At 38.8% G+C, this 121,896-nt stretch overlaps 3 protein-coding genes across 4 annotated transcripts; 2 read left to right on the forward strand and 1 right to left on the reverse strand.

The window, feature by feature from the left end:
* Positions 1–15,630: 15,630 nt before the first annotated feature.
* LOC148330574 (uncharacterized) lies at positions 15,631–37,761 on the reverse strand. Of its 2 annotated transcripts, none has more exons than XR_015845176.1 (4): positions 37,245–37,761; positions 34,231–35,307; positions 19,766–19,823; positions 15,631–17,975 (listed from the first exon to the last, which is right to left on the reverse strand). XR_015845176.1 is itself a non-coding variant. In XM_088305593.1 (4 exons), exons 1-4 carry the CDS (start codon positions 37,476–37,478, stop codon positions 17,960–17,962), a joined length of 1,374 nt encoding a protein of 457 aa, XP_088161719.1. In that variant the 5' UTR covers positions 37,479–37,761; the 3' UTR covers positions 15,631–17,959. The 2 variants fall into 2 exon arrangements, 1 of the variants encoding a protein (XP_088161719.1); XM_088305593.1 differs by having other exon boundaries at positions 34,242–35,307.
* A 2,125-nt stretch (positions 37,762–39,886) lies between these two features.
* On the forward strand, positions 39,887–41,952 carry soul2 (heme-binding protein soul2). The gene is made up of 4 exons (XM_088305063.1): positions 39,887–40,053; positions 40,160–40,286; positions 41,162–41,327; positions 41,558–41,952. The coding sequence occupies exons 1-4, from the start codon at positions 39,925–39,927 to the stop codon at positions 41,727–41,729; spliced, it is 594 nt and encodes a 197-aa protein (XP_088161189.1). The 5' UTR covers positions 39,887–39,924; the 3' UTR covers positions 41,730–41,952.
* Positions 41,953–55,527: 13,575 nt separating this feature from the next.
* Positions 55,528–120,806, forward strand: slc24a3 (solute carrier family 24 member 3). Its single transcript, XM_088304046.1, has 17 exons — positions 55,528–55,859; positions 76,220–76,345; positions 103,377–103,453; positions 104,201–104,275; positions 104,399–104,483; positions 105,067–105,170; positions 106,940–107,014; positions 107,881–107,906; positions 108,011–108,064; positions 108,169–108,296; positions 108,884–109,044; positions 110,488–110,728; positions 111,148–111,314; positions 113,871–113,985; positions 114,619–114,731; positions 115,225–115,290; positions 117,408–120,806. The coding sequence occupies exons 1-17, from the start codon at positions 55,679–55,681 to the stop codon at positions 117,555–117,557; spliced, it is 1,944 nt and encodes a 647-aa protein (XP_088160172.1). The 5' UTR covers positions 55,528–55,678; the 3' UTR covers positions 117,558–120,806.
* The last annotated feature ends 1,090 nt before the right edge of the window (positions 120,807–121,896 follow it).

Genomic DNA, 121,896 nt, shown 5'->3' on the forward strand with positions numbered 1-121,896 from the left:
AAACTTAATAAACGCATCAACATTCTATTTGAACCAATCATGTGCCTTGTATGAATGCCTGTTGGTGTATGTAAAGCCTCCGAGTCAACTCATCGCTTCGAAACAACGCATTTTCCACAATATGACTAATGATATGGCTGTATTTTTATTTTTTTTTTTTAAATAAATATTTTGGACCCGCAAAGCCGCATATAGGGAAGTACAAAGAGGCGTGGGAACAGTTTCTAAAAGAGAGTGCATCGTGTCATTGCGTACAATCCTATTTGTACACGTATAATATCCAGCTGTTGTGAAATGTGCTATATAAATAAAGTTGTATTGTATTGTATATACATGAAACGTAAAAAACATTTTTTTTATATACTCTCCAATATTTAAGCGTTACCCCAAATACGCGCTGCTTCCATTATGGGATGGGCTGGAAGGAAAATCACAAATAATTACCCTTTCATCAGCAAAGTGTACATTTCTCATATTTGATTTTGATCCCGCTTAAAACAGCATAAAGAGGAAGTAAAAAAATAAAATAAATAAAAACATCTAAATTTTTTACATTCCTACATTACATTGTAACATATAACACATTTCCTCTTGCTTGAAAGGAAGGGATGGTGGATGAGGTTGCCATGGCAATCTTTAGCAGGAAAACTGCTGCACCAAATCCTTCAGGTGAACTTTAGCTGAAAAAGATAAAGAGGTGAAATCCACTGAGAGTCAAAGCACAGGCAGTGCATGTGCAGTGTAGTCTGTAAACATAAAACTTAAATTTATACATGATGATCATGCCCTGTATCATGCCAACATGCATGTGGATTGTTCTCTAAATCAATGAAAGCCATCTGCATCTGGTACAGCTGTCATTGGAATTTAAGGATGCTGTAAAAGGGCACATATACACGTCTGTCGTCGTTGGGACTCTTGGCTTTCGTTCCATGTTAGAGACATGCAGAGTCCAACATTTACGTCTTTTTGGGTGAAGACCCTATCAGAAGAGGAACTGGCTCTATATATTAATAATACAGTACTTTTGACTCTGAATGATTATTTCATGTTTAGCAACTTTATATTCTACAATTTTGTGTATACTTACCACATAAAATCAAGGCACTGCAATGGCACACATTTATATTATTTATAAATTGAATTCATAAGAAATGTGAATTTATATTTAAACATGCATTTATATATTTACTTTGTAGTGACATTCCAACAATGCACAAGCACAATGTCGACTTTGTTTTTTTAGTGCCATTGACCATGTGAAGACATAGAAAGAGATTAAAAATACCCTCACCATTAACGAAATTCAACATGAACGGTTGTATTTTGACAGTAATGACGCAGTTCTGTAAAGTGTTTTGGTGGACGTGATGAAAAAATAATATTTAGCACACAGTTGTGCCACCGTTTTAGTGGCAGAGATGAGCATTTGGTCCCAGGGACGGACGGATCAGTCCACCCGTCCGTCTGTCTGCCCATTTTAGGGATTCAGGATGGATGACAAGAAGTTCCTAAAAAATGGATGGACTGAGCAAGGGCGGAAGTAGTTTTTTTTGTCCGTCCCGTTAATCAACCCGAACCGAGTCAAGTACCGTGTGTATACAATTCAAATGTTTATTTTCTATCAGCGCAGAATGAAATCTTGAAATTCTGTTGCACGTATTGGCCCTTTAACTGAGAGCGTGGGAGAGAGAGAGAGAGGGAGAAACTTGAAGTGGGCAAAAACATGGACGTGATAAGCAGGGTTGTGTGACGAACCAATTGAGAGGCAAAATAAGCATCTTAAATTGTGTTTAATTTGAGCAAAGCAATGACGTGCAATCGATACAGCCATCTTAACAGTGCGACCCCGGTCCGAGCTCATCTGTAAATTTGCCTTGTGTGACAACAAGAGTCTGAGAAATGTTCCGGTACGCTCCTGTGTTTGGCGTTGTTTGAGGTGTAAAAAGCCTCTCCTCTCATTTGTTTGTTCTTTTGACGGCAAATGATTCCAAGTGGAACAGCTTGGTTTACTGTCATTAGAAGGACACACAACTGGCGAGGCGGTCTTGGTGAAGATTGCAACATTCTTCAAAGAAAATGCTTTGATTATGGCACGTGTGTGCATGCTTGTGACAGATGGTGCTCCATTCATGGCAGCTAAAGGAAGTAAATTTGTAGCATGCTGTTCCGCTGTTGCACCCCAGATGACATCCTGGCAATGTGTCATCGGACAGTGTTTTCGGGGAAACTTATTTTCAGATTTTCATTTTATATATCTGTCTATGTAAGGTTTTTGTATGAATAATGAAACTCTACCATTGGCCTCCCTCTCACAGTGTCAACATGCACGGATGCTTCTTTCTTTTTATTTTTTGACTTGGAGCAGACAGACCAAATGCATGGACAGAAGCACTTTAAAAGGACGAAGACAGAGGATGCAATTGGGCTTGCCGATGACGGCAACATGAGGCTAACCACGATTAATGCCACGATGTCTTTTGGTCTTTAGGCTCCAGTATGTGCCGGTCACATTTATTTTTGCATCCTAACAGCATCTTGTTTCCGGCACCGTTGTCCCGTTGATAAGTCTATTGAAAAAGAAATCTGTAGATTTAGCAATCACACTTGATATTTTAGGGCCAAAATGCTCCTTTTAAGGTCCCTTTTGGTATTTGAGGGGGAATTTCTATGCTCTCAGTCTATACTGTATTTATGGTCTATTCAGGCAAACATCTGCTGTGTTATATTCTGATTCTATTAGATGTTCTGTTGACATGCATTTTGAGGTTAAAACAATAACTCTTGTCTACCCTCTTTGTGAATTACATTACAACATAGTCCATAGTTCTCTGCTGCTCAAAAAGTATCCGATCCTTAAAACCAAGTCAACGTCACTCTTCTCATTCATCTTTCCATTTTACTTAATACATTAACCACTGTAGTTAAACTGAGTCCATTGTAGTTGTGAAGTGTAGTTGATTGTTCACAGTTCATACCAACTAAAAAAGCACAAAAAACAACTTGGACTGCAAGGAGCTTCAGAATGTAACATGGTGCCACACACCAAGTAAATAATTCAGTACCATGTTCACTAGCCATGAAGGCATCTGTTGTAAAATTGTGGAACCAATTCTTCAATTCTAACCAACACTTACATACTTACAGTTCAGAGGTTCCGATGGTATATGATGAGGCCAACATCTAGGACCACAAAAATTATCTGCAAGTCAGTCCATGGGTTCTGAAATGCGAGTAAGCAGCCGTTAACTGTAGTTGAGGAAAATTGTTAACTATTTGCAATTTTTTTGTAATTAGTGAGAGCCATTCGCAAGCTATTTGACATCAACAGACCTAGCAAAATTAATCAAACCTCAGCACTGGAATTTATATCAAATTCTGACCAACTGTTCTCATATTCAGGCTTCTAATGTTTTATTAGAAATTCAGCTTGAGGCAATCCTAATCATATTACTACATCAGGGAATCGCCTGCAGCAGAAATTACTGCGAACAAACTATTGGGGATGCATGACCCAGATGGTAATTTATCAATGTAATATGACCTTGCCAAATATCATTTCAATACGACTTCTATATGCCATTCTAGTATCTTAGTTAACATTGATTGACAGCAGTAAAGTCTCACAAGGTTGGAATCAATTTTCACTGCACAGTGCAGCCAATATTCTTTTCTCAATTAATCAAGCATGCTGCCCTCTGTGCTAAAAAAAAAAAAAAAACACGAGTGGTACGTGTTCCACATTGTCAGAATCAGTGACGGCACCAGGCTGTTTCAGAACAATGGGCCAGGACAGACTGCATCACTTGGCTAGAATGGTCGCCGAGAAGGAGAACCGCTGTGACTTAAATCATGACCGGTTTGCCCAATTCAAACCACGGCGGTACCCACTTATGCTCAGAGACTTAAAGAAATTAAGTGGCAGCAGCCAGACAACAGATTTTTATTTTTAAGGATTTTTTTTTTAAAGTGAAGAATAGTCAGTTATTGGAATAGTTCAATTCTGTGTTGAGATGTTTTTAGAACAATTCATTAAACATCATTTTTTACAGTTGATATGTGAATGCATCGTTCGGTCTCCCTCTTTTGTCTCCCCTGTATTCATTTTAGACTGCGAGAACTTGAATGAAACTTGAGATGTTAGGGGAGAAGCAGTTAGGTAGCAATTGACTGTTAACTATTTGAAACTATAATAAAACCATATTTTGATGATTTAAAGTATCATGTAAAAATGTGCAAACCTAATATGCCCTATGAAAAAAAATTGGGGCATTTACTTCTCCCACTGTGCTGAGGCCCGGATGTTTCTGAATCCTACAATCGCCCCTGGTCAGAATCACTGTCATATCGCATTAATTATGGTCTTAATTTGTGGCATTACAGTTCTGTCAATTAGTAACTAAGCAAACTGAAGTAATGTTGCTGTTATCTTCATTAAATCACTGAGGAGAAAAGTTTGACTAAATGGAATGCACATCCTCAAGTAGAGTTTAATAATACTAACTTTGCATGACAGTATTTATGTATTATTTTTTTTCACAGAAGTTACTTCTGTGTTTTCACGCCCCAGCATTGGCACTTAGGTTATTCAAACAAGAGACAGAAAAAAAAAATCTGATACAGCCCAGGCATTAATTGGGCACGTGTACCTGTATGCTGAAGCTTGTTGTCAGATGCAACCAGGCTTACTTCATTTGTACAATAATTAGATTTCCAAAATGTTGACCTGTGACTAAGAAAAGTCCAGAGTTTCACAGGCTACATTATTCTGTGTCTGGAGAATCAACTTGGCCAAGGTGAGTTGAAAAGTTTCCTCAAAAAATGACTGCAATGCATACACACCATGACTTCTAATGAGAAGAGAAAGTGCTGAGTCATGCACTCACTCTCCCTAATTCAACTCGCACAGAAATTTCCTCTTCTAATCTGTAGCATGGAATGACATTTCCACATTTGGAATTGACTTTTTAACCCTGTGTGACACATACAATATTAGTTCCCTTCTTTTTCCATCCATTTCCACACATTCATATATTTTCTAAACTCCTTGTCCTCATTAGGATCACGCATAGAGGGAGAACATTCGCCCAAAATATGGACCTCAACACTTGGAGAGAGCCATGAATGCGTATGCATTTTTGATGCATTTAGGCAACAAGTAAAATGTCTATTGATATTGTCCTTTTTTTTAAGTTGTCATTGGACAACACAGCATTCCACCAATGGAAAGGCAATTCCCTTTCAAGCCAATTACTCGGAGATGGGATTGCAATAGTGCTGGTGGAATGCTGGGAATGTGCACCCACACATCTTCAATCAGGCTGTTTAAACAGCTGGGAGCTCGGGGCCATCCATCACTTGGGAACCTCATTTCCATGTGTCCAATGAAAATGAACAGAACTTGAAATCAAATGGCTTTTGTTTTGTCAATAGTGACAGTGAGACATGAATAATGTGATCTCATCTGTCTTGGTGCTGAATAAACAAAGAATCTGTTTGGAGGAGATTCAGTCACTAATATGCAACTTGGAACATTTACTCTCTAGTGTTATCCATGGCTTTTGGGGAGAAATTATTTACGTTTTTGTAATTCTAAACCAGGGGTGTCTAACTCATTTTTGTGGACGGGCCACTTCGTAGTTATGGTTTCCCTCAGAGGGCCGTTCTGACTGTGAACCCATATAAATCTATGACCACCTTACGTTATCACATACACACAATATTGATAGAAAGCCACTTTTGACATCTAAAGCCAGTAAGTGATTGTTCAACAAATTTTCAATTTATTTTAAAAGGGGAGGATTGGTAACAAATAAATGGCAATATATGTTGTGGAAATGTGCTAGAAACAGGAAGTTCACGCAGATGATATAACCTTCGCGGGCCACATAAAATGAGGTCGCGGGCCAGATCTGGCCCCCGGGCCTTGAGTTTGACTCCAGTGTTCTAAACGATGGGGGCGTAGCATAAAACTTTGCATTCAATAATTCTTAATGTAGCATTTTGGATTGTGCCTCTCTACGATAATTGAGAGGTATATGTTACAGCACACAATGTACAAAAAAGTACATCCATATACTAAACCTATCAAGATGTCCTCCATTTTGAATTTACTTTGGAATTTGTCACTTTCATAGAGGTCACATTTGAACGAACTCCCAGAGAATTTATCTGATCGTCTTCCAACTTTGCATGCTTCATTTAAAGATATAACAGATGAAAACTTATAGAAAAGTTTTTATTTGGTCAATACGCTGTTGACATGGTGATGCGCTGTATAAAAAGAAAATGCATGCGGTATCTACTAATAATTAATTGTTTTCCTATATTCTTTAGCTAACGGATGGCCAATTTAAATTATTATTTTATAGACAGAATGACAATTTCTCCACATTAATTTTAGAATTTGAATACAATTTGTATAAAATGAATCATGAAAGTTGAGTTGGATTATTAATTGTTAGCAATGGTACTTTTTGCCTTTCTAGATTGACACGGCTGTGTTACTGGTCATGTTTGATGACGAAGTTCAAAAATATAATCTATCCTATGGAGATTGAGTTGCTGTTTTGTGACACAGCCACCAACATTGATAAAGGTCTCCTAGAAAGATTACGAAGCAAAATGGGGTCAACAAAGAAGGGGGAAAAAACAGCCGCTGGGTGAGTTCTGTGAAAGTGTAAGAAGAAAGAAAAAGAAAAGCATCAGCAACAAAAAAACTGAAAAACTGAAATTGGATGGTTGAATTATGTTGGAAACGAATACAGGCAAGTTACAGCAAAAAGTGAAGGAGGAACAAAGCAGACCAGTGTTGATAAATCAACTACAGTTCAACGGTTATTGAGGGGACGGATTTGGCGACTTTTAAGGAACTAAACTTTCTCCTAATGAGACAGTAGGTCAGAGCTATGATGAGACAAAACTGGGAATACTTCTCTTCAACATTTGCACACAAAAAGCATCTGACAGTTCGAGTCTGAAAACCCAACTTGAAGGTCATCAAGGGATGTTCATCTCCTCACCTCAGGAATTCATCCAAGTTCACCGACAAGCCCCTCAATGAGGGTTCCAAAGTGACTACCAAGTTCCTCCCATTCAACAGGTCACCAGGTGTTTTAATGAGTTTTTTGATTTACTGTTTTTATGGAGAGAAGTTGAAGATTATTATTTGTTACCTGTGTATTAACACTCACACCAGCACCTCCTTGTCGGGTCATAGATGGCCAGCTTTTTGTCTGACCTTCATGACGGGTCCACAAGTGACCTGGTAATTGAATTTTGTGGCAGGACGTCTTATACCGATTATTGCATTGTTGCGTGACCCTCGAGCCTGGCTTGTTTCCGTTGGCAAGTCTTGTCATAAACTGTAGGAGTGTGAACAAGGCCATGACCGGTGAGACGATCTGAGGACCACCAGGGTCTTCCGAAGTATATTCCGGAGAGCAAAAAGGTTGCAGGCTTGAGTTCAACAACAAGTGACCTCCTTTAGTCACTACAATATCAACCATCCATCCATTATCTGTACCGCTTGTGCTCTGAAGGGTGGCAGGAGCCTATCCCAGCTGTTTTTGGTCAGTAGGCGGGGTACAACCTGAACTGGTTGCCAGCCAATTGCAGGGCACACATTGACGAACAACCATCCTCGCTCACACTCATACACAGGGAGAATTTAGAATGTCCAATCAACCTGCCATGCATGTTTTTGGAATGTGGGAGGAAACCAGAGTACCCAGAGAAAACCCACTGTCAGGTTCGTCAATCAGACATAATTTATTTTTAAAGTTTATCTTACCCCTGGTGTTCCGTGTTGTCCCTTCTGGTTCAGTCGGATGGTGATCGAGCCGAGCGTCGGGATGTTCTAGCGAGGCTGGCCTCAAAATGAGGGTTTTAATATTAGTTGCTGTGCACAGTCTTTCTCCAGCCATCACTGTTCCCTCCGCTCGATCCAGTCACCATCCAGCCCGAACTTTGAAATGTCGCGGGAGAATCACATCAAATGTGGTGAAGCGACGCTTACCATGACAAGTAGGAAATTCAGAGACAAGATAGACACGGACACCAAGTGGCAAGAGTCTGGCAGCCAGGAGAGATGTTACCCCAGTGATCGGGTCGAATCTCTGAAGCTTACTGCACCTCCCTGGGCCTTTTATTGAAAATCATGAGTTATATCACCATACAGGTTTACACAACAGATCAAGGGTATGTTTATTCTGGTCGCAGCTGTTGTTGATCCTGCTCACGTCCGCACTTCTCTCATGTTGATTTTGAGTCGCCTTAACCTGGGTGCAGGTGGCTGTTCCCAGAGTTGTTAGTTAATGTGTGAACCAAAATTAGCGACAAACTCTATACCGTGTAGTTAATGTTGTGCAGTGTGATATTAAACTTCTCTTTATTACATTTGTTAATAATTGTTCTTATGTTATTTCTCTGTAGCCACTTCATAAGAGTTTCTTTATTATTCTCGACATTCTTCTTTAGCATAGGTGTCGTCGTAGTTGCAGCAGCTTCAGCAAACATCTCTTCTCAGGATTCAGCACGATGTTGATTGCGTCAGCTTTTCTCCTGCATTTCCACTCAAACTGCAAACACTCAAGCATAATCTACTTCAATAGATTTGCAACATGTGATATGCACTACGTATTAAAATAAAGCTGTCTCACGGCAAATGTATAATAACCTCTTAATATTATTCTAACACCCACGCAGGCACGGAGCTCATGCAAACTCCACACAGGAAGGCTGGAGCCGAAATCGAACCCACAATCTCTGCACTGTGAGGTCATCGTGCCAACCAGTCTGACACCGTGCCGCCACTACAGTATAGATTAATTCATGATAATAATAATAACAACATTAATAATAATAACATGATTAAAACATTAAACCTCATTTGAGCACATTTGTTATTTCACGTTTTATCAAGCCCTTTGCTTTTTTCACAAGCCAAACAGTTGCTCTCACTTTTTAAATGACTTCTGACTTCTACTCTAGAATAAAGTGGCAAGCAGCAAAATAATTCCGAAGGCAATCTATGTGAAATAACATATTTCCCCCCAGGAGGTTAAATTATGCTGTTAGAGAATATTATTTTTACAAACTCCACAAATATTAATAATCTAGATGCTTACAGGCAAGCCAAATATTTTTTTTTCTCCTACAATGTAGTGTGTCACTTTCTTTACAACGTCCGACTAAATTTGAGCAAACAGGCTACACGGTGATGTTGCCAGCAGTTGATTATGGCTCACTAGTCTATTATGTAAGAGCAAGTGCAGTCAATGAGGCAGAAATGTGTGTGTGGGGGTGTGTGTGTGGGTACACACATGCTCGTGTTTGGGATGCGGGCGACTCGTGCACAAGATGTGTGCCAATGTGTAGTATCTGCCTCGTTGCCCATTTGTCGCTTCTGACTGACCATTCAGAACAAAGAGAGCCAGAAAGGACGGAACAGGACATTATGACCATACTTTGGGCTTTGGCAAGTAACAATGGACGTTTGCAGCGCAAAAACATAATCCAATTACCAATTACCACTATCTATGTTGGGTATACATTTTTTTTCATTATTTTATATTTTATTCTTATTTTTCAATGAACTTCAGTGATTTGACTTTGTAGCATTCATGCCATACTGTATTTCAACTTTATGATGATGACTTGGTCTATTTGTCACTTAAGTTTTACTGAGAAGCTTTATTTGTGTCCTGGCCATACCAGAGGGCAGAAACTAAAATCTTGAGGGGTGGTTTGCCATGATGGATTCTTTCTTCTTCGTTTGTTGTGAAGTCCTTACATGGATTTTTGCTATGTTGTATGTTGTGAACGGCAGTAAATTTGCTGCTGACTTTAACTACTTTATGATCGGCCATTTTATGAAATATTTCAGTTTAAGGCTAAAATGTATAAAAAAAAAAAAACCTGGAATTTAGGTGGGTACACCCTAAACTGGTTGCCAGCCAATCGCACGGCACACAAAGACAAACAACCATCCGGTCTCACCCTCACACCTTAGAGTGTCCAATCAACCTGCCATGCATGTTTTTGGAATGTGGGAGGAAACCGGAGTACCCGGAGAAAACCCACGCAGGCACAGGGAGAACATGCAAACTCCACACAGAAAGGCCGGAACCGGAATCGAATCCACAACCTCTGCACTGTGAGGCCATCGCGATAACCTGCTGCCAGGTTTGACAAATATTTTAAGAAAAATATTTTCTTAAATATAAAGTGTATGACTGGAGGCATTTAATTCCAAATAAGGAAATATGTAATTTTACTGTATTCAATCACAGGATGTAATTAATGTACTGCATGAACACAGGCTTATTTTCAAAGGCATATATGGCCATCAGGTGTATGGCATTGCTCTCGTCATGGTACATCCAACTGAATGAGGTGCAGGCAAAATGGTTTCAGTTCCCTCTCAGTGATGGTGTGAATGATTGTTCTCTATCGTTTTTGTATACGTGTCCTGTGCCGGACTGGAGACCAGTCCGGGGTGCAGTTTGGTTTTCGCCTGGAGTCAGCTGAGAGGCTCCGGCTCCCCTTGTGCCTGAACTGGATAAGCTATGTGGAAATTGGATGGATCGATGAATGGAATTGCTGCAATATACAGTAATGTTTTCACCAGGCTCATACATCTTCATCTTGACAACTCTGTGCAGCGACATAAAAGTCTCAGCATTTATTCATCACTTCAGAGGGAATTGCTATTTCTGTTTTTGTTTTCCTGAACTGCATCACTTTCATTGACCTGTGAATAAAAAAGCAGTCCAGTTAGATTACTGGGAGTGATTCTGAAAGTGTTACTACTAGTCACATCATATCTTCTGAACTAAAATAGATGTTTTGGAATCAGGTAAAGTGCAACAACAGTTAGGTGAGAACCCCTCAAAAACACCACAGGACAAAAGTAGCCTAACAGTGGACCAAGATGTTTTATCTGTTGTTGCCATGCTATTAAGTGTTGTAGTGAAAGAAAAGGAATGTGCCTCTAAAAGAGAGTGTGAATAAGATGGAAAGGTTGGTGCATTCGTGCTTTATGTTTAGCAAAGCACTCAGGCTGCTCAGTATTCAGATTTGTGGCATCTTTCCAGATAATAAATATCGGTGGTATGATTTTTTTTGGCAGTTCTCTAATTCAACCTTTATATTGAAAATAGCATAGGCAGCGTGGAATACACCTGCATGTATGCAGAAAGCTTATTTTCATAACGCATAGATGTTATTGATGGGATAGACAGAATAGTACTTGCATACAATATTGAATATATACCGCACGTACACACAGTACAAAGAGCATGTCGTGTATGTCCGGAAGTATTTTGACATGTTTAATTATTTGCTAAAATCATCTCCATCCATTATCCAAGCAGCTTATCACTACAAGGGTCGCAGATGTGCTGGAGCCTATGCCAGCCGTCCTTGGGCAGGAGGCAGGGTACACCCTTAACTGGTTGTCAGCCAATTGCAGCGCACACATGGACAAACAAACATTCACACTCGCAATCAGACCTCAGGAAAATTTACAGTGCTCAATTAACCTACCATGCATATTTTTGAAAGTTGGGAGTATAACGGAGTTCCTGGAAAAATCCCACGGGCACGGCGAGAACATGCAAACTCCACACGGAAAGGCGGTCAACTATGGTGCTTCCCCCAAATCATCTCAATATACCACATTAAAGGGCGCAACAGCAGTTGAGGGTGCTATTTCCGTATTTAATGCACATACTAGGCATGCCGCACTTCAAGATGGCAGCTCAGCTGCTCATGCTAACTAGTGCCAGCTCACCAGGACTCAATCCCCCAAGAGATCGTTGCCAGAGGTAGCACCCCATTTCAATGACAGATGTCATGAAACTATTAGGAATCATTGCCAAAAACAATGACTCTAACCAATACAAGATGTCTTGGCAATAGTCTACTAAACAACGTCAGGGGAGGGACTTCACTGGTCACCACACTCCTTAGAGTCACGGTTTCAAATCAAAACCAAAAAAAAACTCAGCATACAAGCAAACAATGAAACAAAGAAATAAGATTAACACAAAACATGTATCTCTCATGCCATCAATATACCCAAAAGAAATACCACAAAAAGATTATAGCAATGGCTTCTTGGGAGCCACTCAGCCTTAGCCAATTACAGCAATGGCTTCTTGGGAGCCACTCAGACTCAGCCAATCACATGGCTGTTTAGAGAGATGTGCTGTTGTGCTTTGGGCTTTTTGCAGTCTGTTGTCTAAACCTGGGACATTTCTTGCTTGCAATAACATAAATGATAAGACATTAAGACTACAACATTGTGGACAGCTGCCCTTTTGTCCAGCTTTCTCCTACACCATCACCCAAACACAATAGTCACATAATGTATAAGTCACGGTCAAGTTGAAGCATAGATGACTCAGACTTTGTCCAGCAGGGTGTGCTAACATGCACTCCGAACAGCCCAATGAGTAAAAGGGTTGATGGTCGCGAGTGATGCTTAGTCCATATAATGGGCGCGTCGCTTTAAAGGCGCTTTGATTGTTTTGGGGAAGATTAGCGACTATAAAGAGCGCCCTATGACCCGGTAAATACGGTATTCCAAATAAAAGAGTCACAGTATTTTTATATTGAGAAGGAAATAGGCATTTGTCACACGTCTGGTGAGAAAGTGCGTTGTGTTTTGTAGCTCACTGAGGTGCTGATAAAAACTAGTGGGTCGCTCCTTCATTTAAGTTGCCCATCTCTGATTTAATATTTCCCATTGAGGAATTGTTTTGATAAGATAAAATGATTATTCTCGACGACATCTTGACCGGCGTCAGCAACTGTATATTATAAACTTTTATTAAAGGAAATTTTCAAATTCTGACTGTAGACCTTTTTTGTGTGTGAGTGTGTTTATGTGTCTGATTCCCCTGAGTAATCATTTGAATAATCGATAGGAAAATCGACTCCAAAAAGATTAGCTGTGACAGCCCTACCAGACATGGCCGCCAATTACCAATCAGAGCAAAGCAGTTTTCCATAGTGAAATTAAAGAGAACAGAGATCCAGTCCGAGCAAAGCGCATATAAATATAATTTATGAACGAGCATCATTTATCAATGTGCATACTGCAGTTTATTATAACAACAAATTAGTTTATTAGTGAGAAACTCGTGCAGTTGGGCATTTTTGACCAGATAGAATAGAAACCTTTGGCCTCCGAGACGACCAACAAACTTGGCCCGGACTTTTCTTTAGTTTGGAATGTCTGGGATCCGTCCGTCCCTTAAGGGTACTGTCATGGTCTGTGTTTGTCATTTTTGTTTTTGGGAGTTCCATGTTATTTCTCGTGTTCCTTTGTCTCTCATTAAAGCTTATTGTGGCCACCTGTGCTTGTCGTTTCCTTTCAGTTCTTATGGTGTCATTGTTTATGTCAGTTGTGCATGCCTCCTGACTGCAGTCGTAAGTCAAGTGTGTTTGTTCTTCCTTAGTCATTTGAAGTTTAAGTCCTAGTCCTCCTTTTCTAGTGTTGTGTTTGTTACTTAGATCCGTGTTGTTTTGACTTTAAGTAGTTTTGATTTTCCAAGTTCTGTTTGCCTTTTTGTTTTCTTTTGGAAATTAAACACTTTTTTTGTTCAAACCACTCCCTTGCATTTGGGTCCTTCGCCTCAATCCTCCAGCATGCCGTTTAATGAAATAGTGAGACTAGGGCAGAACATCTTTAGATTTTCTTAATGAATATAGTTGACTTTTTTAATACATGTGATCAAAGATGCTGTTAAGAGCCCTTTGTGTTGAGGTACAGTTCACAATGTTTTCGCCTTTGCAGCGGTTTGTGTCTATTGAGCTTTGTAGTTTTCTAATGGTAGTTATGGAGATTGCATCTGCTCATATAAAACAGTCGTGTGGAGCATAACATCCTCTGGTCATAACGCTGTGGATAGAAAAGCAGAAAAACATATTCCACCCACACATCAGCTGCAGGCAGACATGAATCTCATAGAATATTTTCATCTTTTTCCTGGAGCAACATTGTTTACTTATACTCTCATTATACATCTACTTTTTCATGATCGTTTTAACTATTTTGTTACTGGAACAAGAGCAATTGTAATTCATTACTTCCTTTTCGAAATGAAGATATGCAGTGTGTAGATTATGCTCTTAGGAATACAGTGTAATTGAAAAATACAAGAGAGGCGGAAAAATGTTTTCTGTAAAATCACTTTATTGGTTTCTACATACAATTTGGGATATAATAGAGCAATGTAATATAGCGAGGAGTCAAAAATAATAATTTATGGTACAGTATATATTTATAAAATTACAGATTTACAGGACTGCTGTTGTCTTACTATACAAATACTATTGATATCATAACATATTTCTCTTCCTTTCAATCATCGACGAGGTTCAGTGGTAATACAGGATGGACATATTGTATCTTATTTTCATGTGTGTTAACAGGCATGGAAAAAAATCAACACCTTGGGAAAAACTTGCAGAATCTGAGCTTCCTTTTGCAAAACTCACATGACATGGCAAATAATTTTTGTAACAAGGTTCTTTTTTGTAGTTAAGCTTTCAATTTTGGTTCATAGCAGCTTTATAGTGGCAGAAAAGTCATTTGCAAAGTTTGCTGTCAGGGATTTTATCACCATTTTCTTTTAGTTTTGATAAAATATGCATAATACAGGTCTTTGCTAATATGAAGGTGTATAATTTGGTGCTGGGCAACATTTAGAGATGTTTGCCCTTTGCAGGTCTGCATTTCACTCATGATCAGAAAAACATTGTAAGGTGAGGCAGAGCATAACCTGCTTCACCAAAAGGAAACATAAATACTTTTCACTGAGCTTCACTTCAAATTCAGCACCGTCCAGGATCTAAAAACCCTGCAAAACATATGTCCAATAAATTTGACACATCACAGAGAATAGTAATGACAATCCTGACAAATTTGAATGAAAGAAAAAAGCTAAGTATGTGAAATCAAACTTCAAAATCATGAAAAATACGACAACGATGTGGACGTAACCACTGGATGTGCTCAAACCACGCTCCACGCTCAAGTGCCAACTGTGAATCAACTAATATGAACAGGAAAATGGGCGCAACTCATCTAGTTTCTAATCATATGGTTCAGTTTCAAAATTGAATAGTTGGTTACATTTGTTTAAGTTTGTAAATTTGTTTCGTCTGTGGACCGTTTGTGTTCTGGCACACAAAGGGCAGTCAATCAAAAGCATTAGATCGGGGCACAGGCAGACATATTCTGAGCTCTGTGGTGACCAGTGTTGGGCAAGATACTTCCAAAATGTAATACATCACACATCACATGTTATTTGCATTTGAAAGTAATAAGTTCCTTTACAATATTACGGTCTTTGTAGAATAATAGGTTACTGCAGTTTTAGTTACTTTTTTTATTGGGCATTAATTTATTTAATAATGATTATGACACTTTCCAAAATTTTCGACCATACTGTAGATGGCAAAGATAACTCGTAATGAATATATTTTACCATATAGTGTGGGCTATAATGTGAAATGTTTCAGGTCTTTGATGGGTGATCACTACCTCGGATCAATATTTGTATCAATCAGATTTATTTTTTAATATGAATATACAAACTGATATTTTGAATAATGAATAATCACAGACTGTAAACCATAAATTAATAAACCATTAAAGTCAAAACTGACCTGACTACAGGTTGTTTTGTTTTTTAAATCATGACTGTGATTGATGTCACATACATTAAGTTACGGGTGTTAAGATTCAGCTCATTACAGTCTATTCACATCTTTTTCATCTCTTTTTTAAAAATTTAAATCATGATACTGAGATGTTCTGGAATTAGAGGTATCCAGGAAAGATGCATTTTTCAAATTGTATGTATAACTTTAGTGGTACGTGGGCCTTGTAATAAAAACAGGGGAACTCAATTGCGCCAAACAGCCAGTGACGGCGTTTGTCGTATATAATGTCGTAGAAAAAATTGGTGGAGGGACAACTCAAGGCACAAGCCTCGTTGCGTCACCTGGCATTGTTTTAGCCCTGCACCCCAAAAATTAGGCAGTTGAGAGGATGAAAAAGAGTAAACTGTAATATAATAAAATTTGAAAATGACTTCAATTTTAAATATGTCCTACCACCCTTCAACAGTTTTTAATGTCCGGCTACAATTCCAGTGAATTTGGCGCATACATTTGTAAATATTACTCTGTCAGTGCCTCAGCAGCCATGAACGTCAAAGCACATCACTGCGTCCAAAAAGAGCAGCTTTTACGTTTGTGTTAGCTTATTTTGTTCAGAAAGTACATGAAAGATTTGTGCAACCTCATCTGCTGAGTCATATCTGAGTAATCAGTGATACAATCTCAGTCGCTAAGTAATAACATGAACACAATCCTTCAACAACAATTTTGAGTCTTTCTTTTCAGTCTTGCCTAATCAAAAAAGTAAAAAAATGGCAAGGACAATGGACTATACTGTATATCAAAATCGGGATTTGGCTGCATGTCCTTCCTGTGAACAAAACTGCATCACGCTTGATAAAATGTACAATGTAACACACCCTTTTTGGTTACAGTTATTTTTTTTAAAACAATTTAATTTATATATATGTAATTTATTTTTAAAAAAAAATGTTCACACTATTTTCCAATCGCAAGTGATTATATTGTTCTACTACTATTATTTGTCTACAACGCTTCTAACAGATATTTACTTGAGTAAAAATCTTGGAGTAGATGTAAAATCGTCACATAGAAAGTACATTTAGATTCAAAGACTGTTTTACCACCCTTCTTTGATCCTAGAATACAATTACTTGCCTGTAAATTAGAACTGTTGAACAAAACTGACTCCACTATACAGCTGACTCTTGTATTATTCTCATAGAAACAAATTTTAAAATATCCTGCAAACGTTATTAGCTCCGCCCAAGAGCACCAGAATTCAGCAACGTTGATTTGCGAGACCCCATGGTTGTAACATGAAGAGGTAACATTTTGCAGAGGTGGGCATTCACAGTCAGACTTACGAAAGGTCCCTCAGTTAATCACTGTTTCCATCAGTATGTCAGGCTGACCCACGTTGGCCCAGTCCGTCCCTCGGCGGCGACAGCGAATGGGCATCAGGAATGTAATTTCCACGTCACATAAAATTGCCGCACAAGAGGGCACGCATACACATAAAGAAAAAAATTTTAAAGAAAAACAACAGACACATACACGCACAGCATGGTGATTGGTGACATAAAAAGATGGGACAAATGTCAATGAGGTCTGTGGGACTGTAAGGTATACAACATTGTTATACAACATAGTTTTTTTTTTTTTTGTGTATTTGGCTGTGTGTCGAGTGTGCAGCGCCTGCGTGTGACGTATTACCGGAAAATTCGTTCTTGATGCCATTTGACCTGAAATATTGACGTAGCTCACTGACTGACCCACCGGACTAACAATACAAATATATACAATATAAGATGGCAGGATCCCCAAACTGATCATTCGTCCATCACAGGCATTGATTCTGACCGCAGAGAACAAGTCAGCTACGACATGAACCAGCTGAAAGCCGTTCATTTTCGTATTTGTTGGATGTCCAACTATGTGGCACGGAGTTCGCCTAGAAAATAGTTATATATGAAGCTCTCTAATTTTACACACATTTATCATGAGCATTTTCATTGTTTGTACGTTTATAAGTTTGGCAATTCAGATATCGAAAAAAAAAAAATGTTATTTCAGTCATTTGTGGTGGTTACCAGAAATGCACAACAGCAGCCAAAAGGCCAACAGTTGCTTCAACCTCTTCTGATTGATTAAGAACTTCATGACCATTTCACCGTTCAGTTGTGCATTGAACCACATGTCCTTCCATCCATAAATGTGCTAATAACATTCTCTCGCTCTGTCTCCCGCTCTCTCTGGAGTGTGTGTTGTCAAGCAGCATTTGATCAAGCGGCACGTGCGGTCAGGAGCCACCAAAGCTGGAAGACACAAGCGGAAAAGGGCAATTACTGCATATGCATACATGTAATGTGTTGTGAGGTTTTCATGTGTGTGGTCAGCAGAATGCAAGGATCCTGACTCCCGAGGTACAGACGGCAGCTGATTTATTCAGCCATTAGGAGATGCTTCATCATTAAATATTAACCTCCGACCATCACTCAACAGCGGTCAGTGCATTAAAACCAGAGTCACACCAGGGTGACCTCTCACAGTGACACACACATCTACACACCGGATGACAGTTAAAGGTGAGAGTAACATAAGGGTTGCACTATCTAGAGTTTAGCGGCCTTAAATGTATAAATTACAAGGTTTGCATTTAATATGAGTATCAGAAAGCAGTTTAAAATGAACTATTAATTCATTGACAAAGGAGATGGTCACAACTATATTTTACATGACCAAATATCAAGAAATCATGAATATATATATATATATATATATATATATATAAAAAGGACGGCACGGTGGCCGACTGGTTAGCGCAATGGCCTCACAGAGAGAGACAGCATCGGTCGTGGGTGGAGTTTGCATGTTCTCCCCGTGCCTGCGTGGGTTTCCTCCGGGTACTCCGGTTTCCTCCCACATTCCAAAAACATGCATGGCAGGTTTATTGGACACTCTAAATTGCCCCTGGGTATGAGTGTGACCGTGAATATTTGTTTGTCTCTGTGTGCCCTGCGATTGGCTGGCAACCAGTTCAGGGTGTTCCCCGCCTACTGCCCAAAGATAGCTGGGATAGGCTCCAGCACCCCGCCGCGACCCAAGTGAGGAGAAGCGGTATTGAAAATGGATGGATGGATATATTGAATTCAGCTATCTTGTGTTGCTAGGCAGATTTCATAGTCCGAGTGGCAGGTACAATTTGTCTTCAGAATAAACAGTGCGGGTGTCTGTGCTGTGAGTCCATCTATGATGCGAGGCTAACAACAGAGGTTTCATAATTCATAAACAATATTTAAAGCATTCTAGATGCCTAATTTCTTATTCACACGCACTCACCATATTTTCCGGACCAAAAAAACATTCCTGATTAAAAGCCATAATAGCCAAATTTATTCTTCTGACTAATAGCCGCGGGTCTCCACGTTATTAAATGGGGAATTATCTGTATTATAAAGACCAGTAGACGCAGAGCATACGAGAATCTCTCGCAGAGTCTTCTTGTCACACAAGGCAGATTCACAGAAAAGCTTGGACCAGGGTCACACTGTAGATATCGTTGTATTGATTGCACTTCATCCCTTTGCTCAAATTAAACGCAATTTAAGATGTTTATTTTGGCTCTCAATTGCTTCTTCACAGAGACACATATTGCTTCCATGTTTTTGCCGTCTTAGAGTCTCGTTCGCTCGCTTCTATCTTTCACTTGAACTCACAGCTTAAGGTCCAGTACATGCAACAGAATGATTTCATTCTGCTGCTAATATTTGAATTCTATAGCCGGGGTATTTGACCCGGTAAGGGACGAACGAAAACCCACTGCCATCCGTGTTAATTCAACATTTTTAAAAATCTTCTCATCATCTGTCCTCAGTCCACAAAGTGGGTTTCTGTCCTAAAAATAAAAACGCTAAATGAAAGGTTTTTCGAGTAAAATCAATGCAAATACTGCTGCACACAAAATGGACTTCAATGGTGACATTTAAGTTTTTTCAAAACACCATTCTATGGGAGACAACATGTGTAATGCAACGTTTAATACCTGTAAGTCGTCCGTCTTGAAAACCATGATGTGGAGCTATTTTAATACATGCAAGAGGCTCACCTGTCCCAAAGCTTTACACTCCTACAGGAGTTGGTGCAGCACCCAGCAGATATCAGAACTGGAAAAAAAAAGGACGCTCTTAATGACACTTTTTTTTTTACGAGTCAATGCAGACTGCAGAGGTATTTGCATAAATGTCAATCATTAGATTAATTATACAAAGAATGGCTACAAATCCAACCATTTTCAGGACACGTCGTACACAGAGTGAAACATGTAGTTCCAGTTCTTCATATGAAACACTTTCTTTTTCTGTCAATCCACCTTGATTCCTGTCACGGTTGGACAGCCACTGGGAGCAATTTTCCCTCCCAGTCTTCCTTTCCTGTCTTCTCCTTTGGTGACAGTTGCATAGATGTGTCAGTCTGTGTCAAGCTATTCTGGCTGTAAACATCTTATTTTTAAACCAACATAGACACATTTTTATTCAAAATGGTTTAGGCTGTGTTGTAAGTAAGCAAAGTTGAGAGTTTTTTTCATAGACCAACAAATTTATGTAGTTTTTGGAGCAGAATGAAACAGCACCAAGACTGTTTTATTATATACTGTATGCGATAATTTAGTCCTATGCTTAAATTACTGTATGTCTTTACAGAGAGGTGTACATCTTGATTGTGGTTTTAGTTTGCACTGGTGTTATGCATCATTTTAAATAGCGTAACAAACCATAAATAATTACGTCTAAGAATGATGCAGTACGGTTGGGTGTAGGAATGACTATTTAACAGTTCTCTTAATAATGCTCGTTGGTGACTGCCAACTACTTTGTAATATTTTGTTGACATATTTGGAAAATCCACCATCCTGCCCACAATTGTAAAACTCCAAATGGAAGTCGCAGAAAATGAGACTTCAAAAAACTTTTCTTTTGCTAATTTCAGGACGCGATGAAAAATGGAGCTATTCTTAGACTGTGTGTTCATCTAGCTATGCGCATTTCATCTGCTCGGTGTTCCTGTCACAAAACAGAGACCTTGTCGTGTGCATCTGTAAGAGAGGAAAAAACAGCTCTCACAAAGAAATGTGCACCTCCAAACACCCCTCCTCTCCTCCTCCTAAACTCAATATGCCCTCATTCACACAGTGACCTGCTTGTACCTCCAGCAGCATCCCAGTGGCCCCGGCTATCTGAGAGAACTCTGTACACACACACATGCACACACACGCACACACTGAAAGACAAGCCTCTGGGTTGATTCACAGCTGTGTCCTCTGGTTCACTTCACTCACTGTGCATGTCAGCGAGAATGATGGACAAGGGTGACTGGATGAAGAAAGATTGTAGAAGTGTGCAGTTTGTTTGCCTATTTTTGAGCATTTTTACAAAGACAACGAGCAAAGAACAGACGGAGAATCTTGATTTAAGGAAGGGCTATTTTCCATCAAAGAGTACGCACAGACCCGCACACACACGAACATCACCGCATTGCCACCTGGCTTTGAAACACTAACACCAAAGGGACAGAACAGTGTGGCTTTAGTGCTTGCTATACAATATCCTCCGTACTGCGTGCACAAAACCACACACCCTTTTAATTGGTCTACTTTATTTATAAAGGGGCTTTAAGCATTCACCCGGGCTCTCGAGTTTCTGTGCACACATCCCTTCAATAAAGCTTTGAATGTGTGCATTATGTCAGGTGATAATGGTCATGGTGTATTAACATATTTATTTTGCAAGGTGTCCCTTTGATGAAAGATGAGGACCAAAAGGGGGCATCAAAGCTGACTAAAGATAAATGACCAGGGAAGCAGCTGTTGGCCTAGTTAGCAGGACTGTACTTAACACAGAACATCTGATTATACACACAAACGCACACAGACAGTCACGCATAGAATTATATTGCAAACACAAGCCCACAAGAAAACTTTGACTTCCTTATCTCTCTACAAACTACCATCTTATTATCCTGCCACCCCCCCAAGCCAATGATGTATGACTCTACCGCTAAATATTCATGAGCTCCACCAACTTATTGGTCCATTTTATAACCAAAAGAGGCCTCACTTGCAATTGACATGAGCGCTTGGTTTTTGTGTCAACCATTCAATCCCAAAAAGAAACAAGTCGCATGTGGCCTAATTGAAATGCTGCTTTTTGATTATGGTTGGCCTAATTAAGCCGGGTGTCAAGTATGGGTACTGCTGGGAACCATTCCACCCGAAGGAAAAACAACGAAAACAAAATATGTCTTAAGACCTGTCTGCAGATAGCACTGATACATTTGTTCCCATTCTTTCCAGTTTCCAAATACATCCATGTTAGGTTAGGACGTGAAGACTTTAAACTCTCCGCAACTGTGAATGTGAGTGTGTTCATATGCATCCTTTGATTGGCTGGCGACCAGTTCAAGTGGCCTTGTGCTTCTTCCCCAGCGTCCTCTGAGATAGGCTCCATGTCACCCCCAACCCTAACAGCGGTATGAAAGAATGGATGGATATTTTATTTATTTATGCATGTACCCCGCAGCTAACGCTATAATGCTGCACACGAAGGAGCCTATAAATATGTGCGTAGTAGTAGTAGTTTTTGGGAAGTGAAGCACCTCCCCAAGAACCATTTTCCATACTGGCATTGAAGTGACTGCGTATTTGTGTGTGCGTGCGTGTGTTCATTCTTAATGAATACAACACAGAGAAAGTATTCATAAAGCTGTTTAAATAACGTATTTTTAGTTTTGTTTTATTTGGTTTCCAAATAAAGATAAGAGAAAGTGATGCTGAAAGTACTTGCAAGCAGAGTGCCGCTGCCATCGCTGCTGCTGCTGCTGACTGCACTTGGCTATAACCAAGCCTGCCTGCTACTGCAAAATTTGAGACCTGAACGCACTTCAGCATTTCCACTGACAACAATTTGTCAATTTATGCACTTCTCGTCTTTCTCTCAGGCCTTGACTCTGCATGTATCTTCGCTACATGAGTGCTTATGAAAAATGAAGATGCTGTCATGTTCCTGTTTCTCCTCCTGCCTGTTCTGTTTGTTCTATCTTTGCAGAGACTCCTTGTCAATCGTTGGTGGTTCTTTCAATGCACCAGCAGTTTGTTACAATCAATGTGGTATTTATGGTGCCAATTCATTTTTACTTGCTTCCATTGCCTCGTAAGGCTCGCCTTTACCAATGGACTTCCCTGGGCTGGAGCCCACGAGCCTACATAATCGAGGGCCTAACAGAAACGAAATAAACGTGGCCGTAACTCTGTGTGTGCTCAGAGAGGACCTTAACAGTCTTAATAGTTGCATATTGCAACAAACTTGCCTCTGTTACACTTGTCCTTAAAAAACCCGGCCTGGACCCTGACATCCCACACGACTATTGTCCCATTTCTAATCTTCCCTTTTTGTCTTAATTACTCGAACCAATTGTCGTTTCTCAACTCAAAACCCACCTTGACTCCAATAATGAACCATTTCAATCCGGTTTCAGATCCCAGCACAACACAGAAACATACCTTGTCAAAGTCACTAATAACCTCCACCTTTCCTCTGACACCCAGTCTCGCAACATTCTTGGGCGGGGGGGACTGACCGGCAAAAAAGGGTCAAGTGCCCACTTCTGGTCAACACAATGGCATGCATTGCAAGAGCGTTTTGGTTCACTCCACTTTCATTGTATGAACACGACAGATACAATATGTTAAAATAAAATGACCTATAATCAACCTTTTTTCCATGGGCTCAATAGTTAAAAAATGCACATTCTGTATATATTAGTGTTGTCAAGTGATTAATTTTTTTAACTAATTAATCACAAAAAATTCCATGATTAATCACATTTTTCAACTAGTATTTTTTGCAAAGCTTATAACAGATATTTACTTGAATAATATCTTGAATTGATGCAAAATAACCAAATATGAAGTATATTTAATTCAAAGACTGTTCTAATAGCTTTCTTGGATTCTTGAATACGATCGAAACGGACACATCTTTGCAGACATTTATTCTCAAAACATTTCTCAAAACTGCCCACAAGCGCCACACTCCAGCAGTGTTGGTTTGCAAGGCCCAGTGGTATCTTAATCACAGTGTTTTGTTCTGAGACGTGCTAAAGACAGCTAATATGACACAATATTTGGAAAGTATGCAAATTATTTTTGAAGTAAATCAAACTGAGTTAATTGAGTTAAAATATTTAACTGAGTTCATTTTTTGGGGATTAATCACCTGAGTGAATGTTTTAATTTTGACAGCCCTTATATATATATATATATATATATATATATATATATATATATATATATATATACATAGAATTACATGGCTTTAATCTTTGAGACAAGCATACTGGCAGGATCAATAACGTTGCCTCTGAGCCAGGGCTGGGCTGGCGGGCAGGTGGTGGTTACTGGCCTCGCTGGAAGGCCCGAAACAGGCTTGCAGGGCATCTTGAGAGGATGCTGATGCCCCCTTTTCCACCTTAATGTAGACCTGATTTGTTGGCTATTCTATAAGTTAAAATTGATGAAAAGCATAAATATGCGTGTTGATTTGTTTGTCAATGTTGAAAAATGAGTTGAGTCCCTCAGTTAGGGTTGGGGGCCTATATTTGATGATTAGCACCAGGGCCGACAAGTAATTAATGGTGGCACTGCCTGGAGTCTGTTTTCGCATTATGTTAGTTTGTATCTGTTTTACTTATCGTCTGTTTCTTGTTTGCAAATGTTTACCTCAGTTGTCCTCTGCTACTTTGCATTTGTTATCTCTCTGTAGGTTGCGTCTCATGCTCTAGGCATCATCCTTTTGCTGTGTCTCATTAAACCACTTTTGGTCAATTTTTATGTTCAGAATTAATTTATTCCGTTGTCCATCTTTTGTCATTGTTGCATTATTCATTCCTGAATGTCACATGTTATTGGTCCCATTGTCTATCATGCTGATTCTGCTATTGGGGTCCAAGATTCAATGGTGGTCCATCATCCTGCATTGAGAGAAGATGACAGTTTATTCCTTCCAGGATGCACCAAGCTCCACTTCCTTTTATACTTCCTACTTGTTCACATTCAAATATGATCAATATGAAGAACATTGAGGACAGACTGATACTGTCACGCTTTGACTTGGAGGAGGACCCAAATGCAGGGAAGCAGGATTGCGGGTGGAATTGATGGAATTTAAAGCAAAAAGGCAAACAATACTTGGATAAACAATATACTAAAGTACAAAACAATATGAAATTGTATCAAAACCAACACCAGGAAAACAGGACTTGACAAAAAGTTGACTTGATCCAATAAATAAATAAAAGAACCTACGAGGCAAGCTCTGACAGAGAAGAAATTACATAGACAAATGACAGCAGACAATGACCCAACAACGACTGAAAGGAAACAGAGAACTAAATACAAACAAATTAACGAGACAACGAGGAACACCTGAGCGAGACACAAAGGGTTGGAAGGAGCTGATTGAGTAACACAAGGGAATGTAATGACAGCACAGATGTACACAATAAACTAATAAAATAGACACACAAAAGAACACGAGGCTAAACACGAAAAAAATAAACTCAATAAAATCAGACCATGACAGAAAAGTTGCAGAGAAAAAAAAAAATTAAGAATTGTCACAATACCATGAAGTCAAATACAACTGAAGTCCAGCCTACTTTCGGCCACAAAAATGTTCCGGGGTCGAGTAATAGCAAATGTGCTTGTTCCGCTGGAACACCCACAAAGGCACAGCTCAGTTTGCCAAATTCCCAAACACGGTAAACTAGACCATTACCGGCACAAAATTAAAGTTTTATGAACTCCTGTCTAAAAAAATAGGGCTCATTAAATCGTACGTGTATTCAACAAAGTGTCAGGTTAAGATTCCAGTTGCTCAGATCGCAACATTCTGTTGCTTCTTGGATTTAGATTGTTTGAATTAGAACCTGTCCTTTACAAAAAATCCTCAGTTTTGAATGTTTTTACAGAAAGAAAAGTAAAGTAACTCTAGTAGTGCGCACATTTTAGAAAATCTTACTGGCTGATTCAAATAATCAGGATCGACATCAGGCTTCTGCAGAGCTTGCTAATGAGCTAATCATTTGAAAAAGGTGTGTTAGAGGAGGAAGATATCTAGAACATGCATTGCAGCCCTAGAGGACCAGAGGTTGACAAGCGATCGAGAGCTAACTTGTCAACTCAAATTGGGTTACTAATACTAGTGATGGGTAAATGGAGCTTCAAACCAGCTTAATGAACCAGTTGTAGTTGTTTTGGACTCCAGTAGACGGTAGTCTCTGTTCAACATTGGGCTGAAAGCACACTGACTTGCCATTTTTTAAACCCTTTATTTAAAACAACAGTGCCATCTACAGGACTCAAAAATACAACAACTGTTTCATGAAGCAAATTTGAAGCTTCATTTTCTCATCACTAATAGTACCCTACTTGAAGGGACTCCATGGGGTACATGCAATTTTAAATAAAACAAACGAACATGCAAAAATCATTTAGAAATAATTATTGAATTGATCAAATGTTACAGTATAATATGAGTTCATAAAACAAATTTTCAATTCAGTAGGTTATTCAGTCTCATTATTTTAAAAACCCAGATTCTCCCCATTCTAGAATGGTCCGACCCAACGTGTCACGTGCCATCTCTCCCGCAAAGTAGAGGTTGACTTTTTTGTTTTTAATCGTTTAATTCCATTCTTTGTCATTTTCGTCAATGTCACTGTAAATTGTGAAGAAAATCGCAAATGAAATCAAAATCAGTCAGAAAAATTGCTTAGGCCTTTATCCCTACCTTCTAAATATTTGTTGCACAACAAATTTCATCCATCCATTATACGATCGACTTCCCCTCCACCTCAATTCCGCGGTGCATTTTAGCCAAAGTTACAATTCCTGAATGTGTGAATTTTAAACAAAACCCATATCATTGTAAAAAAAATCAAGATAGTAGGTTAGTAGGTCAGTTCTGAGAACCAAGTCTGTCCCCTTTAAGCGGATGAATGACAACAAAGAGGTTTTTCTCATTTCCTAAATCATTTGTCAAACTGATAAAGGTAGGTGTGATGTCATGACCAGACATGGGCATTTCGTCCCTGGGTCGAAACGGGCCGTCACGGGTGTACTATCTCTCTCCCTCTCTCACTCTCTGTCTCTCTCCATCATTAAATGAGAGTAACATTTCATGGAGCGGTACAAGAAAAAGATAGATGGAATCGATTAAGGAGTGTGACCAAAAGTGCATCCATCAAAAGCTGTGTGAAGCTCGGTGCTGGACTCAAAGTCATCTTAAAAAAGAGAGAAGCTGTGATCCGACAACCAGAACAATCTGACAGAAAAGTAAATGAGAAAAAGGTTGAAATGGACCACTGGTCCATGCCACAGTGTAAACCCTGTGAATCTATCTTAGTTAGACGACACCAAAGTTGTCTGAGGGCACTTCATACATGGAGCAGGTGTAAAACCGCACTGCTCACTTATTAAGGGCTCAACTGAAGTAGACATCACATAAGCAAACGCTTGGCAGCGGAAGCAAGGAAAGATTTGCTCTAGTGAAGAAAACTGGAGCTCAACACAGACTAAATTAGTGTTGGGGCAGCCGTCTGCCTTGACCATTTGACTTGAGAGTGTGAAAGAGGAGAGGACGAGTAGGCTGAAGGGAGAGCGAGAGATACAGAGAATGGGAGACAAAGACAAAGAGGGAGTCCAAGAGCGACAGAGGCTGAGACAGATTACACAATTTAAGATGCAACATGACCTAAATTAACATCAGTGCTAATATTCATCAATATCCATTTTTGTGATGATTTTGTGTTCATTTATACATCACTAGAAGCTCTTTTACTAAAATTACACTTTTCTGCATTGGGTTGCAACCATTTCAGGGTGTCAGGCACATGTACAGATGCACCAATCATGACTGATGCAAAATTTTTATGTTTAATGAAGAGAAGTTGTGGTCAATGTTCCCTCTAATTATCCACGCGCCAGCATACAAACCGTCTACATATGAAAAATAGAACAAATCATTCAAAAGAGATTTGTGATCAAATCAGCCCTACCTGAAAAAGAAAACCCATCATTTTAAGCATGAATAGAGCTGTCCGTGTGTGGTCTGCAGCGGCATGTCAGTGGTGAGCATGAGCGTGTGTATAGTAGAACAACTGAGTGTGCAACCTCAGTCGCGCGACTGAAATTGGAAGGAAAGTAAGAATAGTGTGTTGTCCTGTATGTAGATTTAACTGCGGTGGAAATGATGGAATGCGTGTAGAAATGTGTGTGCGTGGTGCACGCCAGTGTCGCCATGTACGCTGAGTGTGAGAGCAGTGCGCATTTGCTCACGTGCGCAGTTTAGAGGGAACATTGGTTGTGGTTAAGGTGAACCCAAATGCAGGGATGTGAGGCAGGGAGTGGTTTAAACAAGAAGTTCCTAATATCCAAAAGAGAACTAAAAGACAAATAAGCAAACAATAGGATGAACAAAAAATACAACGTACAAATCAAATCAAAAGCAACACAGACTAAAGTAACAAAACAAACACTAAAAAGGAAAAGGACTTAGATTTAGCACCGACTAAGGGCAATAGACAATAAACACAACAGTAGACAATGACCGGACAAGGAGCGAAAGGAATCAGAAATCTAAAATCAAGCAAATTGACAAGACAACAAGGAACACCTGGAAGAGACTCGAAGAGTTGGAGGGAGCTGATTAGCTAAAACTAGGGGTGATGAGTACAGGTGGATACAATAAGCTTAACGAACAGACAAAGAAACATAAGGAAAACTTGAAACAAAATACTAAACCAAAAGCAACCAAAACAGATCATGACAGAGAGAAATGTGAAGACATACAGAGAGCTGCAGCAGACAATTTAAAGACTGCTTTACAATTTCCAAATGACACACCTTGATAATTTTATTTCAATTGGAAATCTGAATCATGTTAATAACATGGTCTGAAGGAAGAAAAACTATGACCTCAAATATCTTGCAGTACAATATAAAAAAAGTATTTTTCTAAATAATTATATTGCTTATCCCAAGTGACTTAACTTGAGGGCATTTCACTTGACTTGCTTTATTAATTTTTTTCCAGTAACTAGGGACTTTCAATTTGAATGTGAACACTTGACTCTAACTTGCATTAAAAAATGTGTACGTACCAGATGTGGCTTGCTTCCACGTCTGCTTAAAATGGGTATCAGTCCATCGAGAAGATACTAATAGTACTACTGAAAATTAGAGTCCAAACACAGATCCTAACCCAAACCTTCCTGCTGTGAGGCAACGTTGCAATTTTGCTTGATTGTAAGAAAGACGATACTTTCTTGGGTAAAATCACAGGCACACGAGGGCCATCATACGAAGAGGATTTATCTTTATAAAGGCAGGAAAAGGGGGGAACGGGCGGTGTTTCATGCAAAAGGATAGGAAGATTAATGAGTGAATGCAAGATGACTGTGAGTGAACTGATCCCTGCCATTTCCACTCAGAATCAATATTCTACTTTGACACCAACAAAGATTTAGTTCTTCGTGATAGATACTGACACACAGTGAAACAGACACAAACACCATATAGAAAGTTAAAAAAAAAATGCTGCATTGACATTCCCCATTTTGAGCACAGAGCACAGCGCTGACACTCAGTATACAACACTAAATTTAACACGTATTTGTGAGGAAATACTGTTTTTTTGGGGTTTTTTTTGTGGAAGACGTCACTGTGAGTCACGAGTGTTTTTGCTGTACGGACACGTGACATGAAATAACTGATTTGTACCTGGACAGATTCGAATTTGTACTGGAATCCTCAGATGTTTGCTATGCAAGGCCATTGTGACCAATCAAAAGAGCTTGTTTGAGGCGCAAAAGGTGGGCCAAACATGAGCGCGCATACACCAGTAAGCAAGAATGGCCACCCTCCATGTCTTTATGTGCCTGGCATGCTTTATTGTTCTGTGTCCAACAATTATTCTTTAACAAGAAAACAAATAAATACCGGAAATGGTCTTTCACTTGTATAGCGCCTTTCCACGTATTTAGACCCTCAAAGCGCTTCACACTGCTGTCACATCTACCTGCTGATGACATACCATCAGGAGTAACAGAGGGTTCAGTATCTTGCTCAAGGATACTTCAACGTGATCACAATGGCCAAACAAACAACCTCTCCCTTGGGAAACGACTACTCTACCAAAGTAGCCTGTGCGCTGGTCACCTGTCTTGGTAATTAGCATTTTGCTCACGAGCTAGCTGGCATACTTGTATTACACCGTCGGACATGTCCACAGGTTGTTCTCCACCATATTGACAATTTCATATATACTTATGGATTAAATATTCAAGCTTGGGCTACAAAGTTTTGCAAGTGCACGTACCGCTCGTCAGGTCCCGTTTGAATGAGAGACACGCAGCCCCGAGCCTCGGTGGTCACCTGCCTCGGTGTGCCTCTTTTTAACTTTACTTTTATATTCGATGCTCGATACGCTCCCTGTGGGGACTTTGGATCACAGTACGAGTTCTAGCGACTTTCAATATCCTGGACTAATTGGAAGAGCCTCCACAGTGGGGTATTTTCAGTCTCGTCTTAAGATGCACTTTTGTTATTATTTTAACGTTGTGTGGTCCTGTTTTTTTTCTTTCAATTTGAATAATTTACTTCATGGTCGCAGTTCCAAAACCAGATACTGCCCGATGACAGCTGGGCTAGGCTCCAACTTGCCCCTGACCCTCATGAGGAGAAGCGGTTTAGATAATGGATTGATGAATATGACATCGGATAAGTGGCACGGATAACAGATGGGTGGATAATGTTTGTAATATCGTAGGGACACGTATACAGTTGTTGGGCAGTCAGCGCGTATATACGGGACAGCTATGCTCCCCACCAGCATCACCTCCCTCCAATCAGCTGAGTCCACTTATGACAGATTGCTCGCTGTCAGCAGCTTTGAACTGTCTCAAAACGTGCAATATGATGTTTTACCTTCGAGGGCTGCGAGACATTAGTACAGTCTCCGGAGGATGGAGGCCAAAAGATGCTTAAGTCTGAGAGAGAATGCGCACACTGACAGATTTGTTCGCAGCAGCAAGGCATTTCTCACTGAAGCACACAGGAGAATATGCCCCGTCATGGGTTTTATTTAAGGTAGTGAAGCGTGGGTATTTCATTTATTTATTTTTAAACAATCATGGTGTTAATATCACAGGTTCCAAGTGATAGTCACGCTCTGGAAGTATTTTCACAGAAGGGAGACAATGAATACATACAATTCTGCTATTCACATCCAGTTTGCCTTTTTTTCTTTATTTGTTCTTAAATATATAACAGCACTCAATGAAAGTGCATTGGTCACCATTTCACTTCTTCAGAAACACTTCTACATAGGTCGTACTTTGCAAGTATGGCCATCTCCTACCTAGTCGGACCACTATTTTAATCCGTAATGATAGGACTACTCCACTGTGAGACGTTTACTACTTTTAGCTACATAAAAGTGTATTTAAGTGTCAAACTCAGATTTATTTTATTTGATCTGCTTCAAATGTACTTTTAACATTATCAAGGGGAAGTATATGAAACTTAGCTTATTACTTTTGGAACACATGCAATAAAACCAAATTGAATGAGAAAAATGCTCTCGTTTGCCATCTCTGCTAATAACAAGAAAAAATATTACAATACTAATTCATAACAACCCTTTTGGGGTTGCCAAATATAAAAAAAGGCTCAATTAAGCAAGCCCGGAGGTGGTTTTTCGTCCGGCCCTCGTGCGTGTCTCAGCCTACTCAGCGAAATGGGCAAACGACAATAATTGCCTCCAAACGCATCAATAGCGCCACTACCAACTGTGCGTACTTACTTGCATTGAGCACGTTCGTGGAGAAGAAGAAAAAAGAACAATGAGACGAAGAAGGAACTAATGCACTTCATACTACCACTAGAATTAAAGACAAAGAACCGGGAGGAGTTTGGACAGAACTGAATAGTGTTGTGTGACTGAAACTTAAAAACTAAACTGCAAACAGAAAAAAAAAACACAAGCAAAAATGAATGTCCAGTTGTTGAGCAGGCCAAAGCAAACATCTAATTTTCCCAAGAGGCCAAACAACAGTGCAATTCATTTATAACAAACAAACAAATGGAAAAATTATCATTGCAAAAAAGCAACAAACACCGGTAGCAACAAAACAAGCTTTACATGTGCTGCTCTGAAAAGGAATGGAAAGAAGAAAACTCACACCCATCTCACATTTATATTACACACCATACATATTACTTTTGTTTCCCTAATGGTGAAGAGTTACATATCCTACTAATATAAATAACAGATTAAGACAACTGATTAAACAAATCTCTAAGTGGAGAAAATGAGGCTTTAAAATCATGAAAAATGAAACCATTCTATCCACTCTCAAACGCTGTGGGCATGTCCACTGATTGCACTAAAATCATGCTGCGCTCACCCCTTGGGTGTCAATCAAATACCACTCGTTGGATAGCAGCATATTCATGCACTATGAATATTGCAATGGCTTACACGTCACGTCACGATCATGTCAGAAGGCTCACTTTCAAAATTAATAGTTGCTGTGGACTATAAGCACAAAATAAGCACAAAGCCCATTCCCAAAGTCTATCACATTGTTTCGAAAGCTTGCACAGACACACAATCCAAGATTTATTACTGTTGAATTAAGGCGAAATGCTCTTGTTTTTGGTCCTTCTCAAAAGAGCATCATGACAACTACTCTAGAACACGGCCGGCATGAGTGCCGACAAAAATAAGATAGCTGTATGACATCACACTGATTTTCAGGATTTATTTTAAGAGTATCCCCACACCCGAAAGCAGATGACAACTACCCTCTCATTCACCGTGGGTGAATCCCAAAGTACAGGCACCGAGCCGGGGTAGCAGTTTGTATGCTCACGCCTGCTTCTTCTTCTCTGCCTCGGACACCAGCTCAAGCTCTTTCCTTGCCAGAGTGGTGACATTAGCACAACTTTATTATATATAGCACATTTAACAACAGCTGGGGCTGCAACAAATCACTTTACATATGGTGTAATATAAATAAGCTGTAAATTAGCACAAATTAAAACACAAACACATATACAGTAGATAGCAGTAAAGCAGCAGAACAAAGAAGTCTGAAGACAAAGAATAAAAATATATCTTCAAAGTTTTAAAAGTGGACAGAGAGGGGGCTTGCCTAACATTCAATGGAAGGTCATTCCATAGGGAAGCACCACCAACAGAAAAGGCACGATCCCCCCTGAGCCTCCGCCTAGTCCTCGGCACCTCCAGCGGCATTTGGTCCGCAGACCTAAGGTAGCGGACACGGGGGGAGGAGCTCGGAGAAGTACGCAGGGGTGAGGCCATTTAAAGATTTGAAGAGAAACAGACGTATCTTAAAGTGAACTCTAAAGTGCACTGGGAGCCAGTGAAGAGAGGCTAAGATTGGGGTTATGTGCTCCCTCTTCCGAGCACCAGTTAAAAGGCGAGCGGCAGCATTTTAGACCAGTTGGAGGCACTTGAGGGAGGACTGGCTGACTCCAAAATAAAGCGCATTTCAGTAATCTCCATGTAACAAAGGAATTAGATTACTGTCATAACAACCGTGCTTTGTCTCGTCCCTCACTTAATAATGCCTTTATTAGTCCCACAATGGGGAAATTCGAGATTCGAACCCAGGCCTCCTGGGGAGACTGGGTCCTGAACGCGGCGCCTTAGACCACTCGGCCATCCTGGCCTGTTTGCCACGGGTGACCCGACCAGGGGTATAAAGCCCCAGCCAACTTATCTTCTAGGATCATTGAGACACACAAACTCCTCAACCAGGGTAAGGTGATGGATCACGGAGGGGTTTGACTGTACCAATTCCTCTTAATTGCTTACATTATCTCTATTTAGTCTGTGAATTACATATTGTTTTTACTGCATCTTATTAAATCTTAAAATTATTACTGTTATTAATAGAAGGTGTAATATGAATGGTAGTAGTAGCAGCTTCAGTTGCCTTCCTCGGAGTGCACATTTATATGTTGTGCGTATACCTGCGGGCGTCTATTTGTGCAACTTTTTATTTGTGTCGACAAGAATTTTAAGATCAAGGTTATTTTTAAAGTCATTTTTGTTTTAAACATATAACTGTCTGTGACTGGACATCATTTTCACCCCTTGAGTTTGAGACAATTTTGACAAAAAAATGGTTTCTTCCTTATTCCATTTTTTAGTAATCAGCAGTAGAACATGCGTTGGTTTAACCCCAATCAACTATTTTGAAAAAAAAAAACACGCAGAAAATACATGTTTTGTGAAGATATAGTTTCTGCTTTTTGAGTGGACTGAATTCTATTTTCCGTCTGTTAAATCTGGAGCCTGTCTGTTCTGGATCAGTTAAATCAATGTTCCACCATCCACTGACCTGAAAATAAGTCTAACTTCTATTTAAAAAGGATTGTTCACGGTTCAAGAAGGCAATATGAATATGAAGACAAATTAATATTACCCTGTGCCTACCGTTGTACAGACTCTGGTGTTGGGGCGACATCTCCTCTCCAGCAGCCCTCCCGTGGACCACGTCCCGGTTCGGAGAGCCGCCGCTGTTCACTCCCTTGCTGTATTCCAGCCCAGGACTGATTCTATAGTGATGGTGGTGACGTATAGACTCTGGACTCCCCACGATCACTCTCCCTCTTCTTAGATGCTCAGGTGTTCCCGGTACTGCTTTCTTTGCCTCAGGGCTCCCACAGCATGCACCCATAGTATGATTTGGATGGTGTCTTTGACTCAACTCTGGACTGGACTTGGCGATGCCCTTACCACAAGGTGCTGATACTTGCCCTAAAATTAATAACTGCTTCTGGGCAAGTAGTTCAGAGCTGCAAGCCTTGCGGTGGAAGTCGCATGGTTGCCTTTTGGGAGACTTTTGTCTTTCTGGACTGTGTCCTCCAAATTCTTGAGGGTCCAGGTTGGTGAGAGATCCCCCTCGTGGGCGGCATGGCTGGGGGAAGGTGTGGTATTCTGGAGTGGAGCTATGCCTCCTTCCTGTAGAATCACACATATCGGCCAGTCTGTCAGGGGGTTCCAGGGAAGCACATCTTGATCCTGGGCTAGCACTGGAACCCATAGGTGAGGGTTTGCGCTGAGCATTATCGGGGCTGTCTGTGCTTCCTGTACTGGAAGTGCTGCTTCCATCACCAACATCACGCAGCAGGCCTGGTGCAGGTAAACCTCCCCCCAGCTGTGTCAGGCTGCTCTGACTGTCAATGGAAGTCCTGCAGCCGGGCTCCTCTTGCCCACCGCAATTGCTCCCTAAAGCAACAGCTGCAGCCCTCTCCTCTTCCAGCATGAGGCACACCTCCTTCAGCTCCAAATTATCTCGCATAACATCACTCTGCCGCTGCTCCAACTCTTTCAGCTTCTGCAAGTAAATAGTCACCTCTTTTCTCATCAAACCGCTGCTGTAGCGGCCCAGGCGCTGCCACTCTCGTGTCACCCGTTTTCCTTTCTGACGGTCATCATCCAGGAAGCAGCACAAGTCACGTAGCTCCTGGTTATCTTCCTGCAATTTCTGGTTTACATCCTGGGTTTGAGACACAGATACAAGAGAGGGAAGCTCACACACAGATCACAACCAGTGAGGGATGGCAAAAAAATGTGTTGATACTGCGTGTATTCAATCTGAAGTGTATTTTGGGTTGGGGGGGTAGCAAGTTGCAATAAATGCAGTCTGTGATCAAAAGAACCCAGGTTCCAAACCTTCTTGCCCCTGGAAAGTTTCCCAACGCACTAGTCTGTGATTTATAGTTCACCACAGTGATGCTATTCGGGGGTGGTGATATCTTAATTACTTTACTGGAAATATTTCCAACAAAACCACATAATTATATTATTAAGAATTAACACAATTAAATCTGCAAATACTTATTCACAAAAAAATAAAAACTCAAGGTGAGGCAGGGGTTATCAGTTTAGTTATTTTCTAAATTGATTACAATAGCCTTTTTATCATCTTGGTCAACGTGACGGTAGGAGCTTTTATTCAGTCAGTCCTTGTTTAATGGAAAAAAGCGCTATGCCGACATTTTGTGACATCTAGAGGCAATTCATAATCTTTTTGGGCGACAATTGCTCTATACCAAGTTTGACATGGAACAGATAATTACTGTTCATTATTTACATTATATGCAATAATTCTGCTCAAGTGAGAAGGTAATATACACCGACTGTAAAAGTAATATCGTGACTGTGGGGTAAACGCCAGGATGAAGTTTTGTGTCGGTGTGTCATATCCCTTCCATACTGTTATGGTCATAAATTGACAATTGATGGTGATAAAACTAGCCATCCTTTATCTGTACCGCTTCTCCTCACTTGGGTCGCGGGGGGTGCTGGAGCGTATCCCAGCTATCTTCAAGCAGTAGGCAGGGTACACCCTGAACTGGTTGTCAACCAATCGCAGGGCACACATAGACAAACAACCATCCGTGCTCACACTTATACCTTGGGGCAATTTAGAGTGTCCGATCAACCTGCCATGCATGTTTTTGGAATGTGGTAGGAAACACACGCAGGCAGGGGGAGAACATGCAAACTCCACACAGGATGGCCGGAGCCGGAATCAAATCCACGACCTCTGCGCTGTGAGGCCATCGTGCTAACCAGTCGTCCACTGCGCCGCCCCAACATAGAACTACTTACGAAAAAAAAAATAAATAAAATTGGCAGCATGTAAAGTGAATTTTAATAGGAGGTAGGAAAATGAGCTAGATAATGATGTATGTATGTATGAAAATATTTGTGCAGTTTATCTTCTCTACAAAAAAAATATTGATGTAATAGTTTAATTAGATTAAATTTGATTTAATGGAGAATGATGACAACATCTGCAACTATATTTGTTTGGCATATACTGTTGCTTTGCGTTAGTAATAACACAATGCTGTTAGTCCAATACGGTATATTTTAGCCAAGTTATCGCTTTTATGTGGTTTAGCTATTTGTATTCCTATTGTTTTTCATAGTCTGATCAAATTTCCAAGTCATTTGCCCAATACAGGGTTTACATGGTATTTACGTGCTGTTGTATAGTCAAGCTAACTGCCATCTTTACACACACACACACCACACTCTCACACATTCTACATATCCTTGTTAAATCGGTCCAAAAATGTTGACAGAGCATTTTTCTTTCGTCTTGTTAGCTGTTAGTTGTGTGCTCTTGCGTTTTGTTATGTCATAGGGGTTTATCTATTAATACCAGATACCAGAGAGGCTAATAATTAGTTTAGTTTTAGTCTGGGTATACATACTGTGTGTACATGGAAAATGAACATTACATGATATTTGATTAGCATTTACAGGAGTGCATTATGGGAAAACCTTCCTACTTTTTTTTTTTTTTAATAAATATCCTTTTCTAACAAAGTGACTCTGAACAATTTACTTTAAAATGAATACACTTGGGTCCGTTCAAAGCCTTTTTTTTTTAACAACTCACTCACCCCCATCCCATCTCACCTTCAAACTCCGGATCTCATTAAGGTGTTGCTGGAGCCTTCTGTTCACTTCCCGCATCAGGTTCCCGTGCTCCACGATGACGCCTCTCTTCTCTGCCTCGGTCCTCCGCAACCGTCTCACCAGCTCGTCTTTGCCCCACAGGAGCAGCTCCTCGTCGGGTACCTTGGCGATGTCGTCCGCGTGGCTGTCTGCCCTTTTGGACGACTGCGGTTTGTGCGCCGTACCTTTCTCCATCCTTTATAACTCCAATAAGGGCCAAAAAGTATCGGCCAAAGAATTCCAGAGAACAAGACTACACTTCTCTTACCCAACCCGGACCGGGTTCCTCAGTCCGCCCTTCTTTATTTATCGCAATAGCTGTCATTTACACCGTGTTCTTCTGATACTACACATTATAACTCTGCCTCTGCATGACAGCTTGGATGGCTTGGCGGTAGGTGCAGGTCTTTGTCCAGGTGCTTAAGGCCGCCATGCGCCCACCAACCGCAGCTCGGTGCCCACCTCCGTTGCGCAGAGAAGAAGAGAACCCGAGGGGAGGCTGCAGGTGCAAAGAGAGCGAGGCTGAACCGGTGTGCTCATGTTGAGAAAGTCACTCCATGTGCTCCTGTGGTTCACTCTCCTTGTGCGCCATCTGGTGTCATTTATAGAACATTACAACCAATGTAAATTGTTTCCAATCATATGGGCGTTTATTCTATTTAACTTTAAGGTCCATTTACAAGTATGCTCTTTATCCTCACGGGTATGACATTTTAGCACACTAGTAGAAAGACTAGGGTACAATTAAAAAAACGACAGTGTCTTACTTTTGTTCTTTTCCACTACTGCATTCCACCCAGGGCCGCTTCCAAGGATTTGGGACAACATGAAAAGAAATATTGCTGGACCTCACCACAGCCGGCCAATAGGACGGAGTAATTTTTTTTGACTATTGCCATATCTGTGAAAACAATATGACAATTATTTGGTAGCATATGCACGGAAAATCTAATTAAATTCATGTGGATTCAATTATTTGCTGTAGGACGCTATACCCCAGAACCATCACATTCTTTAAATAATTGAACATAAATTTAATTACCCAAAAATGATAAAGTTAAATAATTAAATAACCTATTTCTTTCAAATGTAATGCAACTATAATCAGTGGTGGAACAAATAAAATCTCTGCAAACATCACAACAAACAAAATGGCTAATTGCCTTTTATGATTTATTGTAATTTCAATCGTTAGAACAAGAATCCACAAGACGTTGCTACAGAACTTTCCACCACATGAACTTCTAACCCACCTCGCCTATGAAAGACATATTGTCGATCCTTGGCTTCTTTCTTCTGCCTAAGCTACTTTGCGTTGCGTTTTTGGCTACTGGACTAGAAGGGAATCTTGCCATCTCTGCTTCGACTCACAGTCTGATAACGTGAAAAGCTGTCGGTCTCTGCATGCTGGCGCGGTGGATTGAACCATTTTAGGCTTTGAAAAAGTTTCCGAAATACACTTAATGTTGCCACCATTGCATTGTAAATTAAATGTATGGGTAATTATTACTGAGTGTCATATTATTTTGTCAAGATTATACTTTTATTTGGGGCCCAGTCAGTCCTTCTTTCTCCCCCCTTTTTGCCACCCTGATTCAATCACTGACATTTCTGCACACAATGGACAATTTCAGCATACTAATAGGGCAACTACAAGTGAGGCAAAATTATGTTATTGAAGTGTCATTGCAGTACAGTACTCGATTCTGTCACTCGTTGGCTTGTGCAGTGCTGACAGAAAGTGGTGTTAAATGAAAAAGTTTCCGAAATTCAAGATGGACTCCAGTTTTAACTTTTCTCAGCAGAGTCCAAAATAGACAGTATATGCTATATGGAAGCACAAATGTTAAAAACACATTTCAAGCATAATGACAGTGTCAGCTGTGATTAGATGCATTCCAATGGCACTGAATATTATGCAGGAATATCTTAAGTAGCATTATAAAACAATGAAGAGCAAACATCTGCAAGTAGTTGTCAAACAGGGTTGGGTGTTTACCTGACCTCTGGGCCAAAGTTACCTGGGATATCCTCCATTTCAACTGCAACCTGAATATGGATATGATGATATGAATAAACCACTCAACTACTTCCGATCAAAGCAATAAACTACAATGAATGGAAACTGAAAGATTACTCCAGAAAGTTGAATCTGTCATTGAAGGGTGCAAATGTCAAACAATATCAAGACTGGAAACTTTTGGGCTTATTTGGTTCACAAGTTGTTATACAATTGCTCATCTTATTATACAATCTTCGTGCTGTCCCGTTAATGCTGTGAGTTGAGTTCATGTGAAATCGTGAACAGGGTACAGACCTGATAACTTAAGCGGAATTTACTAATGAAGCGGTAGTGACGCACTCCAAAACCATGATGGCAAGTCCAATCACTAATTTGAATTTAGTACTATTGTTGTTAGCTGCAAGTAAGTACTGCACATAAATGATTAATTATTAGTAATAATACAATCCTAAATAGATGTTATCTTCTAAGTGAGATATGATGTTTAATAGCTCCCTTGACAAAATCATACAGGATGTGCATTTTTCGTTCCGTGTTTTTTGTCAAAGCCACACCTACTCCTCACAGATAACAGGACTGTACAACGTTGGTCATCCAGTTTTGACAGATTCACAGAAGATGGCTCAGTTTCTTGTTGCACTGTTAGTGCTTGTCCTTGTTTTCCTGTGTAAAGCACTGAGCAATGAAGGGATCTGCAAAACAGAAAAGACATGCCCTGAATATTTTTCCATTGTTACGACAAACGAGGTAAGTTACAGATTTTTACCCACTCTCAAATTATATGCATGTAGTTCTTAAGAAATCATGGTGTGGTTGTAAAATGATTTATGAATTTTTGGGGATTTGTCTACAGGATTTTGAAACCCGTCTTTACGTTGAAACATTGTGGATTACCACTCAAATAAAAAGTCAAAACAACTTTGCGGTGATGGCTGCACATTATAGATTGAAATGGTTCTGTGACAGACAGAAGCGTAAAGGTAAGGCAAATCTTAAAAAAAATAAATAAATATATATACGTATATATATATATATTTAGTCCATCTGTGGACGAAATCCCCTTAACCACACTTGCATCCCTGTGCTCCTCAATTGCACGTTTCCAGTGAGAATGCGAGTGTGAAGTGTTTCCCAATTCTCATTCATGATCTGTCGAATGCACCCTAGTTCCAAATGTTGGCCAAGTTACTTACAAAATGTAATATATTATATATTACATGTTACTTGCATGTGAAAGTAATACGTTCCTTTGCAATATTACTGTCTTTGTAGAGTAACTCAGTTATTCAAGTTTAAGTTACTTTTAAGTTATTTGTTTAAAATCTGCGATTAATTTATTGAAAAATGATTTCGAAAGGAAAATGCAAAAATGTTAACTCGTAATGAAGATATTTAGTATGGGCTATAATATTAAATTGTTGTGCTCTATGGTAGGAGATTACGACCTTTGCTCAATATTTGTATCAATATGATTTATTTTTTAAATACAACTATTGGAACTGATATTTGTTCCAGTAAATACATATTCTCAGACTGTAAACCATAAATCAAATTTTCAACACAAAAAATGTGATGGATGATGTATAATTGATAATTCTAACAAGATTGAAATGGCATGTAAAATAAAATAAAAGCAAAAATACTATATGTTTTTATAAAGTTAAAACTGACCTGACTACAGTTTATTTTTCATTATATATATATATATATATATATATATATATATATATATATATATATATATATCAGTCAAAGCTCTGTATTGTCTTTGTGAAGTTTGGTTGTTGTTTTGCAAGTATTATTTTCCAGTTTCATGTCCCTCAAATAATATGTTGAATATGTTGCATTCATACAGGTCATCTACGGTGTGACGGCTGGCCGGTCCTCATCACAGTCCAAAAAGTTGGAGATACTCTGTATGCAAACATGTCCTGGTTTGTTCGAAATATAACAGAAACAGATAAAACCAGTGACACAGATGTGTGGTTTCAAACAAGACCGAGCGGTTATGTTTATGTCAGGTAAGAAGCAAAGTCATGCTTTCTGTACAGAGTTCAGCTATCAGCAATGTTAATGAAATCTCTACAGTAAAATTTGCATGCAATAGTTTAAAGTTCAAAGTTTGATGAAAATTACGATTTCAGGCAGACATTTCGATGTGCAGCATTTCGACAGTCAAACGAAGAATGGTAATACAGATAATTAATATCTAACAATTTAATATCTAACATGTTTTCTACATCTCGTTAAGATCATTTGGAGGAATGCCAACCTTTCAAGCAGGCAGAGAAAATGCAGAGAAACTGCAAGAACACTTGACGAAAGCCGGGAAGTTCTTTGTTTACAACCATTTCTCTGGAGCTGGTTACAATTCCACTTTGGCTCTTAGGAAGTACAATGAAATCTGGATTCCTGCGCCATAACCTCATCTTCAACTGTGCATTGTAAACCTAATGTTGTTCTTCTGAGCATATCGTAAATCAAGATCATGTTCGCCGAATGTTAACAATAATTGTAATGGGACACATTTATGAAGAGGCTTTTAAGAAACAACAAAATAATATCAATTAATTGCAAAGTAACCAATTTTGTATTTACTGTTCATATTTTAAACAATGATTAAAAAAAATAAAGTCCTAATCAGCACTGATGTTTTGTATTTTTTTATATAAATATGTTATTTAGATAAATATATATACATGAAATGAGTTAAGAACACTTTAAATTACTGTTACTTGCATTCTTTAAACAATAAATCAGCTCATTGTGTGTATGGTTATGAGATACTTTTTTTCCCCCCACTTATCAACAGATCAAATCATTCACATGCTCTGTCAAAAGCTTGTTGCCTGATGCCATGTGAATGTCCTTGTGAAAATATGAAGTTTATCTTGTTCTTCTGGTTAGTCGGTTTGTAATCATGCAGAGCAATAGTTTCTGGTTTCTGGTTTCAGAAAGTCCATTCAATGACTTTTGGAGATAAAACAAAAGCAAAATTACAATGCATTTAGTTTCTTTTCTGGGTTAATGCCACACCCGCTTTTTAACACTAGGTGGCAGTATAGGCGCAGCTATCATGCGGATTAACAATTTAAAACAAACAAATGAGGACACTTTATTCAATTGGAATGATTATTCATTTCCATTTAAAATACACTTAGTCCGTCTTTTTTTTTCTTTTTTTTTTTTTTACAATCACGCCTGTTACATTCTAGCCCAAACTTTAAACTGTATATTGTGAAAAGCACAAAACCAAAATCAAAACCACAATAATTGTAGAGGTTATATTTAGTTCTTTTCGTTTCTCCTTTTCGTTGTTTAATCTCTTGAGTAAATAACGGACACAAACCAAGATGACGGTCGCAGCACGGTTAAAGGACCGTGTTGCTCATCCGCCATCAATTTTATTTTTTTTCAAACAATGCATAACACTTCCTTCTTCGTGTGTAACAGTAAATAAAGAATTACCATGGACAGTCTTAACATCTCGTACATTTCAATTAAAAAAATTCTAAATAATCCCAGTTCTTTTCACAAACATACAAATGTCAAAAATCAATCTTGTGAAATGGCGCTTACAATAATGTTCATGATTGTCGTTATTATGTTTTATCCTAAAGAAACTCCTAAATAAGTTCGCCATAATTAATTTTCATTGATGTTTATTCACGGGTGAGCAGGAGGCTATCGCAATCAATTTGGGACAAAAGTTAGGATACACCCTGGATTGGTCTCTAGCCAATCGCAGCATTAAAAGTGGGGTGAGTCAAGCAATTTTTAATATAATTGGAAATTTTATTGATGACTGGCTTTTCTAAATTAGAAGAAATGATCAGAACACTCTGAAAATCAACACCTTTTTGTAATAAGTGGAATTGATTCACTCATTTAAGGATTAGTTCAACTCAATCAGAAATAATGGCTTGTCTAGACTTTTATACCCATTTCTGTCAGTGCCTTTTTGGGCTAAATGCACGCATGCACACGCACACACACACACGCACGCACCCATGCACGCACACACACAAAAAAAGAGAGAGAGAATCAGAATCATTATTGTCCAAGTATGTAAAACACACGAGGAATTTGTCTACTATTACAGTAACAGGTAACTACGATCAACAAAGACATGACATAAGTATAGAAAATCTTTCCATAATGTCGAGGTACCATTGTGCAGTAATAGTAATAGTAGTCATAACTGCAGAGATAAAGTGATCAGAGGTGCAGTACTTCAAATACTACAACAGCTGTGTATATGATGCAGATAATTGTTGCACCATTTATCAAGTGTCGAGTAGCAGTACATGGAATGCAACTTTGGGTGTCCAATTATACAGAAGGTCCATGAGTGCTTTAAAGTGTCAGTGCTCGAGAATATTGATCAACAACAGCTGTTCAAGTATGTACAGGGCAGACGTTATACTTCTCCGTGCAGTAATAATAATAATAACAATAACAACAATAATAACCATAATAATAATAATAATAATAATAATGATGATGATAATAATAATAATAATAATAATAATAATAATAATAATAATAATAATAATAATAATAATAATAATAATAATAATAATAATAATAATAATATTATTATTATTATTATTATTATTATTGGGTGGCATGGTGGACGACTGGTTAGCACGATGGCCTCACAGTGAGAGACAGCATCGGGCGTGGGTTCGATCCTGGCTCCGGCCATCCTGTGTGGAGTTTGCATGTTATCCCCGTGCTTGCGTGGGTTTCCTCCCACATTCCAAAAACATTTATTGCAGGCCGATTGAACACTCCAAATTGCCCCTGGGCATGAGTATGAGCGCGGATGGTTGTTCGTCTCTGTGTGCCCTGCAATTGGCTGGAAACCAGTTCAGGGTGCCCCCCGCCTACTGCCCGAAGATCGCTGAGATAGGCTCCAGCACCCCCGCGACCCTAGTGAGGAGAAGCGGTACAGAAGATGGATGGATTATTATAATAATAATATTATTATTATTATTATTATTATCATTATTATTAGGATCGTAATAATAATGATAATAATAATAATGCCCCACAACGGTGTGCAAAGTTGACAAACATTAACTTAGCGCCACAATAGAGTTTGAATCAAGTGTTTAGGGCAGTGGTGGAAAACTCTGATTCATGGAGAGCCATATCCTGCCTGTTTTAGATTCCTCCCTACTTCAAAGACACTGATTCAAATAATCAGGATCATTATAGGCTTCTACAGAGCTTGTTGAGTGCTCATCGATTGACTCGGGTGTGTTTGGAGGAGGTAGAGATCTAAAACAGGCAGTGTACGGCTCTCCAGGAATCGTAGTTCCCTACCGCTGGTTTAGGGAGTTAATGGCGCAAGGGAAGAAGCTGTTTGAATGTCTGCTGGTTTTGGCGTGCATGGTTCGAAAGTACATATCTGAGGGGAGGAGCTGGAAAAGGTGGTGACCAGGGTGTGGAAGGTCAATTTATCTAATATATAATATATATAATATATCTAATTTCCTGTGCTCTTGAGTGGGTAGGGGGGTACCTCATTGTCCGTGCAATCGGATCTTGTCCATTTTTGTGGCGGCACCAAACCAAACTATGATGGAGGAACACCGGACTGATTCGATGACTGCTGTGTAGAACTCTTTCAACAGCTCCTGTGGCAGGCCGTGCTTCCTCAGCAGCCTCAGGAAGTACATCATTTGCTGGGACTTCTTTCAGGATGCAGTTGATGTTGGCCTCCCTTTTCAGGTCCTGAGAGAGAGAGAGAGAGAGAGAGTGAGTTCGAGAGTTTTCATGAGAGACAGTGAATTCCATGGCAATCCATTTGGGAAATATGTTCCACTTCTATGCATACTTAACTTGCGGAGTGGATCCAGAAGTTATCCTGATCGTCTGTGATGAGATGTGCCCAAAACAGGCTGCTTTGAAGGAGCATGTGCTTTGCCTTCACTAAAAGAAACAACATCAGTACCATCTTGGCATCTTGATCTTGCTTGGATTTGGCAGGAAATGTAAATTCATTGTTTTCTGAGATGTTTAATTCTGATTTTAAAATATCCCACATGTAAGTAACAACCTAAGAATGTGACATCTTTCATCATCAAGGTATATACTGAGCTAACCACCCAAAAATTCATCAAACGTTAAACTTACGCGTAACTACTCCTCATAACAACTACCCAAAAAGCTCCTTTGCCTTTTTTTGCCCTTTTTGTTTCCATATTTTGGGAGTATTTTCCTCCTCCTCCCATCTTTCCTGACGCATATCCTCAAATAGTTCTCCTTGAGTTGTGTGTGGGGGTGTGTGTGTGTGTGTGTGCGCGTGTTCTTGCACAGAAGATTCTGATAAGAGATGTCAGTGTCAGCCCTGGGGGAAGACGCTTGCTAATAGAGTTTGCTCTGTGGAGGAGAATGCACTAAGAATGTAATGGTAAAATAAACTGAATGCAGTTGTGTGCCTCCGTGTGCTTTCACTCGCGTGTATGCACAGGAAGACATACTGCATATTTTCAGTGGTAGGCGCATCAACGCCGGCGGCGGAGCCGAAAGTCCGTCATCATCAGTAGTCAGTTCACTCCGTCAGTCCATCATCGATATCATTAACGGAATTCTTTTCTGCTAAATTGTATTTCGTCACTGCTATTTTAGGATCGTGAGTCAAAAACGGTTTCCCAGAGCAGTCATTCATTGAGAAACATTGCTCTTTCTGCTTCTTGACCCCAAAATGTCCCTTAGCTTTTTTTTTTATTTTATTTTTTTTTTTTATTAATGGCTGTCTGGGGGATTGCTGAATTTCGCAATATCATTTGTCTTTGAAAGTTACGGTCAGTCCATCAGTGTCAGACTAACGGACCTTCCGTCGTTACTGACAGACAGGTGTAAATGCATATTCTTTTATTAAACGGTTCATTTTCTTTATTCACACAATGCACGGATGAATTCCCACTTCCGTCCTTGCGTAGTCCGTTCTTCTTAAAAAACATCTCGTCCTCCTTCCCCGTCCGATCCTGGGACGGAATGACCACCTCTGTTTTTTACAATGGAGAAATCCATCCATCCAATTCCGATTCCAAAATCCTTAGCGGAGTCATCTCATTTGGAAGACATACTGTTGTTTAACAGTGTGTCGTGTTTTTCTCTTGATTTATTTAGGACTTTCTTAGAAAGAGTCAGAGAGAACGGAAATTTCTTATACTTGAGGGTCTTTTTTTTCCTTACTGACGAGAACGAGCACAACTCATAACTGATGATGATGAACACGAAATTTGGACCTTGTTTGCCCTTGACCTGATGCGGGTTGCTGCTCGCCTCTTCTGGGGCCAGGCTGGAAGGAAGAGCTTGTTGGCAAGCACCAGGGGGAGGAAGTGTTTGCATAAAAACGTACCGTACGCACTTTTCCACAGTCATGTTGAGATGTATCAAGAACGAAATCACGTCTTGAGTGCACGGAGGACTGACCGCTGAACTTCAAGTCTGTGCCTCCTTCATTGCTCAGCATCCGATTAGAAGTTGCTGACTCCAGAGGCCAGTGTGCTCATGTTAACAATTGTTCAGTCCTCGACTTCAGAGCGCTGACCAGTGAGCTAACTTTCAGGTGACCTATTTAAAAAAAAACTAATTATTTGAGGATGTGCCAGGATGGCTGGCTGCCAGGATGGCCGAGTGGTCTAAGGCGCCGCGTTCGGGACCCAGTCTCCCCAGGAGGCCTGGGTTCGAATCTCGAATTTCCCCATTGTGGGACTAATAAAGGGAATATTGTTATTATTATTATTATTATGTGAGACTATTAGGATGCACAGGCGTAGACTAACACAAAATGGGAACAGTCCGTGGGCTACCAGTCAACCGCGATCAACTATTTGATCATGCTTGCTATTGATAGCAATTTTTTGACTAAACTAAAATGATTTGTTTGCTTTTTTTTTTTTTCAACAAGTCAATGACAATGTGCACTTTGGAAGGGCTGCACAATAAACATCACTGTTGCACATTTTCTGGCTACGCCATTTGTTTTGGAGGAGGTCGAAAAGGAACCCGCGACAACATGACAAGGCTAAAATAAACTAACTTTCAAACTCAAACATACATGGCGATGGGGTGGAATTTCGCAGCAGTAAACAAGGTTGTTGTTTGTTTGTTGTTTGGTGATTGATTGATCGATCTGAGAATTAGGATGTTCAAGTTTATCACAAAAATTACAAAAAATGAAAAATATCAGCCAATGCGATATAGCTGTTTATTGAGAAGTCTAATGAAAACTCTTTTTTTTTTTCATTTCAATTATTTTTTACCAGCTCCGTCGAGTGACTGGTTGTCTTGACAACAAAGTGTACAACCAATGTAGTGTCACACACAAATAATAATGGGGGCTGCTGATTTGAGCTGAAAGTATCAGTGTGCCAAAAGCATCCCCTTTGGCAAATACTACATTAGTACTTATTATAGATTTTTGGCATAAATCAAACCACAAAACTCAGAACCAAACATTTGTTTGTGGTAAAAAACCACACCATCTTAAAACAGAATTTTGGGTTTTGTAGGAATAATAACATTGTAATATTACCAAAAAAAAAAAAAGAGCAACGTCTCTATCTTCTAACCTATCTTTTCATCCCTGTTATTGTCGATTATAAGAAGTTGCTATGGATAATCTGTTGATTTAAGCAGAATCAAAGTTTTTTGGTGGAAAGAACACATTTATATTAGAATTAGAGAAATGCATTCAATAAAATACAAATGGCATGCCTTCATTGTGATGTCACAGTGGAATGCAATATTGTACAAGTATACCATATGCTCTTTTGATTATGTAATCTTGTCATGTCACACTAATTTGTGACCAACATTCGAAAGAAAACATGATTCATGCATCTGGAAGCTGTGAGGGTGGATGGAGCAATACTGTTCAGTACTGTACTCAACTATACAGTAAGTGATCCTAAAGAAGTTTATGCTCTCGCTTTTCCATTGCAAGTGTACAGTGTCAATGTGGACTTGCATGGATTATATGGCATTAGTTTGCCCACATCAGGCTTGCCGGAGGATTAGCAGAAAAGCAGATTTGTCAGTCATGCTGTATTTCTCTCTTATTTTCTCTCCGTCTATCTCACTATTAGTCATGCACGCCCTGTATGCAGACAAAACAAAATGTAGAATTGAAATCTCTTGAGGCCTTCAATTAGAGGTCAAGAAATATTTGGTGGGCCAACATTATAGGCAATATTCCCATTAACGTGCTGCCCTTAACTATTGTATTATATTTAGTCTCTGTGGCAAATTCATAGTCCAGTATTTATAGCAGTCTAACCATGTTAAATATAGGACTCAAACCATTTATAATCCCCGTAGAAAGATGTATATTTGGAATCAAGACACTGGTACAAACATTGTAAAACTGAATTGAGACTATGTGAGTCGATTGGCACAATTCTAATGCTTTGTTTCTCCCTCATGGATAGGTAGACAGTTTTACCTTTTTTTTTTTTTAAAGCTAACAAGTATTGCTCACTAAAAACTCTAATAACATTTGAAAATTGTATTACTATAACTTACTCATAATAATGTTGAATAACTATTAACAAATAAACATAGCGAACAAGTCATTCTTTTGATCGACATTTATGGTGTGGTATTTGGTAATTTGGTAACATTGAAGCAACCTGGTTAAATGTACAAAATATAAGGTACAATTGTAGAAAATAATACTTCTCTAAATCTGGGGGTGGAATATATTAGTGCAAGTTGTATCAACTTGACTCGTACTACTGCAGCAGATGAAAAAGTCCCGGAAGAGTCCCAGAAGAGTCTTGGAAAGGTCCTGGAAGTCCTGTAAACACATTTCACGCAAATAGTTGGAACCTAAATATTAATGTTCCCTCGTAGTTTGACATACTGTTATAAGTAAAATGCTAGTAAAACATCCAAGTTGAGCTGCATTTGTTTCCAACATATTGTGTGGCTGGTGTCTCAAATTTTAATATGCATACATAAACAATTACACGCATAAAAATTGTCTTTGTTGTCACTTTCGGATGTTGGGACTTTTTGTTTCTCTACTGACATGTACTTTTGGTGATGCTGGGTTGTTTTGGTTTTTCCATTTAGGCACAGCATATCAGAATTGGTCACTTTTGAATTGCAGTGTTACTAGCTACAATAGTTTCTGCCTGTGGAGTGATGCTCTGTCGTGATAAAACTAAAAGACAGTGAAATATTACATTTCCTCACGGGAATGAAACAAACTGAATTCATGTCTGTGATGCCCATCAGCAAAATAATGACTCGCGCTCCACCTGCTCCATTTTTTCTCCTCCCCAGTTTCATCCTGAGCACTCGATGTCCCATGCTTCCTATTTGTTCTTGACCTGACTTTCCAAACAGGTCCCAGCCAAAAATAGAAATGAATAGTTAGCTGCACGAGTCGTTCATCAACTCCGTGGGGAAATTCCATAGGGAAGGTTTGGCTACAGTGTGGAACTCGGAAGGTGCAGAATTTTGATCTGACAGGAGGACCAAATTGCATTTGGTGTGTACCTATGGCAAACACACGTATGTGCTTCTGAGGGAGATTCTCCATTATACGGAATATTAAACATTTTATTTCAGTTTTGTTTTTACTTATATACGGTATATGTTAAATGTTCCATGGGATCAAAATTCGATTTTCCACGGTTTTATGAATAACATAGATCAAAATGAGTATCTGATCATTAAAGTTTGACATCTATGCCGATTTGCATGTAAATAAGATCAGATTTTGACATTGTTTTGACATAGATTCACCACTTATTATTCAAGTAATGAGACCTGTGCACTTTGTGGCTACGACACACCCACTTGACAAAGGAAACCTAAGATAAAAGTCGAATATTTTTTGTATTACCTGCCAACGTCTGAGTACAACAGTTGAGGAATGAATGGGTTCAGTTTTTTTATGACAGAAATTCCGACGCATTTTGGAATCAAAATTGTTCTGTGTTCTGGCACAATTCGTAGATGAAGACTTTGAAAATGTAAGCTTTCACACATGCTGAAAATAGACTCCTTTGGATAAAGCTGGTTAGGAAGGTAACAGAAATACTCTTCACACACACAAACAAACACACACAAACATGTCTGAAGACAAGAATTTCCAATCTATCAAATTACTATGTGGATAATACTTACCTGCAAATGTGGGGAGCATAATACGGAGGAAAAAGAAAAATCTGCTATTAAAAGGTGATTTATTTTTTTATATATATATAGTGCAGCTAATATATGAGTATGTGTTATTCTTTAATTTTTTCAATAATTTGGGGGATTAAAAAATTATTCATCAATTCATTTATCATGGTTGTCAATTAAATAATTTTTGCAAATAGAAGGTATTATGCCTTACCTTAAACCTTTGTCTTTCCGGCGTCAGTGGCGCATTGGGCAGCAAGTTTTCACCATTCTATCCTATTTATTGCAACAGATTGCATGTCGGCTCATTTTACTTTCATTTCTTTCAGATCTTCTTTGAAAGCAGCTCGCCAAGTCTTCTTAGGCCGTCCTGGCTTTTTCTTGTCTTGTGGGATTCATTTCAGGGCTGTCAGGGCATGTCCATGTTCGTTCTTTTTCAATACACGGCCTGCCAATTCGATTCTTCTTTCAGTTACTATTTCTAAGAGTTTTCGTTGTTCTGTTCTATTAGAAACTTCTTGATTTGTGATTCTGTCTTTGTAGGTGATTTTTAAGATTCTTCTCAGGCATCTCTGCTGGATTACGTTGAGTTTCCTGGTTAGTGTTGCTTTCAACTTCCATGTGTCACTTGCATAAGTTGCTCTTTGTATTACTACGGAGTTGAAAAGTTGCATCTTGATTTTAGCTTGCCACATACGTGATTGAGTCATGATTAACTTTTTCCATTTTTTTTCTATCTCTATTTGTACTTGTTTTCTTGATTGTCTTCCGATTTCCATTATTTTTGTCTATTTGATTGTTTATTCTGAACCCAATTCTCTCTGCTGTTGTTTTCAAAATATCTGTCATTAATTGCAGCTCTTGCATACTAATTAGCGTAATGTCATCTGCAAAGTCAAGATCTGTTAGTTTGGTTTCCGTATTCCAGGTGACTCCAAAGTTCTTATTATAATTTGCAGTCTTCATTACAAAATATATTAGCTGTGAGAACAGGAGGGGAGACAGAATGTAGCCTTGTCTGACTCCTGTTTTTATTAAAAAATAAATAAAATCTGTGTTTCAGTTTGTGTTTTGATGGTACAGCTGGAGCTGGATATTCTTAAAGATATTGATGAATTTTGTGGACACTCCATCGGTTCCAGCAATCTTCCACAGTGATTCCCTATGTACACCGTCAAAGGCTTTCTTGAAATCAGTAACATTGATTGCCAATGGCTGTTGAAATTCTAGACTTTGCTCAATTGCATTTCTCAGTGTGAAAATATGCTCTCTACAGGATCTACCTAGCCTGAAGCCAGCTTACGCTTCTCTTAGTTTTGTGTCGGTTGCAAGCTTCATTCTGTCGAGCAGTACAATGGAAAGTACTTTTCCTGTAACTGATACAAGCAGAATAACTCTCCAATTCCCAAAATCATTGAGAGGTCCTTTTTTGGTATTTTCACTATTGCCCCTTTTTGCCATTCCTTTAGTGCATATTCTTCAGTCCAGTATTTATTTATTCACTTTTACAATGGTTTTGCCACCAGCCTTTAGTAATTCAGCTGGTATTTCATCCTTTGAAAATTTGTAATTCATAATGTATCTAAGGTAGAAATAGCAAAGCTTGCGTTGCGACTCTATGATATGAGTTGCTGTGGTCCTTTATTTTGTGACCTTTTTGTCACATACAATTTGGCATGTCCCTCAGATTTAATCTGGCGTTGCTCTCTGACATGTCAGAACATCAAGTTTTCTTCCATCCCCTGCTGGCCAACATTTTACCCGGGAACCGAACATTCCATCACCTGTTCCTTTTCTGGCAGCACACGACCTGTACAATTAATGCATTATTCAATTTTTTTTTTTTATTCAAGCAAAACACAAATATAAGAGCCAAATTGAAATGTAATTGTTGATAGCATATTGTAGCAATTCAGTTTTTCGTTGGTTTGTATGTCAATTAATTGTGTTTCCTTTTTTAACTCTCACTCTCTCTTTCTCTCTCTCTCTAACGCAAAATTTGCACACCCTTTATAGAAGTGATGCACTCTGAGAAAGGCCTTTGCTACGACAGTGTATCTCTATGCGCGCATGTGTGTGCACATCTATGGGAATATCAACAAAAACCCTTAACAAAACACTCAGTAATCTTCTTACAGAGGTTCGGATTATTCATCCACAGAGCATCTCTGATTTCTTTAATGCAACCTTTCCTGTCGACGCAAGTTTCAATTATTTTATTCACTGCTGTGCTTTGTGTCATAATCAAACATTGCATCCCAAAGTGGGGGAAAAAAATCTCTTGAGTTTTTATAGCACTTTATTACACAAGAGGTTGTGAAATTCTTTCTTTCCATTGCATGCTCGAGCAATCAGATAGTGTGATGACTGATATGGCTAAGGTGAACAGCCATTTGAAATGAGAAAAATGCCATATATTTGTGCCGAGTGGAAGTCTAGTGCAAAGCACAGTCCAACTGTGCGCAAGGGTGGAGTATTATTTCTTTTGCTATTTTGATTTTGCACTGGTGGAACTGGGCCTAGCGGGTCGTTGGCACCTTTATACACTCTTGTGAGATGAAAGTAGACATTTCCAGGCCAATCCTCGCGATATCCCTCATTTGTATCAAAGTCAGGACATCCAAGTGCACGGGCCAAGCTACAGAATGGCCAGTAATCACCAAGGACACCCACATGCCGAGGGAACAATTTTGATACCTGTGATTTTTGGTACACCTGATCTGAATGAAAAATCGAAAGGAATCTGTTTTAAATAAAGCACATTTAATACTTAGAGCCATCAACAATCAAAATCATTGCTTTCATACCATAGCAAGTATACAACATGGCCAGGAAGTATCAGTAACTGTTGATGAATCCTTCCATGAAATAAAATGCATACATATACCAATCTTGCACACACACTCTTAATACAAACAGTAACAAACCTAACTAAAAAGCAACATTTTAAATTGAGAAGAATTAAAAGATTTTTGTGTCATTGTGCTTTTGCAACATGATTTGAATAAATCAGCCTTGGCTCGTATAGGATGCAAAATGGCATCAGCCATCTGTGACAATTGATCACTCTGATTCACTGTTAGCTTGCAAATCAGTGCATGAAATTGGCGTAGACAATGAGATAGCACGCAAAAGAAAAGCCACGGCAAAGAAAATGGCATTATGGGATAAATTAAGCTCAGCAAAACATTGCTTTTTAAGTCAACTTGTTTCTGCTTGATTATGAATGGAATGGGCATTGTTCTGAACGTGTAAATCTTATTTCATGAAATCCTGACTGTGAGAAATATGATAATGCTCACACCGTTACTCTGACCACCCCACTGAAAAATATCTGGCTACAGCACTGCTTCACAGGACATTTGCATTCAGATTTGTGTGTTTTTCCAGTCAAATCACGACAATCAAAAGCGACACAAAGCTGCTTCAGTAGTGCATAAAGAAAGGAATAAACATCAAATCCTGAAATGATTTACAAGACAATGACTGGAGTGAGAACACATCAGAGAGACACGTGGCCACACAGTTCAGCGTGTGCACTTATATATCCTGCTGTGTGTGTGTGCGGGGGTGCGTGTGCCGTGTGCGTGTGCGTGTGCGCGTGTCTAAGTGTGCATGTCTAGGTGTGTGCGGAAGAGATTGTCTTCAGCCTTCCTGCCTTGCCAGCATTGAAAATCTCGGCGAGAACAGGAGAAAACTGGATTAGTGCGAAGGCTTTACACGAGACGGTGATGTCTCGCTGTTGTCACGTGATGCGCTCCACTGCAGCTGCAGATCAATTGTGACAGCTCAATTTCACTGACCATGACAAGTCCCAAGTGCTTTAAACATCGACCTCTCTCTTTCTTCTTCTGCTGTTTGCCCAGCTACCTTTGCCGTTTAAAATTAAAAGGGGTTTTCTTGATGTTTCACTAAAGACAGGTGAAGAAATTGTGCCCTTTGAACCCAATGAAGTAGAATGCCTTTGGATGTAAGGGCATGTTTGCAGGATGAATGTTTTTGTTCTTAATGATAATCCTGACAAATGACAGCCGCCTTCAAATGGTGTTTTGCCCGAGCCATGATTATTTTATTTTTTCCCTACAGGTACAATTTGTAGTTTCCCACGTGCATCATTTATTTGTCACATAGTTTCGAAAAATCACCGCTACAAGATTTTAATTAGAAGAATGAAAGGTAACAAATGAATCAACTCTCCACCTTGGAGTCACTGCATCTGTGTGTTTGCATATTCAGCATGAGATTTTTGGGTGAGCATGGAAAACTAAGACATCTGATCATTGACTCCACGTCTTCAGAGCATGTAAATTATCAATGTCTTCGATTGGAGCAATGTGTTGCCTCACCAAAAAGACTCAAAGGGTAATACAGGTTGAACTCCTGAAATGCATTATTGAGTTGGGTTTTTTTACACTGCATGAGTAATTAAGTGACCTCCAGAATTCATATTCCCAGTTACCCGTCAATCAGCCAATCTTGAAGGTAAGTTCATCAAAAATGTATCAAGTGTCTCCGTGAATCATACATGAAACACATTCAGCTTCAGTTAACTGTTAAATATTGACATCGCAACAAACTATATATACAGCTTGTCCAATGAATTAAAATAAAGTGCTTTTAATGTAGGGACACACGAATGGTGGTTATCAAGGCTCCCTCACAAGAATCACTATTTAAATATCTCCTCTGGCCTTCCTGTGCGGACTTTGACTGTTCTCCCCATGCGTGGCTAGCCACTATGGACTGCAGCTTCAATCCAAAATTAGCCTTTACGGTTTAATTCTAGTTTAGGGTTACATAAATTCAATGGGGAAATATGTTTTGTGTAGCAAAGTGTGGTCAAGGAGTGAATTAAAATGTAATTAAATTCACACTCAAGGATCCATTCTATATTTAAAAGTAACAGAGAAATGCAATTTCATATATTTTATATTTTAAATGTCAAAATCGATACAACTACGTCGTTACATATATTTTGCTTCCAAATAGTCAGGTTGCTTGTGCCTTTTATTCTGAAGGTCTATACCGGATGTCGCTCAGATGTATTCATTGCGTCTAGCGTCAGAGTCCATCGACAAGTCGCTCACATCTGCCCGCGCCGAGTAACTCCGTCTCACTCATAGCTCATCTCTCGGTGTCTTCCTCCCCGTCGCTCATACTCGTACCTTTACACCACCCGGGGTCCTGCCGAAACGCTCGCCGAAAGAAGAGCGCCATGGCCCGCGTGGTGGGAGAAGGGATGCCCGAGTCGACCGTACGAGTAGGTGTGATGCTGAGCCGGCGGAGGAGTAAAGGCAGACGGAGAAAGCGAAAGGAGTTGTTCGCCATACAGATGTGCTTCATGGGGATTCTGCTGGGACTCGTTGTTGGCCTCAAGAATGTGGCACGGAAAGAAGGTGAGAAAACGTCCGCACGAAGTCATGTGGAGTTTGGGGGGAAACACGAATTGGATATTTGAAGGCAGCAAATGTCAAGGGGGGATTCGGGAATCATGTTTCTCTCGTTTGCGTTTTAAAAATCGCATTTTTATTATATTTTCTAAACTCAAACTGTCTTCAGTTTGCATGAGCTCAACTGAATATGGGACTGTCAATTTTACACTAAGATATGAAATTATTTATATTTTTAATTTTTATTTTTATGAAGACTAAATTGTCCACCCCCGCGGCCATTGTCAGGAGAAGTGGTTCAGATAATGGATGGATAAATTCTCCTTAGCTGGAAATGAATTTGGAAAATTGTTTATCAATATGTGTTCAGCGTTTGGCTGGTGACCAGTCCGGGGCATACCTGTCTCCCATTGTCAGCTGGAATAGGCTCAAATTCACTCATGGTCTTAATGAGAGCTTTTGGCATAGAGAATGGATTGATTATTATTATTATTATTATTATTATTATTATTACACATACCATTGTTGTTTGTCTTGTGGCTCAGGCTGATGCCAAGACATGAAAGAGTAATTTACATGCCATGCCATGTTTCAATCAGTTTTTATTCACCCAAAACAAATACAAGTGAGAGTTATTAATTCAGACAGATACTCTTTGTGGTTCCTATTCGTACTTAGGCACCTTTTTGTAATGGTACTCCCTTTTATTAATCTATTGCAAATGAGTTTGTGGATCCCCAGGAGTCCAAGGAACCCAACAGTGACTATAAAATCATTTTACTCGTCACTACAAATTACAAAGTCAGCTGCGGCTGACATTCTTCTGCTCTACTTTCAGACATGTTGAACCTTGGCTGTTTGTGGTTGTGCAAGAAGGCATGTTCAGTACTCACACGCGAGAGAGTCTACATTTTTGTTTTGTGTGGGGGGAAAAAGTGCTGTTAGTGTTGTGGAACATGCTGCTGCCTTTTTGCAGACAGTGCCAGTTCAATTGCTGGTCCATGATGAAAAACAGGTGAGTTGCATCCAGCATAAAAAACATGCGAGTAACTTGCTGTGGAGACCCTTGATGGGCCAAGCCCAATTCAAGTTACAAAAATGATACGGTGTGCTATGGCAGGCACAGCCTTGTCACTTGCTCTAAGTGTGCCACATTGACTGCTGCCCTTGCACATTCCGCTTTTATGTTATCTGACAATCAATTATTGACATTTAAAACCAAATTGATCAAATAATCAATTATTTCAGAATGTAAGAACCACTAAAGAATTCATAGGGGAATGCATCTTTTTTAGATTGTGTAAGTTCCAGAATGTAATATGGAGGCCTTCCCTTTTATCGAGGCAGTTTTTTTCCGGTGATTGGTAAAGGTTAAACCCACAGTCATACCAACAGTATATTAAACTGAATGTGAAATTTAATTCCATAAAATATTGCTGCATACATTATTATTATGTGACTAATTCTGACAAGCAGCACAGTTTTGCATGTGGCTGGAATGGCAAGCACACTCTGGGTTCCAATTCCACGGCTTGCATTTTCTGTGTGAGGTATGCACATTGTCCCAATTCTTGTATGGGGTTTCTTACACATTCCAAAATTGTGACTTAAGTGATCATAAATGTGAATTTGAGTGCAAATGGTTATCTGTCTCTGTCAGAGTTCTTCAATCCTATTCCTTGAAGTCCGCTATCCTGCCTATTTTCCATCTTTCCCTGCTGCAACACACCTGACTCAAATGATCGGCTACTGTCGACCTTTCTGATTATAAGACCATTTGAATCAGATGAGTTGCCTTAGGAAGAGATGGAAAACAGGCTGGACTGCAGACTTTGAGGAACAGACTTCAAGACCCCTAATTTATATGTGCCCTGTAACTGACTGGTGACCAAGCCAGGGTGTACCCCATCACGCAAAGTCGCTAACCCTTCAATGGATAAGTGGTAGAAAATGGTTTGATGGCATAATTGTGATTATGGACCTCAAAATGCGTGGGCACCAATGCTTAGACCAGTATCAGTATCGATACTTATACGGCATGTCAGTACTTGTAGTCTAGTCAGAATCGGACTGTCCCCGACTGTTGAACAGGCAGTTGGCTGTTGAATTGGCATTTGAGTGAAATGTATGCTATGTTCAAGAAAAGTTTCTGTTGTCTGTTGTCTGTGTGTGTTCGATTTGGTTAAAGTAAACACATTTTCATCACGATTGTAAGATGTAATGGCATTATAATGCGAGTATTTTTACTTCAATAAGCCTGGAAAAAGCTTGATACCAGTTATGTCCATAAATCCAGTCCTCCCACTAAAATAAAAACGCACATTCTAACATAGACAAATGACAAAAGCTCTATATTGTATGACGTGGGGATTAGCCATATGAGCTGCTATTATCTACAGGTTTTAATGCCCACTGAACTTTGCCACTCAAGATAAAGTCCCTTTTTCATCCATCTGTGACAAATTGGAAAGACAAATAAATGGTCATGGTATAGAAATGCCATTAACGGCTGCTTGGTATGAGCATTAGTGTTCCCATTACCTTATTACATAACCAAAACCTTTGGTTGTTGGGTCTCCTTCTTTGTGTGGACTAGCAGAATGGGTTGCAGGGGTTGCAGGGGTGGGGGGTGTGGGGACGCAGATGGAGCACTTTGCTCTCACAAAGCCTTGGGACTCAGAGCAGAGGAACAGAGTTAGACAAAAAGTAAAACAGACAAGAGTGCAGTGGGTGCTAGGAAGAGGAATGGGATCATATGGGGACAGCTCAGGCTATGTAATAAGGAACAGTAGGATAAAGGAGATGTAGAAGCAAATAGACAGAAACGGTGAAGAGCGGAATTTGACCGCAATAAATAGATTGAGACATGGTAGGTGAAGGAGAGTAAAATATGGAAATGAGTGTTACTATTAAGGTGCGTGGTGCAGACGTGTTTAATAACATACCTCATGCTTTGATTCGAGAGGGCTACACTTTAATTTGATTATCAATTATCAGTGTCATTAATCAATGCATTTCTTTTTTTCTGACTGCGGGAGTACTACAACAGCTCTCACATCTTTAGCGATCGAATTGCGCAGTCTCACGCATCCACGACTCACATGCACGCACCACAAAGCTGAGGTGCGTTGCTTCATAATATGAATAATGTGCCATGTGAGGTGTCTTCTTCCTCATTGCCACAGTCACAAATTGAGCGAACTCAAGGAAAATTGTACCAATTTTCAAATTTAACTGGTTTGGGGTTTTGCATCGATGCTGCGGTTGGCTGAATTAAATTTGTATTCTTTGAGCTACAAATAGGAGCTACAAAATGGAATTGTGCGCACTTCTGGGTGCTCGTCAAGTCAGAAGAAAGTAATTTGCGTGACATGTCTTAATCTTATCATGGTTTTTAGAGACCCAAACTTAATGTAAGAAATATTCACTCAGATGTCTTATATTGGCACAGTGGCTCCCATTTGGAGTTATGAACTTTTTTGGGAATTATATTTCCTGGTATTGGCAGGCATTTTAGATTTAATCCTAGTCTTTTGGACAAAAATGCTTATTAGTTTTTGTCACATTTAGTCATTCCTATTCGTGATAGTTTAAGTCTAGTTTTAGTTGACGGAAACTAAAAAAAATGTTTTTGTCTAATGTTTATGAATGTAGTCGACGAAAACTCGAAAAGGTTTTAGTCCATTTTAGTTAAAAAAGGCATACAAGGTTTCCACCCAATCCAAAGACTTTCTGATCGACTACTCCCGTCACCGAAAATTCATTGACGTCAGTCATGTTTTTGTCATCAAAGAGCAACGCTTTGCTCGTCATCGTCTAGTTATTGTCATGAAAAAAATATTTTCCTCATTGTTTCATTGTTGACGAAAACAACACTGTCATTGACATCCAGGTGACAATAATAACACATGAACATGGAAGTTTGGAAGGAGCTTTAACTGTCATATACATATAATAACAGGTTAACCGCCAGTTGTACAGTTAAACTTCAAACAAATACAATACAACTTTATTTAAATGGACACACCCTTAATTTTGAAGACTGGTGGACATGTGACATGGTGATGAACGTAAAAGATGAGAATATATGTCTCTTCCCAATAACCTACAGTATTACTCCCAAAACAGAGAAGACATGTTAACTTGTTGTCTTTGGCATGGCTATGCAGTGTTGTACTGAATGAGGACAGAGACATGTTCTCAACTTTCCTATACGTGGCAATGGGTCCCATTAACAGATTAATGGTCATCATCATATTGTCAAATTAATCCTTAAAACATTTGCTTGCATCTTAAGTGATGTCTCGCAAGACCTATTTTTTTCATTTTTCTGCAAACTATACACTTGTATCTTTAAGGTAAAATTGTTACCTTTCTGGCGGCACGGTGGACGACTGGTTAGCATGATGGCCTCACAGTGAGACACAGCAGAGGTCATGGGTTCACTTCCGGCTTCTTGTGTGGAGTTTGCATGTTCTCCCTGTGCCTGCGTGGGTTTTCTCCGGGTACTCCGGTTTCCTCCCACATTCCAAAAACATGCATGGCAGGCCAATTGAACACTAAATTGCCCCTAGGTATGAGTGTGAGTGCGGATGGTTGTTCGCCTCTGTGTGCCCTGCGATTGGCTGGCAACCAGTTCCGGGTGTACCCCGCCTACTGCCCAAAGATACCTGGGATAAGCTCCGGCAACCCCCGCGACCCTTGTGTGGAGAAACGGTATAGATAATGGATAGATGGATGTTCCCTTTCTCAGGTTGCGTGTCACGTGTGTGAGAGAGAAAAAGAGAACGAGGCGCTAGCAAGTAAGTTAAGTGTATGTGCTTGTCGTGACATTGTGGAGATGTGGTGACGAGACAAGGAGACAAAAGCGAGTCGTGTCTCTATTGTCGACAACAAAATTAATTGTTTACACAGTAAGAAGCAAGCTACTCCCTTTCTACTCTTTCATGTAAATCGTCCCTTTGAATCCAGAAACTGTAAATGTAAAACTCCCTCCCTTGTCTTAAAGGTACACGTCCCTGGTGAATGTCTCTCCCTTGTGAGTCACCACACAGGGCCTGCCAGAATTCACCATAAGAAACATGCACAAGCCAGCAGGTAATCATGAACAGTGCCAAGAAAAACAAGTTAATGTGGTGGAGGGCGCCTTAAGCGGCCAAAATGGCTACGCTGAGAACGCAGAGGGCAGGAGACCACAGAGGGCAGGCCCCCCTGTGGCGGCAGCAGGGCCAACTTCAGCAGTAAATTAGGGGGTCCATCATGATCCACTCTAGTTTACCTCGAATGTCCACCACATGGAAGAGCCCCTCGTAGGGAGGCGGCAGCGGAGTTTGACGAAGACTTACTTGTCTGATGGTAGGTCCGAGGGCACATAGGACAAGGGGACACCCTAGACAGATCGGAGAATGATAACGCAAAACTTTTCAACCCCTTGTACACAGTCCAATGAGAGGCAGCAGACCCGGTAAACCACCTGAGTATAAGGGGTTTGAAGGTCCTCCTTCGGGGCAAGCGGAGGCTGTCAGCCCAATTGCTGTTCATGAGGCTGGCCTGCACTCAGCCTGTTGACATGTGGGTGGTATGCTGCAGAGTGGTGAATCTTTGTCCCCACACCCTCAGCAACAGCCATCCAGAGCTCTGACGTGAACTGCGGGTCTCTAAAAGAGCCGGAATCCAGCATGCGATGAATGCCGAAAGACACCTGCGCTTGAGGTAGTACATGACAGGGGGAGCAACTTCTGGCAACCTGGTGGTCCTGTCCATCATGGTGAGGAGGTGGGTGAAACCGTGCGAAGGCAGGGCTCCCACCAGGTCCACGTTGTCTCAAAACAATGTGAGTTGCGTGGGGAATTAACCTGTTGGAAAATTTCACCATTCCCAGGAACTCCTGCAGGGACTTCACAGTGGAGGGGCATGTGAACCCTGGTGGGAAGGGGGATGGCTCCCTGTGACGTGACATGGTGCCTGAGGAAGATAACTGCTGACAGACCAAATTGGCACATGGCTGGGTTGATGATGAGGGCGTGCTCGTTGAGTCACTGGAATAGCAGCTGGAGAAGTGTCAGTTGGTCGTCCACATCTGCGCTGGCCACTAGTATGTTGTCCCAAGTCGATAAACTAGAACGGCGTATCGTGCAGAACAGATTCCATAAGGCGCTGAAATGTCTGCACATGAGGCAGAAGGTTGTTATGACGGCTGTCATTGGCACATCCGACGGCTGTTCCAGTACATAATAGTAACTACGCACCAAGTCCACCTTGGAAAACATGATGGCCCCCTGTCCTGTATGTGCGCGATGACATACTGATCGGGGTAAAAATGTTAAAACGGCATACTTCTCTTTTTCTTTTCCATTGGGCTAACAGTAACCCCCCAAAAAAACTCCATTGCACACAAAACTGTGTGGCTAATTCTGTTGGATCTGGGCCAGCCTGACGAAAAAAACAGAACCGACACAAACAACCTCTCCCTGTTTTACCATCCTTCTTTCACTTTGCTCTCACCGTCTCGCTCTCTGTCGCTGTCTCTGTCTCCCCTTCCCTGCCCCCCCTCTCTCACTCTCTCTCTCGCCCATTTCAGTAGCACTCAGCTATTATTTAGTTTCATCCCCCTGTCGCCGTGACCTTTTTGCCCTCCAAGTGTACCGACAATGCAGCCAAAGATTTTTTTGTATTGTAAGCCTCTCATATATTATCTGTATTGTCAAAAGGACAACTTCTTCGTTGTCCCCTCATCCCTTTGACCGTTGTGTTTCTGTTCTATTTTCTGTAAAAAATTTTCACATACAAATTTATTTTTACTTCCGAATGCCTAAGTTAATAAAACAGTCTTCCTTTCTGATTTTGTTTCCTTCTCTCTCCCCACTGGCTTTTGACACAAGTGAAACAAAAGGCTGAAACTATCATGGCTGCTCACCAAAGCAAAACCTTAAAACAAAGTTCCATGAAAAGAATGTATATGTTGTTTGACGTGTGAATTGGAGGAGCAAACTCCCCAGTTTGTCTCATTATAAAGAATACGTAGTCCAATCTAACAAAGCCAAAATTCAATCAATGAAACACAAGCTGGGACGGCAGACTCTCAAATTTTATATAATTTGATTATTGATTGTTGTTGTTTTTTGTGTGTTTAGTTTTTGGTACCAAAATGACCCCAATTTACAGTATAGTAATGACACATGAGACAAAAAACAAGTAAGGATAAAATCTCGTCTTTGAGTTACTGCATGAGCATTCGTCAACATAAGCTTCATCTGTTCTTTCATAGTTTGGTGAACTATGCAAAAGAAAATTGACAGAGAGTGGGACAGTTTACAGTTGACAGTTGGTGATGACCCTGTTGAAAAATACAAAATACTTTTTGTTTTTTTTCCCCAATGTATTTGTTTTATTTTTTTCATTCTTGCTTTTGTCATTCCTCTCCCAGCACTTCATTGAAAGAATTTTTACAGCCGATGAGATTCCGAGTCCAGATTTGGAAAGATGGCCCTATTACAACAAGCTGAGAACAAAATGGGCTTATCTTTTGTCCAGGATAGATTGCTTGGAATCATAGGCACTTTACGGCAACTGAAGGATGGACAATAGTTGACTCGCTGTTTGTGATGCTCGGCATGTGAGCCACGGTTCTACTGACAGTTGGTGATAGAAAGAAACATATATAATTTACATACAGAAGTTCATGCAATTAATTTACAGTATGCACTTATGTACACTACGTATGTATATATGTACTACGTGTCCAAAAATATCTTTTGGAATTATCAAAAAAATTCAGCCTAGTTTTCAGGGAACCGTACCACTTCTTTCCAGATATAGTTGGTAAACTTCAAGGATAATTTTTATTTATTTTTTTCTTGCTACCGACATATGAAGATAAGAGATTATTATGACATGAACTAAACAACCATACCTCGCCAAAAATACTTGCGGCTCCCTCCATGCTGCTGACGGCCACTTGACAGCCTCACTGACCAGTATTCTTCTTGTCTTTTCTCCAAATTTGGAGGCATGTCCATTTATTGGTATTCTCACTGTTGTGCCCTACTTACTTCACTTGATAATGTTTGTCTTTTCTATGTTCCATGGTATAATAAATGCCTTGAATATTCTTTTGTACACTTTTGGTGACTGATCACATTGAACAATGCAATCACTCTGATGCTGTGAAAGTTCTCTGCTTGTGCTCTAAGATGTAAGGGCAAAAATGTCAGGCAACCCTTTGAGAACAGCAAAACTTCATTTGAGGTTAATAAGAGGCACTTCAAACACTGGTAGGAGAGTGCTGACTCCCCTTTAACATGACTTTGAATGTGATTGGTTAATTCTAAATATAGGCACATCCCCAGTTGAAAGAGGGTATGCACACATTATTTAATTTGTTTATTTTTAACTTTTTATAACTTAGTTCAAATGAACAATACTCAATCAGTAATGCTTCATAAAGTAGCTTCTATACATAGCTTAACTTTCATCAGCAATGCTCAACTCATCAACGGGAATTGACCTGGCTGCCACTATTTTACATACAACCTAAAGTCACGTTTGTTTAAAATAAAAAATACAGCGTGACATAAATGTGAGCGTTAAATGTGACTCTCTTGCAACTACAGGTGTCACAAACACAAAAATGACAAGGATTAACGTCGTCATGACTTCATCAATTAAATGGATTGCGCCACGCAATGCACTCTGGGAACCGAGTGGATAGACATGACACATCTGTGCAGTGTGCTTACAGCAATGTACCGGCAAAGTGTTGACGCAATCGATGTTCACTAGCGTTAAAAAAAAAAAAATCAAGGATGTATGGTCTGTATTGCTAGCATATGTTTTGGCATTGACAAAAATTCAGCATCTTGAAAATGGCTTCTGAATTGAGAAAGCTATTGTTTATTATTTTAAAAGCATATGCATTCCCTTTTCCCTCCATAGGGATGTCGCCACCAGCAGCTAGCATTAGCTACAATAGCATTAGCATCCAGCTTTGCTGCACTTCACTCAGCAATTGGAAACCTTGGATCGCCGCGAGGAGTTTCACAACGGGCGAGGGTCACTGTCTGGACTTGTACCAGACATTCAAGTTTGGTCGCTGTAATATTCTCAGCAATCACTCTTGCATTTCTTTATTTATTCACGTATTTACAGTGTAGCAAAGTATTATGACATGTGGTCACATCAAATTTCTTCTACTTCTTCATTTCATGTATCGTGCACGTTTACACAGGTGCCAGCCAGTGTTCAGATAGAGAAACGACAGTTGGAAACTGGTTAAATGGAAAATATTCCGGAATGTTACTTGAAGCACTAGTCTTTTCTTTTTCTATCTTTTATTATAATTAATTTCATACTCATAAATCAGCAGGATTCACAATAGGAATATGCAACCCCTTTTGAACCCAAATGAAATTCCATTCTGATTTGCCCTGTGATATGGAGTATGTTCATTCTACATCATAATAGGAATACAAGGCTTCACGTAATTGTGACTGTGATTACCTTTGTATTGAATCCATTTAGGCCAATTGAAAACAGCTGTTTTTACTTTGGAAAAGTAATCATCCGCAATTCCTCCTTTGTTCTGAAATGTTACAGACCAAACCAGTAACTAAATCATAATTTGTGCATTTTTTTTTTTTATTTTAACAAAGAGATTGAAATTTAACACATTTTATTAATCTGATTAATCAATACACTTTAAAATAAACAGTCAATCAACAGATTAGATCTGAAAGTGAACATTCAACACCCAATTCATGTGATCGTTATCAGTTTCGGCCAATCGCACCCATGTATGATCAATATAGTAATCAGGAGCATAAAACCCTGATCGGAACACACTGACTATGAAAGTTTTACCGGTCTTTCAGATCAAACATATCGTATGAGGAAGTAGTAGTAAAAGTAATAGAGAACAAACATTGTAGTTGTTCTGCCTCTGTTCCTTGAAACTGAGTATACACCGACTAATATCCGAATTCAGATGGGAAAGGCTGACGATAATTGCTCAATATAATAAAAAGGTTTTTCAAAAATCCTTCCAAATAAGATACCAACCATTACCTTGGCCCAAATAACTGCAGGTGTGAGTCACTGAGGCATATTTTTTTTCATTGTACCACTGTGTGGGCGAGCATAGAACACTTCTGTACTTGAATATCACACCGCAGGAGGCACCCAGCACATTCACTTGTAGTCCTTTGATTGACACTAATTGTCCTTGACTGGTCCCACTGAAAAAAAAAAAACTGTGGTGGAACGTAACCAATCTCTAGACTGAACATTTGACTCATATTGACAATGTACGTTCTTGGATTCAAAAGTAAAGTTATAGTGATTCAAGATTTATTTGTCATTCAGTAAAATGGTTAACACTGAGTGATGAATTGGTTACATTGCTATTCTCTCTATAACCATACAAAAATATTAAAGATAAAAAAGACCAATTTTGATCAATTAAAGATATATGGAAGTGGAGAAAAGGGGGAGAGGCAATGTTCATAAGTATAATTTAAAATTAATCAATATGTATTTGCGTTTGGCAGTAGTAATAGTCTCGTCATGTATATTGTTTGCAAATATGTTGGTGTTTGTTCAAGTATTGCAGGTTGCAGAGATATTGCACAGTGTCTTGTCCTGGCTGTGACGCTCCTGTAGCCTTAGCCCATAGTGTGAGGCACGTTTGAGAAGGTTGTGTTTTGGATGAGTTCTGTCTTTGACACTGTAGTCTGATGTCTCTGCCTCCTTTGTGGCACGGATGTCACATGTGCGACATCGTGGTGTGAAAGCGATGGAGTTGGTCAGGATGCTCCTCATTGTGCATCTGCCGATGTTGCTGAGCCGTTTGGAAGAATTCCTATTCTCGGTTTCCCCAAGAAGTGCAGTCTCTGTTGAGCCTTCCTGATAATGTGTTATGTGTCATGGATCCATTTGAGGAGTTTGAAGGTTTTCACTCTCTCCACCTGAGTCCACTGATGACAGGCAGCGCAAGCTGCGCTTTCTTCCGCTTCAATAATCATCCCTTTTGTCTTTACCGCATTTAAAGTGACATCATTTTCATAGCACCAGGAAACCAGCTGAGCTACATCATTTCCGTGGGCTGTCGTTTCTCCATTGCTGATAAGGCCGATGACTGTCACGTCAGCAGCACGCTTGATATTGGTGTCCTGGGAGGAGATGCACGCAAGGGTGAAGAGAATGTACAGGAGAGGACTGAGGACACAGCCCTGGGGGGTCCCTGTGCTCACTATCCTTGTCCCTAATGCCCGGGTGCCACTCGAACTTTGCAAGGTATGTCTGTTAGGAAATCCAGCACCCCCAGTCCGAGGGCAAGCCAGTTTGCTTGGGATAACTCTGTGGAACTCTGAGCTGTAGTTAAACAACATTCGAACAGGAGTGTCCTTTTTTTGCAAGGTATATGAAGGTTAGATGGATGAACGTTTTTTGAGAATGGAGCGGTTCTGATGATAAACTAACCGCTGGGGGTCCATTCCAATGTTCCCCTGATTACCCATATATGTGTCATAACTACTTTCTGGTTAAAAATGTCTGTAAAATCCTTCTACAAAACCAGATCTGAAGAGTAGATCTTTGTAACTCACGGCCCACTGCTTTTTGAAGGATAGTCCTCCACAGAGCTTTGCACACCTCATCTGACGATAGATACAGTGACGAGGGCTTTGTGCTGCTTCTGTTGGTACAATCTCGCTGCGGCAGTCAGTGTTGAGTCTGTCAGAGCAGGCATAAAATTCTTTCCGTTCAGATATGCTGAGATATAAAGGTGACATTCATTGTCATTCATCCAGATGCAAATTATTATAGAGCTGCAGAAATCTGTAGATAAGTAATATTTCCGTTATTAGTGTTATTGTTTGTTAATAAATCACCAGTACAAAATAAAATTAGACCAAAAAAATTAAGACATGTAGCGCAAGCAACACAATTTGGTAATATAAGCAATCATCACAAAGGCATGGAAGTTGACTACTCAATTACCTTTGAATTTCAGATCCTGATATTTTTATTTTATTCAAAAAAGAAATAATGTAATTTTCTCATTAAAATATTTTTTGGGCAAAAATAAGTTTCCCTGTATTGTACCTAGGTTGATAAAAATTAAGACATTTTTTTTAAAATTTAGTATAGGTTTACCAATACCTATAGATTGTAAAATAAATAAATAACATACTTGTATTCCAACATGATATTTAAAGTCTCATGTTACAGATTTATGTAATATAAAATTCATATGAGTTTTCTGGTGTTGTTGAATACATTTCATTCTGTTTCCCTTGCGGGTGCAGCAGTCAAGCTAAATTAGAGCATTAGCAGACTAAAAAAGTCTTATTAACTTGTTGACGTTCTTCTTAGCACTGGTATCATGATGAAAAGTAGTCCATGTTCTGTGTTTGGAGCATGCCCGTGTGGACCGAAGACCTTGTTTTCACCAAAACACTCCAACACTATGCCATTGCCTCAATTCAAATGTTGCAATGAGCAGGACACCAGAGCTAATGTTAACATCAACCACAGTGGAACTAGTAAGTCTCGTTTGTCTTTCTGAAAGTGTAAAATAAATTGATTGAGGTATTGTGAGATAAGTTTATTTGTCCTATATTGTTGATGAATTGGTTATTTTATGCTCAGGATGAGGTGCTTGTGTCTTTCAAAACCTCAAACGTTGCTGGCATTCATTGCCTTGCAAATATTTCCAGGTCAAAGTGCAGCTTGAAAACATCCAAAAGATGTCATGTCGTTTAAAAAAGTGCCTTCAACTGTTTGTGCTAATGAACATTTCTTTGTTGTAATGTCTGACTGTCGTGTATGCATTGTTTCACTTAATTTAAAGTTAAATGACTTACTTACATTAATTTTTAGTATTTGTGATTAATTATTTTGTTTTGATTATTGTTTACCTGTTAACTTATTTTTTGCTTGATGTCCGAAATGACTGTTTTTCAGTTTCTTTGGAAACATCAGAGCTGGGCACTTGGCCCTTTTATGCTGGTCTGCCCCCCGCCCTCCAGCTACGATCTCTGTACCGTTCCGGCCTTGAACATCCGGCCTTATTCATAAAGTTTTGTCAACCAACACGACTGCCCCAAAAATGGGCGTCCGGCCGGGCCGCAGGGCCAGGACGTTCCACCCCCGGGATGGACTGCCCAGCTCTGGGAATCAGGATGTCATGTGTTGCACTGTGTCATGATCGTTCGGTTATTGTTTGCAATTCCTGTCCCAAATATTGTGGGTGATTGCATTTTTAGGTTGTACTTATGTGACAACTGTTGAACTACTGTTTTAAAGGGGCTGTAGAATTATTGATAAGTATACTCGTCGTTTTCTGTTCACGCGATTACCTCCCCTCAGAATCACTCTCTGATCAATCTGTCTATAGACACACACTGACAAATAAATTCAATCTGCGCGTCGTTGTGATGGATGTGAAGTGCCACGTGTAACTGAGGTTTTATCTGTGGGCCATGTTGTGTATTCATTTTCACTGTGAACAATTCCTATTCTGTCCCTCTTCAGTCACTCCCTCTTCCCCAAATCTGCCTTGGCTAATCCATCATCCAATCCACACCCTATTTCTGTACCTGCAATGTGTATTCTGGGATCCACAGTGACATAAAATGAGAGAAGAGTGGAAGAAAGGACTCCATAACTGCAAAAGATTTGAGATGGCTTTCCTTTTCATTTCCAAGGCACTCGTATTTAGTCCGTGTAAAATCTGGGCCTGTTTAATTGAACACAGCTGATTTCCTCGCAGGAAGCCATGATTTAATAGTATGAATGTTAATGGTATTATTATATATTCTGCCATCTAATGGAGGAGAATTCAATTGTTCTGCCTGTCACTATATGTCTCAGGCATAGATAGGCGGACAAAGATGTATTTGTAGTTAACAGTGCAAGGTGAAATGTGTACATCTATGACCAAACATCAAGAGTTTATGGAGCCGCTTAAAAATATTGAGCATGAACAACAAATCTTTAGAAGAGTACAAATGACGGTCTTTGTGAAGTGTATGCTTAGTTCTGTATTTTCTCCCGGAGTTTGAATTTGCGTCCAAGGCCCTCCAGCTGTCAAAGCGAATGCCAGCAGCTTTGATCACAAGCCTGCGAATCTCTAGCTTGCTCATATGTTGTTATGCAATTCCTCTTGCTCAAATCGCTTATGCTCACAATTCTGTCCTGCCTCACGCGCTAATCCAAATTCTGCTCTTACAAAGCACTGCTTTGGAGAATTTGGGGAAATTTCGTTTGTACTCCTTCAAAAGCAGCGAGGACACAGATGATGTCATCCCCGCATCTATTTATATAGTGAGTGAATATGTTTGTGAGTCTGATTACTAGGCAGTGGACTGGCATGACGTTTTAGATATCATCAACATGCATGTGAATTGACGAGTCAAAATAGCACATAGGTGTAAATTTGAGAGTGAATGTTTTTTTCTCTTTGTGTACACTGCAATTGCAGGAGAATTACGGCTTATTTGCTTTGTCAACATTTCGTCAAGCATGGCAAGAAGCATCTTTAAATAGAACACATGAATTATAATCTGTGTGCTGGTGTCCCGTCACCAGTAAGAAAGTGGCAAAGAGAAGTGATAGAAATGATGGAAGATGACACACCTTTTATTCCCACAGCATGGATTGCTCTTTTGCGATTACAGTTTATTTGACCCTTTTTAATATGCCATTATATACAATTACATATGATTCGATTTGATTTAACATCATTGCCATTACATATTCCAAGTACAAGGTGACAAATTGCAAAATCCATCAAACCAGAAGTGAATGATCAGTAATTAGAGTATACAGTACAATGGAGCTGATCAGATATGCAATGATGTACAGCAGAGGGTCTTCCATTCTTTTCGAGGTCCGCTGTCCTGCTTGCTTTTCAAGTATTAGGTTGTTAAAAGGATACAGTTGGCATGAATGCACCGCTATGTGAATTTCTACTGTAAAGGTCATGACCACAATCATTGACTGCTTCAAGTCTGGTAAAAAGAGATCGTGTAGATGAGCGTTAGGTATTTTTTGCATTTTAGAATGACACCAAGTAAGTATCCTTCGTCAGATATCACTGAAATTGTGATTAATTCTCTGTATAATATTAAATTGCCATTAGTATCAAGGGTAACAGGAAACACCTGGAGCTCAATATTCACCAACCTCATCAGGGCTGGTTTTAATTCATTGCAAGAAAGCATTCATTACGGCATGGGGTGCGCAGGTCTTGTCTGTTTTACATGTTTCCCTCCTCCAACACACCTGATTCAGAAGATCAGCTCATCAGAAAGTTTCGCAGAAGCTTGGTAAATCAATCAATATAATCTAATGTTCCATAAACTCTTCCTCCTCGTCACGGCAGATTATAATGAAATAAGTAATATTTTGGGCAAAATGTTATCTGATAAAGAAACAGCCTATGCCAAATACACCGGTTACACTTACAATTTGTCAACAGTATCATCATTACTCAAGTTTCGCACTTGAGGGTAAGACCCCTCTATTTGTTTTTATAAAATTGAACTTGTGGATAAAGCACAATTATATAATATACATTTAGTATTATCAAGAAATAATCATGCTCAGCTTTCAGATGCTACATTACGAGTTGCATCATTTATGCTCCACACCAATGTGGCCTGATTCTTATCCTCTTGGGACAAGGATGTACCTGTGGCTAGCTTGAAAGCTACCGTTAATAGTCATAAGATGTAAATTGATTGCTCATGGCGTTGCAGACAAACGTCAATAATACTTGCATCTGCCACACTTGCCAAAAACAAAAAACTCAATCAAAACCATCTTTATGAACACATGGCCGTTCACAATTTCTCTCACGCATCAACATATCTGTCAAACAACACTAATGAAGATGAAGAAGCTAATTAAGGATGACATTGAGGAGCGATGGGCGGCCGTGCTATTTGACGTTATGGGGTCGACTTGAACCTATGCACATGGCCAATATAGGACACTGGGTTGGTGAAAGATAATGCTGTGAGGGTATGAATATCTTTGGTATTGTTTGAAATATGAGGAGTACCAAATCCCTTGATAGCAAGAATTTCCCAGAAGTATTTTTTTCCTATACAAGCTCATCTGACGCATACATGCATGGTTGGCCTAGATCGAGAGGGTGAGAGAGTCGTGCAGGTACAGGATTGATTATTATGTATTTTACAGCAACAAGGAAATCCATCAAATGACACGCACAATCTAGTATTTATTTTAGTTCACCATATACCGTATTTTCCGAGCCATAGGGCGCTCTTTAAAGTCCCTAATCTTCCCCAAAACAAACAAAGCGCCTTGTAAGGCGACTGCGCTCATTATATGGACAAAGTATCACTCTCGACCATCAACCCTTTTACTCATTGGGCTGTTCGGAGTGCATGTTAGCACACCCTGCTGGACAAAGTCTGAGTCATCTATGCTTCGAATTGACCGTGACTTATACATTATGTGACTATGGTGTTTGGGTGATGGTGTAGGAGAAAGCTGGACAAAAGGGCAGCTGTCCACAATGTTGTAGTCTGTCTTATCATTTATGTTATTGCAAGCAAGAAATGTCCCAGGTTTAGACAACAGACTGCAAAAAGCCCAAAGCACAACATGTTCATCTCTCTAAACAGCCATGCACATCTCTCTAAACAGCCATGTGATTGGCTAAGTCTGAGTGGCTCGCAAGAAGCCATTGCTGTAATTGGCTAAGGCTGAGTGGCTCCCAAGAAGCCATTGCTATAATCTTTTTGTTATTTTTATTTCTTTTGGGTATATTCATGGCATGAGAGATACATGTTTTGTGTTAATCTTATTTCTTTGTTTCATTGTTGGCTTGTATGCTGAGTTTTTTTGGTTTTGATTTGAAACTGTGACTCTAAGGAGTGTGGTGACCAGTGAAGTCCCTCCCCTGACGTTGTCTAGTATGCGTATTGCCGTGACACCTTTTATTGGTTAGAGTCAGTGTCATTGGCAGTGATTCCTTATAGTCCAGGACATCTGTCATTGGAGTGATACCTCTGGCAGCGATGCCTTAAGGGATTGAGTCCTGGTGACCGCTACAGCTAGCACGAGCACGAGCTAGTGCTAGCTAGTGCGGCACGCCTAGTATATGCATTAAATACGGAAATAGCACCCTCCACTGGTGTTGCGCCCTTTGATGTAGCGCGTCATATGGCCGTAAAAATACGGTAGTCTTCACATTATTCTATGTTTGTGGTATTATTAGTAAACCACAATAAAGTCAGGGACAGATGCCTTCTGTAGTAATGTTCTATGTCTTGCTTCAGTGCAAATTTATAACCACAAAAAAATCTAAATTGCACTCCAAAGGGTATTTTTACCATGGAAGAATATGATTTGCAATTTTATTACTTCTTGTGGCTTGGTTCAGACCTCTTCAAATCAATGACACCGGGCAATTCTTCATGGCTTCAGTTCGCGTTGAGATTTGTTTTCTCTCCGGTTATCTTTTACTCCAGACTGCAGAATATTAATTGTATCAAAATCAGGTCAATATTTTTTTTTCCGACCAATTCAACGCAATCCACGTCATAATTGGGTATTCCAGAATAAAGCTAAATATCTCTTTCTCCATTTGAAAGGATAATGTCAATAAACTTGCCAATGTATTGTGCCAATATATTGTTTTGTCCTCGATCATGACATATTGTAGTCTCCTGCTTATGTCATACGGACACTGGGTCTAGAAAAAGAACTGAGTAATACATAGTAAGAGGACGTTAAGCCTGTTTACAAGCTAGGGCAGACTTGCACTGATGCAGCTTGGCAGATTTCACCCTCGGGTTCTCTCTCTAACTGTACGCAATGCAAGAACCACTACACTTGGGACTTGTGATTTTCCTCAGATAATGACTAAAACAATTTGCCTGTCTCAGACCAATTGACAGCGAAAACCTGCAAAAACATATAGAGGATACACAACATTTAAAGTGCCCATAGCGACAAAGCAAAAAACACAACACAACACATAGGAATACTGTATGCAGAAACAATATCACAAGTCAAGTCGAGTCAAGTTGACCCTTAATCACAATAAAGGCTCAAAAGAGCTTCACATTGCCACAGTCTACAAAAATCAAAAACCTTGTTTGGTCTCTTGGCCCCATTGGGGCTACAAAAAAAAAAAATCTTTACGGTTAGGTTGACCAGGCTGCATTGGATGCTGTGTGGGCAACATTAACCTCGTGATATGGTGCAATATAAGGCAGTAATAAATTATAATCATTTATTGTAATAATTTAATTATTACAATTCATTACCTAAAAATACATCAAGCCTGCTTACTTTGCCGCATGAAAAAAAAGTTTTTATGATTTAATAAAAATGTCCTTTCTTTTGGTCAATGTTAAATAGCTCATAATATTAGTATTGCAGCATTCGACCCCCCTATCGTATATATGGCATGTTTTTGTATTATCATGCAACCCTTTCCATTATCACTGTGATCCTGCCATACCTGCCTCAAAAGCATTTTCTGAAACATTCTGTTCTTGAATATGTTTGCAAAATCTATCATGTCCTGATAAATATAGTGTCGAGTGGTGCTATTTATGGAAGCTTTATGCCTATGCTGTGTTGCATGGTGAGAGAGGAGATGGATTGGAAGAGGGCTGCTTGTGAATGAACTGGAATGATTGGCCTCAGCGAGCTCAGCATATCTCCATATGAGCGCTCCTGCTGGAGTGTGGTGACACAACATGCATATGTCATCACCTTTTGTTCTGCCGGGAACGGGAGCCTTCAGAGTATTCATGGGATGTCAATTAACACAGGAACTTCAAGTGTGTGTCTCATGGTCCTTTATGTGTACGAGAAGTAATAAATGGGCTTTATTTTGAGATTAAGCCAGTTTTTCTTTAGGCGGATTTGTGACTGTTTTGATTTGTTTATTTTACCTTTTTGTTTTTTGTTCTGCCTAAATTAGAAACTGTCTGGGGCTTTTCAGGACCGACTGCAGGAATATATAAACATGATTTAAATGTTAATTTATTCCATAAAAAGCCATTTTAAAACGTTCTACATACACCAAAACAATGGGACTCACCCACTAATAAATTAAATGTTTGTGTTCGCAAGCAGACCAAAAATGGAAAAGCACTGTCAGATTCATGACATGTATGTACTGGCCTATTTTTTTTTCATACCACTGTACGCCTGGTGATAAATCAAAATTCATTCTATGACCCCACGTTTGCATAAGCAACCCACTCACTACAAAAGAGCTTTAAAGTTGCGGGAGCGTGGTCATAACATTCCACAACCTCCTCCACAATCTTTATTTATTGATCTCTCTCTCTCTCTCTCTCTCTCTATATATATATATATATATATATATATATATATATATATATATACATACATACATATACTTTTTTTTTCAAAAGGTTTGTTTCATCGCACAACTAAATACAGAACCTGGCATATTAAATGATATCAATCTTTTTTTATATCTCCGAACTTTAAGTGGAGAATACCGCACATGAAGCATGCATAGAAAAATACAACACAAGTTGTTAAAATAGTAATGAATAATTATGGCACAGCAAAGAATCATTTCTGGTCGATAGAATTTGTGACAGAAAATAAAAATGTCGTCTGTGTTACGTCACTGGCAAGCCTTTGTGTGTCATGATCTTTTTGACGGTTTTTGTTCAACTTTAATTATCAGGGGGGGGGGGGAATGTGTGTGTGTGTGCGTGTACTAGATAAATATGAAAACTTGGATTGTGACATATGAGCGGTTTCTGTGTTTTTTCCGGTTGCGTGATCAGCGGACAGCCAGACAGACAGCGGCAGATTTCTTTATAAGCACATAGATGCACTAGAACGGCGGCAAGAGGCTGAAAGGGATGAGAAGTTTCCTCAACAGTTACTGTACTTAGGACATTGGTCAACTCATTAGCATACGGACCATTTAGGTACTGTCATTAATATTATTGATTTTATAAATATATAAATAGTTTCAACACAGAGTACATCTTGGTAAAAAATGCATTTGATGTTTTCCCCCAAGGCTGATCTGATCCCCTCATTATTTGTGCGTTGCATCGTCTGAGGATGTTCTTAATCAGTTTTCAGAATATGCACAAAGTCAAGAATGAAGAGATGTTTGACACATTTGTGTGTACGCTCGTTTGTCACACAAATTGGTTTCTACGCACAGATAGTGAATTAAGCCCAATATCTTCAAACATTGTCATTCTTTGTGATGCTGTAGACCGATAAGGCCACATATTATTTTTAAAACACCTGATTCATTCTCTCTCTGCAATGATTGACGCTCATCTCTTCCTCTGTTTCTCTCCCCATCCTGACTCACTCAGCATACCACGTTTCACCTTCTGCATTACTGGAAGAGCCGAGGTGGGAGAGTCGTCACCTTCTACAAGACTTCTACGACAACCAGTCTAAGTTCTTCTCAGAGCTTGACAAAAACTGTACAGAACCAGGTAAGATTTGCGGAGATTGTCGTGGGGACTAAAATGTTACTTTGACTGTGCTTCTCAGCCGAAACATGAAAGTTTCTAGTGTATTTTTTGATGGTTTTGTTTTTGCTATATTGGGGTCCTTTTCACTCAAGTATCTTTTGATAGTGTGGTCAAGTGTGTCCACATTAATGGGTATTTACTGGTGTTCTGTTTTTTTGATTGTTCAAAAAACGGTAAAGTTATCAAGAAAGGCAAATTTTGTCCCAATTGTGTTTAGTACCGCTGTTGCACTTGATTTAGTTAGCAACCTTCTTTCTGTTTGTATTCCTTGCATGTGCCGGTGACCAATAAAAGAGAGTGCGACATTGTGGCTTGTTGGCAGCCATTTTGGTTCAATTGAAATTTTCACTGTATGAATATAGGCGGAACCTTAGTTGCTCATCAGGCGTAATATATATAAAATATATGCCTGCAAATGTTCCTAGATTTCAGTTCCTGTTGGCATAGTGGTCAAGTTGTTGTTCTAACATTTGTATGAAAAATCATATATTTGCATGATTTACTTATTGGGCGACAGTCTTGATTGTACTGGCTGAGTAATTACATGTAATTGAAATACTAACACTATTGTTAGCCTTAAAGCATCATTGTCCTGGTCATGAAAGGGTATAGATTATTAATATATTTAATTTAATTTCTCATTCAACTACTGTGTGCCTGGCATCATATACTTGTATATAGCAAACGATTCAAGTGGTGAAGAACAAAGCTGCAATTACCAATCAGTCTCCAAACTAATGACTCGCTGGACACTTCACATCTATTTTTCCTTGCTGTTTTTTTGTTTAAGTTAAGCTGTTTGAAGCAGTTTGGCCAACTGAGTTGATCTTAAAGTCCTCGATAAATATGAATACTCGGACAATTCTTTACACACAGTGAAATCCAAAACACAAACAGGGAGAGAAAAGGTGAAAGATGGCCAAAACTGGAAAAACCTGTTTCAAGACACGTGCCAAACAGAAATCCACTGATCCTTCTGTAAGGTGTTTTAAGATTAAGACCCTTTAGTTTTAATTAAACTGTAGATTGTTTGGACCGGTGAAATATGTTCATCCATATCATGACTTTACATTGTTTTAAAATGGTCAGTTTTAAAACATCTGTACTGACAAATAACTTTGAACATTTTGTAATGTGTAATATTTTTTTTATGTTAAAACACAATGCAAACGATGATCAACTGAGAAAATTAGAAAAACATTGATATTTATTATAAATTTGAAGCTATGATTCTACATATGGTGTCAACATCATCATAGCTGCAAATCAGTATAATCGAAAGATGACATTTGATTGCTGCGTGGCACGCTGTGCAAACTCCATTCGCAATTTTAATGCTTCCCACATCACCCTGGGTGGTGATTGTACCAATGATTCAACAGACTTTCGCACCACATACCTTGCACAACGGCCAGCTTCATATATTCCACATAGCTTTAGCGATACTGGCACAAAAGTGATGGCATGGAATTTCTCTTAGGAAGGCAATTGAAAATCATAGATGCCATTCAGATGTGCGTTTCGCTGCATGTTCAGTCATTGTTTACGACCTTGTCATGATTACTTTCTGAATTTTTCAACTTACAAACCAAAGTAGAGTGGTAAAAGCTCGACTCTGGCTGCTGTCACGGCTATTCATTGCGTCTGATGGAGTAAATGTTATTGATATTGGTATTATTGGTATATATATGTATATATATATATATATATATATATATATATATATATATATATATATATATATATATATATATGTGTGTGTGTGTAGTGATAGACCAATATGCTTCTTTGAGGGCCGATACCGATTATTAGTGGTCATGGAGGCCGATAACCGATATTTGAATCCGATATTCATTCATGTTGAAAAAAGGAGTATAATGATGTCAAAAATTCTGAAAAATAAACACTTCAAAACTTAACTTAGTTTTAACGCCTTTAAGCACTTGTTTATTAAACAACTTAAGTCATTTACAATAGTTTGAAGTTTTTTTACATCTTAGAAAATAGACGGTTTAGTTCTAAAAGTCTAACAAAAAGTGCACATAGCTCCCAGGCTCAGTTGCATGTCTTGTAGTTCAATGAAAACAAACGTCTCTTTAAAGTTTACTACGGCAAATAGTTTTCAATTAGTTGTGACTTGTAGTAGACTGACATTTATTTAAATTTCGGCAAAGTCTCTTGCCTTACCTGATTATGTTATGGGACCTCTCCAGTAGTGAGGTGAAAAAGCAAACCGGCAACTTACTGCTGATTGGCTGCTAAAAGGAACCAATCAGATGGTGATGTGGGCAGCCCAATCTGCTTCTGCTGGCAGGGTCACAAGCACAGCAGAGAGAGAGGAACGTGTGCTTTAGCAAGCCAAAATAAACCAGCGTTTAATTTATCGGCCTTGAAAGTTAAAAAAAAAAAAAGGCAGATGGCGATAATCGGCAAAATGACAAATATCGGCCCACATAATCAGTCTATCACTAATGATATATACTGTATATATTGTATTTGAATGTCTCTTAAAAACACACAAAAAAACAAAAAAAGTTTGTAAATAGAGGTACTGGTGTATAGTTGTAAACACACTTCCATTGAATGTCACATTGTACATGTATCCCCAACATATCTGCTCCTCACTCCCTAAGTTGTGTAACTCTTGAGACCTTGTTGTGTTTTCTCTTTCTGCGCACCATTGTGTCGTTCCCCTGGCACTTAGAGTGTGAGTGTTTTCCATGTGGGATCCCGGGGCTGAAAAAGGCTGATCTCCTGCCAAGCATTCTCTTGATCTCATTGTAAACACACCACACATGTATTGCACACTCACGCACACGCCATTTTTCAGTTTTATGATACAGATACATTTGAGCATGTATTCTCACTGCATTCAATGCATTCTGTTTAGGACACAGTCTATAGACTGTTCCTATTCAATGAAGCTGTGTGTGTCTCCAGAAACACTAATTGCCTTAATGGGGATTATTCTTGCTTTCCTTCACTAAAAAGAACATTTTCTAGGGCTCCTTTTCCTTTGGTTTAGTCTCTCTCTCTCTCTCTTTTATTTTAATTTTTTTCTTTTACTCTTCTCATTTCAGAGTGACTCACTGGTCATATACTGTAACATTTACATGTGCGCAGATTCACACGCTTATAAAGCATATCTGTCTGCAGGCTTTAGACGGGTAGTAAGAAGCCGTGAGTCTTTTCCATATGAAACGTAAACCAAAACATGGAGACGCTAGTTAATAGGATTCATTATTTTCTGCATGATTTAGTCATATCGTGTTGTTGTTCCACCATCTTCTATAAAAATAGAATGTGTTGATGTGTGCTGACGTTTTTGACTGTGAATTTCAATTTGTTTAGGGAGCTTTCACCTGAACACGTCAGAGGAAAACAGATATATTTTTAGCGGCAATATTTGACCTAGAAATATGAAACAGTGATGCTTAGGTATGTGACAGGACTGGCCTCAAAATAGCCCCCTTTGTCAAAATGGTTCTTTCTGAATCCTTTGAGGTCAAAAAGCTTGCAACTCTCTGATCTAGAATTCATCCCCACCACACACTGTGACTGTGTGGTTGTGCTGTGGTGACGAAGGAAATGGTTCGACTTATTTTTCTATAGCTCTATTTTTATTGTCTGTGTGAGTCACAGCTGTGGCTGGAGCGTTAATATTTTGTGTGCTGTCTGTCCATCTCTCTATCCCAATGAACAGAATCGTTGGTTTGCCTTGAGGAAATGTCCACTTAGACTTGCGGATGAACAGAACTTTGAGACAATATTAAGTCGGCATTTTTGTAGTATTCATGGACGTTTGGAATGCTTTACTGTTTCATGTCTTCCCTCGACAAGTGAGCAAACACTGATGGTGGCTCAGTCACACGTTAATGACAAGGGCAATTATGATCAAAACAGGCTAGAGACAATATATCCCGAAGAACACACAGAATGGAATTTCAACATGCACCATGCTGTGAATGCCACAGGTTGGCTCCACCCACTGCATGTCCCTCCAACTACAAAAAGTACACACGTGGCAAAAAAATTGAAAATACGAAATATGATAAAAAATATGACAGGCAAGTCACCCCCCCCCCCCGCTGTCCGTTCACTCCTCCAAGATGCTGCTCCAGGGGGTAGAGGATGAAGGCTCCCTTGTGATGTAGTTTTGTAAACGTAAAATATAGTTTCAGTTAGTTCTTTCATTTTTTTATTTTTTTTTTTATTTTCATTAGTTTCCGTAAAAAAAAAAATAAATACATACATATATATATATATATGTATATATGTGGATGTGTTCTCTCACCACTTACGTATTTGTTTTATATACAAATGAGTGTCAGAGTCATAAAAGGGATATATTCATTTTCTAATTTGCAGATGATTCTGTAATTGTGTCACTTGATCCTGGTTACACCACCTGGAAAGCGCTTTGTTACAGTTCCAGCTGTTGTGAAATGCGCTGTGTAAATCAAGAAAGTTCTATTGTATCGAAAGTGCTTTGAGCGACAGGTGTGATTGTTCTGGCTTAGAAATCATGATTCGAAAACAAAACATTTATTGAGTCTGTTTCAACATTCTCCTTTACTTGATGGTTTGGATCAAAAAAATGCTTGCAACACATCAAAATCAGAAGCCTAAATTAGCAGGAGCGTTTTTTTTTTTATTATTTATCGAGCGAGATGTAGCAGCAATAGCTCACTCTATCACAAAAGATAGCCGTCACCCTCTGTTTGCTGAATATAAACTGCTGCCGTCAGGGCGCAGGTGCAGGACAAACAGATGCAAGATTTCATTCATACCACTTTCCATTGCCCTTTTAAATAGTATGGCATAAAAATATACCTCCCAAGTAATATGATTATGAAATGATTACTGGTAATGAACTCAATTAATTGGTCATTTCCATGTTTTCCTGAATTCATAAATTTAAGTGAAAATAATCATGTGCCACAAAAACAGATGTTTCATTTTACAATATATACAGCAAGTCCAGATTTTTTTTAATCCAGTATGAAGATGCTCTCACATTTCAATGCAATGTTTAGTATTGTACCTTCATGTAGTGGCTTTACTCGACTGAAATTTGTATTTCTTGAAAAACGAGGAGGAAGCAGAGTGGTGGTCTGTGTGCGACCATGTATGTGAAACGAGAGTAGACTCTTTAGAACCATTGTGCTGATCTGACAAATCCGCATTTTTTTAGCTTTGAGAATGGACCCTCATCCCCCTGCTGCCATGGAAACCAGTGAACTGTGTCACCTGTGTATGTACTGAACATGTGTGTGTTTACTTGCTGTCATGTATCAGTGTGTTTTACAAAAAAGTAAGCAGTCATTTTCCAAAACACCGATGCTACATTACATAAAATTGTTCAGTGCACTTTCTCTCATCTGAAAATTTGAACATCTTTGGATTAGTTAGATTTGTGTCCCTCTGGCTTGTTCTTTAAGGAAATACATGTCAAGGACAAGCAATCTATTCGGTATTGTTAACTGTCATAAAGAAAAGAAAATCGTACCCAAATATAATGTAAAACACAAAGGCAACCTTTTTTCCACAGACTGGTTCATACAAGTCCATAGCTGATCTACATCATCATGAAATGCTCCTTCTTGTCAGACTGCATAAATAAATGTGACAGAAATGTGCAACATCAGTCACAAAAGCTGTCTGACATAACTAACCCTTTGAAGCAATGGTAGTAGAACAAAAACAGGAAGTAAAAAAAATATTGCTTTAACAGAACCAACACCTTTTCACAAGTCTACTGGTGATCATTTCTGACACTATAAAGGCCTCTTCATGCTGCCGCATTTGTGCGGGCATTGTGCCGCGCAGCACCTATGCGGCCCCTCTGCAACACATGCCACGAACACGACACAAATTGTTGCCACGCGAACAATGCTTTGCGCTTCGTCTCTCATGATCAGCCCGTTTAGTCACAAGCCGTGATGACGTACTCAGACGTACTCTTTTCGAAAATGCTTCCTTAATACCACCATCAAGCAGTCAGTCTAAATTGGTGAATTCACAATCGATTGAACGACTTTCATTTAATGGCTGCGAATACCACCAAGGCCGCTGCCTTCTTCATTGATTTTACAATACGATTACAATGTATCATCTGGTTAACTAGGTCCTTTTGTTCTAGCAGGCGATGTTCCATTGTTATCGCTTCGTCCCTTGTTTCGTAAAATAAAACCAGCTATGAGAATTGCTCATAGAATGTGGAGGAAACTCCAGCCTGTGTCCAAGCCAATATCAGATGTAGTTACTGGACTTGACACGATCAGCGTTTTTGGGGTCCATCAGTGATCAGAAGGTTTAAAAAAAATACTCGATCCCGAACAACGTATCTATTTAAACAACGTGTATATTTACTCTACAGTCAAACACAGCGAAAATGCATTGAGAAAAAATTGCTTAAAACACCAAAAAATATTTTAAAAAATGCTCATAAACATTAGATATAATGTCACAATTTGGCAAGGAGATTTGGTGTGGTGGAAGAGGACCCAAACGCAGGGAGACGAGAATGGAGTAACTTATTGGGATATTTAATTTAAATAAACAAAAAGGCAAACAAGGCATGGGGATAAACAAAAATACAAAAGTGCAAACAACATGGCTAAAGTAATAAAACAAACACTAGCAAAAGAACTTCGAGCTGACTATGACAGACCGTGAACAACGAAGCAACCTGAGGCGCAGCTGACAAACATTTGACAGTAGACAATGATGGAAAGGAACCAGGGATCAAAACGAAAACAAATTGACGAGACAACAGGGAACACCTGGACAAGACACAAAGGGTTGGAGCGAGCTGATTAGCTAACACGAAGGAGTGGGACGACAAGCACAGGTGGACATAATAAGCTTAACGAGAGACACACAAAGGAACACAAGGAAAAAGATGACTAAAGTCAAAAACTAAAAACAAGAAAGAGAGACCATGACATATAAAATCCCCCTTTCTGACATTAATGAAAAACATTGCATGACCATCACCAGTCATACAGATGGCTGTGTCTTTTGCTAAAACTATCGTTATCTTTGTTCAACAGTTGCAAACAAGTCCATAAACTTACTTAGCAGCTTGACCAAGTAGCCGTTGCCAGCTAATTTTTGTTTTTTCTTGAAAGCTGGCTATGTTGTACAAATGCCAGTGCCCACAGAGTGTAATGAATAATTTGTCCTTCATTGTTTGTCCACCTTTTACCTGGTGAGTATGTGACATGGTATGAACCTTTTGGAAGCCATTTGCCTCCAGTGTAGCTGTACAGATTTGGAAAATGTATTGACTTAATATGTAATCACGTTCATCAAGAATAGCTCAACTCACGTGCGGTATAACGCAGTATATCGTGTATCCTCATATAGCAAACGTTATCTGCCAGCAACACAGCTATTTCCGTGTTTGTTCCTGTGTATAGATTAGTAGAGACACCCTCGACTGGGAGAAAAACGATTTAATACGCAGAATGGCGCGGTGCATTCATAAGTTCCCAAAGTCGTGAAAGTATCCCGAATGCACCATGTTGTTTGCATAGCAAGCGTGTAGCGTATGTGATTCTGTCATCCTTGAGCATCCTTTAATGACACCCCTGTTTTAAATAGAAAATGTACTTCTTTTTTAATACATTGCAATCTGCTAATGCTAAATTCAATGCAATATACCAATGAAATGTTAACGGAATATTAGCACTGAGTGCTATTCATTCAAATAGGAAATACAACCAAACATACTGGAAATACATACACACAGGTCAGATAACACTACTCAAAGGCAGAAAATCTTCCCAATCTGTGAAAAACGAGTTATGTTTCTAAAGTTTAATCACAATTTTATATTTTAAGATTCTTCAACTTCAGCAGGGGATGCTTCCATCTCAAAACGGAAAAACTGGATCTGATGGACCATAGACAGGCAATCAGAAAGTTATTTCAGGAAAAGGTCAGAGACCAAGATAACACAGTTTGATTGAAATAACAATGTCTTCTCTTAGTTACAGTAAGCCACATAGCTATTAACATTATGCTGAATGTGTGAACTCAGTAACAAATGTCCCAGTAGGTGGAAGCGGAACAGGCCAAACACCTTTTTCATTTTCATTTATTTTCCTAAAGCTGCATGTGGCATGTTTACCACATCACAATTTTTAGGATGTCATTGAAAATGTAAAGTGTGACATCCAAAATACACAATAGTGGAACCATGAAAAAGCTTTAAAAAAAAAAATAAATGAGCTCCTTGAGTGATTCTTTATTTAAAGCTCTGAAAATTCTGTGACCACTTTGCTAATAAAGAATGTCAGTTTTCGTTATTTTTAAAAAAGTTTGATCACTTAAGACAAGACAGAGGTGGATTGTGGTTAGCACGACTGCACTTGTATTTATTCTGGTTTTCTCCCAATTCACATAGGTGGAGGTGTCATAATTTGTCATAGTTTGATCAAGTCTGCTGATGTACCTTCAAGCCTATGATTTGCCCAAAATTGCTTGAGAGTCGGAAAATATCTTTTCAAGTCACAAGTTTTTAAATACCCTGTGCGGTCTGGACATAGACCTTTTTATCTGGGAGTTAGCAAAATATATGTTTTTCTTTCAAAGACATAGTCTAAATTGCAATCATTATTCAACATTCTCTTGCACATTTTCTATTATATCTATCATCTACCTACAAACATCCATAAGCGAAAAGATGCATCAATATTTCCAAGGTATTTTGGCTAATTAGCTGCAGAGCTGTAGCTCATTAAACAGCATGTTAAGTAGCGGTGGCTGGTCCAATTAAATCATAATTAGTCAAGGCTTTTTGAACATGGCTTTTAACATCAACTGCATTGTTGTTTAGTTTCAATGGAACAAACACACACACATTAATAACTAGCAAATAGTCCGCTTGAAAAACATGTTTGCCCATGTGTGAGGTCACTTCGTTTTGAGCGTATGTGTTATTTAAGCTCGTGTGCTGGCTAATACTTAAATACTTAAATTTGACCTTTTTGATCGTATTTTGAGTAATTAAGCAATTTTAAGAATACCCACGTTGTTTTTTTTCACACAAATGTCCTAGATTCATAGTTAGACCCTTAGCAACGCCCTAACAACGCAAATGTTTTTGTCCTGCAACCGCCGGTATTCTTCAGGAATTGTGTCATTTACAGAACGACAAGTAACCAGTTGCCTTTGTACTGCATAATTGATTGTTTGGGGAGCTGCTTGACCGTCATTGTTGTTGCGTTATTCAGCGAAATGCCTCGGCGTGGTGTGGCGATGCATTGTTCACATGATGGGAAGCATCTGTTTGAGTAGCCAAAACAAAATGTTGAGGGCACAAAGACAGTCAATTTCAAGAGAGTGCCGATAAGTGTTCTTCGCTACAAGCACTCCAAAGATCTGCTTTCTCAACCATTTTGCTTACGATAAATGGTTCGCAAAAAGATAGGTGTGATTACAATCCATTTTGAAAAACTTTTGCGTTGCGTGTATTGTGACAGCTTGTGTGTAACTGACAGCTGTGATGCATGTATGTGGAGTGGGCATAAAGAAGAACGTTCAGAAAGGAGGAAAAAGAGCGAGTGAGGACTGTGCGCGTGAACAAGGAGCTGAGGAGAACGAGCGGGTGGGTGTTAACTCGTTGAACAGTAAGTGTGTATATATACCTTTAGTACCTTACCAATGACAACTTGGAAACCAACCCACTATAACGTGTGGTCACAGTACTAGCAGAATAAATGGACCAAGTAGGTCATCTCACCATGGATCATTTATAGCACGGCAGAACATCAATTTAAAACAATTCAAAGATAATAATCCCAGCCTATACATAGCATTCTTTGATGAGTCTAGTCTGTATTATCTGTAATCACTTGTGGCACAAAAATATTTAATTTGCCATTTTCTGGACATACTCCACACTAGGTCTTTAACTGTGGACGTAATTGTTAAATCTTCAACTTTGTGTGAAGTTGGTTTGTCTGTGTTGAATACTTAAACTACAGAATACACTTGTTTATGTACTTTTGTTTCATGATCGTGAACATCCTAGGTGCATTGTGTTGATGGTTTACGATCCTCTACATTTTAAATGCTTCGCCACAATCTTGTGGTTTCTGTAGAGAATTCCATTCCGCTTTGGTAGATGGCTGTGATTCATGAATTTCTGGAATTCATGGCTGGGATTGTTAGAGGTGGTTTGCATGGTTTCCGTCTCAGTTTGTGCTTAGGCTTAGAGGACATTTAACATTTTTTTTTTTTTGATGAAGTGACTCGATATATCTGTAAAACAATTGTTACGAATACGCATAATTATATATAATCATTAAACACAAAAAGTCTTGGAATAATATATTTTGTTATCTGTTTGACAGGTACACATGTTAAAATATTGTAATGTAAAAAGTAGTGTTTGACACTTAGATGGCTTCTTTCAAGATATTTTTTTTCCAATGGAAAAATTGGTTTCGAAATGGAATCAAATTGTTGTCATCAGTTTACAACTTCCAGTGCCATTAAAAAAATGTCAAAATTTATATTTGTGAGTGCTGGTGCTTGTAAAATAAAGGCCAGTCCAAACATTAACAGTCCATTGTCCGACTGATTTTGTCTTCTGATTTGTGATGACGTAGCACAAACATGTCGCAGTTACATAATAGTTGAGTGGCGTCTGTGCTGTTTTGCAAACAACAATGCAAGAGGTAACAAATAAAAGCATCCTGAGTTCAGAGTGCGTTGGCTTTTTGCGCTGTTGATGTGTTGTTTACATCATTGTCACACATGGTTTAAGTGTGTTTCACTATGAAATCCTTCAGAGCTCAGCCCTCTGCTCAAGCGTTATATGTCAAATCAACTTGTTTGGCAGCACTCGCCTACTCTGTGGCGGCCAAAAGCACAAGCAGCCGATAAAGAGCCTGCCAAGATTATGAAATAGCTGAAATGGAAGAACCCCAAATGTTCCTTTGCTTTCCTGCTTGGTTTATTAATGGTGTTTACGCTCAGCTGTTTTTCATGCTCTAAATCATCAAGCTACGATTGGTATCATTATGTTGTCATTTTCTTGAGGTGTATATATGAAATGTTATATTTCATCAATTAAGGAGTATGATATGATGCGACTCTCCATGCTTCAATCTCAGACCAGGATACACGCGCATTCATTCATTCCTAACCTCTGATTGAAAGCGAATGAGACAAACATATACAGCGTGCTCGAGAGAGTGATGTCATGCTTTACTGTACAGCACAGATAAAAACCTAGATCATATTAGCATGTGGATAAAAGCAACATTTACTGTGAATAACATGCTGTGTGTGGGCATGTGCTGTGATGGGATTAATACAAAGGCCATCTGTTTAGTCATGTTAAATGTATGATGAAGACAGAGGCTGTGTGTGTGGTTTGACAACAAGTATTAGTGAGTCTGGGAAGGTGTAGTGTTACTAAAGTCGCTGATGGTATGAAATGAAACAGGAATTACATTTCAAGAGGATTACGAGAGATTCGGTATGTTTTTATTTTGTCATATGGACAGCAAAAACATCAGTAGCACTGAGCAATGAAATTCTTGGTTTCTCTCTCGCCACATCCACAAATGACAGCAAGTGATCGACATCTTTTCACTTCCTTTTCATAATTATTCCCCATGTATGTTATATTATTCATGTTAGTTCTTATCTTTATATTTTTAAAGTCACTTGTGCCCCTTAAATTATAAAAACAACCCTCTCTTATTTCTAACAGCTTTTGAATATTGTGGCAAAGCTGGTTATTGTATGCTTTGTTCGTTATTTGTGCTGTTTTGGATTCAGTTAAGTCATAGATTTAGAGAGCGTTTCATTTGATAAATAATAGATCGGCTGGTACCATATACCAATTTGAACTGTTGATTTTTCTTATAGTTCCTTTTTGTAGTTTATAGCGATTATAGATTTGTTTTATATGTATCACACAATAAGTAGTCTATTGCTGTAATGATGAACAGTATAATGTGTAGAATGTTTCTTTTTTACGGAGATCCTTGGACTTTTAGATATTTTACTTATTCTTTGTGTGCTTTCCAGCATAGATTTGATTCGATTACAACGGCAAGAAATTGAATTTCATTCACTCTTTCAACTTCGATAGAGTTGACATTGATTTTGACTTGGTGTTTAATTTGACTTGATGTTTAATTTGTGTGATAAATTCATGCTAAAGATAAGAAACATTGTTTTACTGAAGCTCAAAGACAATTTATTTGTGTCCAACCAGTTCCTTAGGATATTAAATTATTTTTTTCACAATAGACAGAAGTTGAGTTTTTCACCGGAACAACATAAAGTTGTGTCATCAACAAACATAACTTTTTTAAAAACTATTCAGTCCCGGCAGATTTCATATGAATCCATACATCCATTATCCAAGCCGTTTCACACCATTTTATCCATTTATATGTCAAACCTCTTTTTCCATTAATATTTTATAATTTATGATGTCAAAAGCTTCTTTATATCTATGAAAAGCCCATCAGCAGATTCTTTTTTTTTTGTCTATACTTGTTGCAAATTCTTCCATGAGTTTCATAACTGTCATAAAAGTTGATTTTTTTCTCTGAAACCAAACTGGTTGTCACTCAAAAGATTGTGCTTCTCGATAAAGCAATTCTCTACGAAAATAGTGTTCCTAGAATTATTGAGAACTGTGTAGGCAGTGATATTGGTTTGTAATTTGTAAATAGATGTTTAAATCCACTTTTTGATATTGCAATAACTCTTGCTGTTTTCATTTTTGGTGGGAAAATACCAGGTTTGTAGGACAAATTACAAAGAATATTTTTATTAACATCATATCATTGTTAAAGCTGTCAGTGGACTTTATATTTGAGTGTTTTTGCAATATTTAATAATTGAATTTATTATATTTGTTATTTTATCATTGATTTTTTTGGTATTTGTTATTAAATATTGAGGGTAATGGTTTTTGAAAAATAAACTTACATTTATCATAGAATTTAATATTCTCCATGTTTCTTGTGTGTTGCTCTTGTTCTGTTCTAACGGTGCATGGTAATATAATTTCTTACTTGTTCTCATCATATTTACTTGGTTCATATTTCTTATAATGTAATTCGGATTATTTGGTTCTTAATTTAAAATTTTCTTTTTTTCTAATGCTGTCAAGCGATTAAATTGTTTAACTAATTAATCGCAAAAAAATTCTGTAAGTTATTGTGATTAATCACATTTTTCTACTTCTATTTTTTGTGAAGCTTTTCACTGGTATTTACTTGAATAATATATTAATTAATTTAAAATCACGAAATATTAAGTGTATCTTAAATCAAAGACTGCTCTAATTGCTTTCTTTGATCATTGAATGCAGTCTAAATTATCTGTGCATGAATTTTTCTTTGAAACAAATCTCAATACTTATAAAGTACATTTACCACACTCCAGTAATGGGGTCTTCATTTGAATAAACCTCGGACCAATTTATATCATTTATGAAAAGTCCACTTACTATTTTATAATCTATTTTATTTGTGAATGTGTTATCCATTAGTGTGGCTGTATCTACTGTTATTCTACTAGATTATATAATTACAGACAAAAGACAATTGTTATGTATTATACTACAAGTCATTTGAGTTTGTTGAATTTTCTTGTGTATGTATGTATATATATATATATGTATATATATATACATATATATATATACATATATATTTATATATATACAAACATACATATATATATATATATATATACATATATACATATATATACATATACATGATTCCATGCTTTGCTTTCTGTAGAATCCTTGTTTCATCTTCATCTTTTTTCAAGTTTAACAGCTGAGCTCGCTCCACATCAATTTTCTCTTGCAGCGATAATTTTTTTCCTTTTCCTTCAGTATCTGCCCAAGTTTCTCTTGATGTTTCCTCCACTCAATCTGTAACCGAGTTGTTCTTTTTGGACTCACACTCCAGTTAGTCCATTTTATCAGTTAATACGAGTGGACTGTCACAGATTTTTGTTTGCATATTTTGTTTATTTTTTTTTGTTTAATTTATTTCAATTTATTTTAATGTTTAAAGTATTAAACCTGGTTGAACAGAGTGCTATTTTTTTAATATACTGTATATATTTTCTTCTTCTGGCAAATGACCGTGCCGTTCGAAATAAGTGCATTTAAAATCAACCCCAGAGGCTCATGTAATAAATTAATTACATCAATTTGATGATTTTCATGCAGTGTCTCTATGTTTATCGCACGCATGTTGAAAGCTAGCTTGCTTTTTTTTTTTTTTTTTTTTTTTAATAACCACCTATCACTCCTAATTTTGAGGTATTTGGAAACACGCCCACAATGCTTCTTCATATTGGTTCAATGCAGAAAAAAAATACAGTGCCAAAATTTGTGTCGCCTAACATTGAATGGGGAGAGACAGAAAGGATCCTTCCACCAGAAGCCAACCGTTTTTTTTTTTGCCAACGATACAGGGGGTAGCCAAACAAAACTGAATCAAAATGATTTTTTGTGGTCTGTACACTGCCACACATTTTCACCATCCTTTCCAGTTAGTCAGCTTATGTACACATTCTCAAACACTGCCATTCTGCAACAACAATCCGTGCGCATTCTGATGATGTCACTTTGTTTGAAATTTTGGACAGGGGTCTATAGACATTACCACAATTTGGTGAAGGTTTGCAGTGTTGCACTCTACTGTGACATCAAATTAAGGGTGAAATTTAAACTGCATTATACATAATATCCAATAAGTGATATAATTGGCTGTACCGTACCATAAAACGTTTTGAAAAAAAAAAAAATTCCATGGCACTTAACCCAGGCGCAAATGCACAATATGATGAGGGGTGTCCTTTTCTTTTTTTTTTTCTTTTTTTTTTTTTTATAATACTGCCTCTCTTTTTCATGGTCATGATACAAGGTAACCCTACTAATGATGCAGCTGTCATTTTGCCCCCCCTCACTTGCGGGTCAGGGGCGGTGACTTGTGAACTTCCAAGCACACGGGCGCCTTTACAATACAGCATGGTTTTTGTTTATCCTCCAGGAGGCAACACTCAAAGCCGACAAATTACCAGAGATGGGCATTCTGTCCCTGGGACGGATCGGTACGTCCGTCCATCTCGGATGGAAGCTAATTTTTGGGACAGAGGGGCGCAGGACGAGAGGTCTTAGAAAATGACGGACCAAGCAAGGAAGTGAATTTCCATCCGTCCCTCATGTGCGTGCGTGACGTACTACGTGTGTTTTCTACATTTACACGAGACAACCAAAAGTTCATTTCAACCTACTTGGTAGACTGCTATGTAACGTATAACGTATACGAGGGTAGCGGGAGAAAACCAGGAAGAGATATAGAATGAGCTGGAGTGAGAAGGCAAAAGAGAGAAAATAAAAAGAGAACCTTGATTACTAACCTACCTGATGGCTCTCCATTCCCGTTAACCACGCTGACTGCAGTCAGTTCCCTCTTGCTACGGTTTGGACCTGATAGTACTGAATAAAGCCTAATTACGAAAGGGAACACTTTGAAAGGCGTCAACCGCGCCACTGGTCAACCAAGACCGTGTACTGTATTGGAAACGTGCTGACAGGAACGTTTGGTCTGCACGGAGGAGAAGAAGAAAAGAAAGTAGAAGGGAGAGGGAGAAGAAGCAGAATTTATTTTTTGGGGGATATTTGCCCAGCCAAACTACTAAATCATGGCCAGGTATACTCTGTGTGGAGTTGAGTACTGTGTAATTTACCCCAAATGTTTCGTAACAGTAGGAAGGGAATTCCGAATGGCTCACTCACAGATGCAATTTAAAAATGGGCAAATAAGAAAGTTTGACTTGCTTAAGTTCATTCTTGATGGGCGCGCAGGGTTTTCCATAAGTCTCGTTTAAACGCTTTTGGATCCATCAAAACAGGAATGCGGTGAAGTGAGCCTGTCTTGAACTCATCTTATTGATGAACAGAACCCACTCGGTGTCTCGGAAAGAGAATTAGAACACCCAGTTGCACATTGTGTTGCTTTGGGACTGGTGTAAGACATTGTGCTTTACATTAAAGCAGTCACGGTGCTGTTTTGAGATTTCTGTCACCGGTACATCGACAAACTAGTGATGCTGATTGAAATGGAGTCTCAAATGTATTCCAGAAGGTGTCATTCGAAATTAAATTACTCACAAATCACTAAATCAGTTTTAATAAGGGTCACTGATCACCCTCTGACAAAAACATCAACATTTGCTAATTATGAAATTATGAAAGTGACATTAAGAAAAGGCAAACTAAGAGACAAGAAAATTAGTTGGACACATACCTGCATATCAAATCTCAGATGAGACACCGAAGGTAGATTCTGATGATTTTTTTTTTGTCTCCTGTATAATATGTGCCAGGCCATCACGGGTCATGATTTAATTTCTGGCTGCCTTCCTGATTAAATGCCACTATTACCATGTAACCTTTCGCCCAGACCTTGCACAAGCAAGCACGCACACACACACAGCCAACAAGTTGTCAGCGTGTATTTTTCTCCATCTGCATGACAATGCAGTTCCCCCTGTCACTCATCTCCCTCAGATGGACACATGCAAGCCGACAAAGTTGATTCTCGCGCTTGTCTCGTGTTCACACACTGAATTGCTCACTTGTAATAGGCCCAGCATGCTCTGCAGCAAGATTTATTTCTCCTCTCTCGAGCTTTCTCTCCTGGTGATCTTTCTTCTGCTACTCCTTCCTGGGTTTGTGTGAGTCAGAAATAGTTCCGTTCTTTGAATGGGACTTACAAGAGGTGGAGGGAGCTCCTCTGAGACAACAGCTGGTCTTCTGCACAGGAGAGAGAGTGAGAAAGATACTAAGATTAATTATACAGCCTGCACTAGCAGTGACATTGTTATTGTGGTCATAAGAATGATTGATCAGAGACATTTGGTGTGCACTGTATTGATCAAGGGCAGCTTTGTGATCTCACCGATGGAATCAAAGGGAAGGTGTGAAGGGACAACATCAAGTCGAATGTTCTTACAAGGCGTTTTTTCTTCCTAGGCTTCATAATTCTTCCACTCGTTTAAACCATGCTATGAAAGAAAATCTCAAGCAAGCGTTTGCATTGTTTTTTAATTGCCAGCTTTAATCAACCGCACTAAAAAAATAAGGTGACTAGAGATTACTTAGTTGTAGTTCATTTTTAAAAACAAATGGAAAAAGAAGAACCGAGAAAATTATGAAAGCATGTTTTTCTCAACTGTACAACACTAGAACAATCCATAACACTGTGAACTACTAAAATTAACATGCCTTAAAATGTAAACATTTTAATTTTGAAGTGATGAACATATACACGGTGTTAATATTATTGCGACTTGCACAAGACAAAAGACAGGTGATTGCTAGTTGATAGCAGCTAAACAGCTTAAATGGCTGTGCATTTTCTTGCTTTTCACATCATCACTTAGGTGGTACTTGTTCAAATGATTCAACAGGATTGCCGTTTTCCCCATTTTCGTGGACATACCTTGCCAACCGCAATAATTACGCCAAGTCTTCTTCGAGACAGTGCCAAAATAGCCAAGTCATGGATGCCCATCAGATGCGTGTTTTGCCGCACATTCCGTCATTGTTGACTAGCTTCTTTTAATTTCAGTTTGTTTACCGCTACTTCAATTTGCAAACCAAAATAGAGAAGGTCGGCTCCGCTTGGCTGCTGATATTCACAGCTTGTCACTGTAATATCACCATTCTTGATCACACAATAACCCAGCTCTGGTGTTTTTTTGGAGGAGGTTGATGAATATGCTCTCTCTCTATATATATATGTATATACAAGATATATATCAGGCTTATGTCTCCGAAAAATGTAAATTGAGATATTAATGTATTCTAATTCTACTCTTAATTCCTGTTCAAATTATATCTATAACATGGATGCACCTAAAAAATGAGAAAGTTCCAGCAATTTAAATATTGGTGGGTTAAAATCCCTATTTTTGGGTAAAACGCATTTTCAATTTTGGGGCACATACAGATTTAAAAAGTCCAACATATTTAACTATATAGTGTTGGCTATAATATGTCATTATGATTATAATAAAACCTCTTCTCTTTTGTTGCTACCCGTTTCTTCCTGACAATTGTGTTTTGTGATCTATTAAAAATAATTCAGTACTGTATAATGAGCTACAAAACCCAATACAGGGTCGCAGGTTTATTGTTGCAGCGATCACGGTAAATTGTGTCATGTGAAATTGTTTCATGTGCAGTGAAAATTGCATGTTACCATTAAGAGCTGAGCATTATTGGGCTTCCGCAGGCCCCTGCGCATTATGTGATGAATAAATGAAACATTTTCAATCAATGTGTTTACAGTAATCATTGTATTATTCAATTCAATTTAAATGAATTAAACAATTCTTTGTTAATTTTGTTTTATGTGAATTGCAGAATGTAAATTGTAGAGTTATCAAAACGTTCTTTTCATTTTATTTTTTCGACATGACCAAATGAATCTGAGAATTTTAAATCCAATTGATCGATGAGTTTGGATGTGTGGAAGAGTCTCAGGAATTAAGTATAATGCCTATTTCTTGTTTCATTTTTAACTTAAAAAATTCTTTTATGATCTTATCTTACCGTCTGACTGCTATCAAAATAGAATGTTGCTCAATTATGGTTAACAGAACTATAATAGTAAAGGAATCTGTCATCTGTTGACACCAGCAAGACCAGGATGCAATTCATCAGCAACCAGCATAAACCAGTTTGTGACGATATGCTAGATTATGGGCGCCCAAACTGACCTATGATGTATTTTTTTTAGCAGGATGGATACGACACGGTTACTAGTTAGTTACCTGTTAAAAAAGGTACTTCACAGAATCCAAGTTCCACAAGTAGAAAAGAGAAATTCGCACACCCCCACAATCCCAATCTCATAAACGTGCATGCGTGTCAACGTTCTTTGACTAATAGGTGACGTCAATCGGAAAAAAATCCTTTTTTTTTTTTCTTTTTATTCCTGTGACAAGTTTAACATTGACAATATGTTGCTCAAATAATAAGGCTCAGGCTGATTCGTGATGGGAATTAGTGAAGTATTTACATCCTATTTGCGGTTTTAGGGCTGCTCGCGATCTATAGCGCTGCCTCATATGGTAGCAAGCTGTTGGGATGATTGTGACAGCTCACACTTTTTTTTTTTGTATATATTACCGTACTTCAAATGAACAAGTCATCCAGTGAATACGATACAAAACAGTCAGCATCCATTCCCTTCGAGTCACTTTTGAAACCGACCATGCCAGCCCAACACTCGTCCAGCTGGTGACTGGCCAACAAAAAGTTTACTCGGGACAACAATACAATAGAATACATCTTTATTCATAAAGCGCTTTCACAACAGCTGCAGCTGTAACAAAGCGCTTTACTCAGTCCGTTGAGCTATATTGTGACCAGTTCTCCACTCCAGGGAAAGATTGTTTAGCAAACAATGTTCCCCCTGCATTCAAAAATGTAGTCCTGCAAAATAATCTTCGTTTTTAATGATATAATTACATGTTTTATTTTCCCTTAACTGTAACGGAATACACTTGCACCTTTTTGGTATCTTGAATATGTAACGTCGGTACATGTTTTCTATTACCCTTTAAGTCTTTTCACGCATGACGTCCACACTCGATGATGTCACAATGCCACCCAGGAACAATGATTCCCTACGTGCTGTGCGTATTCTACGTTTAGGGAGCGGCGGCCCTGGATCTAGATGATCTTAAATTCAACAGACCATTTTTTTTTTTCAGTGTGGGAGCTCAGCAAGATTTTGTATTGCTGCTTTATCAGATGATACATATAAAAAAACAAAAATGACACGCTGATAGAATTTGTCATTGAATTTGAAAATACAGCACCACTGAAGTCATTAGGTGATATGTTGAATTCATTTGTCTTTTTTGAGTCGTGTGCACAGCAAGGACCAGGAGAGACGTGTATTAACCACTTGACTGAGCAGTGTACAGCAAATTGTGCCCTCCAGCTGCAGACACTTAAGGCAACTGTTCATAGAGTGGAGGCCAACTTGAACTGTTCAGCTCTTCGGGGTCTAGTCTCCCTTGTTCTCCAATTTTGTGGAAGTGATGTATTTTTGCAAATAAATCGTTCAAGGGCCATTACAGACTGTAGAGATGTTTATTTGTATCGTTCAGCATTGACGACCTGATTTAGAGCAAATACGGTTAATTCTACAAATCGTCAACTCTTTCGTTCTTCCTGTGTGTTTTCCTGCATTTCTGCACATTTTCTTTCCATTCACAAATGGCTGACGTGTTAGGTAATACCACCCACATACTTTTAAGTACTTGTGGCAGAAAATAAATACAACCTCATGCTGCTGCTTATGTGTGTGGAGGTGTGTGTGCTTGTGCGTGTGTGTATGTTGCAATCACATGCTTTTAAAGTGGTAAACACTAGCAAAATGACAGTGTGTAACCTTTATTGTAAATCCCATTGTGCGTCTTCCCTGGGCCTCCCGTCCATGTGTACGAGCCATGACTTCTGCGTCCTCAGTGTGTCCATTTTAAGCTCTTTGGTTCCGAGAAAAAAAATGTATGACGTAAAGATAGTTCACTGTACATTAAAGGCTGAAACCTCCATGCTATCTACATGGTACTTCGTCAGGGGTTAGATGGATTAATTTACCTAACAGTACATTACACTGCCATCATTAGCATTAGCGTGCGTGTGCGTGTATCCATGTTCGGTGAGACCCCCCCACACACACACACACACATAAGTAGAAAAGAGGGTATATCAACTGTACTTTATTTGTGGATTGACACAGTTGATATACAGTAATCTATACTGAAGTTTTGTCCGGAATGTTCAAAGTCTGCTGCTTAATGAAGAATAGAGAAATTAATGTTGTGTCGTTTGCAAATGTTTCATTTATAAAAAAAATATAAAAAAAATGGAACATGAATGTGAGTGAAGAGATCACTTCCTGAAGTGATTGGGTCTTTTCTGAGTTCATTTGAGCTCAGCCACAGAAAGGTCAATCTGGAAAATGGGAGAAAGAAATGTTAATCGGGAGTAGGGAGGGCCCTACCGGAAACAGAAATAAAGTGTCTTTTTTTTTTTTTTTTTTCGGGAGTGAGGGCGAGAATAAATTTTATTACATAGCCAGTTAGAGCCTAAACACTAAATGTCTTGTAAAGCACATGTGCTATATTCCGCTAATCCCGATTTTTGAGTAAGTATAATTCCGCAAAAAATGCATTGAATTCACTAATAGTCAGTTTCAGTCAATGTGGAATGGGCTCTATCTCAACTTGGTGTCAGCAAGGTGAAAAAAAAATGACCTATTTGACGTGCAAACATTGAGATGTCGAATCGAGCAAACGCTCTCCTGCGTCTAACCATTCAAGGTTGGGCAACATGAATTTTACCGGAGTGTATAATTTTCTTCCTCCTTGTACAAATTTCATGACACTTCCTCTGTATGTCCCCAAAACTCTCAGAATTATGTAGTGTGCGCAATATAAATGTTGCAACTGGCTTTCACCACTTTATGGGCCGTCAAGGAGACTTATCCCACCGTGTGGGTGACAAATCCGTCCCTCAGGAGTTTTGTCACCCACTTGTGAATTTTTGTGAACGACCAATCAGCAGGCAGGGCAGGGTCTTCACTAAATGTGCTGCCATGCGATTGGTCTTCACGCAGGAGTCAGTGAGCAAAATTCCTGTTGCCGAAAAACTAAAGGGAATAAACGTGGTGCACTTTCCCATTTGATTGAATAATTTGTTCAATGACTCTTTTCTACAATTCTTTTTGATGAACGTATTGTGATGATTCAGTTCACTTATGTTCATCACTCGTAGAAATCAAGTTCCATCTTTGCTGGTTAAAAGAATCTCAGCGAAGTCAAGGTGATACGACTGTTAAGTATGTTCGTCTGTAATTCTGATATTGCTTTTTATTCAAGACCATAATTACGAGTGGGTGACTGAACAGCAGAAACTTGCACAGACAACCAGGAGCGACTGGTGTAGAGTAGTTTAAATATGATTTGTATTCACATTTATATTTGCTGTAGCCACCCCCCCTCTTTCTAAATGATGATTCAGAAAAAGGAAGGACATAAAGTCTTCTCTAATGTCATACAAAAAGATTAATCAGTTGTTCTTTTTATAATATAACTGCAATTGGAGTTGCAAGTTTGTTTCACTGAAAGTGAAAACTATTTGTGAAAACACCTTTATTTCTCCAGAGAAGGACTTTGCTTCAAAATAATTTAGGCTCACTAAATGTGGTTTGCATTTACGTTTATTTTAATTGGACTTGCTTCATGGTGTTCTGTGGAGACTTAAAGGCTGAAGACAAGCCAATCAGGAATACTGGTCAACTTCCACTTGTATTCTGAACTATTTGAATTGTAATCTCGGAACATTGAACCTGACGTCACTCATGTTGCCTTCAAACTGAAGTTTGAATGTACACAAACAACTATAAAGTAGTTTTCGAACAGTTGTTAGTTAAGTTAGTTAGTTAGTTAGCTTTTAGCTAGCACCACACTTAAACAAATGGAATAGTTAAGCTCTCTGTCGCATTTAGTCCTCTCGCTTCACTGTACTTCATTTTAACGCTGGCTCGCCTTCAGCACCTTGCTGAAGACTTGGCGGAATGCTACATGTTTGGGAAAAGCTCCTTGCAGTTGTAACATCATGAAAAAAAAAAAAAAAGATATCTACCCTCCAAAATGTCACAGCGAAAATTCTGTAAGGTTGTATGCAGGTTAGCACAACAAAAAAACAATATTAAATGGCAAAAAAATAAATAATATATAAAATATAGGAATGAAGGAGAAAGTTGATGGAGCTGTTGTAAATGGGCTATCGATTCACAAGCCCACACAACAACAACAACAACAAATACAAATTAATCACCAAAGAATATCACAGCTTTAACCAGTGCTTCTTTAATAGTGGGACGAGCCCCCCACAGACCGCATCACTGTGGTCATTTTGTATTATTGGTCTTCATTGATGACACCCCCCCCCCAATACTGCTTGACCAACGTACTTTGTTGCAGCTCCAGCTGTTGTGAAATGCGCTACATAAATAAAGTTGCATTGTATTGTATTGTATGAAAACGCGTCCTAACCTGGAATTTTTATTGCTGAAATAATCCTTAGTAACCTTGCTGCATTTGTGCAGCTTTTTAAAAATGACTGGACTGTAGTGTATATATTTTTATTGTAAATTAAAATGTTGAAAACTTTTTTGTTACTTCTTACTATATATATATATATATATATATATATATATATATATATATACAGTGAACCCTCGCTACTTCGCGGTTCACCTTTCGCGGGTTCAGTGCTTCGCGGGTCTAAAAAATATTCGGGGGCATTGTAGTTTCGCCGAGCGGCACGAAGGGGCGCTGGAGCGGTTAGACGGCCGGCGTGCGCCGAAGAAGAGCGTGGGCGAAGAGGAGAGTGGACGAAGAAGAGCACGTTCCCCCGGACACGATCGGTGGCGACGTTTCGCGCGGTTCGGACCGTACCAGAGCTCCGGCCGGCGTGCGTGGCAGTTAAGCCGTAGATATATATTGTATATTTTTTTTAAGCATTTTTGAAGGTGCGCCGCTACTTCGCGGATTTTCAGTTTTCGCGGGTGGTCTCGGTCCCCATTAACCGCGATAACCGAGGGTTCACTGTATATATATACTTGGCCTTCATGTGAGTGCTGTAGTTGAGCCTGTTTATTTTGTTTACAGTGTCTGTGATTGTTTGCGCCTGTGCATGCGTGTACGTGTATGTGTACATGCACATGTGTGTGTCACAACCATTTCCGCACCATGCTTATTGTGGATGGGGGAAACACCATCTGTCATCTGAAGAGTGTTTTTTTCCCCCGTTGCTCTTAAAACACCGAGGTCTCCCATTACGCCTTTAATGATGTATAGGATTTGTCGAATTCTTCTCTCTTTCTGTCTGTGTCTGTATCAGTGCCACACAACTCTTACGTAATGCTTGTGGTATTATGCAAGAGGGGTGGGCTGACTGTTGTTTCTGCCCCTGAAGTGACAAGCCGTCCGTCTCTGCTTAGGTCAATCCACGTTGATCTCACGAAGCTCAGGGATTTGGCAGCTGACTTCTGCCCCACACGCTAGATTTCGTCATCAGTTTACACTCAGGATGCAACTTGGGAATATTTGGATAAATGATTTTTTTTATTAACCTTGGAGATTACACATACAAGCAAGTCATTATTTCACCCTTTTGTGGTATCCGCTTTACTTTATATATTCTTTTACCATTGACTTTTAACCATTTGCTTACAACAATCAAAATCACTCAAATTTTACTGTTTGTGAAAAGTTAAAGGAAAAAACATGCAGCTTTTGTCCATGAACAACAGGTGGCGCAATAATACAAAAATGTCCATACTGCTATTATTATTTTGTGTACCATTCAAATAAACAGTAAATCAAAAGTATCATACAAGCGGTGGAATAAGAAGGAACAGATCATTGTTAGCATCAACGGTTGTCTATTTGATGCTGATTTATTTCTGGCATACACAGAAACGGTGCAATATGAGGGTCCACACACATCCACATATGTGTGACCAATAATAATATGGTGATTAGCAGTATAATAGTATTAATATTGCTCGATTAATTGTATTCATTGTAGCAGAAATGAAAGGGTAGCTATTTTTGAGGGTTTGTGCTTCCCACACCTACTAAGGGGCGGTAGAAAGAGAGAGGTTGAATTCTTCATTGACATGCCATTAATCCATTCGAGCCACCCAAACAATACATGTTTTTAAATAATAAAAATATAACTAGAAGATGTTTACTTGCTTGGCTGTCCTCTTGCTTGCATTCCGTTTATGCAGGTAAGTCACTTGATGCATAGTCACTCCCAGTACACCGTGAGCACGTGCGTGCGTGTGCTCAATTCTACGAGGGTTTTCTCAGTGTGCGTGTTCACTTAGTAATTCGTGCATGTTCACCTGATTTGGGTGTAAATACCCGCATATTAGAGCTGAAAGACGGCAGTTAAAAAGCACTTCTTGGCTGTTTCACTTAAATAAATATTATGGTGGTGACAATTGTATCAATGTTCCATATTTATGGTCATGACTGTACGTTCCCGAAAGTATTTTGAGCCCAAATCACAGGCGGTGAGCTAAATATCATCTTGATGGGCGTTCAAGTACGATAATATTTGAGGCAAAATCTGATGAAAAACACAGATACAGAACGTCATACATAACATGCAGCGCTAATCATTTTCATACAGTTCCTGGTGGGCTTCACGAATTTAAAAAAATAATGATATTTACTGCATGGAAAAACCCTTTTTAGTTGAAAAATGACTGGACTGTGTGATTATGATTTGACATTTTAGATAAATCCACCCTTTTGTGATGCACAAAATAACCTGCCGACCAGCTGTCTTCAATCCTGTTCCTCAAGGTCTGCTGTCCTGACTGTTTTCCATCCGTCCCCTGCTGCAACACACCTGATTCAAATGATTGGGATCATTCTCCGTCTTTTGCAGACCTTGCTGATTATTGATCATTTGAATCAGATGTGTTGGGGCAGGGAGAGATGGAAAACAGGCAGGACAGCGAACCTCGAGGAACAGGTTTGAAGAGCCCCTGCTATAGCCAGTAGCAAGCAGCACATTTTGAATTTCTCTGAAGTCTGGTTATGCCATGTTTTTATAACTTTGTGGTTTTTGTATCAGTAGCTTCTCCATATATTTTTATTCCCTTTCTTTTTTATTTATGACTTCACTGCCACCCCCATCTTCTCTCATCTTTGCTGCTTACACTTCCTATCGAGAGGCAGACCTGTGTTGTAGCCACACAAGACAGGCTGCAGGTGCCATTGCCTGACTCATGAGCTCTCGGTTATGCTCAGAGAGAGAATGTCACTGCACACTGTGTTGCTATCATGTTACACAGGCACATAAACACACTCGCACACACACACTCACAGACACTAACATACAGCAAGTTAAGTAGACACACAGTGGAGCTAGCCAAGCAAATCCCAAATACACACAAACACACACGCGCACACCCCCGCGCACGCACACACACACACACGGTGGGTCATGCTGGGCTGGAGCTATTTTTAACCCAACCGCTTTTGTATGCACACTTCCATGCAATGGGAAACGGGCATGATGATGATGATGTGGCTTATTTTGACCCAATTGGCTGTTAATATCAGATCATGATTAATTCAGTGGGTCTTCTTTTAGGTCATGACCGGATTGAAATGACATTTCACACTGAGCACAAACATATATACGGACATTTTTGTAATGCCTTAAATTGGTATTCAGAAGGGTCATCAAAAAGAAGCAATGCAATTATTAGGAAGTGCACAAGGCCAAATATTCTATGAATATTTACATAATGCCTTTAACTACCGGTACACCTCGAGGACGTTCAATAAATAATATTTAAGGTTTAATCAGATGGAGAAAAAAAACTAATGTAGTTCCTAAATAAATACTCAAGATTAGTATTTTAATAGTTCAAAAATTTAAATGAGAACCATATAAAAAGATGTCCAGTCATGCATGTCAATTATTGCTTAGCACACCGTTACGATTTGATTATTGTTTTGATTTACTCTGGCATCATCCCAGACTCAATAATCTCATTAGTTATTTTCCCAAAAATAGTTTATGGATGATGTGAGTTTTTGACCATTTCATGAAACTTTATTATTATTAAGCTCAGCTGGGTAGCAGTTGTTGTTGCTCCTTGAGCACGATCCTGTCCTCCTTTCATTTGATAGGACTTTGATCAGGTCCTTTTAATCGAATCTCATTTATTTGTTTATTGGTTGCTGCTATTCCGTTGCGATGTTTCGTATGACTGTATGGATATCATCTCTCACCCGATAATAATCAATGGCCCCCCACCCCCACCCCTCTCTCATGTTTCATTGTGTTCTATTTTGTCTGCAGCCATTCACGAGTTCCCAAGAGACTACTTCACAAACCAAGAGCGCATTGATGGAGCCGTGGGATTGCATGTCCTCTGTGTGAGTGTCTTCTAAGACGTAGAGCCTCTGCCGCGCATACACTAAAATACACCATGTGTTTCCTGATTTGCTGTCTGTGTATATCGGATGGAATCATTTTTTTAATTGCATTTATTTTGTTTTCAAATTTCAAGGATAAGTAACAAAATAGTCAGTTTTTTTTTTTTAGAAATCATTTTGCGGAATTCCCACTTCCAAGAGCTTCATCCTATGTAATTAACACATATGAGAATGTCTTAATTAACAGGGAGTGCTCATGTCTCATGAGTGTTGAGTTACATAATTATGCTATGAATATGTACATACATGATGTGCCCTAAAAAGAGAATATTTAAAGCATGCACACATGTTTGAACAAGAATTTTTCTTCTGGACCCGCCCTCGATGAAATCAAAGACAATGAGCACATAGCCCATGTGCTGCGTGGTGAAGCTTAAGCCAGACTTTTTCTATTAATGTCACACTTCATTTCATGGTGTAGCTTATCCTGCAACATATACTCAGGTACCACTTGTTATGCATTAAAAATAGAGCTCGGACTGGCACCCAAAATTCCTGCTCCCAAGGGTGTTTTCCAAGTGAGTTCAGAGTGAATAATCATGCCCAAACACTACTATAAGGGTGTGTGCGCTCTGAAGGGCAGAGAGCGCTCCCCTCTCCATAATTTCAAAGCGCAGCCTACAGGATGTTATGAACCAGTTAGCAGCTTGTGCGCGTGTGTGTGCGTGTGTATCTATATGTTTGCAGGCAGTCTATATGTTCTATGCCTTGGCCATTGTGTGTGATGATTACTTCGTCCCCTCGCTAGACAAGATATGTGAGGTAATTGACCATCATTTATCATCGTTTTTAAATTTCGAGAGTTTTTAGATGCTGTTTTACCAAAATTTGCCATAAACATTTTTCTTTCAGTTTTCATATTGCTTTCTTTTTCTTTTCCAATAGCGCCTTCATCTTAGTGAGGATGTTGCAGGGGCAACCTTCATGGCTGCAGGAAGTTCAGCTCCTGAATTGTTCACCTCGGTCATAGGTGATAAACACTAAAGAAAACATGTGCAACCATACAAAAGATACAATAATAACTTTTATTGAAATTCTAAAAATCACAAAATCTTCCAACGTATGTTCATTGAACATTATTTAATGCTATTTACACTTTTAGATCCTCTGACATTGTAGTTTAAAACTCGACAGACAATAAGAGTTTGGTGCATACTTCAAATTGCTCAGTGCGTGGTCGCAAGCATATATGCCTGTACAGATTCTAAATTGTTTGTTAAATTCAATTTAAATAATATGCTTGCTGGTTCTCTTTGAAAGTAGGAACCCACTGCTGATGCAATGCAATGTAGACATTAAGAATTCATATTTTTGCAAATATGAACAAGCATTTCAAATTGTCAATTCCAGCTGGTTTTCAAAACTTCTGGTCTATAAAGTCAGACACTTTTAAATCATGTTTTTTTATACACTTTAGCCTGGCCATACATGGACACAAGTGAAAAATATTTGAAACAATAAAAACTGTACGGGATCTTGTAGTTTGATCACATAAAATAAACAAATAACTTTCCATGTCCAATGGTAATTTTTTTTATGTGTCCGGTTTGCAGGAGTATTCATTACTAAAGGGGATGTTGGTGTTGGCACCATTGTTGGTTCAGCTGTCTTCAATATCCTCTGCATTATTGGAGTATGTGGAATATTTTCTATACAGGTAAAGTACATTAGTGGTCAATTATGCATTTTTTAAAATTCATCATCAAGTTCAAGTCACTTGATTTTGAGACCTCTGCAATACAGTACAATAAAATTTTATTTATACAACGCAATTCACAACAGCTGGAGCGGTAACAAAGCGCTTACCATATGTTGTCATATAAATACGAGGTAATTAGAACATGTAAACACACTTACAATAGATATGAAGAAGAAAAAGTAGACCGCATCCAAATTGTCTAAAATATTTTTTTTTTCATAAACGTATGCCTAGATGATACCTTTTTATATGGCTGTTAACCAGCAGTGGTTCAAATCAAGTACAGATCAAAAGTATTTTATTCTTAGCTTTAGCAATGAAGATAATTTTAAATTCCAATCTTTTTCAGTCACTACCATTCAGTTGAAAATCATGTGATCGGCTCACAACAACCCTAACATTCATTCCAATTGCACCTCCACACCTCAAAAAAAAAAAATAAATAAATAAATAAAATAAAAAATAAAAATATATATATATATATATATATATATATGGCCATGTGCAGTATTTTCTACTTTTTTTCTGAAAAAAAAGCCATTTTAAAAGATGCCCCAAAAGTCAAATTATTAGTAGGTAATAACTGCATTTTATTTGTCTGATATGTACATATCTGAAACATTAAAATGGGGATGATTGTGACAGAGACTATAAATAGGAATTTGTCTAATTTGTGAAAATCATAATATATTTTCTTACCTTAAACCCTCTTTTCACCTTTTACAGCAAACTTAGTTGAGCAAGATATTAACTTTGAGAACACTTCATGGTCAACATTGTCCTACTTTTCTTCCAATCACGCGGGCCATTTTACAAATGATTTCCACCAAACAGGGATATGTCCTCTGCATAATTAAACTGGACTTCAAGGACGATGAAAATTGTCAATTTGTAGGCAATAATTTACAATAAAATAGACAAACCGAAGACAAGGTTGAAATGGATCTCTGAGGACAAAAACAATCAGGTTGCTTTCAATCCCTGTGAAATATTGTGTCTTTCATTGTGGACGCTCATTTGTAAGGCAATCAAGCTTGCTTTCAGACGGTACATTTATCTCTCAAACAGCTCACTGAAGACAGTTCGAGATCAAGCCAGTGAGTGTTAAAAAGAGTACCAAGAGGAGAATGAAATGGTCATTCCCAAATGTCTGAAGTATGTAAGAAAAACCTTCAACTATCACCAGAAAGATAATTGAGCTCAATAATGTCAAGGAGAACTGGTCTGGATAAAGAAAACACCACAGACTGATCACGATTCTTCAAAATTGTGTCATCTGTTTTTCTTCATTAGACAAGCAACTTTAAATATTTTTTTCTTTAATTAATGCGCATCACGGTTCACAAAGAGAGAAAGTGTTCTCGGCCCCATTCCGTGTTACAAGTCCGAAAATCCTGACTGTCTCTCTCAGCCCCTTTAATCCCACAAGCAATGGAGAAACATACTTGAAAGAATGTTTTCCCTATTTAGATTACATATTATGCAAGAGCAACGCAGAGCTGTGTTTATCTTGTTAGAAGTGTACTGTCAAGCGCGTGTTACTCAACTCAAGTTGTCTGTTCTATTAAAATATGGCTATGTTTTATCGGTATTAATAATAATACCATACTGTATTATTACTTCGCTGAATAATACTGTTGTGTTCTGGAAAAAACGCTCCAGTACTTCATTGTCAACACTTTAGTGCGAGTGAATATTTTGGCTGACATTTCTGTTGTTTTCTCCAGACCATCCATCTGTCCTGTTGGCCTCTGCTCAGAGACTCCACCTACTACACTCTTTCCATCTCTGCTCTTATTGTGGTAACTTACTATTTTGAATCAAACAATAAGCTTTTAATTGTGTTTAATAGTAAATTCTCTTCAAAATGTACTTGAAATTCAATTTTTACTTTTGTAAAAAATTACAGAGTGAAAAATCCTGTACAAGTCCTGACCCGGACCAAAGTAAAAAAATTAATTTACAAAAAAAATAAATAAAAAAAAAACAACCTGTCCTGTCCTGTCCTGTCCAAGTGAAAACAGATCCCAGCCTCTCCTGCTCCTGTTCAGAATGACTCCCTATCCCGTACCGCTCCCTTTTTGGAGGTCAGCTAAATTCAAAAAAGTTCCTCAAGATCCTTCTGCCCCTGTGAATCTTTATTATCCTGTACCATCCCAATGCTCTGATTAAAGAGAAAGTTGACTCCATCCTGCGGGAATCCCTAAATAAAATCCAGTGCAAATGCACAGATGAATAATAAAAACTGTAAAAATGTTTTTCCCTGACTCAGTAAAGAATTTTCTTTTTTTTTCTTTTTTTACAATAAAATTCAAGGGTGTACTGTCACCTGCCCAAAGTCAGGTCAGATAGTTTCCAGCTAGACTGGAACCCGAATGAGGACAAACTAGAGCAAAAATGAGCAAATAGATGGAATGAGTTATTATTTATTGTTGGCTCCTACTTTGGGTCATATCATATTTTGTCTCACATACCTTAGATAAATAATTTCAGAATCAGAATGATACAATACTGAAACCTGGTCACTCGTGTTGAACCTCAGTAGTCAGTGTAAGTGTACCCAATGTTGTGATTCGCGAGTGTGTTGCATTCTCATTTTTATGAATACAGTATATAAATGAAACGTTTCATGAACCTAACGGAATTTCTCCGTCTTTCCTGGTTGTAGTTCATATATGATGAAAAAGTGGTCTGGTAAGTGCTTTTATGATATTGCTCGTTAAAATTCAACGCCGGACTTCCATTTACAGTTTCATAAACATTTTTGCACCATGAATTTGATTTACTTTGCTTTTCAGGTGGGAAGCACTCACGTTGATTCTGATGTATTTCGTCTATATTTTGATAATGAAGTAAGTTTGATAATGAAATGCATTTGAAGTCAAATGGATCTGAAGTTACCTTGACGAATAGTCATTCATGGTCTGGTTTTAAGTGTTGGATTTGTTTTCTCCAGACTCAACTCCCATGTGGTTCGTTTTCTGGAGAGGAGGAAGAAGAACTCATCCAGTTTAAGAAATGGGGCCGCGAATAACGGCGAGCTCGATGATGGTTCTGATGCAACTGCTGTCCTGTTGAAAAAAGGTAAATGCTACTTCATGAAAGCTGTTGCTCATAAATTGCAGCGTGAGGCGCCATCCCTGAATCTTCATGATGGCAACTCATGTCATCAGCTCATGTTCTGTTTTTTACTGACCCTGTCTACTGCTGTGACTGTGCAAAACACACTCCTTATCGCACGTGTCAACACATCGGCACTACGCAAGTGCCACACACTACAAACAAACGTGTATGTGACTCAACACAACCTCACTTGTCTTTCTAAATTAGAACTGCCAACCACCTGAGCCACGCAGCATACAATGTGCTCTTGCTATTTGTTACAGACAGACACAATCCCCTCCTGTGAATAGTAAATGACCCACCAAATGTGTTTAAAATTGCCATAGATGACAAAAGATAGCAGCAAAAGCAAGACTTTTGACCAAATGAAGCTCCCCAACTCACTTCAACGGAGTTGTTTGGCCTCTGTGTGCCACATGATGGTGCCAAAATAACACTTGTGTATGTTATAAGGGATTTCAGAGGGAGGGGAGTTTGATTGATAGCAGGATTAGTTTTGGGACATGATCATAAAGTTTACCTCTAACGTGTGTCCATGTGTCATAAAGCAAACCGCCACAGGAAAACGTCGGTGCTGATGGTTGATGAGCTGCTTTCGGCGTACCCACACCAGCTGTCCTTCTCGGAGGCCGGCATGAGAATCATGATCACCAGCCATTTCTCCCCGAGAACTCGCCTCACCATGGCGTCACGAATGCTCATCACTGAGGTCAGGACACACAGGCATTACCACTTTCTATTGGAGAAAGTCGCCAAAGCTCCCAAACACGAAACGATCTCCAAGTGCCCACTTCACAGCAGTGGTCTGTGATCGTCCAGGCAAACTTTGGAGATGAGCTTGCAGATCGCTAGAAAAAATCGTTTTGCACTTCAAGATCTCCTCTCATGCTTGAATTTACAGAGAATGAGAGGGGCCGCTTTCATTGGCCGTGAAGCTGGTCGGCTGTGTTCGTGCTAGACCTTGACAATTTTGTGAGACTCCGACAAGGATGGGATGGGAGTCAACTTTACCTTAAATTACCAGATTAGGAAGGTTAAGGATAAAAAATTTTACGAGAGCAGTCGGGTGAGGGATTATTAAATTGGAAAAAAAAACCTCAGATATATGCACTGACATTTTTAATGTAACTGACCTCCAAAATGGAAGCTGTACAGGAGCGTGAGTCATTCTGAACAGGAGTAGGACAGTCATGGGAGTTATATTCACCTAGACGGGACAGCATTGTATTTATTTATTTATTTATTTATAATATGGCCCACGCCTGGGACAGCACGGGATTTTCTTTCAGTGGCAGTGGAATGGGGTGGGAGTGAAAATCCACTCCCTGGGAAAACCACCCATTTGGAACTGCGCATTTACCAAAAGAAAGGAAACTCCCCCAGTTAGACTGTGCTTGGCCCTAGACTTGCGCTGCGTACAAAAATATAGCCCTTAAATGTCATCAGCAGGGGCTATAGTTGACCTCCACCACAGTGTGAATGTGTGAGTACATGAATAATGTATCCAGAATGATGAGTGTCCAGAAAAGCACGATATAAATTGGCTGCATTATTATTAGTATTCGTTATTTTCATCTACGGCTTTGTTCACATTGCTGACTGTAGAATTGAATTGCACAATTGCTTTGTTAACAGTTCAACCTTGGCAACTATTTAGCAGTGGTGGGCACATTAGTCTGCCAGTCATCATGCCGTCATTATTTCAAGCCAGCCCAGTCCATCTTAGTCATCGGCGACAGCCAATCGGCACCAAGAACATCTTTACCGATATTATGGCACATCAATGCACCGCACAAGCAGTCGTTCAGCCAAATAAAATTTCAAAGGCAAAAAAATAAATAACAGCGTCCCATATTTCACCAATCACCATGCTGTGTGACTGTTTTTTTTATTTATTCATGTATTTTGTAACTTTATTTGGCTGTGTGTCTGCTTCTGCTGTACCAAAGTGTGATGAAGTAAGTCCATTCTTAACAGACTTTTGACTGTCTGTCGCAGATGGGAAGTGGGCTGTAATAATGAAGGAATGCAGACGACAGACTCACGTGCCCACCACTGCTTAACATGCTTAGCAAGTTTTTATAGAGTAGTACACACTTTTCTGATTCATGTCATTCTAATATGGAAAATGATGTTTGTGATGCACGTACAGAGGCAACGTCTGATCAACACAGGAACTTTGACCAATGGTGACTCAGATGGGCCAGTGAAAGGAACGAGCAGGCGGGCCATAGAAAACGGGCTGTCTGGAGCAGAACGGGGTGTCAACATGCGGCGTGAGGATCAGGAGGCGGGCAATGAAACTGAGAATGAAGATAATGAGAATAATGAAAACGATGAGGAGGAAGAAGAAGAGGATGGAGAAGGACCTTTTGTGCCCTTCCGGTGTCCAGGTAGCTGAAAGGATTCTTGTTTGCGTTACTCAAACAAAAAGTTCCACACCCGGAAAATTAAAATCACGCCTACTGAAGATGGCTGTGATAGGCTCCAGCATCCCTGCGACCCTTGTGAGGAAAAGTGGCTCAGATAGTGGATGGATGCATTCATAGCATGAGATCATAATTCCTTCATGTATTGCATAGCGTTCCATTCAACCAAGACAATTTTATTCATTGAAGTGACCCAGTGATTTCAACCCAACAATGAAGATCTTTACAAATTAAAAAAAAAAAAGAGTATCTCTGATTTTTTATCAAAGTTGAATTTAAATATGCTGTAATGCTCTGTTATTATTGAAAGTAATTATGGACAGTGAAGTGTTGTCCTTCATTTTTAATTGATGGATGCATATTCATGTGTGTGTGGATTGCAGCCGGTGTGTGCAACAAACTCAAGTGGCTGCTGGCCTGGCCTCTGTGCCTCCTGCTCTACTTCACTGTGCCCAACTGTTCCACACCTCGCTGGGAGAACTGTTTCATGCTGTCCTTTGTCTCCTCAACCCTGTGGATCGCTGCCTTCTCCTACATCATGGTTTGGATGGTGAGAGTTTTCAAAATCATTCCCAACCAGAGGTAGAAATCTATTTGTTGAACAGCGCACATATGTTGTTGATTAAATTGATAGCAATATATATCGCCTACGCCTGGTGGCAGGAGTTTGCTTTGCGAAATAAGATTTAAACGGAATAACTCATTAATGTAAGGGTGCCATCATGTTGGCCAAAATTCTATTCACTGCAGACCGTAAGTGATGCTGAGGCGCAAGGAGTGCCGTGTCAACTATTAACTCATTCACAACCAGCCCAGTAAACAAAATGGATCTTTGACGTATTTAGCCGTCAATGGTATTGAATGTGTTAAAGCAGGCTATTGAATTGTGGTAGCTGAGAAATAGTTGAGAGTGACGGATTCAAGCATTCAGTCCTGTGTACACAATGGCTGAGATAGAAGCGAAGAGCAAAGGTGTTGTACATCAATTTCTTTATGTGAAAGAGAACTGCAAGTCCAGTACATAGAGATAATGATCATAGTTTATTAGGTAGCTTTTGTACATGTAATGATTGTCTTAGCTGAATAGTTTCTAAAATCAACGTTTGTTTTTAGGAAATACATTTTTGAATGCAGGAAGTCTTTAATTGATGAACAAGTTCCGTTCTGAATTTCTGTGTAAATCCATGTAGTATATTTCATATTAATAACATAAAATTAATTTAAATAAAAAATAAGATATTGTACTGAACACTGCGAAGAAGTGGGACCGTCATGTGGAAAATGTTTTTGCATAAGCGTTCACGTTACATTATAAATGCAGCCTTGTGTGAAAATATTGTGTTCCCAAAGTTATCCGCACGCGTAGAAGATATGACGTCACTCTCGACGTAGTGTTAACAGAAGTAAATGTGGTCCAGCATGTCGGGACATTTCTACCGTGGAGCAATTTGAAGTAGAAATACAATGTTTGGTGGTAAAGATGAGGCAAGGCCTATTATAGTCAACTATGATGTCAATAATGTTACTCAAAACAAATTTGATCGTTAGCGACCTGGCTGTTTGGCTGCGGTTACATTCCAAAAAATGCCATACGTCGGATTTGAAAAAATCATAACTGAGCTGTTCAGACAATACAGGTTGCATACGGGCTGAAAGATTTGATCTGGGTCACATTTGCCTGCAGTGTGAACCTAAAATGTCAGGCAAGACACGGCAGTCATAAAGTCGTAGGTCGAGTATGTTGTAATTCGAGGGATTCCTGTAAATATTTAGTCGATTTACATAAAGAGCAGCTGATCTAGATTTTTATATTTAAAAGAGTGGAAAGTTTTGACATCTTGGGTTTAGTTACCCTTTCATTCTTGATTTAAAACAAAAAACAGCAGAGCAGTATTGAGTGGTAAGCATGTCACCTCACGTTTCTACGGTTCAGGGTACCGATCTCATTTCTGGGATTTTAATGTGGAGTTTATTCTTCGCATACGTGTGTGAGTTTCCTCCCACCAAAAATTAAAAATTTGCATTTACATTTAGTGAAGCTATAAAGCAGGTTTGGGCAAACTACGGCCCGGGGGCCAAATGTGGCCCGTTAAACGTTTTATTCCGGCGCGCTGAACTTTAAATTAATAAACCTTATTAATGTTTTATTTTCTAAATACTGTAGTTTTTAAAAGTAATACATATTGTTGTAATGCTTTTGTTCACTTTCATTTAAAATTCAACGTACATTTTTTCTCCGATGAGGTGAGGTTACCAATCCACTCCTTCCATCTGCTCCTGGTCCGCCCACATTGTCAATTTTTAGAACCCATTGTGGCCCCCCAATCAAAGATTTTGCCCACTTTTGGGCTAAAGTGTCCATCAAGGTGAATGTGAGTGTGAATGGTTGTTTGTCTGTATGGGCCCTGCACTTTACCAGTCCAAGGACATACGCGGCCTCTCGCCTGAGACCACGTGAAGCCATTCACAATACATTTTTGTTCCTATCGGATTTTAAAAAAAATTAATTACATTGAAAAAAAAAAAAAAATCAATGCAATTAAATGTGTGAATGCTGAAAAGCATGGTTCAAAATAAGCGGTTTCACATCACTGTTTGTTGGTCAAAATTTGAATTTTGCACATCATTATATCCCAATAGTAAAACAAATAGTAAAACTAAGAATCAAAACCCAAGACAACTGTAAAAAAAAGTAGAAGTAGAAGAACCACCTATCGCGGGTGGTCACAGATCAAGGGAAGCTCTGTGCATTGGCAGAAGCTGCTAGCTAGCAACAGCTTCGGCTGGCTATTAGTGCGCTGAAACACGTTGTGGAGTTGCTCCTAAGTCACCAATCATTGCCTGTGTGGCGGCGAATAAGCTACATATAAGCTACTAATAAGTGTCATATTCATGAAGTGGTAACAACTAAAAGATGGAGAAGCCATGCTAAATGCTAAGCTAACCTAATAATGACACGGCTAGCGCGTTTAACTCCGTAAATAAGTGTTTGGATTATCGATTACACTTTTCACAGATGTCTGGCGGTTGTATTTTCAGAATTCACTGTTGAATATTCACCTAGGGTAATCACAGAGGTATAGACAGAAACGTTTTTGTTTCCCAGGTAACAGTGATTGGCTTCACTCTTGGGATCCCCGACGTCATCATGGGCATCACCTTCCTGGCTGCTGGGACAAGTGTCCCTGATTGTATGGCCAGCCTCATAGTGGCAAGACAAGGTAGTCAGTCACACACACACCCACACCCCCACGCACACCCACACACGCATATGCACACGATTCCATTTAACTCATTCAATCCATTTGACGTATATTTACGTTTTCAAAATTGTAGTCCCTGCCTCCCAAAGACGTATTTATACGTCATAGTCATAGCCTTTTTTTTTTTTGGCGTCATAGCTCCATGTTTTTATCTTTAGAACACAATATTCTGCAGGCCTTACAAAATCAGTCAAAAAACGGAAAAGAAAACGCTGTGATTGAGGTGTTTCCTCTTGTGAAAACGGCTGGGAATAAATGAGTTAAGTGAAAACTAGGTGGTGGTGAAGGAAGGCAGCTCTACAGCGATCCTTCAACTATCTTTTGATGTGTGTTTTTTTAGCTCCTGTCATCAAATATTTAAACAGGTCTGTTTTTCTTGGCTTGTGGAAACATGTGCCCTTGCCATCACTCTGCTTCACTTTGTGCTCTTATCAAGTCATCCTTTCTTTGGGACATCAGTCAGACAAATGATAACAGCAATCTCACCTTTTGAACCCCCAGCCGAACTGCCCACGCTGCCTCTATTGACCTCCATTTCCTGCCTTGGCTTTTTCTGTCGTCTTCCAACTTTCTCCCCGTGCTTCTGTGCAGGAATGGGAGACATGGCGGTATCGAACTCCATCGGTAGTAATGTGTTTGACATCTTGGTGGGGCTTGGCCTCCCCTGGGCCCTGAAGACACTCGCTATTAACTACGGCTCTGACGTAAGCAGAAGGCAATGCTGAAAACGGGGTTCCACAATACAATGCGAATAAGAGCAATTACACAATTATTTTTAATTCAATTTCAGTCATTGCATGGTGTATGTTTCGATACTCGATTTTTGCAAAATTTACAGGACCATTTTCGTTTTTTATGCTTGACATAAAAAACAAGTTCTAATCACCAAGTTTGTGACCATAACAGCAGTTCTATATGTCAGACAAAAGCAGATAGCCTTTAAAAAAAAAAACATATTATTTTTGTTAAGTGAAGTCCAAAAAGACTATTGGATCTCTGTAAAATTTCAGTATTAGTTTATTCATATTGGATTATTCATGCAGCCTTTTATTAATGTTTTATTTAAGTTCAGCAATACAAGATTATAATTAGAATATAAATGATAGTTTTAGCCGGCGCTGATAATTGTCTAACAATTGTGTTTTTCATATTCTCCTTACTTGCTAGTATTAATTGAAATATATGACTTTCTTCCAGATCAAATTATACAGCAAAGGTCTGATTTTTTCTGTCGGGCTCCTGTTGGCGTCTGTGTTTCTGACGGTGAGTGTGTATCTAAATGTCTCATCACTTCCACCAAACGCAGTTTCCAAAGTAAGCAACTGCAATACCCAAATATCTTTTGAGACTTTGCAATGGAATTGCCAAATAATTGCTTCTTTAAATTAATGTATACAAATTGTATTCTTTTTTCGCCAACATATTTTTGATTTTTGATCTGTCACCACAAGTTTCAAGTAAATTGATGCTCAAATAGGTGTGGGTTTTTTTTTCACAATCCAAAAATACAAGCAAAGCTCATCTGTCGCACTGTTCTTGGTTCAGTGTCCAAATCTTGGCTCAGGCCCTTCTGGGTGGAGCTTGCTGGTTGTCCCACGCTTCTGTCCGTTGCTAATATTGCTGCTAATATTCCCAAAACGTTTGGATTATCACAATTTGTTTTTTGGAATAATCAAAATTGTCCATACTCATTAATGTGAGTGTGAATAATAGTTAATAAGTGTATAATAATGCCAATCAGTCAGGGGCAGCCTTGTCCAAAGTCTGGCCCAGGGGGCCAAATGCGGCCCTTGTTCAAATTTCCACCAGCCTGCTGCCTTTGGAATAAAATGAATGTGTGGCCCGTCAGTACTCTTGACCACTGCAGAAAATACACGTGTAGAACCTCAATTTCATTGAAGTTGGGACGTTGTGTAAAATGTAGATAAAATCAGAAACACTGATTTGCAAATCATGTTCAATCGATATTTAATTCACTACACTTCACGGCTCGGTCACGGCATTCAGTGATGGTTTTTGGTCTTGCCACTTACATGCATTCTCCAGATTCTCTTAACCTTTTGATAATATTATGGACCGTAGATGATACAATCTCTAAATTCCTTGCAATTGTATCTTGGATGTTGTCCTTAAACTCTTTTGAACTATTTTCTCACACAGTTTTTACAAAGTGGTAGGAATTTTACGATTCACTCGATCCCGGATTTGATTAGATTTTCGATTTTCAGTTCCCAATTTCTATTCGAACACATTTTTTTAAATCTCTGCCATTCTTGTCTGTGTGCGGTTGTGCGATGCTGCAGCCATGAGCAAACGAAATAAGCATTGATGTTTGGCGCAAGCGTGGAACAAAAAAACTATAATATTATGAAACTACCTATTTAATTTATTCTCAATTCTATTTCACTACGAATGTAGAAGGAAGTGAAATCATATGAATAAAATTGGGGAAACGTACTGATCTAAAGAAAACTAAAATAAACAATTGAATTGATTTTTAATTTTGTTTTTATTTACCCTTAAGACAAATCGTATTGTTTTGCTATTTTAGTATGCTTAATATAATCTACACATTAAAAATGCGGTATGTTCCTGAAATAAATAAATAAATAAATTCAAAGATTAGTAGGAACATATTTATTTAGCACTTTATCATATTTTATATCAACAACCTCGCTAGTTTATGTTTTATTGTTAGGTGTTGCCGTTAACGGCTTTTGGCAAATTACATGTCATGTTATGTTCCTTTGAATGGTGAGATTTCCAAGTTGAAAAACGTAACGCTGGGAGGGTTCTTCGTCGCCATCGAGTCACCGTGATCATCATGGCACTTGTGCTCGTGTTGTTTGATGACAATCACGGGTATTCAAAAACTGTGTTTTGTTTTTAATAAGTTCGCTGACAAAAGAAGACACAGAAGACACTTCAATATGTTAGCGTCCCACAACAGGACAGCAGACACACACGGTTAGCCTGTGTGTGCTAACGACTGCTATGCCAAACAGGTGTTTGAAGAGCATCCCTCAACTTTTGTTTTTTGGAACGTGTTGCAGCCATAATATTCAAAGTTCATGATTATTTGCTAAAAACAGTCAAGTTTATCAGTTTGAACATTGAATATCAAAGTCTTTGACGTCTAGGTTGAAAATGATCATTGTATTCTGTTTTCATTTACTTTTTACACATGTCACGATTTTATATTTCACCAGTAGATGGCAGCAGACTCGTGGCCGCGATCTGCAGTGCTATCTTTTTTTCTTTTTCTTTTATTTTGGTGGGGGGTGAATGAGGAGCCAGAGAAAGGGCAACTTTATGTTAACATATAATACTTGGAGTATTTTGAATGGTTTATTAATGCACGTGCTTGTCTGTGTGTTCAGGTTATTGGCGTTCACCTCAACAAGTGGACACTGGACAAGCGCCTCGGTCTCATGTGTCTCCTCCTCTACTCAGTCTTCCTGTGTTTTTCCTGCCTCATCGAGTACAACATCTTCACCTTTGTCAACCTGCCCACCTGCAGGGATGACTAAGACACACACGCCAAAACACACAAGACACACACTTTCAAATGAGTCGTGGCATTTGAATTTGAAGTCGATGGCACAGTATACTAGAATGAGAGGCAAAATTGCAAATCTTATTAACAAGATTTACTTTATGTGCAGAAAACCTTCCCGCAATGTTGAGTGGAAATCACACCTTTATTTATTATTTATTTTGATGTTTAATTTATCAGGATGAAAAGAGGCGAGATGGGAATGAGTGACTGTCAGCAGCCCACATGGGCCGAAAGCAGCGACAACCACAAGTTTTTGATGTGCTCGACTTTTTTCCCCTCCTTTGGCAAAGTCGACAATAATCATTCTGTAGACAACGTGTTACATGAGTGGAAAGTTGAAGTTTAGCACCGTGGCACCGATGTGATTCCAAGTCAATAAACTGGCATCTGCACGGAAGCGCGACATTTGTTTCGCAGATGAGGCAATGTCTCAGTTGTCATCATCCGAGCATATCCTGGATTATGTTTTAATATTACGATCCAGAATTGATAGCATTGAGCGATGGGACACGTTGTCTTATTGTATCTATTATCAAACGACATATCCAAAACATACCACGGCATTATTATCCAGTCATATTTTGCAAATGAAAGTGTCACATCGCAGCTGATGTACCTCTGTTTGTATTTAAAATGAATTCATTAGCTTTATGGTGAGCGTTTGGTTCCCATTTGTAAATAGTTTTCTGTAAATAGCCCCAGATGGCTCACATATTATTTATTGGTGTCAAACGCACATTTCTCCTCTGAAGGTCACAGAACCCTCAACAGGTTTATTTATGGTGCCAGGGCCGCTGCAATCCGCTCTTTCGAGATAGACACTTCTTTACAGATGTGTTCTGACAAGCACAATTTTTTATTTAATTTTTTTTAAATGACTAGATTTCAATGCACCGTGTGATGTTAGGAACTACAATTTAATTTGCACTGTAGCTTCTCAACTAGCTTCAGAGGAAGACCTCGTGGTCTTGGTGACTCTTTGTTGTCCTCCAAATGCTCCTTGCTGATTATAGGGAAGCATTTCCTTGTAAGATGAAGCGTTTTTTTTGGGGGGTTTGTTTGTTTGTTTGTTTTGTGTTCCAGTCGACTGCTCGAGTGTTGATCAGGAGTGACAGGGAAATAGCATCGAAGCAAAGTACAGAAAATGACTTAATGCTGCTTTTTGCTCCTTTTAATATAATGACAAAATCGATTCAAAACACTGATGGCATTATTTGACTCGCCACGCTTTGGTAGCTTGATGTGCCGCGTAAAGATGTAATATATCGAAGTTGGAAGATTTATTCATATTTTTTTGGGGTGAGGAAAACTTTGTATTTTGTATCGCCTTGTATGTTTAGATTTGTCCCAATTTGGTAGCTTTGTTCTATATGAATATTTTTACTAGATTTTAGAGCATGTACATTTGTGAACACTCTTGAGGAATTTGTCTCCACTACAGGAGGCCACAAAGAGCACAGAAGTCACACATAATCCTTAAATGACTTCCACAACTGTTAAAGCCTGTTGACTTGTGCACAGTTTTTCTGCATCTAACTTTAAGTCATTTTTTTCATCATTTATTCAATTTACTTTGATTAAATCATTAAAAAAATGTTTTTCATAAATTCAACTTAAATGTGAATTAATTAGTTTTATTTATTTCTTGTTATTTTTTTTTTGGTGGATGATGCTTGTTTATTTTCTGGCAGAGTCATCTGTGCTATTACAGGAAAACAGGGTTTCAATTTGTCGAAGAACATATATAATGCAATAATTATGATCATACAAACATGTTAATATCCCACTTTAAATATGAAAGACTTTATAATGCACAAGAGTTTTAAAAAGGAAAATAAATTTGTGTCTTGTATGTAAGGTATGCCACTTTATCAGCTGATCTTTTATTCAAAATCTCTAGCTGTGATATCAGGATTCATTCAAACAGGACTGTTTAAGAAATACGGGCTTGCGTTTTGCAACAAAACAATCAAATTACAACATGTTACCATTCCGGTCTTGTTGTTGCTCTCAGATGTTAAAGATTGAGGTACATGTTTTGAGAGGAGAATTTCCCTGAAGATGTGAGAAATAGTAAGCGCTTATGCTAATATGAGTGTGCATGTATATATATATATATATATATATATATATATATATATATATATATACTTGAAAAGAATTCACTGAAGAAAAAATGCTCAAAAGACAAACTCCGAACACCAAGCATCTGTTTTTTGTTTTGTGGCAAAATATTGTTATTTACAGTATATTACAGTATTTAAAAATGTTTCTCTGTTTTATAACCAATGTATTGTTTTCATGCCAAGAAATTGGTGAAAACCGGAATGCACAGCTTGTTAATCCAGGTCAGGCAAATCAGAGCAATTGACCCAAAAATAAAAATCTATTTCTTCAAATCAATGTCTTTATTTGATCAAAGAAATGGTCACAACCTAATTTGGATCTTTGGACATTCCAATATTTGTATGTGTATACAATATTATCAGTGTCTGGCATGTGAACTTTTTTTTAGAGTATCGTATGGAAAGGAACATATTTATACGCTGCACTTTATCAGACGATAAAATGTTACTGGTTTGTTTTGAAATGTTTCTCTGCTGCTATTTCAAATAGTCTGTATATCTAAAACCAAAACAGTATACTACACCACGTTTGAAACTAACCAAACCACCACAACCATGCTGTTGTCTTGGAGATTCTGAAATGTGTGATACCCACATCGATGAGATATTGCAGATGTATTATATGTTTATAATAGGCGTAAATGTATATATTTTTTCTCCATATGTATATTTGCTGAATATATTTTCATAGAATGTAGGTCGCCCTTGTACTCCTCTGTTTTGATGTGCGTGAGACCTCTGACACTATTTATTTCCTCGCATGGAGATTCATGTTCAATATAATACTTATTTGTAGTACATCTTAATGTATATTTGAATGGAATTCTACTGAGTTCCTGGCACTGGATTTATTTCAACTAATTACCGAATAGACATGCATGCATGCTCTTGCTTGGTTATAATGAGACTGAAGAGGAGGAGAGGAGAGCTAGTTGCAGAATACCGTACATTTCTTTCCATATGCAAGTGTTACCCCTTTTGAAAGAAGGAACTTTTCAACTGGATGGTTTACTTTGTGTTTAGATGTTTTAAATGTAATTTTAGAGATGATTTTGCTACCAGAGCATTAATAAATATGTATTTGCTTAAGGCAACTAAGCATGTGTGGCATTATTATTCCTTGTACGGAAAGAATTTGAATGACCCACACAATTTATTAAATATGGAATAGGCTTAATCAATATTTTGCGCGTCATAGTACAGGGTAGAAGCAGAAATTGGATCATTCTGTTCAAACTGAATTCAGATTTATCAAAAAATTAAAATAAAATAAAAAAACATATCAACACACAACAACCCACGCAGTTGACAAAGCTGACATTGGTACAGCACTATGTCGTTGATACCTCAAACATCAATTCTGGTGTCCTTACTCAAGACTTTTAGGTATAGAACTATCCTGCAGGCGTGCAAAGGGTTGACCTCTTCTGTGTTACCTATCCCTATTCCAAGTTCCAGTTTAAAGACGAGCAGCGGCATTTTGCACCAGTTGGAGGCGCTTGACTCCACAGTCAAATGCATTACAATAATCTAGACTAGATGTAACAAAGGCATGGATTACTGATTCTAAGTGCTGCTGGGGGGGAAAAAAGTCAAACTTTCTTCATAAAGGTCCTGAGCTTGAGTCACACTTGCTGAATTAAGATAGTAGTTGATTTTTATTTCTTCTGTCACTTCAGTCCAGCTTCTACAAAGTAATAAAAAAGAAAAGTCATACACTGGTGGTTTTACATAATGTTTGAATAGTAATAATCACCACTGATATGTCCCATCTCTGCATTGTGAAATCAGGACTCATCTCCCACTTGGCAACAAACAGGGCAGCCAGCTCTCAAGTCCCTAACAAGAAAATCCAGCCTTTCCCCTGAGAGATTTGGGTTTGATTCCCAACACCAACACCCCGCCACACCCAAGGAAAAATAGGTCAATCTCAAAAAGAGAATCAATTAAGGGCTCTTTTTTTGTTTGTTTCCTGCTTTGATTCGCTTGTTTTGTGTTGTGGCAAAGTTAACCAACATTAACAGGAAGCAGGTTGAATGTGCCAGCCTGACCCCCAAAAAAATGAAGTTTAATTTGATAAATAGTGTATTTATAGGTTCAGTATGTTTTGATCAATTCATAATTCAGATTTTCTTTTTTTCTCTGGAGTTTGAAAACAGGTGAAGTTTTTTGTTTTATAGAAAT

This window comes from Idiotropiscis lumnitzeri, chromosome 9, assembly GCF_059441095.1.
Source record: "Idiotropiscis lumnitzeri isolate Australia: NSW breed Sydney's pygmy pipehorse chromosome 9, RoL_Ilum_1.0, whole genome shotgun sequence".
In the NCBI taxonomy this organism is placed as follows: domain Eukaryota; kingdom Metazoa; phylum Chordata; class Actinopteri; order Syngnathiformes; family Syngnathidae; genus Idiotropiscis; species Idiotropiscis lumnitzeri.

Excerpts from the sequence above, each read along its gene's own strand:
- LOC148330574 (XM_088305593.1), bottom strand. The coding sequence starts at position 37,478 with ATGGAGAAAGGTACGGCGCACAAACCGCAGTCGTCCAAAAGGGCAGAC. Across the intron at positions 35,308-37,244 it reads ATGAGATCCGGAGTTTGAAG|GATGTAAACCAGAAATTGCA; the intron begins GTGAGATGGGAT and ends TCTCAAACCCAG. Across the intron at positions 19,824-34,241 it reads ACACCAGAGTCTGTACAACG|TTCTGATATCTGCTGGGTGC; the intron begins GTAGGCACAGGG and ends TTTTTTTTCCAG.
- soul2 (XM_088305063.1), top strand. The coding sequence starts at position 39,925 with ATGGCTCAGTTTCTTGTTGCACTGTTAGTGCTTGTCCTTGTTTTCCTG. Across the intron at positions 40,054-40,159 it reads CCATTGTTACGACAAACGAG|GATTTTGAAACCCGTCTTTA; the intron begins GTAAGTTACAGA and ends ATTTGTCTACAG. Across the intron at positions 40,287-41,161 it reads TGACAGACAGAAGCGTAAAG|GTCATCTACGGTGTGACGGC; the intron begins GTAAGGCAAATC and ends GCATTCATACAG.
- slc24a3 (XM_088304046.1), top strand. The coding sequence starts at position 55,679 with ATGGCCCGCGTGGTGGGAGAAGGGATGCCCGAGTCGACCGTACGAGTA. Across the intron at positions 76,346-103,376 it reads CAAAAACTGTACAGAACCAG|CCATTCACGAGTTCCCAAGA; the intron begins GTAAGATTTGCG and ends TTTTGTCTGCAG. Across the intron at positions 109,045-110,487 it reads CACGAATGCTCATCACTGAG|AGGCAACGTCTGATCAACAC; the intron begins GTCAGGACACAC and ends ATGCACGTACAG.